This window comes from Schistocerca gregaria, chromosome 2 (assembly GCF_023897955.1).
Source record: "Schistocerca gregaria isolate iqSchGreg1 chromosome 2, iqSchGreg1.2, whole genome shotgun sequence".
Lineage (NCBI taxonomy): Eukaryota > Metazoa > Arthropoda > Insecta > Orthoptera > Acrididae > Schistocerca > Schistocerca gregaria.
This window is the reverse complement of record NC_064921.1, coordinates 152,458,553-152,602,731: the sequence shown is the minus strand read 5'-3', so window position 1 is coordinate 152,602,731 and position 144,179 is coordinate 152,458,553.

Below are 144,179 nucleotides of genomic sequence, written 5' to 3'. Positions count from 1 at the left end.
GTGTGAGGTCCTAAGGGACCAAACTGCTGAGGTCATCGGTCCCTAGACTTATACACTACTTAAACTAACTCAAACTAACTTATGCCAAGAACAAAACACACACACACACACACACACACACACGAGGGGGGACTCGAACCCCCGGCGGGAGGGGCACGCTTATAGATTTCTTTGCTCGATCGTAGCCTTTTGTATTTTTTGCATTTAACTTTTTACACCATTCTATAAATTCGTCATTTAATACCGATGTTAAAAACATCGATGTATTCGAGTCTATTACTGACGTTAATCGATGTTTAGACGTAGATAATGAAATCTGAATCAGTGCCGATGATTTATCAACATCGCACATCCCTAGCTGGTTCAAATAGCTCTGAGCACTATGGGACTTACCATCCGAGGTCATCAGTCCCTTAGAACTTAGAACTACTAATACCTAACGACATCACACACATCAATGCCCGAGGCAGGATTCCAACCTGCGACCATAGCAGTAACACAGTTCCGAACTGAAGCGCCTAGAACCGCTCGGCCACACTGGTCGGCTCCCTAGCTGGACTTACTATACGCATCATACATACACCATAGATGTTTTATAAACATCATACATACACAATAGTTGTTTATCGTTTTCTTTTTCACGAAATGAGATACGGTGCACGAATACTCTTTGAGTCCCCCTCGGTAGTTGCGTGGGAATCGTGGCGAATTTTCTAACTGTAAGGGCCGGGTTCGATTCCCGGCTGGATCGGCGATTTTCTCCGCTCGGGGACTGGGTGTTGTGTTGTCCTTACGATCACATCGTCATAATTGACATTCCACTGCTGTATGGGCGTGTTTCGAAAGCCTATGAGTTAAAAAAAGGAAAGAAAAAGAAAACAACTAAGGATGTTCTGGAACGAAATCTTAGATTTAGCATCCGATGACCAAATGTTTGTCTCTGCCAGCGATTCGGTGAAGCAGCAGCCCAGAGTCATATTGAAACAAATTTGTTGGGTGACTGCGTAACACGAGGCCGCGGAATTTGCGTGCTGAAATGAATGGAACATTACTTTCCTCGTTTCGCAGATGCGGAGCCGGAGAGAGTGGTGGAAGGAGGTAGTGTTGACGGGTACCCCTGCTCACATCAGCGCTAACGTACTCCCTGGCCAGCGCGCTCGTTGTGCAGATAAAGTTGTCCGCGAGCCGCTGAGTCATCGCTGGTGTCCACGATTTATCGCCCGGCCAGACCTCTTATATCCTCCGCCGCTGACTCAACCGCCAGTCTCCGTTTCGCACGGCCTTTCGTCACGGCTCCGCCAATTTTTATTCTCGCCCCGATATTGTTTTTATTGTTCGCGATTATATCAGGGCGGTACTCATTTTCTCCACCTGTTGCGTTTAGGCTGTCGGCAACAGGTGTGTTTTATTATTCTGGCAGTCCGCCGCAGAACAATGAGACGATTGGGCCGTGCCGGCACAGAATGGCTGGCGCGTGGCAGTTTTCTATTCAGCTGTTATTACGGGTGAATGGCGGCCATGGTTCCTCCCGACTGCAGCCAGGCACATTGCTGCTTCGCGGCTGTTGGCACTTGCAGTGATACGAATATTTTGCTTTGTCACCATAAAACTGTACATGAGAAATGGAGGCACTGTTGGCTATCTATAGACCGTTAAGGGGACCACACCCTGCCTATCTAACCCATGTTAATTTACGCAAGTATTTGACCCATTTCTGAAAAAAACTTTTTGATGCAGGACCTTAATATTTTTACTATATATTACATGATGCTAATAGGCAACTGTACTAAAATTTACATTATCCATTTTATAGTTTTTAAGAAATACTTTTAAAATTTATTAACAAAAAATATTAAGTTTTTTCTGCAGAAAATATTTTTTGTTAACTTCCTAATGGAGGAATATTAATGACTGTAGTACCAGAGGTGGCTTTTCATGTTATGCAGAGTCTCTGAAAATTTCATTCATTTATCTATGATAGTTTCTGATATAATGGGGCATATGCACTGAAAATTTTAGTCTGCGGGAAATTGACTTTAAAGTAAAAAACTTTTGAAATTTGTTACTTACAGTTAATTAAAACTGACCTGCTTTATATGATTGCTCTTCTTTGGCCTCTGGCAGGTCTTTCAGCTTCTTTTTCACCTTCCTGGATGTTTGTCTTGCTTTCTGGGCCATATTAGTTGCAGATCAGTCTGCATCGGCTATCCTCATTTTATCGCACTGTTGCAGCCCAGTGATCATATTTTCACCAGGATTAATTCCCAGCTTTTTCACTTTCCAATTTTACCACAATTGAATGTAGTAACAGCGTCACGAACTCCTAGTTTCACTGCAAACGTAAGTATAACAACTACTCGCAAACAAACTTGAACAAAACTAACCGCATGTTTGAAAGCGTGTTGTTTGCAAACAGCAGAAACAAAAGAATACCGACCGTTGCTTTCCAAGAATAGCCAACACACTCGGGAGTTAAAAAAAAAAATTACCTAACGTGCAATGTAGGGTATATAAAGATCTAAAATATATGCAGAAAAGTGGGCGTGGCACATAAACACGCGTGGTAGGTAAATGCTCTTTAAATGCTCGAAAAAAAAAAAATTCAGCAAAATCTGTGTCAGGGTACTTAAATAAAACCTTAATCTATCGAAATATGATGAAAACCGAAAATCGCTATTTTTCGACCTGAACCACTGTGTGATCCCCTGAACCAAAACTCCCCCCCCCCCCCCCCCTCCCCGTCTCCCCGCACACCTGATCCCGTAAAGAATGAGCTCCCACGTATAAAACAGCACTGTGTTGGAACAGTTTATCTTGACATATGAGCGGAGTGAAACTTTGCTCAAATTTATGCACTGGATCCAGGTGAAGCATTGTATCGAAGCATACATTTGTCGGAAACTCGTTTTGATTGAGTCGGCCAGAGGGTGATGAACCAACCAAGACTTCAGCCAAATTTATCGTTAGATATTGTATTTGTCATTAGATTTCGGTAAACTTTTCCTTTCCTGGTAGATAATTGTAGTGATATAATGCGTCAGCTGGTTGCGCTGCTTTTTAATCAAACGATTTCGATTCTTTAAAGAATAGAGAATGGGGGTTACTGGTAAATTAAAATTTCATGCCTGATCCAGAAGTTTTACTGCATGAGCAACGAACATGTAGTAAAGGACACATTTTTTCTTTCGTTAGTCTGTGGAGGATGTCAGCACGAAAAAATTTCGAGAAAGTTTCACATCATGTATAAAACTGGAAGTCGCTAAGTGCCCTCGTTCTCAAACACAGAAAGAATATGGTCTGAGTAATTTGCACACCGTGATTTGGTTGGTTGGTTGGTTGGTTGGTTGGTTGATTTGGGGCAGGGGACCAAACAGCGAGGTCATCGGTCCCATCGGATTAGGGAAGGATGGGAACGGAAGTCGGCCGTGCCCTTTCAAAGGAACCATCCCGGCATTTGCCTGAAGGGGTTTAGGGAAATTACGGAAAACCTACCCAAATCAGAATGTCCGGACGCGGGTTTGAACCGTCGTCTTTCCGAATGCTAGTCAAGTATGGTAACCACTACGCCACCTCGCTCGGTGCGCGATGATTTTCGTAGCCTCAAGTCTGGGAGGGTTCTCAGAAACAGTGTGAATAGCTTGTAAGCGTGCTGCAGGATAGGTTGTGAGGTTAGTTCAAATGGTTCAAATGGTTCTGAGCACTATGGGACTTAACTTCTGAGGTCATCAGTCACCTAGAACTTAGAACTACTTAAACCTAATTAACCTAAGGACATCATATACATCCATGCCCGAGGCAGGATTCGAACCTGCGACCGTATCGTACGCACGGTTCCAGACTGTAGCCCCTAGAATCGCTCGGCCTCTCCGGTCGGCTTGTTGCGCTGAGAAATAGTTTTTAAGAAAAAAAAATATACGTTGCGCCGTTTCCGAGTTAGCATCGAAGTTAGGCAACCAGGCACTTGCGCGCAGATTCAGACGGCCCGCCAAAGGCAGTCGCCAAACATGTGCTTTGTTTGGTTTCCTAAAACCTGAGAAGAGGGTGATACAAGTATTGGACATGGAATCGTGGTAAAAGGGGATCCGAGGCAAAGGCTGAGTAGTCTCGAGCGCCATCATCTACCGACCTTTCGTCGACCATTATCCCTGATGAGACATTAGCTAGTATCCCCAGCCTACCCCCTGCGACCTGTTTCCCCCGCTCCCTCGCCCACATAATCATCAACTTAAGCGCCTAACTAAACTGCACAATGAAATACTTTTCTTGGATTTTTAATATGATGAAATATGAATGATATTTAGTGTGTGTGTGGGCTTGTGGGTGTGGTAGATTGAATGAAGAAGGCACTCGCGGTGCATCGCAAGTGCTACGCAAACTCCTTCTCAGAAAAGAAAGCTAACTATCCACCGTAAGGGTAGACACTTGTTACAAAAATTTCTCTCCCTCCGTTACTCCCTTCAATTGCGACACTTGCTTGACCGGCTGTAACCCCTTTTAAAATAAAGTAAGTGCAGATGTGTGCACTATGCTTACTGTTCATAAATCATTTCACTTCTGCACTTCATACTTCTGAACTGGAGAAATGGGACGACTTCAGACTGTTAATGCTTTTTGTCTAACCACTCTACCTATAGGGTGTGCCAAAAAGAATGACCCGATTTTAACTTGTAATAATATTGAGACAAATGTCACTAGGTAACTGAAACAGCGCTAGATGTAATCGGCATGGTTTAGAGTTTCAGAAAAAAAAAATCCTCTAGATGTCGCTACGAGCGCTGACCTGGAACGTGCATCCAGTCTCGCGCAATATGGCGCCCTACAGAAGGCGTATGTGTTATTGAATTTAGTCGTACTCAATCAGTGATCGCAGTTCAGCGGGCGTTTCGTATTCGACTTCGTGCTAAACCACCATCACCAAAGAACATTCGATAGTGGTATAAACAGTTTGAAGAAACAGGGTGCCTCTGTAGCTTCAGTGATAGAAGACACCTTACATTCAGTTTGGGATGTATTTGGCTGTCGGCTAGATGTCGCCCGTGCAGCCAAAAGACGACATATTGGACATTTATGATGGATTTTTGTAAACTTCTGTCTTTTCAGAATAATTTAGTATGCAATTTGTTGGTGTTAATCCCTTATTCCTAATAAATAATTCTATTTAAAATCAGGTCATTCTTTTTGGCTGGCTCTGCCTCTGAGCACTATAGGACTTAACATCTGAGGTCTCCTAGAACTTAGAACTACTTAAACCTAACTAACCTAAGGACATCACACACATCCATGCCCGAGGCAGGATTCGAACCTGCGACCGTAGCAGTCGCGCGGTGCCGAACTGAAGCGCCTAGAACCGCTCGGCCACAGCGGCCGGCCACATGTAAAGCAATTTGGTGTGGAGCGCCATACTGAAGCAGGTGTTTATCAGCCAAGCTGTGAAAGATGCGATTGTGTAACATAAGGGCATACCTCGCAGGCGTCAAGCTGACAGTTTGAACAGCAACTCCCCGCATTTCCTAGATGGAAAAGGGTCGGATCACGACTGATGTAAATACACACCACACCGTGACTTTCGCGTCGTGCAACGGGGATTTCACAAGAGTCATGGTCATGACACTGACGATGTACCATGTTGTCTGATATTTTAGTTATTCTTTAGCTGTCAGGTACAACCAACCAGTTTCCGTTCGCGAAATATTTTAGTTATTCTTTAGCTTGGACACACTATTGGCTGTCAGGGACAAGCAACCTGTTTCCGTTCGTGAAGTACTTCGGCTTAAAATTCTGTTAACCAGTCATCATCTGTAGATATCATTCGTGAAAGAAACTAAGTGAAATTGTATGTAAACTACGTAACAGCATTGAAGGCATGATGTTCGTACAGATTTACTTTTAAACATACGTTAAGCTATGTTTCACAATTTATTGTACATGTTGTTTCGTAGCTAATTGTTCCATTTCTTTTTTCAGGTAAGTTCCCGCTTTCTTTACTCCACCGTTCACGTTTGGCGAGGTAAGACTATATTTTACTGCATTATTAGGCCAACTAGAGACTATTGTGTATATTAATTGATATACACAAATAACTGCAATCAATCGCTTTCGTTCATTGTTCCACTACACGTATCGGAGAGTTAGGCCTTTTATCTTCCGATGCATTTATTTGCATTAATTAAACATTGACTATTTGTACATACGATTTCTAGGGCAAACTGTACCGCTGTCTGGCAAACGAAACTGTTTTAATACATGGTTCCAAAACTTTATAGTTTCGCGATTAACGTTGCCACATAAAAATATAGTACGCCTGTTAAATGCAACCCATGTGGCATAGAGAAGTGTGGAATTGTGCTGGCGGGGCTGCGTTGTGTGTTATACAGGTGGTCAAACTAAAACTAACGTGGAAAATTTTTTATCCACCTTAAGATAGGCAGCAGAATTTACATCATCTGCTCTATGTAAGTAAGACTTAAGCTGTGTTGCCTGTATTATGGTGCGTGAAATACGAGATGATCCAAAAGTCCGTTAACATTTGAAAATTGAAGTACTTCACGGAATAATGTAGGAAGAACGGTAGAAATTTACACACTTTCTTCAAATGTCGTGGCGTTTTATTGGAACCAAAAATAGGTGCATAAAATCATCAGGAGATGTCGGTTCATATGATACAAAACAATAATTAGAGTAACAATGGATTTTTAGCGAAGGCGATGTTCTTTAACAAATGGTCAACATGTCGCCCCTCATCCAGCAACAACAGCTGTAATCGAGCGACAATGTTGTGAACAACATTGTACAACATATCAGCGCAGATATGGTGAAAAACTGCTGTTGGATATTGTCTTCCAGCGTCCCTAATGAGGTAGAACGATCGCGGTAGATTTGCGACTTCAGATAACCCTAAAACCGATAATCACGGGGAGTCAGATCTGGGGAACTGGGCAGCCAAGCATGATGGACGTGGCGATTCAGCGCGCGATCCTCACCAAACGATGCGCGCAATAGGTCTTCCACACGTGAAGCTCAAATGGTTCAAATGGCTCTGAGCACTATGCGACTCAAAATCTGATGTCATCAGTCCCATAGAACTTAGAACTACTTAGACCTAACCAACCTAAGGTCATCACACACATCCATGCTCGAGGCAGGATTCGAACCTGCGACCGAAGGGGTCGCGCAGTTCCAGACTGAAGCGCCTAGAACCTCTCGGCCACACCAGCCGGTATTCTTTTCGGGACACCCGGTATTATAATAATAATAATAATAATAAAACTGTGTACAGCACTGTAGTAGCCCTTATGTAGTTACTGCTGTGCCTTACTGTCAGTTCATTTATCTGTTTCGAAACGAGTAATGAAGCAAATTCTGGACTACTGAAGGTACTATCTGTAACATTTTTCCTTATCTTTATCATATGTTACGCGTAAGTCTCACTTTTATCATCAGCAGTGTACGGGATAAAACACAACGTATGTGTTTAGTGGGTGAACGACGTGAGGAACTTGTAAATTGCCTCTTACGTGAGAAATACATTTTTACCAGTTTTAATAAATTATTGTCTCTCATTGATGTATTCACGATAGTTGGGGAGTGCTGTCGTCCGTAGCCAGACATGAATCGGAGAGCATTTCCCACGCTGGCTGGCTAGGTGACAAAGCGACCATATAGTGGGGTGGGGCTCGGCGCTGGACCGTAGCAACAAGCGTCAGCCTGGGAAATATACATGACGGGAAGTACCACCATCTTGGCGCCAAAGTCACCGATTTTGTTTATTTAATAATTAAAGTCATTTATGACAACATGAATACTAGGAGCCGCCTTCGGATGTTTAAAACGATTTATCATAATTTTGCCTCGTTAAAATTCACACCCGTTCATTAACAAATGCACATCTTAGTAAGTACGAACTTGATCGGAAATCTACTAACTGTGACGAAACTAGTAAGAGATACGGACTGCGCGCCATAGTCGGCAGTCGGCGTTGAGAGCTCTTCCTGTCTTGTTCGATGGTAGCCATGCTCTCGGTTACGAGTAGTTTGTGACATGAGTGTTTCATTATTGATCTAATAGGAATAAAAGTAATATTACGGCATTCTGAATGTCAATTTCGAGTAAATAGATACCCCAAAGTTGATCGACAGCAATTTCAGATAATTATCTTCCACCGACAGAGACATCCAATGCGCCAATGGAGAATCTGCATGGGACGAGAGCTGCACCGCGCACAGGTAGGAGGAAATCCGACGACACGACCCACCAAGGCGGATCAAGGAAGGTTAGACTTACACTCGCAAATTCCGGGTGGAAATGCTGACCAGTCATACTGTACGTCACATATACCACCCTCTACGGACTCGCGGCTAAGCTGAGTAATAACAGTATCAGTTAAGAAGCGAGGGGATCTTGCACACTCCACCATATTAATGCTACTTCTTTTCCTTCAGCGTTTGTCCCGCGTGCCGATGACTACATTTCGCTCTATCACAGGCTGCATCTGGGTGGGTGTTCACGCATTTAATGTCTTTATGAACTGTATCAGCCCAACGTTGCTTAGGTCGTCCTTTGGGTCTACTGCCGACGACTTCAAGTGTGTAACCCGCCTTTGCAATAGAGTCATCACCGGCCCGTAAAACATGCCCAAACCATTGAAGACGACTCTCACACATCTTGTCTTGGATCTGCGCAACACCAAACTGCTTCCTACGGTCATTAGAAACGAGATCTAACTTAGTGAGGCCCTTTGTTGACCATACCATCTTCGTTTCCATTACATTTAGGCGGCGTTCTGTCTCAGCTGTAGTCGGCCAGCACTCGCAACCAGACAAGGCGACTGTTCGGTTGACAGCGCGATAGATTTTTGATATGTAATTATCTTTCATCTTGCGATCGCAAGTGATTCCGGTTGTTGTTCGCTCCTTCATCCAGGCTGCCTGAGTTCTGGCGTTGACCTCTTCGGTGAGTCGCCTGTCAACGGTGATCGTGGAAACAAGGTACTTAAACTTACACGAATCAGATCTCCACCATTAATCACAATGGTTCCCATTTCATGTTTGTCTGATGTCATGTACTCGAGGAAAAGTAATTGTTGGTAACTTATATAATCAATATTAGCATCTTACAGAACTGTGATAATATTAGGTCTGTAACTTAGCATGCGCCGTTTTTCAATAGACGGCAGTAGCGGCAAGTGAGGTGCAGGTGGTTGGGCATGGGTGTAATACAATAAGATTAGGCATCTGTAAACATAATGCCATAAAATACACTCCTGGAAATTGAAATAAGAACACAGTGAATTCATTGTCCCAGGAAGGGGAAACTTTATTGACACATTCCTGGGGTCAGATACATCACATGATCACACTGACAGAACCACAGGCACATAGACACAGGCAACAGAGCATGCACAATGTCGGCACTAGTACAGTGTATATCCACCTTTCGCAGCAATGCAGGCTGCTATTCTCCCATGGAGACGATCATAGAGATGCTGGATGTAGTCCTGTGGAACGGCTTGCCATGCCATTTCCACCTGGCGCCTCAGTTGGACCAGCGTCCGTGCTGGACGTGCAGACACCGTGAGACGACGCTTCATCCAGTCCCAAACATGCTTAATGGGGGACAGATCCGGAGATCTTGCTGGCCAGGGTAGTTGACTTACACCTTCTAGAGCACGTTGGGTGGCACGGGATACATGCGGACGTGCATTGTCCTGTTGGAACAGCAAGTTCCCTTCCCGGTCTAGGAATGGTAGAACGATGGGTTCGATGACGGTTTGGATGTACCGTGCACTATTCAGTGTCCCCTCGACGATCACCAGAGGTGTACCGCCAGTGTAGGAGATCGCTCCCCACACCATGAAGCCGGGTGTTGGCCCTGTGTGCCTCGGTCGTATGCAGTCCTGATTGTGGCGCTCACCTTCACGGCGCCAAACACGCATACGACCATCATTGGCACCAAGGCAGAAGCGACTCTCATCGCTGAAGACGACACGTCTCCATCGTCCCTCCATTCACGCCTGTCGCGACACCACTGGAGGCGGGCTGCACGATGTTGGGGCGTAAGCGGAAGACGGCCTAACGGTGTGCGGGACCGTAGCCCAGCTTCATGGAGACGGTTGCGAATGGTCCTCGCCGATACCCCAGGAGCAACAATGTCCCTAATTTGCTGGGAAGTGGCGGTGCGGTCCCCTACGGCACTGCGTAGGATCCTACGGTCTTGGCGTGCATCCGTGCGTCGCTGCGGTCCGGTCCCAGGTCGACGGGCACGTGCACCTTCCGCCGACCACTGGCGACAACATCGATTTACTGTGGAGACCTCACGCCCCACGTGTTGAGCAATTCGGCGGTACGTCCACCCGGCCTCCCGCATGCCCACTATACGCCCTCGTTCAAAGTCCGTCAACTGCACATACGGTTCACGTCCACGCTGTCGCGGCATGCTACCAGTGTTAAAGACTGCGATGGAGCTCCGTATGCCACGGCAAACTGGCTGACACTGACGGCGGCGGTGCACAAATGCTGCGCAGCTAGCGCCATTCGACGGCCAACACCGCGGTTCCTGGTGTGTCCGCTGTGCCGTGCGTGTGATCATTGCTTGTACAGCCCTCTCGCAGTGTCAGGAGCAAGTATGGTGGGTCTGACACACCGGTGTCAATGTGTTCTTTTTTCCATTTCCAGGAGTGTATTAGTCGATTTGTGATTGCATCATAAGGTTATTCTCGATTAAGTTCGTTCACTTACGTACCCACTTCTCGCCATTTGCGGGAAGCTCTAATTTTCTGCTTTAACATAAAGGAATCGGCGGCTGCGGCTCTTAGAATGCCGGGTAACACCAATGATGAGGGAAATATTAGCGGAAGAACGTGCAGAGAATGTTTTCAACGCCTTAAGATTAGTGATTTTGATGTCGAAGACCGGCATGGCGGTGGAAGACAGAACGTTTTCCCAGCTACTGAAACAGTCGAGGATAGTCACAGGACATGATTATCGAAAGCAATTGATGCGTTCGAGTCCAGCACTGAAACACAAACGGCCACAATAGAGCGATAGACACGTAAAGGTAATTTTGCAGCAGGTCAGCGCTCGACCCCATGTCGCAAAACCCGTCAAAATATACACGGGAACGTCGAAATGAGAAGTCCTATCCCTCCCGCCGTATTCTCCATACGTTTCTCTCTCTGACTACCACATTTTCCTATCAGTGGCATACATTCGGCTGACCAGCACTTTCGATCGTATAAACAAGTGCAAAATTGAATCGATTCATGGATCCCCACAAAAGACGCCCAGTTCTTCCGCCTCGGGATTCGTATGCTATCCGAAAGATTGGAGAATGTAGTGGCCAGCGATGGGCAGTACTATGAATCATAACTTTACTGTAAGTTTTTCCCAATAAAGCCCTGAACTTCGAGAAAAAACGGTGGAAGCAAAGTTGTAGACCTAGTAGTAATGACCTTTTGAAAATAATTTAGTTTCGTGACTGAAACAGAATCGAAACGTTTATTTTTTAGGCCTCTGAAAATTTTATTTTTGCCGGCCGGTGTGGCCGAGCGGTTCTAGGCGATTCAGTCTGGAACCGCGCGAACGCTACGGTCGCAGGTTCGAATTCTGCCTCGGGCATGGATGTGTGTTATGTCTTTAGGTTAGTTAGGTTTAAGTAGTTCTATGTCTAGGGGACTGATGACCTCAGATGTCAAGTCCCATAGTGCTCAGAGCCATTTGAACCATTTGAAAATTTCATGTTACCCTTGTGGGGGTAATTACCCTCAGGGTGGGAGCCACTGCTCTACACTATGAGAAAAACTGACAAAAATGGTTCAAATGGCTCTGAGCACTATGGGACTCAACTGCTGTGGTCATTAGTCCCCTAGAACTTAGAACTACTTAAACCTAACTAACCTAAGGACATCACACACATCCACGCCCGAGGCAGGATTCGAACCTGCGACCGTAGCAGTCGCACGGTTCCGGACTGCGCGCCTAGAACCGCGAGACCACCGCGAGAAGAACTGACACCAACTGTATCTGGCTTATAGCTTGAATTTGCGCCCGCAACGGCCTAATTGGCTAAATTCTAATTGACAATTATTCCTTGGCGCAGCCTACCCTGCAACACTCTTACAAGCTTTTCAGACTGTTGCTGACCACCTTGTATACGTAGTTTGTTCATCTTCTTTCTCTTGTGCGTTTGTCGCGCTTATGTGGAGGGTCGGCACGGCTATCACCGGATGCAGCATGGTTAATCTAAGGGACACCGTTCATGTCGATGGGACGGAATATGTGTACACCAACTCCCAACTATCTGTGTATATTGTTTTTATGTGAAAGTGAGCGGACTTCCTAAATGTTTAGGAATCGCATAACTGAGGCGGAACTTTTGATATCAGACCGGGATGCAGGAAGCCGCCTAGAAAGAACATCCAATCTGGCCGGGTACACCGACACTCGTCCGCCGGGCGGATTATATCCAGGGCCGTCCAATTCCCCATCCCGGAAGCAGGGCTATAATACACACGGTTAGCCGGGCGGATACAATACGTAGTATCTAACTTAAATAATTACGAATTGTGTTAAACCTTTGACGGAACGCAATGCATGTAAATGATTAAATTACGACAGCATTTTAAATTTTATTTCCCACATGTCTGTGACATCCTTTGTTTAGAGTGTTGACAGACTCGTTACAGTTCTGTGATGGTGTGTTTCAGTTCCTAAATCTCTCACTGTCAGCGCCACTATCGATCAAAGCATAAAATGGCGACATCAGTGCAGTAGAAGGCACAGTGTGTTGTGTGGCTGTCTGAAGCGAAGCAGTGCGAAGAAGGTGCAGAACAGATTATGGGGACCGTCGCCAGACGTCCAGCTGACTATACGGCATGGATACTATATTTTATTCTTGATACTGGTACCGTTGAAAAGAGTAAAGGCATCGGGCGACCTTCAACGTGTGTATACTGTCTGAAACATTCGGCCAGTGTTTGCACTAACACCAATCAAATCAGTACGACATGCATCAAATAAGCTCGAGGTATCGAAGACAACGCAACTGTTTCGTGTCCTCTATCCGCTATCTTGTATACTTTATGTATTTTTCATGAGTTACGTGAGCGATGGAGTGGTGTGAAGAGAATATAATGTTGCTAATTGAAGAATAGGTGCTTCTGGGATCTAAGAGTCTACAGCGCAAATTAAAAAAAAAAAAAGAAAGACAACTGCTAGAAAATTACCGAAGAAATGAATGGTCTTACTTAAGACGTGAGAAAGACAATAAATTTATTAGATACAGCGGAGAACGAAGTGATTAAGCAAAAACGTTGTAATTCCTTTTGCTGAAAACGAAAAGCACAGTATGTTTCCCTGAAAGAAAACGCTCAAACTTTGTTGCATCCCAATTCTAGAATACGGAGACTTGTACAAATAATGCTATTTGCAGCAGCAGAACGTAATACGGAAACTCTGCAGGGCGAAAAGTATTGCATTTTTTTAGTGGCAGCACGTATGACGATGTACTCATTGGAAAATTGTGCAAAAGCTACAATACGAAATCATAATGGCGACTGCTGGCCACAGTAGTCCAAAATTTCAGTATACAATGAAAATGTTGTTGTGGTCTTCAGTTCTGAGACTGGTTTGATTGCAGCACACCATGCTACTCTTTTCGGTGCAATCTTCTTCATCTCCCAGTACCTACTGCAACCTACATCCTTCTGAATCTGCTTAGAGTATTCATCTCTTGGTCTCCCTTTACAACTTTTACTTTCCACGCTGCCCTCCAGTACTAAATTGCGGATCCCTTGATGCCTCGGAACATGTCCTACCAACCGGTCTCTTCTTCTAGTCAAGTTGTGCCATAAATTTCTCTTCTCCACAATTCTGTTCAATACCTCCTCATTAGTTATGTGATCTACCCATATAATCTTCAGCATTCTTCTGTAGTACCAAATGTCGAAAGTTTCTGTTCTTTTTTTTGTTATTTTCAAACCCGTATAAACAGGCAGGCTGTCAGGAGCATGTTACGCCGCTCTTCAGCCATAGAGTCGATAAATAAACAACAGAAAGAATACACAGAAGTGACATAACGGTGGGTAATACAACAGTAGACACATCAAGACAAACACGGAGCAGTTCACACTCGACGATAATCCACATTACAAACTGTTGACACGACGCACTAACACTGAAGATGGCGATGGCACAGGTGAACGATGGAGTGCGACAGTGAACACTGAACACTAAACACGACGGCACACACGTGATACTGATGGCGATGATCTGCGGCGCGCGAATGTCCACGTAGCTTGTGCGAGTCCAGGGTGGAGAGGGGAGGAAGGGGGGGAGAGGTGAGAACATAGATGCCAATGGCTGAGGATATGGGGGGAGGAGGAGAGGGACAGGGGAGGGGAAGCCAGGGGGAGGAGTGGGGAGAAATGGAGGAGCGAGGGAAGAGGGAGAGAAGGAAGGGAGGGTGCCCAAAGGAGCAAACACAGGAAGAGGGAGGGAGGATCAAAGTTGGTAGGAAGGGTAGATGGGGGAGGGTATCATCAGGGAGAGGGAGCTGGCAGAAGCCACCATGGGAGAAGGTAAGGAGAGTGGAGAGATGGAGACTGGGTGGGACGTGGGAATACAGGCACAGCAGCGGGCGGGGGTGGGAGAGGATGGGGGAGACAAGTGGGTGAGGAGGATCGAGTTTTCAGGAGGTGTACAGGATCCGGGTGCCCAAAGGAGCAAACACAGGAAGAGGGAGGGAGGATCAAAGTTGGTAGGAAGGGTAGTGGGGGGAGGGTATCATCAGGGAGAGGGAGCTGGCGGAAGCCACCTTGGGAGAGGGTAAGGAGAGTGGAGAGATGGAGACTGGGTGGGACGTGGGAATACAGGCACGGCAGCGGGCGGGGGTGGGAGAGGATGGGGGAGACAAGTGGGTGAGGAGGATCGAGTTTTCAGGAGGTGTACAGGATCCGTATCCATTCAAGGAAAAGGAGGAGGTGGGGGAACGGAATGAGGTCATACAGGATCCGTGTGGGGGAGGGTAGACAGATGCAATAGGGGAGGCAGAGAGCATGGCGTTCAAGGATCTGAAGGGATTTGTAAAAGGTAGGGGGGGGGGGGGTGCGGGGATCCAGGCAGGATGGGCGAAGCAGAGGATAGGGCGGATGAGGGATTTATAGGTATGGAGTTGGACGGGTCCAGGCCCCACGTACAGCCGGAAGGGAGCTTGAGGAGACGGAGTCGGGAGCGTGCCTTGACTTGGTTTGTCCGGAGATGGGGGTCCAAGAGAGGCTACGGTCGAGGGTGACGCCAAGTTACTTAAGGGTGGGGGTGAGGCCGATTGGACGGCCATAGATGGTGAGATAGAAACCAAGGAGGCGGAAGGAAGGGGTGGTTTTGCCTACAATGATCACCTGGGTTTTGGAGGGATTGACCTTGAGTTACCGCTGATTGCACCAAGATGTGAACCAGTCAAGATGGGATTGGAGAAGGTGTTGGGAACGCTGCAGGGTGGGGGCGAGGCAAGGAAAGCGGTGTCATCGACAAAATGGAGAAGGTGGACGGGGGGTGACGGTGGCGGCGTCCGCCGTATACTAAAGGTACAGAAGGGGGGGAGGACGGAGCCTTGGGGCACACTGGCAGAGGGAGAATGGTGTAGGAATCCTTGTTATGGATGGTGATATAGGAAGGACGGTGGGAGAGAAAGGAGCCGATCCGACGGACGTAGTTAATGGGAATGGCGAAGGTTTGGAGCTTGAAGAGGAGACCGGAATGCCATACACGGTCATAGGCACGTTCGAGGCCAGGGAGAGGAAGATTGCGGAGTGACGGGAATTTAGCTGTTCGGAAAGGAGATGAGTGAGGCGGAGGAGAAGGTCATCGGAAGAGCAGGACGGTCGAAAGCCACACTGGGTAACGGGAAGGAGGCGGTGCTGGCAGAGATGCTGGTGGATGTGTCAGGTGAGGATGGATTCCAGGACCTTGCTGAAGACCGAGGTAAGGCTGATGGGACGGTAGGAGGAGACGGTGGACGGCGGTTTACCAGGTTTAAGGAACATCAGGATACGGGAGGTTTTCCACAGGTCGGGGTAGTAGCTGGTGGCCAGGACTACATTGTAGAGCCTGGCCAGGGTGTGTAGAGGAAAGGGACAGGAGCTTCACGAAGGTGGCGGTAGGTGACACGATCGTGACCAGGAGCGGTGTTGCGTTTTGTGCGGAGTGTAGCAATGAGATCCTGTGTAGTGATGGGGGCACTGAGTTCCGTGTGTGCAATGTTGTCCAAGTACTGGAAACGAGGTGCGAGGGGAGGAACAGAGGTGTCAGTTCGATCGCGGACATCCGGGAAGAGGGACTAATCGAACTGGTGATCGGCGGTGATGGAAAAGACATCAGAAGGGTAGGAGGCAAAGTGACTGGCCTTACTAAGGGTGTCAGGGAAGGGGTGATCATCATGGAGAAGAGGATAGTAGGGGGATGCTTTAGTTCCGGTAAGGCGACGGAAGGCTGACCAGAACTTGGACGAGTTGATAGGTAGGGTAGCATTGAAACGGGTGCATGTCTGTCGCCAGTCCCGGCGTTTCTTAGCCGCGAGCAAATTACGAATGTGTCGCTGGAGTTGCCGGTGGCGTCTGAGTGTGTTCGGGTCACGCGTGTGGAGGAAGGCACGGTAGAGACGGCGGCATTCACGGAGGAGGAGGACGGCCTGTGGGGGTGAGGTAGGACGGTGGGGGTGGGTGGCGACAGTAGGGAAGTAGGGACGTGGGCCTCCACGGCCTCAGACAAGGTCTGCTGGAGAAAGGAGGCGGCATGGGTAACATCGTCAGGGTGGTGGTAGGTGAAGGGGTGGCCTTCGACCCGGGCGGAGAGGGTATCCCGGTAGGCATTCCAGTCGGCAAGGGAATAATCATGGACGTAGTTCGGGGGAGGGTCATTACGAAGGTCGGGGAGGGGGCGACGACCATCTGAAACGGTGAGGAGGACAGGGAGATGGTCGCTACCAATGGGGTCCAGGACATCCACCGTTATGCGGCCAAGGAGGTTGGGGGAGGAAAGGATGACATCGGGAGTGGAGTTGGATTCGGGGCGGGTGTGCTGGGGAATGTGGACGAGGTCGACTCGGAGGGTGGCGAGGAACCGATGCCACCGCCGTAACTGAGTGGCGGAACGACTATGGATGTCGAGGTCGGCGGCGATCACGTAGGAGGAGAAGGTACGATCAGTGTGGGAGAGGAAATCGAAAGGAATAGGGGCGTTAGGGCGGACATAGATGGTGGCGCAGGGGTGGTGGTAAGGCCAGGGAAGAAGAGACTAAGGATCAGGTGTTTGGTGGGGTCGGGAAGGAGAGGTTGCAGCCGAACCGGGATCTGGCGGTGGTGACCAGTGGCAACTCCGCCACGCGCAATCGGGAGGGGATTATCGGAGCGGTGGAGAAGGTAGGACGAAGTGTGGACGGTGTGGTGGGGTTGGAGGAAGGTTTCATTGAGGAGGAAGGCATCCACGCGGTAGGTTGCAAGGGTGTGCATGAAGATGTTCTTGTTGGTGGGAAGGGAACGGATGGTGCTGTCGCGCCATGACAGGGATTTAGACGAGAGTGTCGAGACGGGAGAAGGTGAAATGGGCCTGGTTGTGGGAGTAGGTGGAATACATTATTAGGTGGAAGACGGAACGGGCGGCGAGGGAGACCTGTTGGGGGGTGTGAGGGCGCTGGAAAGGGTGGACGTTTTGCAGGACAATGGTGGGGAGTCTGTTATCTTCTTGTCCAAACTATTTATCGTCCACGTTTCACTTTCATACATGGCTACACTCCATAGAAATACTTTCAGAAATGTCTTCCCGACACTTAATCTATACTCGATGTTAACAAATTTCTCTTCTTCAGAAACGCTTTCCTTGCCATTGCCAGTCTACAATGAAAATAACAAGTAAAAACACTCTGAGTAAACCCTTTTGCTGCGTTTGTGCACGTTACTGCCCTCTAGTGCGCATGCGCTTTTCCACGGGAGGTCAACCCGTTTGACCGCCAGATGGCAGCCGCGCGATACATGTTCCTTTTGTGGCGGATCCTCCTGTAATTTCCCGTAATTTGTCACAAAGTTCTAAATAAAGGATTAATTACACATCTTTATTTTTTCGATGCGGTAATTGAAACCTGTGGACTGTTCCCCATAATAAGCTGAAACTGTTCAGGGAGTGTTGAACGGACAGAGATTTTGTGTTTCGTTTACGGTTGCCGCCCGTTTAACGCTCGGTGGTGCAACTTCGTGACGTACCATATTTGGCAGAAGAAGTACGTGTTTTCAGTGCGGTAAGGTCTGACCTATAACGAACTCTGTGTGTGAGATGCCGGTGTCAGTTTCACTCGCGGATATTTATCGCCTGTACGTGGCGCAGCCTGGAAACATGACGTGTAAACGGCACTGCGGATTAATGTTCGGGCGGTAGGTCGTGTCACCGCGCTCTTCCAGCGGGTCCGGCCGGCTGACATCTTTATTGCCGCTGATTACACCCGAATTAGGGCAGGACGCAGAAACGCCTCTTTGCGGCGTGTAGCGCGCTGCTTTGGGTAAAAAGTGGTAACCAGGTCGGTTGGCCAGCGCCGCAAGGACGGCGCAGCAGTGCACCGCGGGTGATTGCGAGACTGACAACCGAATTGTCACCTGTCGCCCGTCGTGTAATAGCGCAAGCGCCGCTTTCTCTTGCTGCAGGGCTTGCGGTCACCTGGGGTAGGGGGTCCGCTTTGCTCCATCACACTCCTGTCGAAAGGGGTACCCTGTGGCGGGCTACGGCAGGGCCCGCAGGCTATGGAACAGCAGGTGGTGGAGGGGGGGGGGGGGTCAGGGAAGCGCACTCGCCCTCAGAAAAAGTTGTCGCAAACCGAACTCGCATCCTGACCCGCCACACATACACACACACACACACACACACACACACACCAACGTCCAGAAAGTCACCAATTGGGCTTTTTGATATACCAGGTGTACCGGTATGAAATGAGCGTTTTTTTGTGGAAATGAAACACTAATTTTGAATTGAAAAGTAAAAACATTCAAAGTACTGGGCATTGCATTCTACACATTTTCACCACCTTTCTGGCAACGTGGACACCACGCCAATAGAAATGTTCGTCTTATGAAGTAAACCAATCAGACCCCCAAATTTCGTCTTCTTCGTAGGAATCTAAGTGTTCCTCAGCCAATGCATGTCCCATTGATGAAAACAAATGGTAGTCGGAACGGGCCAAGCCTGGTGAATACGGCGGGTGGGGTAGCAGCTCCCGGCCGAATGTTTTGATTGTATCCTGAACCAGTTTTACTTTGTGTGCAGATGCACTGTCGTGTAAAAAAATTACTTTGCCATGTCTTTTGGCCCATTCTGGTCCTTTTTCGATCAGTGCATAGTTCAAATTGATAATTTTTTGTCTGTAGCGATTGATATTCACAGTTTCACGGGGTTATAGATGCTCATGATGCACCACACCTTTCTGATGCCATCAAACACAGAGCATTGTCTTCTTGCCGAACCGATCTGGTTTTGCAGTCGATGTTGATGGTTGTCCCGCATTGACCCATGATTTTTCCCGTTTGGAATTCTTAAAATAAATCCAGTTTTTATCGCCAGTAACAATTCGATGCAAAATTGATTTTCTTTCATGTCTTTGAGGCAAAATTTCACAAATGGTTTTTTGGTTTTCCATCTGTCTTTCATTCAGTTCGTGTGGCACCCATTTTCCATGCTTTTGGATCTTTCCCATAGCTTTCAAACGGTCAGAAATTGTTTGTTGTGCAACATTTACCGTTGCTGCCATTTGCTTCTGACTCAAAGTATTATCTTCTTCCAATATTGTTTGCAATTCGGCGTCTTCGAACTTTTTTGGTGGTCTTCCACGTTCTTCATTTCTTACATCAAAATCATTATTTCTGAACCAATGGAACCATCTTTTGCATGTTGCTTCTGATAGAGCATGTTCACCATATGCCTCGACAAGCATTCGATGTGACTCTACAGCACTTTTTCCAAATGAAAAGAAAAAAATAATGTTTTCCGCAAATCATTACTTTCTGGTACAAAATTCGACATTGTTAACACGATGAAAACATATGATATTGTATGTTCCATGACTTGCTGTATACTAAATATCTTTTACAGATGTCATACCAACCAAACAAAAAAAAATTAAGGCTCGTTCACACAAATGTTGCCTATCGACACATTTGTATCTTAACGCTCATTTCATACCGGCACACCTGGCACGAAGTGTGTTCAAAGATTTCCGGAACTTGGGCCACAAAAATTTTCTGCGCTTAACTTTTACTTATTGTGTATGGCCTCTTTCGAAATACTCTACTTTTTCTGTTCTTGCTGGGTTTGTCATACTTTATTTTGCTTCCAAGGTAGCAGAATTCCTTACATTCATCTACTTGTTGGCCACCAATTTTGTTGTTAATATTATCGTTTATATCATTTTGCCTACTCCTCGTTACTTTGGCCGGCCGCGGTGGCCGAGCGGTTCTAGGCGCTTCAGTCCGGAACCGCGCGACTGTGTGTCCTTACGTTAGTCAGGTTTAAGTAGTTCTAAGTTCTAGGGGACTGATGGCCCCAGATGTTAAGTACCATAGTGCTCAGAGCCATTTGAACCATTTTGAACCTTGTTACTTTCGACTTATTTTCGGTCTACTTTCAATCGTTATTCTGTAATCATTAGAACTGTCATTCCATTAAACACATCCCATAATTATTCTTCAGTCTCACTGAGCGTAGCAATGTCATCAGTGGGTTATATCACTAATGTCCTCTTGGCCTGAATTTTGATCCAACCCATGAACCTGTCTTTCATTTCCGTCCTTCAATTTTCGACGTACAGATTGTGCAGTAGTGGCCAGAGACAGCGACTCCGAGCGTTTCGTTGTTTTTGCTTCCATCATCAAGCGCAACGTCAGAACTGCCTTTGTGGTGACTTTTGTTTGCATAAAGCCAAACTGATCGTCACGTGAGACTTTGCCGATTTGTAATTATGTTTTATCGTAAAGACAAAACTTCCGTATTTTGCAACTGAAATTTATTTTTGAGTACCAGACATGTTTCGTCCACTCATGTTAGGCATCTTCAGTGGTCTGTAAAACTTATAAGATTACTTTATTGTACTTATTTTGATGTGAGATTTGCAGTGATTCTGTGTCAGTTCTGTTTAGATCTAGCTATTTCTATTTACAATTATATGTTTGTGTTTTTTTTACTGCCAGTGTAAGTAAACATATAGTTGAAATAGCAATAGCTACGTCTAAACAAAATTGCACAGAATCACTACATACCCCACATCAAAATATGTACTTTTAAGTAATTTTATATGCATTATATACTACTGAAGATGCCTAGCATGAGTAGACGAAATATGTCTGGTACTCAAGAATAAATTTCAGTAGCAAAAGACGGAAGTTTACTGATCTTTTTGACAAAACATAATTGAAGTTATTATTAGCAACTGAAGAAGATGTCTGCAAATATTAACAATATTCTCATTACTGAGTAACGAGTGTTCCACGAGACTCGAAGTACCGTTTCGTTACTACCTGAAATGTTTCCGTACTCGCATGCTTCCTTCACGCACGTACGTGGAGCCCTACTCACAAGGGGGCCACACGGCAAAAGGGGTTTTCTAATTTTTTGTATTTATGGTATATGAAATTCAGAACTCAGGCGTACCTCTCCCAGAACAGCTCGATGCAACTCTGAAAAACTAGCGAGAATATCGACTTTGAAGTTTTGCAACCACATCTAACTTGCTAAAATACGGTAGATATTTTTCGACAAGCAGTGTGGGTCTTTGGTAGTGTTCGCCCTCTGCGTGAGAGTCTGGGTTCAAGTTCAGGTGGCATGAAATTTTTAAACAAAGGTACATGTTCTACGAGCATTTCCGTGAAGTGCAGAGTAAATGAGGAGCACGAAACTGGTAATCGCTAGATCTAGCCTCATTTCGGTCATTATTTTTTTCACTTTTAAGGTGCGTTTACACCTGTGCAACTTTCCGACACAGTAGGTACATGCGGCCTTTGCGAGAAGAGGCAGAAAGATGTTCCCACTTCTTCAAAGTCACTTATGCTTGTTAATTGTGCACACAAGTATCCTTGCTTAGACGCTAGAGTCTCCCCATTTCAGACGGGGAGACACGTGCAACAGTCGCTCGCCTGTCCGCGGTTCTCTCTGTTTGATGCTTTGTTTTGCTACATCTGCTGCGTACCGGTACACGCTTACTGAGTTTGTGCGAGGAATGACTGGGCTAGTAGGGACTGAACATCAATCGTTACAAGAGTAGTACTAAATACCATTTATTTTAAATTACAGATTAACTGAAAACAAAAACATGTAAGACTGAAGATGATAATTTCCTTTCTGACTAAAGAGAACAGCAACTACATTGATTAAAACACAGTAAGATTATAGGAGCAGCAAGTTAAGTTTAAACGCAACAGTAAATCACACAGAGCAGCAAAGACTGAATAGTAAATTAATCAGTCTAGGGAAGACGCACAACAGATCAATCAGGAAGTAATAATGAATACATTGAATCAGGCATCAAGTTCCGAGAACAGCAAATTTCGTAAAATCGACATTAAATTCTCAGAGCAACTCCGGAAGTGGACGTTTCTAAACAGCGTAGATTTGACGTCACTGCTGAGTGGGACGCCACCCAATACCCCTTCCGAGCAAGACAGATTAGCTGCCTGTAAAACATATACAGGGTGTTACAAAAAGGTACGGCCAAACTTTCAGGAAACATTCCTCACACACAAAGAAAGAAAATATGTTATGTGGACATGTGTCCGGAAACTCTTACTTTCCATGTTAGATCTCATTTTATTACTTCTCTTCAAATCACATTAATCATGGAATGGAAACACACGGCACCCTCCGCTAAGCAGTGCACACTGGATTACCGAGTATATAATACGTTGATGTAGTGTTATGTGTTTGGTATTACTGTGGCGGATTGGATGGAGCGACAACTTCGTAGTTAGGTATAACTGGGTCTTTTTCAATTTCTATAAGTCGCGGCACATCTGTCACATAAAAAAGTGATTAATTTTTCATAAAATATCAACCGTCATAGTACTTTCAAAAACTATAGGGTCGTTTAATTAAGGAATGTAATGGAATATTATTTCCGCTGTGCACTGGATCCGAGACTTCCTGTCAGAGGATCACAGTTTGTAGTAACCGACAGAAAGGTATCGAGTAAAACAGAAGTGATATCCAGCGTTCCCCAAGGATGTGTTCTAGGCTCTCTGCTGTTCCTAGTCTAAATAAAAGATTCAGCAGATAATTTGAGCAGTCCTCTTAGATGGTTTGGAGATGATATTGCGTTTTACCGCCTAGCAAAGTCATCAAACGATAAAAACCAATTGCAAAATGACAGACAAGATATCTGAAAGGAGCGCAAAGTGGTAATTGTCTCTCAGTGAGGTAAAGTGTATAATCATCCACATGAGTACAAAAAGAAATTCGTTAAATTTCGATTATTCGACAAATCGCACAAATTTAGAGGTTGTCAAATCGCCGAAATACCTAGGAATTACAATTACGAACGTACCAGCGTGACTTGAAACACTTTGTTACAGGAAATGTTCAAAATGTCCTCCGTTAGCGAGTAAACATGGATCCACCCTCAGTCGCATGGAATCCCTGATGCGCTGATGCAGCCCTGGAGAATGGCGTATTGTATCACAGCCGTCCACAATACGAGCACGAAGAGTCTCTACATTTGGTACCGGGGTTGTGTAGACAAGAGCTTTCAAATGCCCCCATAAATGAAAGTCAAGAGGGTTGAGGTCAGGAGAACATGGAGGCCATGGAATTGGTCCGCCTCTACCAATCCATCGGTCACCGAATCTGTTGTTGAGAAGTGTACGAACACTTCGACTGAAATGTGCAGGAGCTCCAGCGTTAATGAACCACATGTTGTGTCGTACTTGTAAAGGCACATGTTCTAGCAGCACAGGTAGAGTATCCCGTATGAAATCATGATAACGTGCTCCATTGAGCGTAGGTGGAAGAACATGGGGCCCATTCAAGACATCACCAACAATGCCTGCCCAAACGTTCACAGAAAATCTGTGTTGATGACGTGATTGCACAATTGCGTGCGGATTCTCGTCAGCCCACACATGTTGATTGTGAAAATTTACAATTTGGTCACGTTGGAATGAAGCCTCATCCGTAAAGAGAACATTTGCACTGTAATGAGGACTGACACATTGTTGGATGAACCATTCGCAGAAGTGTACCCGTGGAAGCAAATCAGCTGCTGATAGTGCCTGCACACGCTGTACATGGTACGGAAACAACTGGTTCTCCCGTAGCACTCTCCATACAGTGACGTGGTCAACATTACCTTGTACAGCAGCAACTTCTCTGTCGCTGACATTAGGGTTATCGTCAACTGCACGAAGAATTGCCCCGTCCATTGCAGGTGCCCTCGTCGTTCTAGGTCTTCCCCAGACGCGAGTCATAGGCTGGAATGTTCCGTGCTCCCTAAGACGCCGATCAATTGCTTCGTTCTGGAAATCTGTCTCGATACAAACGTACCGCGCCACAGCTATTGCCCCGTGCTAAAATCCAAACATCAAATGGGCATCTGCCAACTCCGCATTTGTAAACATTGCACTGACTGCAAAACCACGTTCGTGATGAATACTAACTTGTTGATCCTACGTACTGATGTGTTTGATGCTAGTACTGTAGAGCAATGAGTCACATGTCAACACAAGCACCGAAGTCAACATTACCTTCCTTCAATTGGGCCAACTGGCGGTGAATCGAGGAAAGTACAGCACATACTGACGAAACTAAAATGAGCTCTAACATGGAAATTAAGTATTTCCGGACACATGTCCACATAACATCTTTTCTTTATTTGTGTGTGAGGAATGTCTCCTGAAAGTTTGGTCGTACCTTTTTGTAACACCCTTTATAACATACAAATGTAAAAGTAAGAGATGAGGCACACATAATCACGCAACAGCCGTATGTCAATCCAGTTGTTTCCAAGTTAATTTGAAAGATGCCAAGTTCTCGTGGCCTAGTCTCTTCAATTTTTTTCCGCCTTGATTCAGCTTTTTCTTGTTAAGCTCCCGAATGGTAACGGCCAATTAAGGTCATTGGAGTTATGAAATCTAGAATGAGAACTTTATTTTCTTTATGCAGAAACTGGCTGAGGTGGCAGGGCCCTTTTATTAGGCCTGGGACGATGTGTTGTGGTTGCCGGCTACCTGCGCGACAAGAGGTAGCACGTCGCACCACCGGGGTTGCCTGGTGTTTTCGCCTTTTGCAGGGAGGCCAGCAGAGTGTCTGGGATATGGGCAACGCCAGAGCTGCAGCCTCGCAAATCGTTTTAGTGTACTGGGGCCCTCCGCCCGCCTACCAGATGACGCCCGTCAGCTGCATTGTCTGCACGGGTTCGTAGAATTTTAATATCTGCGTCAACGGTGTTCGACAGTACGGCGCCCACGGAGACCACTGACACACAAAGGCCAGAGGCAGTGTCAGGCCTATGATGTCTCGCGCTTAGACCAGGCACCTCCACCTGGTTGGTGGACCAGTATGATGTTTGCTGACGTAAAAGAGCGCATACCAGGCTAGGAGGAAAATTTGTTGTAATTGTTTGAAGGGGAGTATGATTGGCTCCAGTTTCTGTGTCGTCCCACGATTGTAGATTTTCCTGCGTGGTGAGGACAAGGCGCTAATCTTTCGGTATGAAGGCGAAGTGAGCAGCTCAGTGGATTCGCTTCTGGATGGCAGGAGAGATAGGCTGAGTTTTGCTTCTGGACTACCAGAACGAACGTTAGAGTTCTTCATTTTTTGCGGAAAACTAGAGCATCGTACATATTCATGGGTCCTTGCAGAATGTCTACGGGGACTCGGCAGTGAACTAAAGCAGTTCTTGGGTGAAGCGTCTGTCATTATGGTAACAACGTCGCGTAATTGTGTCCGATTCCCCGTGTGCTGGCCTGCCCCACATAGTTGTGAGTGCTGCAGTGTTGGAACGTGTGGACACTCTCATTCGATTTGACCGACAGATCACAAGCAAACATCTTGGTGCCCTATTGGACGTGTCTGTTGAGACTGCCGACACTCATCCACCAGTTTAGGGTACTCAGAGGTGCCACCGGGTTCCTCACAGCCTAACAGAAGACCATAAAGAGCAACAAAAATTTTTGTCGAACATCATCACAGGCGATGAAACAGAACGGCAATCCATGAGGTGGCGCCACACCACCTCTACTGCATAGAAAAAGTTCTAAGCCGCACCCTCAGACAGTAAAGATAATGTGGGGCGCTGAACGGCTTGGTTATCAGCGACCGCACAAATTCCAAATATTTGCACTATCCAGTGTCGCAATTCCCTGAGTGATAATGAAATATGAGGACAATGCAAACACCCAGTCCCCGACAGAGAAAATTGCCGACCTGGCTGGGAATCGAACCGGGAATCCCGTGATCCAGAGGCAGCAACGCTAACGACTTTTTTTATCTCATTTTGTTCTATGTTGTTCGGGCGGACGTCTGATTACACTCGTTCTGGTTGTTTGTTCACTTTTTTTTTTTTTTTTCACACAGAGGGTAGCTAAGCCCTCTGACCAAACACACTGAGCGACCGTGCCGGCGTGACTAGACTTCGGGCTGCGGATTCAGACAGTACAGCCATGGCGACGATCGTTTGGGACTCTGAAGGGGCTACTATGTCTCATGGTAGTTTTATGGTGCCACTACTAGAAAATTGAAGAAGCTACTTGAGCCTGTTCGTCGTCACAAAAATGTAAACGAACTTCTCCTTCTCCATGACAACGCATGGCTTCACCAATGTCTGAGCAGGCGAGTGAGTTCACCTAACTTCATTGGACTGTCCTTTCCCATGCACGCTACAGCCGGACCTCACACCTCCCGACTTCCATGTCTTCGGCACAATGAAGGATGCATTCCGCGGGAAGCAGTACGCAGATATACATTTACTTCTACGTCTATACTGCGCAAACCACCGTGAGGTGTATGGCAGTTATTAAGGTTTCTCCCTGTTCCATTTAGGTATGGAGCGTGAGGAGAACTGCTGTTTGAATGCCTGTGTGCGTACAGTAATTATTCTAATCTTATCCTCACAATCCCGTTGTGAGCGGTTCGTAGAGGTTTGTAGTTTATTCATCGAGTCATCACGTAAAGCTGGTTCTTGAAACTTTGTAGCAGACGTTCTCGGGATAGTTAACGTCGGTCTTCAGCTGTCTTCCGGTTCAGTTCCTTCACTATCTCTGCGACTCTCTCTCACGGATTAAACAAACCTGTAACAATTCGTGTTGCTCTTCTCTGTGTGCATTCAAAATCCCCTGTTAGTCCTATGTGGCACGGTTCTACATCTACATGTACATTTATACTCCGCAAGCCACCCAACGGTGTGTGGCGGAGGGCACTTTACTTGCCACTGTCATTACCTCCTTTTCCTGTTCCAGTCGCGTATGGTTCGCGGGAAGAACGACTGCCGGAAAGCCTCCGTGCGCGCACGAATCTCTCTAATTTTACATTCGTGATGTCCTCGGGAGGTATAAGTAGGAGGAAGCAATATATTCGACACCTCATCCAGAAACGCACCCTCTCGAAACCTGGACAGCATGCTACACCGCGATGCAGAGTGCCTCTCTTGCAGAGTCTGCCACTTGAGTTTGCTAAACGTCTCCGTAACGCTATCACGCTTACCAAATAACCCTGTGACGAAATGCGCCATTCTTCTTTGGATCTTCTCTATCTCCGCCGTCAACCCGATCTGGTACGGATCCCACACTGATGAGCAATACTCAAGTATAGGTCGAACGAGCGTTTTGCAAGCCACCTCGTTTTTTGATGGACTACATTTTCTAAAGACTCTCCCAATGAATCTCAACCTGGCAACCGCCTTACCAACAATTAATTTTATATGATAATTCCACTTCAAATCGTTCCGTACGCATACTCACAGATATTTTAAAGAAGTAACTGCTAGCAGTGTTTGTTCCGCTGTCATGTAATCATACAATAAAGTATCCTTCTTTCTATGTATTCGCAATACATTGCCTTTGTCTATGTTAAGGGTCAGTCGCCACTCCATGCATCAAGTGCCTAGCCGCTGCAGATCATCCTGCATTTCGCTGCAATTTTCTAATGCTGCAACTTCTCTGTACACTACAGCACCATCCGCGACAAGCCGCATGGATCTTCCCACACAGTAGAGTAATATTCTAGAATCGGTCGCACGAGTGAATTGCAAGCCATCTGCTTTGTAGGCTGATTACACTTCCCCAGTATTCTACCAATAAACCGAAGTCTACCACCTGCTTTTCCCACGACTGAACCTATGTGATCATTCCATATCATATCCCTATTTAGTAGGTTCCGCCGGCGACCAATAGAGTGATGATGGCGTACAGGTAGTCCCTCTGAGGTGGTGTAAGCCCGTCGCATTGTACGGAGATTATGCTGAAGAATAGGGTTTTGTTGCCAAAAGAGTGTATTGGAAAGCTGAATAAAATCGACCCGGTTTCAGAAAAAAAGATATTGCGTTACTTATGGAACGCCCCTCGTAAATTCGGCATATCAAGAAAACAACGGATTCAGTACAAGGCGATAAATGCTACGACAGAGAGAGTGTATTAGTTAGTTTGGTGGCGCCAGCGCGACTTACGGAACACGTATGCAAATCCGGCGCCCGGCAGCCTTGGTGCGGCGGGTGGTGAGTAACGCTTCTGCGACTGCGGGGATCGTTCGTTGGCTGTCAGAGGCCGGTGGCTCCCTTCAGGCGCGGCTGGCGGAAAAACAAGCAGGCGCAGCCATAAATCCGCGACGCAGCTGGCGCCGCCTGCCACGGCGTGCCCTGCGCTGCGCTGACCGCGCGCGCACAAATCACGCCGCCCCGCCGAAACCTTCATCATTCTTACTTGTTTTTCCCGCGAATCAAAATGTTGACTGCCAGCTATCTTTCGTCGAGACAGCTAACGACCATCTTAACGTCATCGCCCGCTTCCTGTAATCCGCTCGTGCCTCTAAAAAAAAAAACAGCTAAGTGTCAAACTGTGCGATCAGACACAGGGGGACGGCAGGTTGTTCTCACTGTCGGACTCCCGGCACGCTGCCTTTCCGAGCGGCGTTCTCGTAAGCCGTCGGCAGACGGACCGTGCTGTCGAACGTTAACGTTGAGCGTGCCAAGTTCAACGTGCTGCTGAACGCTCAGGAACGATTCAACTTGTGCACACGGTACATGGGCCCCAACGTGGTATAGGCGATCGCAACGCACTCCAGCGGCAGTTGAGGTATGTTTCTAGTTCGTAAATCACTCTGTTTACTCAACGGGCGCCCGTAAAATTCCCACGTTAGCTCTATTAAAACGCACGTTTCCTCCATCGTCCACGAAGAGGAAAGTACCATGTGCAATAAGAAAGGACACAGGCTTATAAAAGTTCCATTACAAACAGAGCGGTACAAATTTGGAATACTTATCTGCATAAGATAAATATTATTTTATCATTCCCACATTTTAGTTAAACCCCAAAGTCAGTCTTACTTGATCACTGTTCCTACCCACTAGCAGAATCTTTGCAACATGTGAATTACGAAGCGTGAAAGAAAAAGGAGCAAAATATCTTTATACAAGTAGCGCAAGCTGTCGTGTAGATTAAGCCAATCGAACCTGTAACTCCTAAAAAAAAGGTGAACTTACCTTATATTTACATAACATAATATATTATAGCATATATTAAACTAATAATAAAGTATCAGAACCTAATAAAAACGCGAATGTTAGGAAAAAGAATTTGGAAGTGTTAAGACGCTACTCATTACGCTAAACCAACGACTCGCGGGGTGTACTTGACCATATTGCGTTACCCTAAAAAACGTTAATCGTAGATAATTATGTTACTAATTGAAATTTAATTATGTAAATTGTACCAAGAACAATGCGTTTTTGTAGAATCTTCAGTGTGTCGCTGCCTTCAAATAGCCTACTCTCATAATACGCAAGTTACAATAATTCTTTTGCCACCAATGTGTTTCTCATTATTTTATTGGAACGAATCACACAACTAACAATGGGTTTTACAGTGATTCTCAATTTGCTGGTGCTCAGAAACGGCATATATATACATATAGGCTTGCAATGAACGCCAATATGGCGCCTCACATCTCTGTACTGAATGGAGACGGCGTGCTTGTGACGTAGGTGGCGTTGTGCCATCTCATTGGTCAACGCTCAGAAGCACGCTCAGAATATCTGACATGCCAGATACTGCTCTGCACGTTCGGAAAGACTCCCGAACGTGCTATTCCACGCTACTACGTGAGAAACTCGGCACGTTCAACGCTCAACGTTCGGATGCACGGTCCATGTGCCGACGGCTTTAACGCGGCGACTGCAGCGCGATACGCAAAGGGGCGAACCGCAATACGTACAACAGACAGCAGACGAAGGTGACATTTTCCCCCTTTATTGTTTACTAGCTTCTTATCTGCGGCTTCAGCCGATTACATACTCTGATTGACTGAAACATTAAGGCCACTGCCCACCGCGACTTTAGATGCTGCCTGGTGATGTTGCAGGCACGTGACGAGCTTACAAAATTGTGTAAGCGAAGCAATCACTGACGGGGGATCATTCTATGGGCTGCAAATGGGGAAATCCATTGAGACAACCGACTTTGACAAATGCCAGATTATTACACTACTGGCCATTAAAATTGCTACACCATGAAGAAATGCAGATGATAAACGGGTATTCATTGGACAAATATTTTATACTAGAACTGACATGTGATTACAGTTGCACGCAATTTGGGTGCATAGATCGTGAGAAATCAGCACCCAGAACAACCACCTCTGGCCGTAATAACGGCCTTGATACGCCTGGGCATTGAGTCAAACAGACCTTGGATTGCGTGTATAGGTACAGCTGCCAATGCAGCTTCAACACGATACCACAGTTCATCAAGAGAAGTGACTGGCGTATTGTGACGAGCCAGTTGCTCGCCCAACATTGACCTCACATTTAAGTTGGTGAGAGGTCTGGAGAATGTGCTGGCCAGCGCAGCAGTCGAACATTTTCCGTATCCAGAAAGGCCCGCAGAGAACCTGCAACATGCGGTCGTGCATTATCCTGCTGAAATGTGGGGTTTCGCAGGGATCAAATGAAGGGTAGAGCCATGGGTCGATACATATCTGAAATGTAACGTCCACTACTCAAAGTGCCGTCAGTGCGAACAAGAGGTGACCGAAACGTGTAACCAGTGGCATCCCAAACCATCACGAGGGGTGATACGCATATATGACGATGACTACACGCTTCCAATGTGCGTTCACCGCGATGCCACTCGTGCACCCAGATTCGTCGTTGAGTACACCATCGCAGGCGCTGCTATCTGTGATGCAGCGCCAAGGGTAAGCGCAGCCATGGTCTCCGAGCTGATACCCATGCTGCTGCAAACGTCGTCGAACTGTTAGTGCAGATGGTCGTTGTCTTGCAAACGACCCCATCTTGACTCAGGGATCGAGACGTGGCTGCACGATCCGTTACAGCCATGCGGATAAGATGCCCCTCATCTCAACTGCTAGCGATTACGAGGCCGTTGGGATCCAGCACTGCATTCCGTATTACCCTCCTGAACACACCGATTCCATATTCTACTAACAGTCATTGGATCTCGACCAACGCGAGCAGCAATGTCGCGATACGATAAACTGCAATCGCGATGGGCTACAATCCGACTGTTATCAAAGTCGTAAACGTGATGGTACGCACTTCTCCTCCTTACACGAGGCATCACAACAACGTTTCACCAGGCAACGCCGATCAACTGCTGTTTGTGTATGAGAAATTGGATGGAAACTTTCCTTATGTCAGCACGTAGTAGGTGTCGTCACCGGCGCCAACCTTATGTGAATGCTCTGAAAAGCTAATCATTTGCATATCACAGCTTCTTCTTCCTGTCGGTTAAATTTCACGTATGTTGCACGTCACCTTTGTGGTGTAGCAATTTTAATGGCCAGTAGTGTATTATGTACAGGCTGTGAATGAGTACCTTGAAAACGGCGAAGCTGGTCGAATGTTCACGTGCTACTGCCGTGAGCATCTGCTGAAGTAGGTAGAATGATAGTGAAACTACCACTTGGGTAAATGATTGGACGTCCACGACTCTTCACAAATACCTGGGGTTGGGGGACTTGTCTGGTTTGTAAAGTAGGATAGATGAAGATTTGTGGCATATCTGCCGAAACAGCATAATTCCGGTGCACATACAAGTTTTTCGGAGCGTTGTTGAACATGGAGCTACGCAGCAGACCACCCCCACGTCTTCACATGTTGACCCAACAACATCGTTAGTTACGACTGTAGTGGACACGGGAGCATCGGGATTCGACCGTCGTTCAATGGAAACGTGTCAGCTTTTAGTGCGGTCCACATTTTTGCTACACTAGGTCGATGGCCCTCTCCACAAACGCCGTCATCGAGGGAACGGCGGCTCCAAACGTGCAGCGCGGCGCTGACGCTGGCTGTTTGGAGCAGCGTTAAACTTTGGAAGACATTCTCCTGTACTTGCATGGAACCTGTGGTAGTAACGGAAGATACTGTGACAGCTTTGAACCACCTGCATCCGTTCATGCTTGACGTCTTCCCTGACGACGATGTCATCTTTGAGCAGCAAAATAGTCGGTGTCTCGGAGCAGGACCTTGCTATAGACGTTCGAGGAGCATTATAGTGAACTCATACTGATGTCTCGGTGACGAAATTCGCCAGATGTAAATCCTACGGAATGCATCTGTGTTGGCATCGGGCGCCATTACGGCATACACAAATCAGCGGTTCGTTATTTATGCGAAATACATGACCTGTGCGTAGACGTCTACTGCCACATACCTCCACAAACTTACCAACAAACTGTCGGACCTCTGGTCCGCAGAATGAGTGATTCATTTTGTTCCTAAAACGGACAAATAAGCTATTAAGTAGGTGGTCGTAATATTTTTGCTTATATATGTTACACATGCTGCACAAATACGTATACATCTGATTTTTTTGTTGAATTATACTTTACAACTCCCGAAAGGAAGTTAAATTTTCTGTGCTGTTCAGCCGTGTGTCATGATGTTTGCTCCATAAACACGTTGACAAAAGTATTAACTCTTTCTCCCGACTTAGTTTAACACAATGAGCTGCACAGATAATAGAAATATAGCCCTTTGTGCTTAAGATGTATTTCCGGTCAGCTACATACAGCAAAGAAATACCAATAAATCCTTTCATATCATTTTTACATGTCATCCTCACATCTCCGTCGCTGGGGCAACAACCACAGTACTTCCCTTTGCCTCCGCACACTCTCAGCATTTTCCACCTATCCACTACCCATCTCCATCTTTCACCTGCCATCTGTATACCTTGCCCTCCTCTCCTCCTCTCGTCCCATCTCCTCTTCCTCTCTTTGCCCTCTTCCTCTCTGCCTAACTCCTCCTTCCTCCCCCCTCTGTCAAACTCTTTTCCTCACTCTTTGTCTCCTTCCACCACCTAAGTCATCTCATGTTCACCTCTATCCTGACCCCAATAGGAGGTAGTCCGTTCTTGCACCATAATGCTTCTTTCCAGACAATAAGTGGTGTGTGTACCAAGTCTGCGCGCGTCTTCTACAGGCTGAACCAGAACCCCACCGAGAAACTTTTCAGCAGTCTTAGAATGGACCAAAACAAGAAGAAAAGTCCAGTAAACATGAGCTCAAAAATGCACGCCTTAAGAGCTATGTGAAGTTGTTTAATAGAAGAGATGTCTCACTATTGTGAAAAACAGCTCATCTGCTGAACACGTGCTTAAATTTCTTAAGATATGCATTTTAGAGCCCATGTCTACTGGACATTTTTCCTTGCTTCGGTTCATGCTACGATCTCTGAGAGTTTGTCGCTAGGCTCTGGCTCATCCTGTAGAAGAAACGCGATGAAAAACTGTGCACAGTTTGTCACCTAATACACTATGTTATCAAAAGTATCCGGACACCGCCAAAAACATACGTTTTTCATATAAGGTGCGTTGTGGTGCCACCAACTGCCAGGTACTCCATATCAGCGACCTCAGTAATCGTTAGACATCGTGAGAGAGCAGAATAGGGCGCTCCGCGGAACTCACGGACTTTGAACGTGGTCAGTTGTTGGGTGTCACTCATGTCATAAGTCTGTAAGCAAGATTTCCACACTCCTAAACATCCCTAGGTCCAATAGTTCCGATGTAATAGTGAAGCGGAAACGTGAGGGCCACGTACAGCACAAAAGCTGTTGACTGCCAGAGACCGCCGACCGTTGAAGAGGGACGTAATGTGTAACAGGCAGACATCTATCCAGACCATCATTCAGGAATTCCAAACTGCATCAGGATCTACTACTAGTACTATGAAACCTAGGGGGAGGTGAGAAAACTTGGATCTCATGCTCGAGCGGCTGCTCATAAGCCACACATCACGCAGGTAAATGCCTCGCTTGGTGTAAGGAGTGTAAACACTGGACGACTCAACAGTGGAAAAACGTTGTGTGGAGTGAGGAATCACAGTACACAATGTGGCGATCCGATGGCAGGGTGTGGGTATAGCGAAATCCCGTGAACGACATCTACCAGCGTGTGTAGTGCCAATAGGCGATGGTGTTATGGCGTGGTCGTGTTTTTCATGGAGGGGCTTGGACCCCCTTGTTTTGCGTGGCACTATCACAGCACAAGCCTACATTGACGTTTTCCCGTGAACGACATCTACCAGCGTGTGTAGTGCCAATAGGCGATGGTGTTATGGCGTGGTCGTGTTTTTCATGGAGGGGCTTGCACCCCCTTGTTTTGCGTGGCACTATCACAGCAGAAGCCTACATTGACGTTTTAAGCACCTTCTTGCTTCCCACTGTTGAAGAGCAATTCGAGGATGACGATTGCACCTTTCAACACAATCGAGCATCTGTTCATAATGCACAGCCTGTGGCGGAGTGTTTACTCGCCAATAACACCCCTTTAATGGACTGGCCAGCGCAGAGCCCTGACCTGAATCGTATAGAAAACCTTTGGAATGTTTTCGAACGCCGACTCCGTGCCAGGCCTCACCGAACAACATCGATGCCTTTCCTGAGTGCAGCACTGAGTGTGAAGAATGGGCAGCCATTCCCAAAGAAACCTTTCAGCACCTGATTGAACGTATGCCTGCGAGAGTGGAAGCTGTCACCAACGCTAAGGGTGGATCAACACCATATTGAATTCAAGCATTACTGATGGAGGGCGCCATGATCTTGTAAGTTATTTCCAGTCAGGTGTTCGGATACTTTTGATCACATAATGTGCGTGCATAATCCTGGCCTTTTAGTTAATATGACAACGCAGCTTATGCGCCGCATGCTGCTTCATGTGTTTGAGCCATATTTTATTTTAAAGTACGCTTTCTCAAATAGGGTAATATGATTTTTCAATATTCCGTGTCTATAATTTCGTTTTCATGTTTTCCAGGGTAGTTACTATACTTCACGTAATAAGTAACATATCTGTGACTGCGTTTGACAGAAAATAAAATAATTTGTGATCTTTTGGACTGTAAAAACTTTGGCTGTAGAGATCTTGTTTGAACATCTCGAGATCTCTTCTTCAGTACACCCCGAAAGAGCTGTTGGCTCTTCTACCTGCGGAGAAAGTCGCGGAGTGCGAACACGGAGATTAGTGGACGTTTCATAGGCGCAAAGTTCAATGGACGCAGTACAGGACACGTGTTGGGGGTGTAAGTTGATAGATGGTGGCGCCGAGTGTTGAGGTTACCAAAGATGATTTTACTGTAGAAGTTGAGTTCAGTGGATGGGCTGTGCAGCGCTGTACAAGGTTCATTGAATGTGGTCCTATATAGTGTTGTCCATGAGTGATAATAGGAAATGGGAGTCATTTTGTGAGTATGTCGCAGTGGCATTTAAGTGGATTATAGAACGAGCATCTAGAGTTATTTTCTGAACGATATGGAATCCTTCAAAAGGACGAATGTTCGGAAAGACGGTAGTAACGAAAAGCATAATCTCATCTGTTATAGGAGTGGGATGCAGAGAGCTGTAAGTGTGTAGTATGGTATGAAATGGGAGAGTGGAGACAGTAAATGTCAATTTTGTTGTAGGAGGCTTCGCCTTACGTTAAAAGGAGTAGGTGGGATGGGACGGATTACAGGTGTTACATGCAGGTGGTGATTCCAAGTTGGGATTTGCAATGGGAACAGGTGAGAGGTTATTTACACTGTTGAGCACAACAGTCTGTGTGAGCGGGCAACGAGGAGGGTGAGATAATCTGGGGCATGTGCGACTAAAAGTGGTTGCAGTATACATATTGTGATGGTGCAGCTAAAATACCTAAATTTTTGTAGAGGTACCCACATGACGGCCGCGGGTGAAAACCACCTATTATTCTTACTGCTCGCTTTTGTGCAATCAGTACTTTTTTTCTAAGTGATTAATTACCACGGCAAATTATTCCGCAAGACATTGAGTGGAATTATGCATAATAGCTCTGGAAGTTAATTCGTTTGTTTCCAAGACTAGCAATTATATAAGGATCAGATTTATCTTATATTAAAAGTCTGAGTAGTTCAGGAATATGCTTTACAATACTGACAACTCACGGGTGCACAACTCGTACGGATTAGCCGCCATGGTATAAATTTTAACACAGAACCAATATTGATCAGTGAACGGGCATTATAAAGACGGTCATCTTCAAGTGCTGTAGACGTTTGTAACAAGGACCGAAATTAAATATAGACTGTTGTAATACAATGCAATGAGTAGAAGAAAAATGACATTCAAAACATTTAGTAAACATACGTTATAATGTCTCATATTGCATAATGCATTTAAAAATAAGTACAGTTACTGCTATTAATCAATTAATCATCCACTGACACAGACAACACAACAACACATCGTCAGGCAGTTGCGGTGTCACAGCTTTGGGGTCGCTGAAGATGGAAGCAAATTGAAACAGACAACAGCCGACAAAAAGTACCCCAAATGGTGCCAAGTTTTAACGATCAATACTTGCGGACAAGCAGCCAACAGTCCTTACTGTACTGGTCTATCGGGCACTCAAAACATACTAATTTATATAGGTTATCAACTAATAAGATCGGTACGTGTGCGGCCGGTTGTGTCGACCCAGAATGTTAAGGGGGCACGTATTCGAAGTTGCAATATTGGGAAAAAACGTATAAAATCCAGAGTTTAATTAAATTTGGCCCAGTTGTTAAGGAATGTTATATTAATTATAAACGATAGACATTTTTTCAACAAGGTGAGTACGAATGTTCCTTTTTTGAAAAATCTGTCGGAACGAAATTACTGTATTCTTGTGTAAAGTTTAATATTCCATAATTGCAAATATCTGTGGAACAGAATATTTATATCTTGTTTGCTAGACTTTTATTTCTCTACACATTACTGTGAAAAAAAAAAAAACAACTAAATTTTAGGGTCTTCTATTACGTAAATGCCTTACTGTTGTAGTAAACGAAAATTCTTCCCACAGAATGTTTAACTATAGTATTGACTAATTGCATGCCAGATCTAAGCACTGAAATGTCAGTGATTTGTGAGGAAAATGTCTATAAAGTTGCCAAAATGTATGTTACGGGAAACCTGAATCAAAGATTTGACAGTGCTTGTATTAGGCCTTACCTTATCTGGGTGAATTAATGCGAATCACATTCATTCTCCTCTTCATACTTAAGTAGTCTTTTCTTTGCTTGCCCGCATACGCTTACCTGGTTTTCAAAATGAATAAAAATAATGTCAGGTGTATCAATTCTCCTTTTATCGATTTCCTTCAGTATTGACAGTGTGAAAGCTCCTGGATATTTCTAGTCTCTGCAGAGTCCGCGTTCTGCCAAGATTAGCACAGTTAAAAACTAAACAAGTATCATATGCTGTAAGTTCATCAGCATTTGTGGAAATAAATGTTGTGTTGGGGCATGGTTTTCCTGTCACAGAGTTGTAACTTTCATTAGGATTTTGAATTTTTCCATGTACAAACTTTTGTAGAATTTCTGGACCTGTTACATCGAAAGACCACCCAATTGTGACTGCATAAAACAGGAAGAAAACATGACAGGAATAACTTACGAAGAAATACTCAACAACAAAAGGGCGTGGTCCCGTGCAAGCTTTAGTCAATTATTATTTTTATCACACAGGAGTGGAATTCGAACGTAATACTCAGGAATGCAAAATTTCAATACCGTGTAGTAAATGAAGATAGAAAAAAAAATTTCACAATTCGGTCACTTTAAGTACTGGCTCGTGAGTACAAAAGTTTTATGAGCACTGGTGAATAATAGCTCGAAAAAGAAATTACAGTACATCCAGGTGGGAAGTGTGCGCTGTGTTGTGACGTTCCGATGCTGCGAGTTCGCTGCGATAAATTTTCCCTCCTGCTGTGCGGCCGCCTGCGAGCGGTTTCCACTGACACAGCCAAGTGACGTGTTGGTGGCTGGCTGCCCCTGTCGGCGATCACCGTCAGATGCGGCTGCAGGTTCTGGCAGCTGCCTCGCTCCCCACTGCGCCTCTGCTTTGTACCTGTGCTCTTTGTAGTAGCTCTCCGTGACACGACTCGCAGTTGGTCACTATTCTAACGGCGCAGCGCCACTCCATATCTGCGTAGACGATGCTCCTCATTCACTTGCGCGAACTATGGTTTCTTCTTCCCGGAATGAGAGCTGCTGGCGGCGATGTATGTCACGGGGCCTTCACATTCAGTGGTCTACTCGGCACTATAGTGCGCATCATTTACGACGTTGGGCGAGTTTAGGTTCGTTCTGCGCATCTGACGTCACAAAACACAACCAATGAACAGAGAACGACATTGCCAGAGCTCGACTGCAGTGCAGAGCACGGACGAGTGAATTCAGTTTTAGGAACATTCAGTCATAAATAAAGTAATTGAACAAAAGCAATGTCTTGATAGCAGACTTTCTTTTATAGAAGGTTTGAAAAAAGCATTCTTTATACCACTTGCTTCATATTATATTAATTAATTAAAACAAACAAGCAATAAGCCTCCTAATTCAGGCGATAGCAAGAAAAGGTGTTTGTATCATTGTCACGAACAGTTTTTCGCAATAAAGAACAGCGGTAATTGTTTATTTCCTATTGTACTTCGACGAAACGTGAGTAATTCATAGTCCTACCAACAGTGTTTGTCGGTATTTTGCGTGATGTTTTAGAGATCTCCAGGAGTTTAACTGAGCAACGAGCTGCGTTATCGTAATGGTGAAGAGGTTCTGAGTTCAAACGTTGTTCAGTACTTAATATTTTCTTTATTTAAAAACAATATCGAAGTGTCTTACTTCATGAATTTTATTCGTTTGAATGTAATTTTTTGAAATTTCTGCCTTGTCTCCTCATCACAATCGTAATAAGTTTTCGGTTTTTCTAATTTTGTCCTCCAATATTTCTTTTCACAGCAATTAAAAACAGTGAAAAGGCACAGATACAATATTCATCTTATCTGTTTTGTTTGTATATCTTCTCTTCCGCAGTCGCTGTTTTACTATTCATATTGAGATATATTCTTTTGCAACAGTATTAAAAGTATTATTTATAGCAGAATTTCGGCTCGTACGTTGCCGAGCTACTCGATTGTCTGACGCAGTTCTTTGCTTCGGTGCTTTGGCAACATCATCATATTCAATGTTTTTGTTGACTGATGTATGTTTTGGCAAGTATTTGCTGTCCGTTGTGACAAACACGAATTGTTTGCGCACTGCGCCTCACTGACAATGTATTATGTTTCTATGTTGTATTACGTCCACAATTCAGTTTTGTGTACTTCGCCAACTTTGTTTTAATCAGAACTTTTTAGAAAAAAGCGAAATGACTCTGGTATAAATAAAACTTTTATTACAGTCGCGAAAGACGGAATATTTCTCAATATTACATACGACACCTATCTGGTACTTAAATGAGATATTGTTATACAGTAAATTTTATATGAAATTTAGGTATCTTGTCCACATTTCATTCTCAACACTGTGGCAACTAAAATGGACCATACGTAATCTATACGCTATGGACTTTTACCCCTGCAAACTCTTCAAAATTTCGTGTAATGCTTTACTACATTTATGGAGGGAAGGTATCAGTTAAGATGATGTGTAAAATCAGATTTTTGGGCTAAATAGTTTTTGTGAAATCGAATGATAAGTGTGTCAAAGCAATTGGAACACCATGTGTCTGCACAGACGAGCAGTGTTGTGATGATAAAATCGCGCACAGCGCGGAATGCGGGGAGCAAGTCTCTGCAGCAGCGAAAGGGTAAATGCGGCCGTGGTGGCTTTACTTCAAAAACTGCGCGCTCCCCCCTAAACGCAAGTTTGCGGACTATACTATACTATGGCGCTGCTTCTCTTGGCGCGTGCGTCGGTTACAAGTGGCAACTCAGCAATCTCCCGCGTCTGGGAGGGCATGCGCGAGCCGCCAAGATAAAAGAATTGAACTATAATCGAGCCCTTGTACTTTTGATATATTATATTCTCCTTGGCCACCCCATAAATTGCGTCCACTTTGCCAATACGCCTCTCTTATTCAAAAAATGGTTCAAATGGCTCTGAACACTATGGGACTTAACATCTGAGGTCGTCAGTCCCCTAGACATAGAACTAAAACCTAACTAATCTATGGACACCACACACATCCATGCCCGAGGCAGGATTCGAACCTGCGACCGTAGCAGCAGCGCGGTTCCAAACGGAAGCGCCTAGAACCGCTCGGTCGCAACGGCCGGCACCCCTCTTATTCTATGCTTATTTCACTTCTACCTTCTGCCCTGATATCTGAAATGCCTGTCTTAACCACCGCAAATCCCGCGATCTACACTATTGTGAAGCCTATCGCGGTTGCGGTTTATCGTATCGCGACATTTCTGATCGCGTTGGTCGAGATCCAATGACTGTTAGCAGAATATGGATTCGGTGGGTTCAGGAGGGTAATACGGAACGCCGTGCTGGATCCCAACGGCTTCGTATCGCTAGCAGTCGAGATGACAGGCATCTTATCCGCATGGCTGTAACGGATCGTACAGCCACGTCTCGATCCCTGAGTCAACAGATGGGGACGTTTGCAAGACAACAACCATCTGCACGAACAGTTCGACGACGTTTGCAGCAGCATGGACTATCAGCTCGAAGACCATGGCTGCGGTTACCCTTGGCGCTGCATCACAGACAGGAGCGGCTGCGATGGTGTACTCAACGACGAACCTGAGTGCACGCATGGCAAAACGTCAATTTTTTGGATTAATCCAGGTTCTGTTTACAGCATCATGATGGTCGCATCCGCGTTTGGTGACATCGCAGTGAACGCACATTGGAAGCGTGTATTCGTCGTCGCCATACTGGCGTATCACCCGCCGTGATGGTATGAGGTGCCATTGGATACATGTCCCGGCCACCTCTTGTTCGCATTGACGGAACTTTGAACAGTGGACGTTACATTTCAGATCTGTTACGACCCGTGGCTCTACCCTTCATTCGATCCCTGTATGGGCATTTGTGAATACAGAAAATGTTCGAGTGTTGCCCTGGCCAACAACTTTCTCCAGATCTCTCACCAACTGAAAACGTCTGGTCATTTGTGGCCGAGCAACTGCCAGGTCACAATACGCCAGTCACTACTCTTGATGAACTGTGGTATCGTGTTGAAGCTGCCTAGGCAGCTATACCTGTACACGCCATCCAAGCTCTGTTTGACTTAATGCCGAGGCGTATCAAGGCCGTTATTACGGCCAGAGGTGGTTGTTCTGGGTACTGATTTCTCAGGATCTGTACACTCAAATTCCGTGATAATGTAATCACATCTCAGTTCTAGTATAATATATTTGTCCAATGAATACCCGTTTATCATCTGCATTTCGTCTTGGTGTAGCAATTTTAATGGCCAGTAGTGTAATTAATATAGAGTAATGAAGTTTCAGCGATGCATTTGTCTAGATAACATATTTAAGCCATTAATGTTGCTATTTCACAGATTGTTGCAAGTGCGAGGAAAGCCTAGGCAAATATGAAATGCTGGTACTTTTATAACAGATGTAGCCGTCGGAAGCAAACGTGCATCTATTGTGTCGTAAAAGCGCCGGATGTCAGTTTGTGGGATGGAGTTCCATGCCTGTTGCACTAGGTCGTTCAGTACATGGACCGTTAATGCTGGTTGTGGATGATGCTAGAGTTGTCGTTAGATAGTGTCTCTGACATGCGCGATTGTAGACCGGGCTAGTGAACGGACGGGCCAAGAGACATGTCGAAACTATAGAGCATGTTGGATTACAATAGCCTTATGTGGGCGACCGCTATCCAATTGGAAAACATCACCTGAAATGCTGATTGTGAGTGGCAGCACAACAGGTCGAATGATCAGATTGACGTACAACTTAGCAGTCAGGTTGTTGTTGTTGTCTTCAGTCCTGAGACTGGTTTGATGCAGCTCTCCATGCTACTCTATCCTGTGCAAGCTGCTTCATCTCCCAGTACCTACTGCAACCTACATCCTTCTGAATCTGCTTAGTGTACTCATCTCTCGGTCTCCCTCTACGATTTTTACCCTCCACGCTGTCCTCCAATGCTAAATTTGTGATCCCTTGATGCCTCAAAACATGTCCTACCAACCGATCCCTTCTTCTAGTCAAGTTGTGCCACAAACTTCTCTTCTCTCCAATCCTATTCAATACCTCCTCATTAGTTACGTGATCTATCCACCTGATCTTCAGTATTCTTCTGTAGCACCACATTTCGAAAGCTTCTATTCTCTTCTTGTCCAAACTAGTTATCGTCCATGTTTCACTTCCATACATGGCTACACTCCAAACAAATACTTTCAGAAACGACTTCGTGAGTGCAATAGCCGCGATGGTGCCCCTGCTGTCATACGAAATCGCACCATAGACCATAACTCAAAGTGTACGTACATTGTGTCTAGGCCGTAGACAGGTTGGTTGCAGTAACTCATCTGGCGTCCTCGTAACTAAAACACAGCCATAACTGACACCGAGGAAGAGCCTATTTTCATCAGAAAAAAACAACAGAACTCCACCCTCTAGTCACGGGGTTCCGGACTGAAGCGCCTAGAACCGCTCGGTCACTCCGGCCGTCCGCGCTCAGTGGAATACACACTACAGGGCGTCTGGCCCGCAGCTGTCCTTGAAGTAACCGATTTGTAACAGTTGGTTGTGTCACGGCTGTGCCAACTGCTGTTCGAATTGCTGCTGCAGACGCAGTATGATGCGCCACAGTGGAGTGTGGTCTGTACCGTACCTTCCCACGGCCACCACTGCTAGCAGTTATGTATCCATGCCGAGCATCTCTGCAGTATCGCGAAAGGAAGAGCCACCTCGTTCAAAGTCTGTGAGCTGTTGGTAATGGCGTATTCGACGCCTTAAAGGCATTCTTGACTTAACATCAACACACTACGTCCAATCTCAAAATTAACTAACCCTCACGACCGCAGCAGTGCGTATTTAAAGGAAACTTGAATTGCATCCTCAAAGCGGCGCTACTAGAGCTATTGTAATGCTACTGGCTCGAAATTTGGTAGATGTTTTGTTTCAGATGTAGAAAAATGCCTAACAACTTTAACACGAACAATGGCTTCGTAAGGATGGGATTTTTTCCGTCATTATATACATGGTGTCCATTAAGTCTGTTTGCATAGGGAAGTCTAATAATAATAATAATAATAATAATAATAATAATAATAAAGCATATTTTAGTCACTTTAATGTTAATAAGTAATATTTTCTCCGTGCTTTTCAATGCATGGTTTAGTGAGCTTTAATGAGCTCACCTAATAGAATAGGTCTGAAATGCGGTCGATTTTAGTACACTCATTGATAATGTGTTCCGTCGGTTGGTTTAAATTTGTAATCTTCATCGAGTAAACTTTCTCTTTCAGCACACCCCAGAAAAAGAAATCAAGGGCAGAAAGATCTGGGGAACGAGTGGGCTACACCAAAAGTCTTCTTCTCACAATCCAGTGAGGTAAATTGTCATTCAACCAAGGTCTAACAGCTGCAGCAAAATGGACAGGGGCCCCGCACTGTTGAAATCATTCTGGAAGTCCCTCACCCAATCGCTAAATTTGAGACAACAATTTGTGTCTCAGCATGTTCAAATAAGACTCACGTGTTACATGTTCATCAAAGGAGAAAGGTGCAAGCACATGAGTAGAAACCACATCACACCATCACCTTTTGGTAGCCCTGATGTTTCGATGGACTCATCCTATGTGGATTGCCTCGATACCAGTTTCGAAGATTCTGTCTGACTTCACCATGGACACAAAACACAGTTTCATCACCGAACATCACACATTCTTTAGTTTTCATCCAATATATCTACAAGCCGTTCACGCATCTGCATGCGTCTGTCGGGGTCATTTTCTTTTAAGCGATGCAATATCTGTGTAACTTTTACGGAAGAAACACCACATCTGCCAGGATTATGTGGATGGTTGACCTTGGAACACCAAACTCTGTGGAGATGCGACCAAGCGATTTCTTTGGGTTAGCATGAACCTTGGCCAAGAGAGCCTCTCTCGTTTCGCCAGAAGTCTTTGGTCATCCGGAACGGCGTTTTCCAGCACAGTGCCTGTTTCTTCAAACGCCGTGATTAATTTCCCAGCGGCAGTTGAGGCGTGTGCGGCTCGCGTTGATGCCGGAACATACCTTGGCATTTTGTAATGGTGATAGTGCCGTCTCGTTTTCTTAGCGTGTTCACTGGCGCCACTACGTTTGCTCGCCTTGTCTGTCCTTGAGTGGCTGCAGCACCGCTTATCGATAGCGCGTAGGCGTAGTTTGGTACCATCTTTGGAGCGGCCTATAGTATTTTCGGTCCTCGTGTGTTGAGCTAGTTGAGTTGGGACAGAGAAACAGTGAGGTCCGGATGTGGTCACGAGTGTGTGTGTGTGTGTGTGTGTGTGTGTGTGTGTGTGTACACCCGTTTAAGTGACCTCATGGCAATAACTTCTCAGCCCACGATTTATACTGGGTTCTTTCCCGTGCCTGACTTGAGTAGGAACAACTGTTGGTTGGTCGTTCGGTCTGTCGTAGGAGCGGACGACGTGCATTTGGTCTTCCGACCGCTTCTAGCTTTTCTATGATAGTGCCGACTTATAATTCGTCCGTGTTGTTTCACAGTGACTGGTTCAAATGGCTCTCAGCACTATGGGACTTAACATCTGAGGTCATCAGTCCTCTAGAACTTAGAACTACTTAAACCTAACTGACCTAAGGACACCACACACATCCATGCCCGAGGCAGGATTCGAACTTACGACCGTAATGATGGCGCGGTTCCAGACTGAAGGGCCTAGAACCGCTCGGCCACAGCGGCCGGTGACTGGTTTTAGTATTGTGAATTGTTGGTAGAATTGTTTTCCAGGATCCGTGTGTATGTTGTGATTTTGATTGAGCAGTTCATCTACATCTACATTTATAGTCCGCAAGCCACCCAATGGTGTGTGGCGGAGGGCACTTTACGTGCCACTGTCATTACCTCCTTTTTCTGTTCCAGTCGCGTGTGGTTCGCGGGAAGAACGACCGCCTGAAAGCCTCCGTGCGCGCTCGAATCTCTCTAATTATACGGTCGTGATCTCCTCGGGAGGTATAAGTAGGGGGAAGCAATATATTCGATACCTCATCCAGAAACGCACCCTCTCGAAACCTGGCGAGCAAGGTGTCTGCGTACTCGATTTGGTGGAGAGTTGCGAATGGAGATCAGGTCGGTTGGGGAGCAGCACCGATCAGGTCGGTGCAGCACGGGGGCAAGCCGGGACCGCTGGCGGCGTGCTGCCACTGCCGGATCGAGGAGGGTAGCTGCGAGAGTGACGACTTCGTTGCACACCGAACCCTGGACGTTGAAGTTGAGTCAAGAGTTAACTGCTAAGGCAACCTCGACTATTCTGAGATCTCGCCTTTGGTCGGCGGGTTGTGGCTCCCAGGGCTGCTGAGCCTGGCGGCAACGAGTGAAGTGTTCCGAGGCGGTGAAATATTGCGACAGGCTTTCTCTATTTGTTATTCATCATTGAATTTACTATTATTCTTATTGTAAAGTGCAACCAGTGGTATTTTCGGCATTGTGGCCGCTAATGCTCCAGTTACCTGCCCTGGAGTTTAGCGTACTTTTCCGGCAATGTACCTTTCCTCGTCGTGTTGACGCTTTCCGACACGGCGTGTAGTTCGACAGCCTCTTGTATTGTACTGTACATATTTTTTTGGGAGGTCTCCCTTGGTTCTAGTATTTCCTTCTGCTTTGGCTGTCTTCTGAAGACGTAGTTCTGTCTGTCTTCGCCCTTGCCTAAAAATATTCCATCGTTGTACGTGTGATCGGTCGGTCGGCGCTTAAGCTGCCCCTAGTTTGAGTTGCCATCCTGTTACGTGAATACAACACTTCGCTGCCTGTCTCACCTTTCCTTATGTTTGAGTTAATTTTCCAGGCCAACCCTTGGAACACAAGCTGAGAAGCGCTTTTCCTGATTCCTTAGATTGTGATGTTTGTTGACGATGGCGGTTGTTGTTGTTGTGGTCTTCAGTCCTGAGACTGGTTTCATGCAGCTCTCCATGCTACTCTATCCTGTGCAAGCTTCTTCATCTCCAAGTAACTGATGGTGGTGGTTAGTGTTTAACGTCCCGTCGACAACGAGGTCATTAGAGACGGAGCGCAAGCTCGGTTTAGGGAAGGATTGGGAAGGAAATCGGCCGTGCCCTTTCAAAGGAACCATCTCGGCATTTAGGGAAATCACAAAAAATCTAAATCAGGATGGCCGGAGACGGGATTGAACCGTCGTCCTCCCGAATGCAAGTCCAGTGTCCCAGTAAATACTGCAGCCTACGTCCTTCTGAATCTGCTTAGTGTATTCATCGCTTGGTCTCCCTCTACGATTTTTACCCTCCACTCTGCCCTCCAATTGGTGATCCCTTGATGCCTCAGAACATGTCCTACCAACCGATCCCTTCTTCTGGTCGAGTTGTGCCACAAACTGCTCTTGTCCCCAATTCTATTCAATACCTCCTCATTAGTTAATGTGATCTACCCATCTAATCTTCAGCATTCTTTTGTAGCACCACTTTTCAAAAGCTTCTATTCTCTTCTCGTCCAAACTATTTATCGTCCATTTTTCACTTCCATACAGGGCTACACTCCATACAAATACTTTCAGAAAAGATTTCCTGTCACTTAAATCTATACTCGTTGTTAGCAAATTTCTCTTTTTCAGAAACGCTTTCCTTGCCATTGCCAGTCTACATTTTATATCCTTCGACCATCATCAGTTATTTTGCTCCCCAAATAGCAAAACTCCTTTACTACTTTAAGTGTCTCATTTCCTAATCTAATTCTCTCATAATCACCCGACTTAATTCGACTACATTCCATTATCCTCGTTTTGCTTCTGTTGGTGTTCATCTTATACCCTCCTTTCAAAACACTGCCCATTCTGTTCAACTGCTCTTCCAAGTCGTTTGCTGTCTCTGACAGAATTACAATGTCATCGGCGAACCTCAAAGTTTTTATTTCTTCTCCATGGATGTCGAAGGTTAAATTCTTCGTCAATTTTGCGATACGACCATTTATTTACTAATATTTAAAGGATATATAATATTTACTAGAGTTTATTAGAGTTCTCTATGTTCCCAGAATTTGTGGACACCCTGCACATTGTTTACCGCCTCACGCTGTGCAACGCAAGAGGCGTTCGATATGGCGCTCGCCAGTAATCAAAGTGTTTGAGCTCGTCAATATGTATCTCCCGATGAAAGGTTTAGAGCCGCAGCTACTTCTCGTGAAAGTAGCGAATGGAAAAGGATTCGCTTTTACAGCCACCGCTAATGTTTCAGTTTTTTGTGTATCTCCCTTCCTCAACTACCACGCTGTGTTCGTAGGTCACGGACAGAAATTGTCGTGTCGGTGTGAGGTGGAAGGCGGTAGAGGGGGAGGGGTGGAGGGGTGGAGGAAACAGCGGCTGGCACCGTCTGCGAGGGCGGGGAACGGAAGGGTGCTGCTAAGTTGGCCGCCGCCTTTTGAATATGCATATGGGAGATAGCGGCGACTTATTTCGACGCGAGGCGAGCATAAGGAGCTTTGCGGAGCTTACGGCGGCAGCTATCGGGGTCACGCGACACGCCCACGTACGTGCGGAGCGCCACTTACCGGCCACATAACTCCTCTTCCGGCTCTTTATCGGCAAGTCCCGAAACTATGACGCTACGTGTCGCGTCGTTCGATTCAACTGAATCCTCATCCACTTACAGTGTCATGAAGTCCCCATTTTAACCCTTTCAATCAATCTTTACATTTCTGGAAAGAAAATTTTGTAACTTTTTATCTAAGCAGAACTTACGTTTAGAAACTTTTTCATATAGCAGAAACGAAAGTTAGACAGCCCAGATCAAAGTTATGGATTGCGCTCTACAAAGGACAGTGTGACTTAACGGTACAATTTTTCGCAGTATTCAGAATTTTGCACTACTGGCCATCAAAATTGCTACACCACGAAAAGACGTGCTACAGACGCGTAATTTAACCGACAGGAAGAAGGTGCTGTGATGTGCAAATGATTAGCTTTTCAGAGCATTCACACAAAGTTGGCGCCGGTGGCGACACCTACAACGTGCTGACATGAAGAAAGTTTCCAACAGATTTCTCATACACAAACAGCAGTTGGCCGGCGTTGCCTGGTGAAACGTTGTTGTGATGCCTTGTGTAAGGAGGAAAAATGCGTGCCATCACGTTTCCGACTTTGATAAAGGTCGGATTGTAGCCTGTCGCGATTGCGGTTTATCGTATGGCGACATTGCTGCTCGCATCGGTCGAAATACAATGACTGTTAGCAAAATATGGAATCGGTGTGTTCAGGAGGGTAATATGGAATGCAGTGCTGGATCCCAACGGCCTCGTATCACTAGCAGTCGAGATGACAGGCATCTTATCCGCATGGCTATAACGGATCGCGCAGCCACGTCTCGATCCCTGAGTCAACAGATGGGGACGTTTGCAAGACAACGACCATCTGCACTAACAGTTCGACGACGTTTGCAGCAGCATGGATATCAGTTCGGAGACCATGGCTGCGGTTACCCTTGGCGCTGCATCACAGATAGGAGCGCCTGCTATGGTGTACTCAACAACGAACCTGGGTGCACGAGTGGCAAAACGTCATTTTTTTTCGGATGAATCCAGGTTCTGTTTACAGCATCATGATGGTCGCCACCGTGTTTGGCGACATCGCGCTGAACGCACATTGGAAGCGTGTATCCGTCACCGTCATACTGGCGTATCACGCGGCGTGATGGTATTTGGTGCCATTGGTTACACGTCTCGGTCACCTCTTGTTCGCATTGACGGCATTTTGAACAGTGGACGTTACATTTCAGATGATCATTCGATCCCTGCGAAAGCCTACATGTCAGCAGGATAATGCACGACCGCGTGTTGCAGGTCCTGTACGGGCCTTTCTGGATACAACAAATGTTCGACTGCAGCCCTTGCCAGCACCTTCTGCAGATGTCTCACCAAATGAAAACGTCTGGTCAATGGTGGCCGAGCAACTGGCTCGTCACAATACGCCAGTCACTTCTCTTGATGAACTGTGGTATCGTGTTGAAGCTGCATGAGCAGCTGTACCTGTACACGCCATCCAAGCTCTGTTTGACTCAATGCCCAGGCGTATCTTAGGCGTTATTACGGCCAGAGGTGGTTGTTGTGGTACTGATTTCTCAGGATGTATGCACCAAAATTGCGTGAAAATGTAATCACATGTCAGTTCTAGTATAATATATTTGTTCAGTGAATACCCGTTTATCATCTGCATTTCTTCTTGGTGTAGCAATTTCAATGGCCAGTAGCGTAATTGCGCACTCTTAATGTCTAAAATTTTAAGTTTAATTTGTGGGTGGTAGTGCTTGCACTGTTTGGTATACATTGTAATTACTATGAAAAGCTCTTTGGCTAAGTAGTCACACTCAGTCACAATCTTTGCACGAATGACACTTTGTTCATGCCTTGGATCTCCAAACATCAGTCAAAAGATGGAACTGGAATGCAGACTCATGGAAGACAATGTTCGCTATGAAGTACGCTATGCCCAGTGGCTTACAAACTTTTTAACGTGTATATCGACTGAAAATAAAATCGTGCACTACAGTGGACAAATACACCGAAAGGATTCAAGCTTTTACAGAAAACAATGAAAAGAAAATTTTTCTGTTCCAGTTTTTATTGGTTCGGCCTTCTGAATGCCACTTGAAATAAATTATGTATACTTTGTTTTCGTCCGCCTACATAGCCGAGTGGTCAGTGATGTTGCTTGCTATGCAGAGGACCCGGATTCGATTGCTGGTACTGCCAGGAATTTTTCATTCGTGGGATGCCTGGATCTGATCCCACCAAGCCTCGTGAGGAGCTACTTGACCGAGTAGCAGCGGCTCTACGTCTGCTAACTCGATGACAGCCAGGAGAGCCCCCCCACCTCCCGATAATGCATTCATGTGGCGCCATTGGGTGATGGATGACACGGCGGTCGGTTGAGCGCTGGCCAGAACGGCGGTGCTTGATCTCTTTCCAACAGTTTTTTATTTTTTCCCTGATTTTGTTCTCTTCTTTTTCTGTACATATTGCGCTTATCTTTCTGTTTGTTTTCTCCAGGAAGCTCTTAAAAACATTTTACCTTTGCTTTAAACTTTTCTCCTGTTTCTTCTTCCGGTATTTAAATATCCCTCTGGTCTACTTGATCTTCTTTCATCCACGTCATTGATGTTTTTGGTCAAAAAGGTTATAATTTCTTTTTGTTAGTATTTTCTCATCTAGCCCTGTCAGGAGCAGATAGAATGCAACACTTCTTTCCTCATTGTGACTAATATTCTTTCTGTTCTCTCAAAAACGGCTTTACTTCTTTTCAATTTCCGTTTCCCACTATCCTATTTTGTTCCCAAGATTTTACTTCCTATTTTCCTTTCCTTCTTTTCAATTTCACCTAATTGTTTGGTTGCATTTAGAAGAAGGCATTCTGATGCATAAAGGTATTTTGGTTTCATGACAGCGTTGTAGTGCCGGAATTTTGCATTTACATATAAAAATTCCTTATATAAGTTTTTTATTAATTAAAAAGCCGCTACCATTTTCCTTGTCCTTGTTAACCTTTGTGTTCATAGCATTCAATTGTTTATTTCATCTTGGTATCTAAATTTTGTAGTGTTTTTTTTTTTTTAATTTTCCGTAATCAGTTCCCATGTATTTCGATAACTCTTTCGCGTTTGTCATATAAACGGTTTTTTTATTTTTATTTTTTATTTTTCCAAACATTACAAACAGGCCTGAGTGTGAGGCTGTCTCTTGAAGCAGACGTATTTGCTCTGTTTTATCTGTTATAGATTCAGCTAAGATAGCAAGAGCGTCTGCACTAGCGAAACAGTCGGACCTCAAGTTATCCCATTTTCTTTCAGTTGTGTCTTTTTTAAAAATTTTGTTCTTTTCTGTTCTTTCCCTCCATTCCCTTATTACCTTTCAGAACACAACTGAGCAGCAGTGTGTACAATCCGTACAATCCAAATGCGCTTTGGATGTTTCACCTAAAATTTAATTTAGTGTTTTGTATTTGTATTGTGTCTTTATGAGTGCAATTCATTTGTTGCAATTTGTATTATTTTTCTGAAAATAGCTGCATTTAAAATGTATACACTCATGCGTACTTTAGAAATAATTTCGGTAACATTTTTTCCACTGTGATATTGGTACATCAAAAACATGAGGTTCGAAGCGATCACAAGCTTCTTGAGATGATGAAAATCACTGTTTTTCGTTGGTTTAAGGGAACAAAATAGCTTGGTGAACTCTTGTCATTGGTGTTCGCTTGTTTTACGTTGTTATGTTGTGCCTGTCCCCATAATTACCCCTAAGGGGCAGTCAAATTAAAACGAGATAGAATATAGAGGATGGTCAGAAACACTCTGAAAAGCTTGTAAGGGTGTTGCAGGGTCGGTTGTGCTGAGAAATAATTGTTAAGATAAAAATCGATACGTTGTGCCATTTCCGAGTTAATTATAATTGAAATTAGCCAATCACGCTATTCCGCGTGTAAATTAAAGCGGTCCACCAGAGGATGATGATGATGATGATGATGATGATGATGATGATTGGTTTGTTGGGCGGTCAACTGCGCGGTTATCAGCGTCCGTACAAATTCCCAACCTTTGCTCAGTCTAGCCTCGCCACTTTCATGAATGCTGATGATGAAATGATGAGGACAACAGAAACTCACAGCCATCTCGAGGCAGGTGAAAATCCCTGACCCCGCCGGGAATCGAACCCGGGACCCCGTGCTACCAGAGGAGGTGTCACCAAATGTGACTTCCTTTGATTTCCTAAACCGAAAAAGAGAGCCATACAAAAATAGGATAGGGGACGGTAGTAACGATCGAACCCGAGCCAAAGGCTGAGCAGTCCTGTGCGCTATCATCTACGCTATGAGAGCAACTGACACTAATATTGTATATGTCGGGCCGCTAGAATTTGCGAGCCAAAAGGACTGAGTGGCTAACTTAAATGCTCGGGAACGGCGCAACGTATCGAATTTTTTCTTAACAATTTTCTCTCAACAGAATATACCCTGCACCAAACACTTACAAGAACATATTCAGACTGTTTTTGACCACCTTGTAAAACGAACCTGCCCCTTGTAGTTTTTATGTAGATAGGTGTGTGTATAAAAGTACCCTCAATTGGGAATCAGGCAGGAATACCGAGAGCTTTCACGGCTGTGCCATTTGTCTCTTTGACGTGCTCCGAGCCCTACGAGAAAGACAGGCCGCGGCGCTTACGTCACGAAGGTAGTCCTGAACTCGCTCGCTCGCTCAGCTCAGCAGACGCATTTCTAAACCTGTTATCTTACAGCTGGGAGTGTACGTACTAACTAGAGTTGCATCTTCTGCTGGAATCTTCTGTTATGAAGTCTTACTGATTAACAGTACTACAACAAAATTTAGTCTAAGATCAATACTCCATATAAACGGTATAACGACTTATTTACAGCATTTAGTCTCTTCTGCTTAACGGTCCTCATTTCATACAAGAAGTGGTGTCTTAAGCAACTGATAATCATTTTAGCATGGTTTTAATTTTATTGTACCCCAGTGCAGCGGTAACAAATTATAAGTAGGCCTATGGACTTCCGATCATTGTAGAACTAATAACAGTAAGACTCCGTAAGAGCGGATTCCAGTAGAAGATGCAGTGCTCGTTTGTACGTACACACTTAATTAACACGTGTAGAAACGTTGTTTGTCTGTCGAGGCGAGCGAGCTCATGACTTCCTTTGTGATGTACGCCCAGCGGCCTTTTTTTCCCGTACGCCTCAGACGTGCTCGTCGTGAGGTCAGCTAGTCGTGTGTGCGTCCGAGTTCGCTGTGGAGACAGAGAAAGGAGAACAGCGAGGTGTAATGCGCTTTTTGGTTGCGGAAGGACTCTCAGGAAGTGAGATTCGTTCCCGAATGTTTGCGGTGTATGGGGAACACAGTCCGGCACGTACGCATTTATTTGCATCGAATTAACGACTTTGAGAAGGTCGGGCGTCTTTGAAAGACACCAGTCGGCCAGAAAAGGCTCATCGCGCCATTGCTGCAGTGGATGCTGTCGTCAGAAAAAAACCGACAGCGGACTGTGGAAGGCATTCGGCACATATGGCACATATTGGGCATCAGCCACGGTACCACTCACGCCATCAGAGCGTCTGAAGATCCGGAAAATCTGTGCGAGAATGTCGACATCACTGCAGCACATAGAACGACATCACGATGAAGAATATGGATTCCTGATCCGGCCGCGGTGGTCTCGCGGTTCTAGGCGCGCAGTCCGGAACCGTGCGGCTGCTACGGTCGCAGGTTCGAATCCTGCCTCGGGCATCGATGTGTGTGATGTCCTTAGGTTAGTTAGGCTTAAGTAGTTCTAAGTTCTAGGGGACTAATGACCATAGCAGTTGAGTCCCATAGTGCTCAGAGCTATTTGAACCATATGGATTCCTGACCCGTACTGTCGCGGGAGATGAAACGGGGTGTAATCATTTTGAGTCAGAAAGCAAGCGTTAGAGCCAACTGTAGATGCAAATGGTTTCGCAGCCTCCTTCTCCCCCCCCCCTCTTTCCCCTCCACACCCACACACACACACGCGCACACACACACACACACATACACACACACACACACACACACACACAACACAACACAACACAACAAACGCGCGCGCGCGCGGAAAAAATCCGTGCACGCCAGTTCCCGGAAAGTCATGACGACGTTTTCCTTTGACCGCAAGGGCCCGCTGCTCATTGACTTAATAGAGCACGGCGCCACAATTGACGCACAGCGCTACGTTGGCACTAGAGATGGGCAAAGTCGTTCACCCTTGGGAACTAGTTTACTGGTGATCGCTCTTTTTTGGGAACCGTTCATTTTTACTCGTTCACCGTTCATTGTGCTTGGTATATGTTTCGTATGAAAAATTGAAAATTGCTAATAGTAACATAGGTGACTGAAGATGGAAGGCGCCAAGAGGGGCACTTGCCTCCCGCCTGGAGTACAGAGTTTTTATTCATAACAGGATTCTCACACACCTCTAATTTTCGCTTACCCAAGAGTAGCGTTATGTGGCTGATCGCAGTGAAATAATATAAGGTGGGGCACGAAAAACCGGCCCCCGAGAACAGACTGCTCGCCAATTACGCACGGTTGGCTTTCCATAAGAATGAACATGCTCTTTTACCTTGGATTTAAAAAAAGACGGAAAACGGCCAATTGCGTGTGCCGTGCCGACGCCCTTTGCATGTGTAGTAACAAAAAATCGTGCCTTTTTACAAATATTTCTCCTGCTGTTTATCGAAATAGTGAAGTAAACGGATACGCCGTTTTGTTACCTGAAAAGATGTATGTATTACATACCACGCAATTTGTATGTAATTTATGTAATTATAAAATACATTTTAACTACCGGTCGTGGACGCTGAATATAATACGAAATGAACCATAAGTGCAGAGTTTTTTTAAAAAAAGTTTGAAACAAATCTACAATGGCCGCGCGAAGTGAACGAAACGAACAACAAGAACTCGATACTGAACTATAGAGGAGCACTCGGCAGTGGAACTGCGACGAGTGGCCACGCAAAGAAGGACAGGTCCGGCCGAATCAGACCGAGACCGAGACAGACGGGAACGAGACCGGCCGATGTGCCGTTCGGGAACGTGACCGACCGTTGACGTTTCACATGTGGCTGAACACTTCCTGTTTCCTTAAACAACGTAACTATCCGGCGAACCGTCCGGAAACTTGGATGATGTCGTCCAGGTTACCGAGCAGCATACATCGCACACGCTCGTTGGGCATTTTGATCACAATATCCATACATCAACACGATATCGACCTTTTCCGCAATTGGTAAACGGCCCATTTTAACACGGGTAATGTATCACGAAGCAAATACGGTCCGCACTGGCGGAATGTTACGTGATACCACGTTCTTACACGTTTGTGACTATTGCAGCGCCATTATCACAAAGCGAAAAAAGTGGTCCAACTAAACCATTCATAATCCTTTTTGTACTACACGAATGTGTAATAAAAAATAGGGTGTCCTATTTAAAAAACGCAGTTGATATCCGTTTGACCTATGGCAGCACCATCTAGCGTGCCAACCATATCGCCATCTGGTTTCCCCCTTCAAACTAGACGAGTTTCGTTATTTGTAGTTTTTTTCGTTTGATGCTTATTTCGTGAGATATTTGGCCCGGTCACTATCAATGGACCATATATACGCCTTTGCTAAGAACTATACATCCTGAAAGACGAGCTTAGGTATAAAACCCTGTGGTACATGATAGAAACGAAATTAATGTTTGTCCGCAGCTTGTGGTCGTGCTGTAGCGTTCTCGCTTCCCACGCCCGGGTTCCAGGGTTGGATTCCCGAAGGGGTCAGGGATTCTCTCTGTCTCGTGATGACTGGGTGCTGTGTGGTGTCCTTAGGTTAGTTAGGTTTAAGTAGTTCTAAGTTCTAGGGGATTGATGAGCATAGATGTTAAGTCCCATAGTGCTCAGAGCCATTTGAAACATTTTTTTTTTCAGTTAGTGTTTACTATGATAAGCTACTATGATAAGGCTCTGATATCCACCTTACTAGCCAGCTTTCATTGTACAGTCAGAAACTTCTTATCGCCTCACATGTCAAGACATTATCACGAAATTATTACTTTCGAGACGAATTTGCTCCACAGCAAGTGCTACTTGGCTTTACACAGTGAAAAAGGCACAGTTCTCGGCCGTGTGGAAATCTCAAGGCCGGTTTCCTGTCTCATGAACTGGAAACTTTGTGGAGGCGGCCTGCAACACGTGTGAGTCACTTCCTGTTAACCGACAATAAAAACAAGGCGAGCTCCTAAGCGACGAGAGAAGAAAGAATCGTTAGGGTGTCGGCCTTGCGTCGCGTCCCATACGTACTCGTAAAGTCGCGCGGGAAGCGATACGGCGCCCGTGAGTTAGTCCGTTGAGTCAGACGCTAGCTGGCAGCTCGTGGGCGCGCGGACGCAGGTGTGCACCTAACCGGCCTGCCGTGCACAGTGTTGGCCACGGAGAAAAAAACCATTGTATAGAAGAGGCGGTAAATATTCCTCGCGCGTTCTGCGCCGCGCACGTATGGCACGCAAATTATTATTCTCGCCGCATAGCAACAGTCGGAGGAACAGGTAGACGTGGCTTCCTTATAGCGCACATACGGCGCTAGTGTAGCCCTCTTTAACGACATGGGTTTGTTTCTCCCACGGTTGTCGGTGGCATTTTCACAGGTATACTGCTGGACAACTTAAACATAAGTGTTTTGACAGATAAGTAGCAACACGCGACAGTTTGCTGGTGACACTGTAGTTTACGGTTGGTCGGTTGGTTGTTTTTGGGGGGAGGAGACCAGACAGAGAGGTCATCGGTCTCTTCGGATTAGGGAAGGAAGGCGAAGGAAGTCGGCCGTGCCCTTTCAAAGGAACCATCCCGACATTTTCCTGGAGTGATTTAGGGAAATAACGGAAAACCTAAATCGGGATGGCCGGACGCGGGATTGAACCGTCGTCCTCCCGAATGCGAGTCCAGTGTGCTAGCCACTGCGCTACCTCGCTCGATTTTACGGAAAAGTGACTGCTTGAATTGGACAGAATTCGTTTTTGATGTAAAGAATAGCGCCGTGCTCTGAATGTAGGTAAATCGCGAATGAGTAGGGAAGAAAATCCTCTGATGTCTGAATGCAGTATTAGCGGAGAGCTCCTTCACAGAATCACGTCTAGTAAAAATCTAGGCCTAACGTTGCAAAGCGACATGAAATGGAACGAACTGTTAAGGTCTCTTACAATGAAAGTGAATGATCTGTTTCTGGTGGTGGTGGTGGTTAATGTTTAACGTCCCGTCGACAACGAGGTCATTAGAGACGGAGCGCAAGCTCGGGTTAGGGAAGGATTGGGAAGGAAATCGGCCGTGCCCTTTCAAAGGAACCATCCCGGCATTTGCCTGAAACGATTTAGGGAAATCACGGAAAACCTAAATCAAGATGGCCGGAGACGGGATTGAACCGTCGTCCTCCCGAATGCGAGTCCATTGTGCTAACCACTGCGGATCTGTTTCTGTTTAATGTGAGAATTCTAGGGAAGTGTTAGTTCGTCTATAAAGGAGATCGTGTACAGAACACTTGCGCTACTGTTCGAGAACTGAGTAGTGCTCGAGTATTTTGGATCCCCACCAGGCTGGATTGAAAGAAGACATCGAAGCAGTTCAGAGGTGGGCTGCTATACATGTTAAGCGGTAGATTCGACCAACACGCGAGAGTTACGGAAATGCTCGCGAACTCAAATAGGAATACTTGGAGAGAAGAAGTCGACCCTGTCGTGAAATGCAATTGGGACAGATTGCAGAAGTATCCTACTGCCACCAACTTTCATCTCGCGCAAGAGCGGTGAAAATAAGGTAAGAGAAATCTTTAGGGCTCATACGGAAGTATCCTTGGGTACTAATTCGCATAGCCCTATCCCATTTGCCTCTGTTCACAGCCAGAGTACCAAGTGAAAGCACAGTGAGCCCGCCCTTAGATTTTTGTTGTATAAATTACGATGTTGTCAAAATTATTTGAGTCTTCTGCTATCTTGGTTCTTAAACTAATTTCACTTCACATCTACTTATTTAAAATTGGAGGAAGTGCATAAAATATAGTATTTTCCCGAGCTGCAGATTCTTATAAGTTTTGTTAAATCGTGTACTAGGGGCTGTAGTGAACTAAGTATTATTAGAGTAGGACATATGTTGTTATTACTATCAAAATGCTAAGCATCTTTGACACATAGAAAGTGTAGGGTCGAAGTGGGGGGAGTTGAGATTAGTAACAAACTTTGACTGCCCTCACGTCCCTCTCCCTCCCCTAGGTCCGAAGCTTAGGTACAAGTCCGTGTGTAAGAATATTTTCGTCTCATTTCCGCACAGTTATGGTTCTGTGGGAATCCTTGGGAGACATTGACGTGAGAGATTCATGTGGTATCAGAGATAGATGAGACAGGTGAAATACTGTCAGGTATCAAGCAGACTATATTAATTCGAACTGCAAGAGAGGCAGGTGCTGACAGGTGAGAATATTATCGAACTATCAGTTTAATGAATCTTGCTTGCTAAAATCTGACACGAATTATTTACAAAGTAGCGAAAAAACTGGCAGAAGCCGACCTCGGGCAAGATAATTTTGGATTCTGGTAAATTATAGGAAAACGCAAGGCAATCCTGACGCAACGACTAATTTTAGAAAGAAGATAGAAGAAAATCAAACCTACGTTCATAGCATAAAGCTTTTGACAATGTGACTGGAACACACTATTTGAAATTCGGAAAAGTATCATGGCTAAAATACAGGCTAAGTTTATTATGGAAAGGTTATTTACAACTGGAACAGATACCAAGCCGCGATTATATGAGTTGAAAGTTGTAAAAGGGAAGCAGGGAAGAAGGGAGTGAGATGGGGTTAGAAATAAATTATCGATATTTGCCGATGATACTGAAATTCTCTCTCACACGGCAAAGGACTTGCAAGAGCGGTTGAACGGAATGGATAGTGTCTTGAAAAGAGGTTACAAGAAGAATACCAACAAAAGTGCTAGTAAAACAAGGGTGATGGAATGTACTCGAATTAAATCAGGTGATACTGATTGAACAGAAAAGGAGAAACCAGAAGTACAACTTGGGGTTATCTATTTGGGCAACAAATTAATTGACTGTAGCTGAAGAAGGGAGGATATAAAATGCAGACTGCCTGTAGCAAGAAATGCACTTTTGGAGAGGTGGAATTTTTTAACATCTAATACAAATTTATGTGTTAGCTAGTTTTTTCTTAAGGTATTTGTCTGGACTGTATCGAGGTAAGGAAGTGAAACTTGAATGATAGGCTGTTCATAAAAGAAGAGAATAGCAGCTTCTGAAATGTGGTGCTGTAGAAGAATGCTGAAGATTAGAAGTGTAATTCGAATAACTAATGAGGATGTACTGAACCGAATTGGGGAAAAAGAAATTAATGGCACAACTTGATTAAAAAAGGAATCGGTTTATACGACGCATCGTGAGACATCAAGGACTCCCTGATTTGGTAATGGAAGTAAGTGTGGGTAAAAATTGCAGGGGTGAAAACAGTAGAGGGATAACCAAGGCTGCAATACAGTAAGCATGCTCAAATGGATGTATGTTGCAGTAGTTATTTAGATACAAAAATGCTTATTCAGGACAGCCTGTCGTGGAGATATTTTTCAAATAATTCAATAGACCTTGACGATGACTTATCTTAACAAAGTGTAATTATCCCCAACATAGTTGTACTTGATAATGTCTTAAAGTCGAGTTCATGATAATCATTTAAGCCCGCATCTCGTGGTCGTGCTGTAGCGCTCTCGCTTCCCACGCACGGGTTCCCGGGTTCGATTCCCGGCGGGGTCAGGGATTTTCTCTGCCTCGTGATGGCTGGGTGTTGTTTATTGTCCTTAGGTTAGTTAGGTTTAAGTAGTTCTAAGTTCTAGGGGACTGATGCCCACAGATGTTAAGTCCCATAGTGCTCGGAGCCATTTGAACCATTTGAATCATTTAAAATAAACAGGTTGTAAGGTCAAATCGCGGAAATATAATTCAAACATTATTCAAATCAGTCTTCGGACTGAAGGCCTCAACAACCTGCGGCAGTCGGAATAAGTCGTCACCGGTGTCTACAGATTTGGATCAGTTAACTGATTCATATCTGCATTTATTGAGGGTTTCCTGCTTCACATCTGTTGTTGAATTTCGTGTTCCTGCACATCAGTAATATAATTATGCCGAAAGTTATGAGAAACTAGTTAACAAATTCAACAAATTATTTGTAAACTGTGAGAGTTTTTGGTGTCATTAACTAAGAAATTGTATCGAAACAAGAATAATTCAGCTACAACTGTAGACTCCGAAAATTACTTCGCGATCTGAGGTTGGCCGATGCTGATACGTATCATAAGAAGGATTAATAAATATTTACGGTCTATTTTGTGTATAGAAGGCTTTCTCTAGACCCACAAATGCTAGGGAAGTGTCCTGCTTTGTTCCCATGCGGCTTCCATTACCAGCCGCAACGTAAAAAAAAAAAAAAAAAAAAAAAAAAAAATCAAATGGCTCTGAGCACTATGGGACTTACTTCTGAGGTCATCAGTCCCCTAGAACTTAGAACTACTTAAACCTAACTAACCTAAGGACATCACACACATGCATGCCCGAGGCAGGATTCGAACCGGCGACTGTATCGGTCGCGCGGTTCCAGACTGTAGCGCCTAGAACCGACCGGTCACATCGGCCGGCTCGCAACGTCTAAATTGCTTCCCTGTAGGTTACAGCAAATTGAAAAGTGCTCAAAAGCGAACATCTCGACCGCCGTACGTCTTGGGAACCAGATACCTCTGCAGGAACCCTTACGTGAGGCTTCACCTGTGGCGTCAGAAGGTGGTAATCTGCATGGTTTACTACGCCCGATCGTGCTGGGGCAGACCGCTTTTACGGCCTCATTTCCGAACGCGTTACGAGCCGCCGTGGAGCCCGTAACCACCACCTGACGTCGCATACAGCCGAGCAAACTTTCCTGCGCTAATTAAGGGCGCCTAAACTGCTTTAACCCAGTAACGCAACCAGACTTTTTTTAACTGCCATCAAAATCGCTTATGACCACCTGCACCAGTAACATACTGTGCAAATGTCTCTTTTGTCCTTCAATAAACTGCTTCACAAGCGTTTTGATCAACCTGTTAGGTGCTACAACACATGTTTATCTGCGCGCGTTTTTTACCTGGAAAAGCGTGAAGATCTGGCCAGGGTGGCACCACCGTCTTGTTTACGTACGAGAAACACGAAGCGAAGGTCGCAAAAACCTATGTTCCAGCACCCTTACTATTGGAGCACTGTAACACGCTACACAGCTACAGGGTGTTTCAAAAATGACCGGTATATTTGAAACGGCAATAAAAACTAAACGAGCAGCGATAGAAATACACCGTTTGTTGCAATATGCTTGGGACAACAGTACATTTTCAGGCGGACAAACTTTCGAAATTACAGTAGTTACAATTTTCAACAACAGATGCCGCTGCAAGACATGTGAAAGATATAGAAGACAACGCAGTCTGTGGGTGCGCCAATCTGTCCGTCGTCTTTCTGCTGTAAGCGTGTGCTGTTCACAACGTGCAAGTGTGCTGTGGACAACATGGTTTATTCCTTAGAACAGAGGATTTTTCTGGTGTTGGAATTCCACCGCCTAGAACACAGTGCTGTTGCAACAAGACGAAGTTTTCAACGGAGGTTTAATGTAACCAAAGGACCGAAAAGCGATACAATAAAGGATCTGTTTGAAAAATTTCAACGGACTGGGAACGTGACGGATGAACGTGCTGGAAAGGTAGGGCGACCGCGTAAGCAACCACAGAGGGCTACGCGCAGCTAGTGATCCAACAGTGGCCTCGGGTTTCCGTTCGCCGTGTTGCAGCTGCGGTCCAAATGACGCCAACGTCCACGTATCGTCTCATGCGCCAGAGTTTACACCTCTATCCATACAAAATTCAAACGCGGTAACCCCTCAGCGCCGCTACCATTGCTGCACGAGAGACATTCGCTAACGATATAGTGCACAGGATTGATGACGGCGATATGCATGTGGGCAGCATTTGGTTTACTGACGAAGCTTATTTTTACCTGGACGGCTTCGTCAATAAACAGAACTGGCGCATATGGGGAACCGAAAAGCCCCATGTTGCAGTCCCATCGTCCCTGCATCCTCAAAAAGTACTGGTCTGGGCCGCCATTTCTTCCAAAGGAATCATTGGCCCATTTTTCAGATCCGAAACGATTACTGCATCACGCTATCTGGACATTCTTCGTGAATTTGTGGCGGTACAAACTGCCTCAGACGACACTGCGAACACCTCGTGGTTTATGCAAGATGGTGCCCGGCCACATCGCACGGCCGACGTCTTTAATTTCCTGAATGAATATTTCGATGATCGTGTGATTGCTTTGGGCTATCCGAAACATACAGGAGGCGGCGTGGATTGGCCTCCCTATTCGCCAGACATGAACCCCTGTGACTTCTTTCTGTGGGGACACTTGAAAGACCAGGTGTACCGCCAGAATCCAGAAACAATTGAACAGCTGAAGCAGTACATCTCATCTGAATGTGAAGCCATTCCGCCAGACACGTTGTCGAAGGTTTCGGGTAATTTCATTCAGAGACTACGCCATATTATTGCTACACATGGTGGATATGTGGAAAATATCGTACTATAGAGTTTCCCAGACCGCAGCGCCATCTGTTGTTGACAATTGTAACTACTGTAATTTCGAAAGTTTGTCTGCCTGAAAATGTACTGTTGCTTCAAGCATACTGCAACAAACGGTGTATTTCTATCGCTACTTGTTTAGTTTGTATTGCCCTTTCAAATATACCGGTGATTTTTTAAACACCCTGTATATACGGCAATGCTCGACATAGCACAACAATTCAACGTTGACTGGTACCAAAGTACTTTGCTTCTGAACTTCATATTCTTGCGTCTGTACCCAGTAACAGTAGTTAAGTGATATTTAAAAAAATAGTACAAATGAGTTTCCTATCTCAGATTAAATTTCACATTTCATCCGATTTATTTTAGCAACTAATCCAACTTTGAAATTTCGTTATATTAACTGTGCAGTCATGTTGCACCACAAATTCTTGAAAACTTACGTCTGCCCTATTTCCTAAAAGCTACGATACTTATTGATTATGATTAAGTAAAATGGTAGCTCTACTTGAGAGCTATCCATGTCACCAATCACAATATCTTACTTAAAGTAATCTGTTCATAATTAACTAAACTGTAATTTAAATTGTTATAGTATAAAACTTATTGAAATTGTATATGAAATTAAGTAAATTCTTTCAAGTTGTGTATCGGGAAATGTAGGGCAATATGTGGCCCACTTTTTGGTGTAAGTACCGAAAATCATCCAATGAGTTTAATTATTGTTTTGTAAATCTTACATTTAACAATGTATTCAAGTGGCGCATGAATAACGTGGGCAGCGTCAGTAAGGATGTAGTAGTGGAAGTAAGAGAGAGTCAGTCGGTGATTCTGCATTATTACCTTTCGGAAGCTGTGTGAGACACTTTCGGAATCTGTCAGACGATAACATGTATCTACCATCAATTTATACACTATTCAGTTATAATAAAAACAAGGAAAGTTATGTACACGGTGTTCTATTTAAAAATTACTACATCAGCAACGACGGACTCTTGACTTTCTGAAGCAACAACCCCTGAAGATATCAAAATTGAGTATCTCATCATATAAAGCAGATAAGATATTATGTGAACTTTTATTTATTAACTGTGCTTGAAATTTTTTTAGTTTTCAGTCATCTTCGTACTTGTGAATGGTGAAGCCCCAACATATTAAGTTGCTCCGACGGTCTGATTGAGAGTTCACTATTACCACTGTCCAATTATAGACAGAACTAAAAGCTGTAAATTTCATTCGCGAATCAGCTGTTCGTGCGGGTCGCGGTTCTCAGCCGTATTTCATAATAATATGCGTCTAGCAACTAACAACCGAATCCAAAACGTCAGCTAACGTTATGAGATTCTTAATAAGTGTAGTTTTCCTGATCAATAACAAAAACAAATACAGAGACAGTAATGTTTTAAGATGCGCTTAATTTTAATTGCCGTTGGTGAATTCGGCCGTGAGGTTAGTACAGTTGCCCGGTTACCACAGAGGCAGAGGCTAAGAGGCGGGGCCACTGCGATGCTAGAGAATGTGGGAGGAGGAACGTTTTATTGTTTCTCTTCCAGTACTGACATCTCGAGGGAGTGGACTTGTATCGATCAGCTCGTATGGTATAAATTATGGCACGGAAATAACACGGATTCATGAATGCGCATTACAGATATGGTCATCTTCAAATGCTATACTTGTTCGTAGCCGCGCGGGATTAGCCTAGCAGTCCTAGGCGCTGCAGTCATGTACTGTGCGGCTGGTCCCGGCGGAGGTTCGAGTCTTCCCTCGGGCATGGGTGTGTGTGTTTGTCCTTAGGATAATTTAGGTTAAGTAGTGTGTAAGTTTAGGGACTGATGACCTTAGCAGTTAAGTCCCATAACATTTCACACACATTTGAACTTGTTCGTAGCAAAGAACATTAAATTAGTTAAGGATGTTATAATATCGCCCAGTAAGTAGAAGACACACCACGCTCAAAGTGTTTAGTAAGCATTTTTGAATCGTGCCTCATATTGCATGCATTCAAAAAGGATAACATTTTACGTCATGGAATCTTTGCACCGCTAACTACTTTTGCTTCACATCTCTGGTGTTTCACTTCACTTGCATTATTTTGTAGTAAAAGAAACAATTTTATTACCTCTGTGATTTCTAGTTCGTATTTTTATTGTATTTCCACGTTACAAGCACTTACGCTTGTGATTATTCTTTAACTGCGTGGGCTTTGGAAGACATCTTCTAACATCAGTGACTGAAAGTGAACAGCGCCAGGTCGATACAGATATGTCAGTATTTCAAAGTAAACCTTCAACCCTGAATCAACACTTTGTTTTTACTTCTTATTAACGCCTGATTTACTTATGGCAGGTCTAAAATTACTCGGAGCATTAAACATAGGAAAAATACTGTTTATTTTGAGACTGGTCTAGAGTTAACCTGAATGACCATGTAACTCTGTACTAGTGTTAAAACTCAAATATCTCTCTTATAGGGTACGTGCATTGCATTTTCATATTCACAGCGCAAAGATTGTTCCTTAAAATTTCGGGCGTGCGGCCGTATAAATTCGACTTCTTCTTCTAATATTTCTGCTGAACCAGCCACCTTCAGAGTGAGCCTAGGTTACTGACGTTCCAGTACGTGCTCCGTCCTTTTAACCTGCCGACCAGAACACTGCGCATGCGGCCACAGATACACAAGGCCCCAGAGACGTTGATCGGCGACAAAGAGGTATGACATATACATGGAATTAGATCTATGGGTGCGCTGTCGACCCACACGGTGATATCGACGTATCACTGCGAGCTGCACCGTAGCGACGTCTTCGTGAGTTCATTACAGAAATTGCGGGATTCCATGATTTGTCCAAGCTGAAGCCGCCATGTCCATTAGTTAAATTATGTCACCAACTGAATTTCAGTTGCTTCGTTCGCTACTGAATCCCAGAAAGATTAAGTCGAGGCTAAAGTTCGACGTTATCGTACACCATAGAGTGCCAAGTGTCAATACAGTGCTCTGCCACCGCAGATTTATTACACAACTGGACATTAAAATTGCCGCACCAAGAAGAAATGCAGATGATAAACGGGTATTCATTGGAGAAATATATTATACTAGAACTGACATGTGATTACGTTTTCGCCGGCGGGAGTGGTCGAGCAGTTCTAGGCGTTACAGTCCGGAACCGCACGACAGCTACGGTCGCACGTTCGAATCCTGCCTCGGTCATGGATGTGTCTGGATGTCCTTAGGTTAGTTAGGTTTAAGTAGTTCTAAGTTCTAGGCGACTGATGACCTCGACAGTTAAGTCCCATAGCGCCGAGAGCCATTTGATTACATTTTCACGCAATTTGGGTGATAGATCCTGAGAAATCAGTACCCAGAACAACCACCTCTGGCCATAATAGCGGCCTTGATACGCCTGGGCATTGAGTCAAACAGAGCTTGCATGACGTGTACAGGTACAGCTGCCCATGCAGCAGTCGAACATTTGTTGTATCCAGAAAGGCCCGTACAGGATCTGCAACATGTGGTCGTGCATTATCCTGCTGAAATGTAGGGTTTCGCAGGGATCGAGTGAAGGGTAGACCACGGGTCGTGACACATCTTAAATGTAACGTGTACTGTTCAAAGTGCCGTCAATGCTAACAAGAAAGTGATAGAGACGTTTAACCAATGGCGATGACGAATACACGCTTCCAATGTGCGCTCACCGCGATGTGAACCCAGGTTCGTCGTTGAGTACACCATCGCAGGCGCTCCTGTCTGTGATGCAGCGCCAAGGGTAACCGCAGCCATGGTCTCCGAGCTGATAGTCCATGCTGCTGGAAACGTCGTCGAACTGTTCGTGCAGATGGTTGTTGTCTCGGAAACGTCCCCATCTGTTGACTCAGGGATGGAGACGTGGCTGCGCGATCCGTTACAGCCATGCGGATAAGATGCCTGTCATCTCGACTGCTAGCGATACGAGGCCGTTGGGATTCAGCACGGCCTTCCGTATTACCGTCCTTAACCCACCGATACCCTATTCTGCTAACAGTCATTGGATCTCGACCAACGCGAGTAGCAATGTCGCGATGCGATAAACCGCACTCGCGATAGGCAACAATCCGACCTTTATCAAAGTCGGAAACGTGATGGTACGCATTTGTCCTCCTTACACGATGCATCACAACGACGTTTCAGCAGGCAACGCCGGTCAACTGCTGTTTGTGTATGAGAAATCGGTTGGAAACTTTTCTAATGGCAGCACGTTATATGTGTCGCCACCGGCGCCAACCTTGTGTGAATGCTCTGAAAAGCTAATCATTTGCATATCACAGCATAGACAGTAGTGTAGTTCAGACACCACGCAGATTCCGCAGCTGTGATACATTATATGTAAATTGAAGGTGGTGGTGGTGGTGGGGGGAGGGGGGTGTTGGGGGTGTTTAGAACCCGGGATCTTCTCCTGTATGAGGCACTTGCGTTAACCACTGCGCCATCCGGGACACATCGTTATCGCAACTGCGCGGAATGTCCCGGCACGCCTCATGGTCGATTCACGTTCCCATCGAACGCCATTTATCGCCATCCCCTGCCCATATCTCCATGTTCGCTACTCTGTGATTCCCACAAGACGGATTTGTGCATCCGCGCAGAAGAAGGTGGATCCATTGTCCAGCTAGGCGTGGTGTCTGTTCTTTCGGACAGGGCCTGCGTATAGGTGGCGGTCGATGGGAGTTTGAGTCGGTCGTGAGGCGTGATAAGATAGTCCGCGAAGTTGCGATGGCGCAATGGTTAAGGTAGGTGCCTAATAAGCAGGGGATCCTGGGTTCGAATCCCGGTTCTGTACACATTGTCACTTGTCGCCGCTGATTCCCCGTAATGACCCAGTGCAGCTGACAGCAGTGATCCCCTCTCTTTCCTTTCCTTTCTCCCTCCCTCCACCTTGATTTTACATATAATTCACAAATGTGTACCTCAGATTTCCATTGGGAAAAAATATTTCAGTTGCAGCTAAGAAACAGTAAAGGTTGGTGCACACAACTGTAACCAGAGCGTCTGAAGCTGTTAAAATCTACATGTACATGGATACTCTGCAAATCACATTTAAGTGCCAGGCGGAGGGTCATCGAACCACCTTCACAATTCTCTATTATTCCAATCTCGCCTAGCGCGCGGAAAGAATGAACACCTATATCTTTCCGTACGAGCTCTGATTTCCCTTATTTTATCGTGGTGACAGTTCCACCCTATGTAGGTCGGTGTCAACAAAATATTTTCGCATTCGGAGAAGAAAGCTGGTGATTGGAATTTCGTGAAAAGATTCCGTCGCAACGAAATACGCCTTTCTTTTAATGGTTTCCAGCCCAAATCCTGTATTATTTCTGTGACACTCTCTCCCATATTTCGCGATAATACAAAACGCGCTGCCTTTCTTTGAACTTTTTCGATGTACTCCGTCAGTCCTACCTGGTATGCATCCCACATTGCACAGCACTGTTCTAAAAGAGGACGGACAAGCGTAGTGTAGGCAGTCTCCTTAGTAGGTCTGTTACATTTTCTGTGTGTCCTGCCAATAAAACACAGCCTTTGGTTAGCCTTCCCCACAACGTTTTCTGTGTGTTTCTGCCAATTTAAATTGTTCGTAATTGTAATACCTAGGTATTTAGTTCAATTTACGGACTTTAGATTAGACTGATTTATCGTGTAACCGAAGTTTAACGAGTTCCTTTTAGCACTCATGTGGATGACCTCACACTTTTCGTTATTTAAGGTCAACTGCCACTTTTCGCACCATTCCGATATTTCTTCTAAATCGTTTTGCAGTTTGTTTTGATCTTCTGATTACTTTATTATTCGATTAACGACAGCGTCGTCTGCAAACAACCGAAGACGGCTGCTCAGATTGTCTCGCAAATCGTTTATATAGATAAGGAACAGCAAAGGGCCTATAACACTACCTTGGGGAACGCCAGAAATCACTTCTGTTTTACTCGATGACTTTCCGTCAATTACTACGAACTGTGACTTCTCTGACAGGAAATCGCAAAACGAGTCCCATAACTGGGACGATATTTTATAAGCACGCAATTTTACTACGAGCCGCTTGTATGGTAGTGTCGAAAGCCTTCCGGAAATCCAGGAATACGGAATCAATCTGAAATCCCTTGTCAAAAGCACTCAGCACTTCATGTGAATAAAGAGCTAGTTGTGTTTCACAGGAACGATGTTTTCTAAATGTCAATAGATCGTTTTCTTCGAGGTAATCCATAATGTTCGAACACAATATATGTTCTAAAATCGACGTTAACGATATGGGCCTGTATTCAGCGGATCACTCCTACTACCTTTCTTGAATATTGATGTGACCTGTGCAACTTTCCGGTCTTTGGGTATGGATCTTTCGTCGAGCGAAGGGTTGTATATGATTGTTAAGTATGGAGTTAATGTATCAGCACACTCTGAAAGGAACCTGGTTGGTATACAATCTGGACCAGAAGACTTGGTTCTATTAAGTGATTTGAGTTGCTTCACTACTCCGAGGATATTTACTGCTACATTACTCATGTTGGCAGCTGTTCTCGATTCGAATTCTGGAATATTTACTTCGTCTTCTTTTGTGAAGGCATTTCTGAAGGCTGTGTTTAGTAAATGTGCTGTGGCAGCACTGTCTTCGATAGTATCTCCATTGCTATCGCGCAGGCCGGCCGGAGTGACCGTGCGGTTCTAGGCGCTGCAGTCTGGAGCCGAGCGACCGCTACGGTCACAGGTTCGAATCCTGCCTCGGGCATGGATGTGTGTGATGTCCTTAGGTTAGTTAGGTTTAATTAGTTCTAAGTTCTAGGCGACTGATGACCGCAGAAGTTAAGTCGCATAGTGCTCAGAGCCATTTGAGCCATTTTTTGCCATCGCGCAGAGAAGGCATTGATTGTTTCTTGCCGCTAACATATTCTCATATGACCAGAATGGCTTTGGATTTTCTGCCAGGTTTCGAGACAAAGTTTCGTTGTGGAAACTATTATAGGCGTCTCGGATTGAACTGCGCGCTAAGTTTCGGGCTTCTCTAAATGATCGCCAATCTTGCGGATTTTGCATGTGTTTAAATTTGGCATGTTTGTCTCGTTTTTTCTGCAACAGTGTCCTTACCCGTTTTGTGTACCAAGGAGGATCAGCTCCGTCGTTTGTTAGTTTATTTGGTATAAACCTCTCAATTGCTGCCGATACTATTTCTTTGAATTTAAGCCACGTCTGGTCTACACTTATATTATTAATTTGGAAAGAGTGGAGGTTGTCTCTCAGGAAGGCGTCAAGTGAATTTTTATCTGCTGTTTTGTACAGGCATATTTTTCGCTTTGTTCGACTGTAGCGGTTAGAGCTGTGGTGGTTCCCTAGTAAGGAGTGTGGTACAGGCGTTGGTAGGCGTGCTCTCAGCTCCTCTGCATTCCTTCTCTGCCGGGCGCTGCCTGCGCGCCGTCCTCGACTGCTGTTATCGGTGCAGCTAATTGTGAGTGACGTCACGCCGGTGGCGGCAGAGGTGATAGGTCTGTCTCACTGGCGTGCGGGCGTCGGCTGCGCAGCCACTGCCTATGGCCGCTGCGGGGCTGCTGGTTACCTGCAGCTACGGAGAGACGCCATGCTGCCAGATGGCCATCCGCGACTGGTGGTGAGTGCTCACTGCTCGAGGCGTATGATTCCGCGCTCATATCCGCTTATCTCGCCCTCCATATCGTGGGCGGTTGTTCTGGAAGAGGAGTGCTTCTCTGTGGTCTCCACTTGAACTATATAGCTAAAGATCTGTTTACAATAAATAATTGTTGTAGTACGTACTCCTGTGTGTGTGTGTGTGTGTGTGTGTGTGTGTGTGTGTGTGTGTGTGTGTTTGTGTGTGTGTCGCGGAGCCCACTTTTTACGATACTAAACTCGTTTTCTTTGTGACAAATGTACACTCCTGGAAATTGAAATAAGAACACCGTGAATTCATTGTCCCAGGAAGGGGAAACTTTATTGACACATTCCTGGGGTCAGATACATCACATGATCACACTGACAGAACCACAGGCACGTAGACACAGGCAACAGAGCATGCACAATGTCGGCACTAGTACAGTGTATATCCACCTTTCGCAGCAATGCAGGCTGCTATTCTCCCATGGAGACGATCGTAGAGACGCTGGATGTAGTCCTGTGGAACGGCTTGCCATGACATTTCCACCTGGCGCCTCAGTTGGACCAGCGTTCGTGCTGGACGTGCAGACCGCGTGAGACGACGCTTCATCCAGTCCCAAACATGCTCAATGGGGGACAGATCCGGAGATCTTGCTGGCCAGGGTAGTTGACTTACATCTTCTAGAGCACGTTGGGTGGCACGGGATACATGTGGACGTGCATTGTCCTGTTGGAACAGCAAGTTCCCTTGCAGGTCTAGGAATGGTAGAACGATGGGTTCGATGACGGTTTGGATGTACCATGCACTATTCAGCGTCTCCTCGACGATCACCAGAGGTGTACGGCCAGTGTAGGAGATCGCTCCCCACACCATGATGCCGGGTGTTGGCCCTGTGTGCCTCGGTCGTATGCAGTCCTGATTGTGGCGCTCACCTGTACGGCGCCAAACACGCATACGACCATCATTGGCACCAAGGCAGAAGCGACTCTCATCGCTGAAGACGACACGTCTCCATTCGTCCCTCCATTCACGCCTGTCGCGACACCACTGGAGGCGGGCTGCACGATGTTGGGGCGTGAGCGGAAGACGGCCTAACGGTGTGCGGGACCGTAGCCCAGCTTCATGGAGACGGTTGCAAATGGTCCTCGCCGATACCCCAGGAGCAACAGTGTCCCTAATTTGCTGGGAAGTGGCGGTGCGGTCCCCTACGGCACTGCGTAGGATCCTACGGTCTTGTCGTGCATCCGTGCGTCGCTGCGGTCCGGTCCCAGGTCGACGGGCACGTGCACCTTCCGCCGACCACTGGCGACAACATCGATGTGCTGTGGAGACCTCACGCCCCACGTGTTGAGCAATTTGGCGGTACGTCCACCCGGCCTCCCGCATGCTCACTATACGCCCTCGCTCAAAGTCCGTCAACTGCACATACGGTTCACGTCCACGCTGTCGCGGCATGCTACCAGTGTTAAAGACTGCGATGGAGCTCCGTATGCCACGGCAAAATGGCTGACACTGACGGCGGCGGTGCACAAATGCTGCGCAGCTAGCGCCATTCGACGGTCAACACCGCGGTTCCTGGTGTGCCCGCTGTGCCGTGCGTGTGATCATTGCTTGTACAGCCCTCTCGCAGTGTCCGGAGCAAGTATGGTGGGTCTGACACACCGGTGTCAATGTGTTCTTTTTTCCATTTCCAGGAGTGTATATCTTCAAGAGCTGAGCGTAACAATTGCGACTCAAATTATTATTTACATATTATTAAATTCTCGTCATCAAAACTGTCGGCTTTGTTTACGTTTCAAAATATCGTCGATGATTTTAGGTTATAGCGCCATGTTGTTTACATCGCTTGTCGCGTCTCAAAGCCGACTGCATGTGTCACAGTTTTCTCTTTATCCTCGGAAAACTCTAGAGATCCGACCAGCAGACTGGAAAACATACGCCGCTAAAAGTCACCAACTGCATTTGGTTCCTGTAGTCCGTTGGTCCGTACTGCGAAATCACGCGGCACGATTTTTGTTAACATTTCAATGTTGCCACGTCTCTAAAGTCAAATGTCGTTTTCAGCGTGGAGGTATAATAAGGTGAGGAAAGGCTACAGACTTACGCTGTATATTGCTTTGAAGCCGTCGCTGCCATGTTAATAGCCCTAAACATTAGCAGACTGCTGTCTGCAATTACTTTTTGTTCGTAATTTCTGTCGTGTTAAGGAAGCAGTTATTTTAACTAATAAATATTAACTGCTCCCGCGAATATTACAGAGTCAGGAAGGCAGTTTTAGACGTTTTCTGATGCTGAAGGGATATTTTATCCAGTAATACGGACATTTGACTTCGTTAATATACCAATCTTTTTCGAAGAACCAAGAAGTGAAGTAGGAGATGTCAAAAGGCTGCTTTCGTAATCTAGCAGTTTCCTTAATATGGAATAACAAAACTGATGCTCCGTCTATGTCTTCTTCGCGAAAATGCTGGGAACATATTTTGCTATGTCTCGACGGTTCGTAATATTACCATCTCACTGCGTTCTACCAGAACGCTCTTCGAGCTGTATTGATAGGAAATGTAAAGTCAAATCATGGAAATAAGGTAACTAGCGCAACTGAAATTCATGTATATAAAAGAAAACATCACTTGAACGAGTCCATTTACGAATGATATCTCATTCCTTTGCACTTTTAAACTATAATCAGAACGACTTCTATACCTGTAAATGTGGCAAGGTGGCATTTTTTTTTATCAAAACACTTCCACCAGAAGTGGGGCTACTAATATCGCTGAAGTCTGCTTCAGGTTCGTGACGTCATGACAACACCGCTTTTGTACTTCCATTGGTTTTGGTCACGTTACTTCGCTGGCGCCACCAGCCTTTTGTGGTTCACAGTTCACAACCGACGAATAGTGCCGCCAGCTATTAAGGAGCATTCTTTCGCTGTACGAAGTATAACTACTTCTACCGATAACAATCTCCCAAAAAGACAGCGGTGGACAACTATTCAAAGTACTAATCGCACTCTGTAAGTTTGTATTTTGCAGAAGATACTGGTAGCGAACGCTTGCGGTCTGCTCGCAGTCGCAGCACGTTGGCTGCTGGGACAAGCCCCGCCTCCGTCTTTCAGAACTGCCAACGTATAGGTTGTAAAAGAAACGAATATGTAATGGGCTAGCACATCGCAAAACGGAAATGAAAGTTGATGGCGAGTCGCTGGACGGACCAATTCAGAAACTTCGCTGATTTTTCTGAATAATAATAGTAATAACGACAAAATGCAACACTGCAAAAATACCAATGGCTACTTAGTGCTACGGCGCAGAATATTGTTACTCCTCACCCACAATATTATTGCGCTTGCCCGTTATCAGAAACATGCGATGTCGTTAAAGAAGTACAGTGGTAACTAAGCAAAACATATCGCTCAGTCGAAGCTTTCGGGTCAGCTGTGCGTATATTATCAATTTCGATTATGCACTGAATAACGATAAGCCGACCGAAAAGCCCTCTCTCCCAGGTCTACAATATTGTGGAGATAAGGAAAGGACAGAACACACTTTATTGTCTATAACAAATCATACAATCACCGTTGATCTTTATTTTACAATTGCCATTGCCGACTTTCGCCAATATAAACAGGTACTCATCAGCATTTAACTTCTTCTTCCTTCTCGTAGTCAATACAAATGGCATGCTTGGAACAAGAGTACCATACGGCTGCTTAGCCAAAAGTCCTGTAGTCTCAGCAATACTCCATGTCTTCCAAGCCAAAATGTTAGCAGCTGGAAATGCTTCAAGGCCACCATAATCTGCTTGATTGCCCCATACAATAGCAAGTGCGAGCCAGGTACTACCTCCAAACACTGCTGGAACATCACACGTGAAGTTCAGATGGAGTTCACGAAAAACATTTGGACCTCCAATAAATTGCTGCTTATTAAATTGACCAGCCAAGTAAATATCAATCGCCTTCAAACTGCGATACACAGGTACACTGGTACGTAGCTAAGGTTAGAAACATTATGATGTCAGCCGGCTGTTGTCGATCAGAAAAGGACCACGTAATAGTGCCCAAGTAGGAGGTAAAGCTACACACAAAAGCACAAGTTTTCACGGAATGAAATGTAATTTATTGGATAGACCTCGTCAAGACTGACATCTTTTAATAAACACCATCTCCAGATAGCTAATGGCTTCACTTTCAAACATGATGTGTCTACCTAGCGCGCACGTGCATCTATATCACTAAAAAATTATCCTGGAATCCGATATCCGGGGTCAGATGCAGCGTAGCTGCAACAAAAATTCTATTTTCAAAAGTTCTCGTAATTATTGGACGAACTGAAAAATTTAAAATGTTGTCATAATGCTATCATTAACAAGTATAATCCTATGTTAAAAGTTCAACACAATAACACAAGTATTATAGTTGGAAACTGTGTGATTGTCATGAGGCAGCGAAACTAACTGCGGACAATAGTGAGGTAGCAAAAGTCATGGGATACACTCTAATATGGTGTCGGACCTCCTTTTGGCCGGCGTAGTGCAGCAACTCGACATGGCATGGACTCAACATGTCGTTCGAAATCCCCTGTAGAAATACTGAGCCATGCTCTCTCTGTAACCGCCCATAATTGCGGAAGTGATGCCGGTGCATGATTTTGTGCATAAACTGACTTCTCGACTACTACTACTACTACTACTACTACTACTATACGTGATCAGGCCCAGTGGACTGCACGCATCTACAACTTTCCTCCTCTACTGTATTCTGTCCATTGCTGCTATCCGCCATTCGTCCACATCTATCCACATTTGTTTTAAATCTTCATGGAGTCCATCCCTCCAACGCTTCTTGGGTCTCCCTGGCGGTCTCTTTCCTGTAGGTGTGAAATCCAGGAGCTTCCGAGGCCATCTGTGATCCTTCATCCGGGCTACATGGCCGGCCCACTGCATTCGTTTGGCTTTCACAGCTCCTGCTATGTTGGGTTCCTGGTATAGTTCCTCAAGCTCTTGGTTGTATCTGATCCTCTATTCCCCTGTATCTGCATCCACAACCGGACCGAAGATCTTCCGAAGCACTTTTTTCTCAAAGACAAGGAGCTTATGGAAGTCCTGTTTCCGGATACTCCATGTCTCACAGCCATATAGAACAACAGGCTGGATCAGGGTTTTGTACAGTCGAATCTTGAACTGTCTGGAGAGATATTTGGATCGAAGCAGTTGTGCTAGGCTGTGGTTAGATCGGTTTCCTGCTTGTATTCTGGCATTGATCTCTGCTCCACATGACGAGTTCTCAGTGAAAAGTGCCCCTAGGTATTTGAATTCTTGCACTCTCTTGTAGGACTGGTGCCCTACCTGCAGTGATTGTAGATGATCAGCAGTCTGACAATGACCACGCGTCATAACGAGGTACTCTGTCTTGGCTTCGTTTATGTTTAGCCCAAATTTGCTGGCAGCCTCCTTTAGTGCTTTGGTCATTTGCTCCAACTCCTCTTCCGACCTAGAGTGTAAACATATGTCGTCTTCTCGATTACGTTCTATAAATGTTCGATGCGAGTCATGTCGGGCGATCTGGGTGGCTAAATCATTCGCTCTATGGTCCAGAATCTTCTTCAAACCAATCGCGAGCAATCGTCTCCTGGAGAAATGGCACATTGTCATCCATAAAAATACCGTAGTTGTTTGCTGCAAATGGTCTCCAAGTAGGCGGGTATACACATTTCCATGCAATGATCAGTTCAGCTGGACCTGAGGACCCAGTTCATCCCATGCAAAAACAGCCCACACCATTTTGGAACAACCACCAGATTGCAAAATGGTTCAGATGGCGTTGAGCACTATGGGACTTAACTTCTAAGGTCATCAGCCCCTAGAACTTAGAACTACTTAAACCCAACTAACCTAAGGACATCACACAACACCCAGCCATCACGAGGCAGAGAAAATCCCTGACCCCGCCGGGAATCGAACCCGGATACCCGGGCGTGGGAAGCGAGAACGCTACCCCACGACCACGAGATGCGGGCTTAGACGATGGCATGAACAGTTCCGAGAAAGAGGTTGTCTGTGTAAAGGAATTGCAAGAATTTTTAAATCGAAAGCTTACTGAACGATGTATCGGTCGCACAGGACCAAATGTTACAGCCTTACGTTGCTGATCTCCGGGGTCACCGGACCTGACTGTATGTGACTATTTCTTGTCGGTGTTAACAAAAGACTGTTAATGTGCCTCCGTTACCAACAACAGTGAATGAACTGAGACACCGCGTAGCAGCTGTGGAAGCTGTGACTCAAGACATGTTCGCTGCAGTGTAGGAGCAATTTGAAACCCGCATTCACTTATGCCGTGCATCTCATGGCGGGCGTATTGAACACCTATGAAAACGTATGAAAAAAAACTTTTTGAGTTCCCCGTTCATCAAAAAACAAAATTCATTTATATATTTATTAGTTTCAGAACATAGACGTGCGGATGATTCTGATACACATGGTATTCTTTGAGTGCGATACGTCGTTGCCGCCGGTTTTTCTACTAAGGGCGTCGCCACCAGCCGTATCTCGGAGGGCAACAGATGTGGAGGGCGGCGCAAGCGTCATCTTGCGGTACGGAGGCATATAATTGTAGGACGACGATCTGCAGCCTTGGCTTCACTTTTCAGCGGAACTCAGCAGCAACATCGTTCTCCTGAAGACAGCGGACAGATAGATCGCCGAATATCGAATGATGTTGATTTCAGAATCCGACAGCGAACCCGAAGAGAGTATCTAGTACTTTGTAGCAGCTCCTCTACAGAGGAAAGTCCACTGGACCTGACGGGATACCAATTCGATTCTACACAGAGTACGCGAAAGAACTTGCCCTCCTTCTAACAGCCGTGTACCGCAAGTCTCTAGAGGAACGAAAGGTTCCAAATGTTTGGAAAAGAGCACAGGTAGTCCCAGTCTTCAAGAAGGGTCGTCGAGCAGATGCGCAGAACTATAGGCCTATATCTCTGCCATCGATCTGTTGCAGAATTTTGGAAAATGTTTTCTGCTCGCGTATCATGTCATTTCTGGAAACCCAGAATCTACTCTGTAGGAATCAACATGGATTCCAGAAACAGCGATCGTGTGAGACCCAGCTCGCTTTATTTGTTCATGAGATCCCAGAAAATATTAGATACAGGCTCCCAGGTAGATGCAATTTTCCTTGACTTCCGGAAGGCGTTCGATACAGTTCCGCACTGTCGCCTGATAAACAAAGTAAGAGCGGTTCACGTGTGCGTGCAGAGCGCAAGACTGTTGTTTCTGTCGTCTTCTGGTGGCTCAAATGGCTCTGAGCACTATGGGACTTAACATCTGAGGTCATCAGTCCCCTAGAACTTAGAACTACTTAAACCTAACTAACCTAAGGGCATCACACACATCCATGCCCTAGGCAGGATTCGAACCTGCGACCGTAGCGGTCGCGCGGTTCCAACTGTAGCGCCTAGAACCGCTCGGCCACCACGGGCGGCACCAGATTGCAGAATGCCTTGTTGCCAACCTGGATCCAAGGCTTCGTGTGGTGTGCGCCACCTTCGGATACTACCATGAGCTCTTAACAACTAAAATCGGGACTCATCTGACCTAGCCACAGTTTTCCAGTCGTCTAAAGTCCAGCCGATATGGTCACGAGCTCAGGAGAGGCGCTGCAGGCGTTGTCGTGCTGTTGGCAAAGACACTCGCGTCGGTCGTTTGCTGCCGAAGCCTATTAATGCCAAATCTCGCCGCACTGCCCTAACGGATAAGTTCGTCGTACGTCCCTCATTGATTTCTGCTTGTCTGCACCGAGAACACTATGCAAACGCCGCTGCTCTCGGTCATTAACTGAAGGCCATCGGCCATTGCGTTGTCCGTGGGGAGAGGTAATGTCTGAAATTTGGTATTCTTGGCATACTCTTGTCACTGTGGATCTCGGAATATTGAATTCCCTTACGATTTCCGAAATGGAATGTCCCATGCGTCTAGCTACAACTACATTCCCCGTTAATTTCCCGTCGTGCGGCCACAATAATGCCGAACATCTTTTCAAATGAACCACCTGAGTACAAATGACAGTTCCGCCAATGTACCGCCCTTTCATACCTTGTTCAAATGGTTCCAAGCACTATGGATCTTAACATCTGAGGTCATCAGTTCCCTAGAAAGTAGAACTACTTAAACCTAACTAAAGGGCATCACACACACCCATGCCCGAGGCAGGATTCGAACCTGCGACCGTAGCAGTTGCGCAGTTCCGGACTGAAGCGCCTGGAACCGCTCGGCCACCGTAGCCGGCTTTTATACCTTGCGTACGCGATACTGCCGCCATCTGTATATGTGCATATTGTTATCCAATGACATTTGTCACCTTAGTGTTTATTCGTGCAGCATTTGAGAGCGAGAGCAGTTAACGACTTCCAGCAAACTTTACACAGTTTAAAAGTTTGTCAAATTTATTATCGTTGACACCCCCGACAAAAGAAATAAATCACAAAAGCTTGTCGCTTAGTGTATTTTCTCTGTCCATGCAGTAAAACTTCAGCTTCAGGCGTGACGTTTTAATTTATTACTTCTTTACTATTCACGCTAATCACAACACAGTTTGCAGACAGTATCCACTTACACAACAATGTACGTTCAAAATTATATTATTGTACGGCTCAGAAGCCCGCCCGGCTAGCCGCACGGTCCAACGCGCTGTTTCCCGAGCGGGAAGGCGTGCTGGTCCCCGGCACGAATCCGCCCGGCGGATTAGTGTCGAGATCCGGTGTTCCAGCCAGCCTGTGGATGGTTTTTAAGGCGGTTTTCCATCTGACTCGGCGAATGCGGGCTGGTGCCCAAACACTGTCTCCACGTACGCGTACACCATATTCACTCTACCAATCATTTGGGGTTACACTCGTCTGGTATGAGACGTTTCTTGGGGGTCCACTGGGGGCCGACCCTGGGTTCGGTGTGGGGCGGCGGCGAGGTGGGTGAACTGCTGTGGTCTGTTGAGGGGTAGTGAATCACTGAGGGCTACGGCAGGAGGAAGCCTCTCCGTCGATTCTAGGTCTCCGGTTCAATACGCAATACACCTGCGGCACAGAAGTTGACGTCAGAAGCAGTTAGAAACGTGAAAAACTAACTCTTGCTAAATACAAAGCACACATTAGTCAGTTTCGATTCATCCATTGTTTCATACCGAAATCACTTAGTGAATTCCAAAAAACTGTAAGCATAATTTCAAATCTTTCCTAAAAATTTTATTGCCTACATGCTCACAGGGAAAAATTTAATACGTTAACTCATTGGTACAGTAATCAGACATCTGGGATCGTTTCAGTCATGGGCGTCCGCTTCTTTAAGGAATCGGGTAATTACTCGTGCTCACTAAACCGCTAGAGGCGCCTAGAACAGTAGGCAGAATTCTGTGCTTGAGTAAGGGAACACACTTTGAGAATAAACTGTAGGCTTTCTGTAACCGGGGGGGGGGGGGGGGGGGGGATGGGTGTGACTTTGACTCCTGACTTCAGAAATAGCAATAATTACAATTTAGTGTGGCTCAATTTTTGAAGCAGTTGGACGCCACGTTTGCAACTTGCGCGTTCCTAGTGTACCACCGTTATCTAGCTGAGGAAACAGGACGCACAGCGTGACTTGGAATCCAAACCACATGTAGTTTCTGGGGAATCTTCGGATCATTGCACGCGAATGCTATGTTAAAGTCAGACTGAAAAAGTCCAGAGTCCGAGTGGGAGTCAATCAAGCGATCTTTCAATTTCCAAGCACGCATTTCACCAGTAGACCACCATGCCCAACTCAGGAACGACAATTCTCCTCTTGATCTGCCGTCTACATCTAGAAGGGCTGAAAGTTGACCACTCGGTTTTGCAAGCTCTCAAAAATGATCCACGAAATTGTTTCTACATTCACAAGTTTCATCCAGCCAACCTCAGGGCTAGTATACTGCCATTTCCGTGAGATATTTCCTGCCCCCTGCCAATTTCACTCCTTTGCAAAGTGTTGCTTCCTGTAGGGGCTGAAAAACACTGCAACATGACTTGATATTGAACTAATTTTCTAAGCTTACTTGAAGGTACGTAAGAGACTTCTGTACTAAACTATACCACGGAGCGATCCTAATTCCGTCTATCAAAGGTATTATCATTACGTCCAATCAAATCCTTTTGCAGTGTTTGCCTGACGACACAAGTTGCCTTCCCTGGTGATCGACACAGCCACCGAGCGCGTTGGCGCAGTGGTTAGCACACGGCATTCGCATTCGGGAGGACTACGGTTCAAATCCGCGTCCGGTCACAATGATTTAGGTTTTCCGAGTTTCAGGCAAATGCCGGGATGGTTCCTTTGAAACGGCACGGCCGATTTCCTTCCCCATCCTTCCCTAATCCGAGCTTGAGCTCCGTCTGTAATGACCTCGTTGTCGACGGGACGTTAAACACTAATCTCCCCCTCCTCTTCACAGCCTCTACTGTGTCACACGTGCAGAACTGGGTCACTCGTCACCCACAACAGAGCAACACTCATTCACAGCGAGGAGAGGGCCGTGATTATCGCCAGCTAAGAGGGAAGACACGAAGCGCCGACTATACGTGGCGCAAGAGGAACCAGAAAGTCTTCTCGCGTTGGTCCTACGCTTCCAAGGTCGGAGCCGCACAGGCTGACGTTGTCACAACGCATTGACTCACTTTTTATGAACACACAGTCATCAACAATACAAGGATGGTAGTTGATTGCTTTGTGACCCGCACTAAAGTATTAGATAATAAGCTATTACGCCTTATTCCCCAGCGAAATGCTACAATTTGCTTTTCTCTTCGTCTTTCCTTTTTAGCTATAAATAGAAAAAACAAACCTAAGTTCACTGCTTAAAACCATGTAATTGTGCAATTAGACAGTGGTGGTATTTAGTTGCCCTACGATAGATGTTTGGCCATAAGATAACTTCCTCTGGCACGCAACCGTCACACAACGCAAAAAATTCATAAAAAATAGATATTCTAACATGATCTATTTAGCGCAGGATAAAACAAAGATATGACAGAGACGATACATTTTTACATAGGGTACTAAATATCAACACGAGATCCAGCATTGTCAGCATTAGTTTATCAGGTATCTGAGATGGAATGATGAATCCATTTTTTCAGTGTGACTGTAAAAACACTAAAAATATAAGCCTCCTTTTCTCAACTTTGTATTCAGTGTATTATTTGCTGTCTTTTCATGGTTCCAAAAAATCTGTAATTCCTCTTGCAAATACATCATGAAACATTTGTTCGAATGATAGAATCTTGTTTATGTCTTTGAAAAAATGTTCAAATGTATGTGAAATCTTATGGGACTTAATGCTAAAGTCATCAGTCCCTAAGCTTACACACTACTTAACCTATATTATCCTAAGGACACTCGCTTCCCGGGCCCGAGTTCCCGGGTTCGATTCCCGGCGGGTTAGGGATTTTCTCTGTCTCGTGATGACTGGGTGTTGTGTGTTGTCCTTAGGTTAGTTAGGTTTAAGTAGTTCTAAGTTCTAATCCTATTGTGCTCAGAGCCATTTGAACCATTTATCCTAAGGACAAAGACACACACCCATGCCCGAGGGAGGACTCGAACCTCCGCCGGGACCAGCCGCACAGTATGTCTGTGAATGTATGGGTTGTATGGTGTACGTGTGGAGCTATTTAAAGATTCCTTATGTATGCTCTGGATTTGTACAAAGATTCGTTCCGTGTATGTGGTTCGAAAATCTCTGCCGGTTTGTGCGTAGAATGACTGGGGATATATCTTGTGCTGTTTTATATACACTGTCCTGTAAAAAGTATTTGGATATTGCTATGGAATGTGACAAGTGCTAATAGATGTTATGAGAGGTGGACCCGCCAGTATAAAAGAGGGTGGTGAGTATTGTGTTTTGATTAGAGAAGCAGTAACAAAAGGATGGGTTGCTCAGGAGAGCTCTGTGAGTCCCTATGAGAACTCATCACTGGATGTTACTTGACTGACAAATCCATGAGGGTCATTTCAGCCCCTCTAAAGCTGCCCACGTCGACTCTTGGTGATGTGATTGTACGACGGAAATGCCAATGAATAACAAAGAGTAAACCACGGTCAGGTAGACTTCTACATGTACATATACATTTATACTCCGCAAGCCGCCCAGGGGTGTGTGGCAGAGGGCACTTTATGTGCCATTGTCACTACCTCCCTTTCCTGTTCCAGTCGCGTATTGTTCGCGGGATGAACGACTGCCGGAAAGCCTCCGTGCGCGCTCGAATCTTTCTAATTTTACATCCGTGATCTCGGGAGTTACAAGTAGGGGGAAGCAATATATTCGATTCCTCATCCAGAAACGCATCCTCTCGAAATCTGGACAGCAAGCTACACCGCGATGCAGAGCGCCTCTCTTGCAGAGTCTGCCTCTTGTACTAGTGGAGAGGGACCTTCGATCATTGCGAATGGTGGCTGTAAGAAATTGCATGAAATCAGCGAAGGGAATTTCTCTTGAGTTCCACGGTGCTACCAGCAGTGCAGATAGCACAGTGACTGTGTAGGGAGTTAAAAAGTACGGGGTATAATGGTGAGTAGGTCCTCATTAGTCAAACAAATGGTTCAAATTGTTCTGAGCACTATGGCACTTAACTTCTGAGGTAATCAGTCCCCTAGAACTTAGAACTACGTAAACCTAACTAACCTAAAGACATCACACACATACATGCCGGAGGCAGGATTCGAACCTGCGACCGTAGCGGTCGCGCGGTTCCAGACTGTAGCGCCTAGAACCGCTCGGCCACTCTGGCCATAAGTCAAACACATCTGAAGTCAATGCAAAGCGACGCTTGAGTTGGTGTAAAATGTAACGCCACTGGGCGGTACGGAATTGGAAACGAGAGATTTTGAGTGATGAATCAAACTATACCTTGTGGAATCCAATACAAGGTTTTGGTTCTGGCGATTGGCTGGTGAGCGTTACCTGCTATCATGTATAGTGCCAACAGTTAAATGTGGAGGAGGTGGTGCTACAGTATGGTGCTACAGTGTTTTTCCGGTTTGGGTTTGGTTCTCTTACTGCGCTTAAGAAGACGATGAATGCGCAAGGATATGAACCCACCTGAGAGCATTGTGTATAGCATACAGTAAAGAAACTTATCTGAGATGAGGATTGTATCAGCATCCATGAGAAAGTGGTTTGTGGTCAAAAATTACTGAAATGTACTGGCCTTCTTACGGTACCGACCTGAACACAGTGGAAGACTTTTGGTATGAGTTACAACATCACCCTCGCTCCAGACGTCAGTGTACGTCATTCCGTTATCAGGTTTCGGCTCTTGTGGAATAGTGGGCTGCTATTCTTCGGTGTCCCCAGTGGAGTTCATTCCGTCATAAAGGCGAAGTGTGGACACACATCTAATTAATGTCCACTAATAGGTGTCCATATACATTTGATCAGTGCAGCCCTCCATATGGTGGTTGTGCATAGTATGGCTATTTTGCTAACTTATGTTGCAATTTATTGGTAGTTATGAAAGGTAGTCTGACTTTCTGGATTCCTAATTCTTAAAAATATAGGAAAGGTAAAAGTGCAGAAAATACTAATCGCATCTTCAGTTATCGACGTATCAGGTAGACTGTTATAAATTCAGCCCGCTGTGTTAGTGCGGTAGCAAGCTACAGAGTTCAGTCTGAAAATCTTCAGTGCGGAACTTCTACGCACAATGGCAAGAATCTACGATTGCCGCCTCTCTTGCTACCACGCACGACTTCACAGAGAAGCGAGAAGTTTGAACTTTCTCGACGCTAATCAAGTTAGGATTCCACATCGTCAAGGCGTTTCTCGAGATTTGGCTTCATGTGACATCACGTAGTTCCCAGAAATGAAGGATAATACTAAGTGGCATTGGTGTTGAACTGAAACTTGCACCTTAATGGGTGAATTGATGGCGCCAACTCAGGCAAAATTAAAAAACAAACTTTCCGACGAATGAAAATAAGATGCAAACAATAACGATACTTCAGAATTATGTACTTGAGTATTAACTACAATATACGGATTGAAGAAAACATGAAAAGGAAGAAACAATGCGATCAGAAACATTTCAAATGTGTGTGAAATCTTATGGGACTTAACTGCTAAGGTCATCAATCCCTATCAGAAACATTTCCGCCGACGTCATTCCAAACAGGCTTGATAGATTATTTGGGTCTGGAGATTTAGGAAGACATTATACTGACTGACTAGTTTACAGTTGAAGATATTCTTCTAAAAAACGCAACCCATTAATGGAACATAGTCTTTCACAACGGTAGTACCACGTATCGCATCGGCATTAAGCAGTACTTAAATCAGGTGATGCTGAGGAATTAGATTAGAAAATGAAACACTTAATGTAGTAAATGGGTTTTGCTCTTTGGGCACCAAAATAATTGATGATGGTCAAAGTAGGGAGTATATAAAATGTAGACTGACGATGGTAAGGAAAGCGTTTCTGAAGGAGAGGAATTTGTTAGTTTCGAGTACAGAGTTAAGTGTCAGGAAGTCTTCTTCTGAAACTATTTCTATAGATTGTAGCCAGGTATGGAAGTAAAACGTGGACGATGAACAGTTTAGACAAGAAGAAAAAAGAAGCCTTTGAAATGTGGTGATGTAGAAGAATACTGAATATCAGATGGCTGTATCACGTAACTAATGAGGAAGTACTGAATGGAATTGTGAGAAGAGGAATTTGAGGAACGACTGGACTAGAAGAAGGGATCGGTTGGTAGGACATGTTCTGAGGCATCAAGGGATCAACAATTAGTATTGGAGGGTAAAAATCTTAGAGGGAGACCAAGAGATGAAAGCGCTAAACAGATTCAGAAGGATGTAGTTTGCCTTAGTTACTCGGAGGTGAATAGGCTTGCACAGGATAGAGTAGCATGGAGAGCTATATCCAACCAGTCTTTAGACTGAACACAACAACAACAAGGAAAAAACGACGTTTTGTCAATGGAGTGAGTGATTATTTTTTTAAATTTTTTATGTTTATTTACAGACGCAGTCACATTCTTATGACACAGTCATAACCGGTTTCGGCCATACAATGACCATCTCCAGATTCTATAATAATACAAAAGAAAATTTTTATTAAAACCTGAAAATAAGTGCAATATTTAACTAGGCTTATTAATAATCTACTAAATTTATGCGAAATGCGTATAGTTCATACCTAAAAGCGGCATACATTGAACACAGGTCCATGCGTTGTCAGACATGATGCCTCAAACTATTTCTTATCAAACTATTTCTTTTTTAGACGTGACTCCTGAAGTTTGGTAGGGTGATTCGGATAACTAATAAACAGGTACTGAATTCAGGAGAAAAGAGTTTTGTGGTCCAACTAGACTGAAAGAAGGGGTAGGTCGATAAGACACATTATGAGACCCCAAGGAAAAGGTCGTTTACTTATGAAGAGAAGTGTTGGGGGTGAAAATAAAGTGGGAGACCGAGGCTAGACTACAACAAATAAGTTCAGTTGGGTGTAGAGTGCAGTAGCTACACAGAGATGAAGCTTACCAGAAAGAGGCCTATGCTAACGACAGATTTGAACACCATTTGAAAGCCTTATCGTACTATCCTCTTACATATTGTATCCACATACTGTCTTCTCAAAAGTATCCGGACACCTATTAGTGGAAATTAATTGGGGTGTATTCGCCCTTGGCTTTATGACGACTTGTGCTCTGTTGAGGACACTTTCAGTGAGGCGCATTAAAGTTTTTGAAGGAATAGCAGTCCTTTCTTCTTCAAGAGCTGAAACCAGAGAAGAAACTGATAATGGACGATGAAGTCTCAAGGAAAGCCGACATCCTAGCTCGTACCAAAGGTGTTCTGTTGGGTTCAGGTGGGGAGTCTGCGAAAGCCATCTCGTTCCAGGAATGTTCCTGTCGACAGAGCCTGGCCTCACAGACGCTGCTTTATAACAGGATGCATTGTGATGCTGAAATAATCATCTTCTCCGAAATATTCCTTTCTCTACAGAGTACGCAGTGCTGTAAAATGGGTTCATATACTTACGAATTAACGTTTTCTAAAGTGTAATAAGGGGACCATATCCTAATCACCAAAAACATAACAAGACTGTAATAGCGCTTCGTCTGTGCTTCAACGTCATCGTTACATGTGATGGTAGGTAAGTGTTCTCCAGGCTTTCACCAAAATCAAACTCTTCTATTGCAGCAGGGTATAACGTGTTTAATCACTGCTTTACAGCCATCCGCTGTCCAGTGGCGTCCCTCTTTACACCACCTTAACCGTCGCTTAGCATTGACTACATAAATTTGTGGTTTATGAGGAGCTCCTCGACCGTCATGCCCCATTCTTTCCAACTCCCTACGCACAGCCCTCCCTGTTTTTTTTTATTTTATTTTATTTTTTTTTTTACAACCACTCTCCGCAGTGCTCAACATTCTCTGTCTGCCAGCACGTGAGTTCTGCCTCATATTGGCTTAGCTCTGGTTGTTCCTTGGCGTTTCTACCTAACAAACACACCAAGCGTCGATGTGGACAACTTTAGTGGGGTTGGAATGCACCTGATAGATTTATAATTCAGGTGACATCCAATGACTGATCCACGTTCGAAGTCACTGAGCTCTGCTGACACTGCTCCTCCGCTGACAACAGTACTCCCCACCTCCTTATACAGTTCGAGTTCATCTCTCGTGACGTCTAATGGTCAGTTCTGCATCACATAGTGGTTCCCGGATTCCTTTGCCACATAGAGTATTACGCAACCAGTTGTAAGTATTGTGCCTATTGTGCATGTGTACTACTGGCCATTAAAATTGCTGCACCAAGAAGAAATGCAGATGATAAACGAGTATTCATTGGACAAATATATTAGACTAGAACTGTAATTACATTTTCACGCAATTTGGGTACACAGACCCCGAAAAATGAGTACCTAGAACCACCACCTCTGGTCGTAATAACGGCCTTGAACGCCTGGGCATGGAGGCAAACAGAGCTTGGATGGCGTGTCCAGGTACAGCTGCCAATGTAGCTTCAACACGATACCACAGTTCATCAAGAGTAGTGACTGGCGTATTGTGACGAGCCAGTTGCTCGTCCACTACTCACCAGACGTTTTCAATTGGTGAGAGATCTGGAACATGCGGTCGTGCATTATCCGACTGAAATGTAAGGTTTCGCAGGGATCGAATGAAGGGTAGAGCCACGGGTCGTAACACATCTGAAACGTAACGTCCACTGTTCAAAGTGCCGTCAATGCGAACAAGAGGTGACCGAGACGTGTAACCAATGGCACCCCATACCATCACGCCGGGTGATACGCCGGTATGGCGATGACGAATACACGCTTCCAATGTGCGTTCACCGCGATGTAACACGGATGCGACCATCATGATGCTGTAAACAGAACCTGGTTTTGCCATTCTTGTAGCCAGGTTCGTCGTCGAGTACACCATCGCAGGCGCTCCTGTCTGTGGTGCAGCATCAAGGGTAACCGCAGCCATGGTCACTCAGCTAAGAGTGCATGCTGCTGAAAACGTCCTCGAACTGTTCGTGCAGATGGTTGTTGTCTTGCAAACGTCCTCATCTGTTGACTCAGGGATCGAGACGTGGCTGCACGATCCGTTACACCCATGCGGATAAGAGGCCTGTCATCTCGACTGCTAGCGATTACGAGGCCGGTGGGATCCAGCACGGCGTTCCGTATTACCCTCCTGAACCCACCGATTCCATATTCTGCTAACAGTCATTGGATTTCGACCAGTGTGAGCAGCATTGTCGCGATACGATAAACCGCAATCGCGATAGCCTACAATTCGACCTTTACTAGACTCTGAAACGTGACGGTACGCATTTCTCCTCCTTACACGAGTCATCACAACAAAGTTTCACAAGGCAACGCCGGTCAACTGCTGTTTGTGTATGAGAAATCGGTTGGAAACTTTCCTAATAGCAGCGCGTTGTAAGTTTCGCCACCGGCGCCAGCCTTGTGTGAATTATCTGAAAAGCTAATCATTTGCATATCACAGCATGTTCCTCCTGTCGGTTAAATTTCGCGTCTGTAGCACGCCACCTTCACGGTGTAGCAATTTTAATGGCCAGTAGTGTACAATCTTAAATCATTCTTCAACGTTTGTATTGTTCTTTCCCTATGTAAAAGTTCTTTTTTTTTTAACCAAACTGTTGGCAGTATGGTTCTCTAAACCCGAGCCAAATAAAAATAAAGGTACTATCACGAGGCGCAGCATAAAATCAGATGCTATTGTTACTTTTCTCGTGTATACCACAATATTCCATAGGGCACGAGGCACCTTTGAGTACTGTAATGTAAAGATTTCTGAATCAATATTATCTTAAAACAAGAGTTACGTTACTAAGGTACGTTTCCGTTACGTTACAGTGCAGATCACACGGATGTAACCGACACAGAAATTTAATGTATTTATTAACAGTAGCAAATACAATAAGTTGTTGGGTGTGAGGTCCGCCAGTTATGAAAAACACTGTTTTTCTCAGTACCCAAACATATTTCGGCACCACTGTGCCATCAACAGTGGGCTTTCGTTTTTATTTGTTCTGCAATTTGAACATTTTTGTTAAATTATTATAAAATTATATGCATTTTTAGTTCACTCTGAGCACTATGTGAACATTTTTGTTAAATTATTATAAAATTATATGCATTTTTAGTTCAATCTGAGCACTATGGGACTTAACATTTATGGTCATTAGTCCCCTAGAACTTAGAACTACTTAAACCTAACTAACCTAAGGACAAAACACAACACCCAGTCATCACGAACAACAGATTGTTTCTTTTTGTAAATACCTTTACATTTGGTGTGCACTCCGAGCAAGAAACTTTCTCATCAACATAGCTTGGTTGCAGATGACAAGCTACCTGTAGTAATTAACACACAAGTCATCCAGGAAGTTCATGTAAAGGTATTTACAAAAAGAAGCGACCTGTTGTTTGAACTAAAAATGCACATTATTTTATAATCATTTAACAAAAATGTTCACTTTGCAGAATAAATAAAAACGAAAACCCACTGATGATGGCATGGTGGTGCCGAAACATATTTGGGTACTGAGAAAAACAGTATTTTGCATATCTGGCGGACCTCACATCCAACAAGTTTAACTGCAAACACGGCCAATACAAGGAGCTGCAAATCAAAATGATGAATACAATAAGTACTCGTTAGCGCTCTAAATGTGATGGCCGCTCCCCAACCGCTCTTCAACTGTGTTTTGGATAATCTAGTAGGGGAATCCAATCTTAGGCTTCAAGAAAAAGGCACCCACAAAATCAGATTGAGGTCCAAAGACTCTAACGTCAACCTCATATGTGTAGCCTTTGTAGATGATTTAAGGATACAACAGCTGAGAAAATTAACCTATTAAAAGTGACGGCGGAAAAGACTGGATTACAAATTTCTGCGAGATGACAGAAATCATAATGATCATTAAAAACGATCCAAAACTGATAGGCACAAGACACTCTAGAATCAACAGAATGAATAAATTTAAAGTACTTAGGGGAAATAACAGAGCCAAACCGTCGAGATAAAGAAGCTGACAAAACCAGTGCCCAGAAAATGGAAACGTCTTATCACCTGACGAGGTACATTTACAATAAAAACAACTATGTTTGTGACCACAGCTCGTGGTCGTGCGGTAGCGTTCTCGCTTCGCGCGCCCGGGTTTAGGTAGTTCTAAGATCTAGGGGACTGATGACCATAGATATTAAGTCCCATAGTGCTCAGAGCCATTTGAAATATGTGTGTAAAACAAAAATCGAACACTCAATACTGTCATAAAACCGCATTGCCTTTATGCAGCGGAACGTTTAGTTCTCAACGAAAAGGAACAAATTGAAGAGTTGGAGAAAAGGAAAGAAAGGTACCACGGAAAATACTGAGTCCAAGAAAAGATTGGGAATACATGGATGAAAAGAAGTAATGAAGAAATCTGCACCCATACTGAAAGAATGTCATATGCCCTCAAGAGAAGAACGTCGTTTTAAGGTCGCTTGGTTCGAATGAACATAGAAAGACAAAAAAATGAGAATGAAGATAACACAGTGAAAGAATGAAGGAATGCTGGAAAGAAAGACAACCAGGCAAAAAAGGCAAAATTACGTGAAAGTCACTTGACGTGTTCCGTAGAAGGCCGAAATCGAAGAAAGAAGAAGTAGTGTTCGGAGATCCTTGTCCGGGAAAGAGACTTTGAATGCGGCATTCGCAGCTTCCGTTATCCGAATTCTCTTCCAGTGACGAAGTAGCTGGCTGCATTCAGAGGCCATTCCACGATCTTTTATTTTATTTGTTTCGTTGGCCGCCTTAACTGAAGAGTAAGAAAATGAGGAATCCGTGGAGAGCGGCAATCCCGGGCGGCTGTCATTGTATGCGGCAAATTACCCCCGAAATTACGTTTTCAGCGCTGAGGAGGCGGTGGTGGGGTGGAGTTCGGAAGGAGGATGGGGATTTGTGGGGAGGGGGTGGGGGGTGTTTGGCGAGCCGGCCCACGTAACGGCGGGCAGCAGGCATCGATCTGGCCATCGGCTGCCGAAAGCCGCGGAAAGCCGATACTGCCGCGGTTTGACGCTCCTCCCAACATAGCCCGAAGGACTTCCACGCTTCAAAGCCACCGCGGACCTAAGGGAAGCGCTCAAAAAAGGCTTCGCCTATGGTTCGTCAACGTGGGCGCCTAAGGAGCGCGGTATAATCACTCGGTAACAAATGAAAGTGTGTTACGATGAGAGAAGGAAACAAACCAGGTAAAATACACTGCAGCCTGGTACACCCTTTTAGAGGTTTCCAAATCACTCAAGATTTATTGTTGCAACAGTGCATGTGGAGTACATGAAATGGTTCTGAGCACTGTGGGACTTAACATCTGAGGTCATCAGCCCCCTAGAACTTAGAACTACTTAAACCTAACTAACCTAAGGACATCACACACATCTATGCCCGAGGCAGGATTCGAACCTACGACCGTAGCAGCAGCGCGGTTGCAGACTGTAGCGCCTAGAAACGCTCGGCCTCTCCGGCCGGCCCTTCAAAGACAAGGTAACTATGACTGATATACCTGTAATTTTATTGATGTGCTATAAACTTGTGATAATAGCTGAAACCTTAATTTTGTGGTTGCTTCAGGATGAAAAACTGGTACTAACCAAAAGTCACGATTCAGGGTAATCATCAACTTCTGACCCTTCGCTCTCGCCGTCGCTGCTCCGATATCTTTCACTCTGGAAATTTTTGCTAGAGACAGTGAGCCAGACTTGTGCCGCAACCTCAACCCCATCACCGTCTCCTTTACGACATTCCAATATTTGTTTGGAGTCTATGTTTTCGCTGCAACTAATAGCAATATAAGACCTAAAACCGGTTATTTCAGAAACCAGTTCAAAATGGCTCTGAGCACTATGGGACTTAACAGCTATGGTCATCAGTCCCTTAGAATTGAGAACTACTTAAACCTAACCAACCTAAGGACATCACAAACATCCATGCCCGAGGCAGGATTCGAACCTGCGACCGTTGCAGTCGCACGGTTCGGCACTGAAGCGCCTAGAACAGCTTGGCCACCGCGGCCAGCAGCACATGAAATGAATAAATTTACATATCAATACCATAACCAGTTTCACCCATGCTGAAACACATATATTAGTACGTGGTGGAGCCTTCATGGGCGGCAGTGCAGGCGCTGACTCTGGTATTCAGTCGATGGTACAGATGGCGAATACCGTCCTGGGATACGTTTTGGCACGCCTGCTCAACTTGTTCACGTAGTTCTGTTAGAGGTGTTTGTTGTCGAGTCGCAGAGTCACTTCTCGTCCCATCATATCCCACAAATGCTCGACTGGACATAAGTCCGGAGATCCTGCTGGCCAGAGGAGTTTGTAAGGTGCCTCTTACGTGAGGAAACATTTTTACCAGTTTTAATAAATTATTGTCTCTCATTGATGTATTCACGATAGTTGGGGAGTGCTGAGTCCGTAGCCGGCCATGAGTCGGAGAGCATTTCCCACGCTGGCTGGCTAGGTGACGAAGCGACCATATATTGCGCGTAGTGGGGTAGGGCTCGGTGCTGGGCCTTAGGCCGGTATTACACTATCAAATTTCTTTGTCAAAGATTTGATCAAACATGTCATCAAATATTCCGTCAAATATATTACACTGTCATCATATTTTTCGTCAAAGTTCAAGATGGCTGACAACAACAACAACTTGTTATTAACCGCAGCAGTTGCATGTACCACAATTGCACTGTGTGCACATGCGGAAGAGAAGCGGGGGAAAAAAAGGAAACATACCTGGGTGAAGTCGTGGGTTTTACGACGACACGATAAAAGCATTCAACAAAACTTGTTACGTGGGCTTATAGTGGCGGACGTCGAGTCGTACATCAATTACTTAAGAATGGATGAGCATACATTTCTGTATGTGTTCAGTGAAGTGTATCCTCATATCACAAAGAACAAAATGGTTCAAATGGCTCTGAGCACTATGGGACTTAACAGCTATGGTCATCAGTCCCCTAGAACTTAGAACTACTTAAACCTAACTAACCGAAGGACATCACACAACACCCAGTCACCACGAGGCAGAGAAAATCCCTGACCCCGCCGGGAATCGAACCCGGGAACCCGGGCGCGGGAAGCGAGAACGCTACGGCACGACCACGAGCTGCGGACCACAAAGAACAATATTCACTTAAGAACTGCTACATCTGCAGAAGACAGGCTCACTATAACACCCCGGTTCCTTGCTACAGGAGAGGGTTAGGTTAGGTTAGGTCAGGTCAGGTCAGGTCAGGTAAGATCAGGTCTCCAATCTTCGTAATCTATTTTTGTATTTAGCGTGCCTCACGTTGTAAAGCGCCTCATCAGCTTCATACATCTCTATTAATTTTGTAGTTGTCGGCACACACCAATTGTATTTACCGGCAATGTTTGTGAAAACACTACAGACGACAGAATGCAGCGATGCTAGCGCTCCATGTAGTAACATGTCACATTGCAGTGAACAGAAGACAAGCGACTTCTTTGATCAAATCTACAGCGATGCCCTAGATTTGATCAAATATTGGACAACATTTGACAAAGTTCCCTATTACACCATCAAATATCTTTGTCAAAGATATTGGACAAAGATATTTGACAAAGAAATTTGATAGTGTAACACCGGCCTTAGCAACAAGCGTCTGCCTGGGAAATATACATGACGGGAACTACCGCCATCTTGGCGCCAAAGTCACCGATTTTGTTTATTTATATTTAATAATTAAAGTCATTTATGACAACACGAATACTAGGAGGAGCCTCTGGATGTTTAAAACTATTTATCATAATTTTGCCTCGTTAAAATTCACACCCGTTCATTAACAAATGCATATCTTAGTAAGTACGAACTTGATCGGAATTCTAGTAACTGTGACGAAACTAGTAAGAGTTACGGACTGCGCGCAAAAGTCGGTAGTCGGCGTTAAGAGCTCTTCCTGTCTTGTTCGATGGTAGCCATGCTCTCGGTTACGAGTAGTTTGTGACATGAGTGTGCCATTATTGATCTAATAGCCCACGCCCGGGTTCCCGGGTTCGATTCCCGGCGGGGTCAGGGATTTTCTGTGCCTCTTGATGCCTGGGTGTTGTGTGATGTCCTTCGGTTAGTTAGGTTTAAGTAGTTCTAAGTTCTAGATGACTGATGACCATAGATGTTAAGTCCCATAGTGCTCAGAGCCATTTGAGCCTGTATATCATCAGCTGAAGTTCCCCGTCCATGCAGTAAGATGGTCATCTATAAACTGAACAGATACGACAATTTTTAGAGTCGCTTTTATTATATTTGTAACGACGGTTGCCTACCTATCCAAATTCTTAAAAATAGGGTTTTTTAGTCAAAGCGATTGGGAGTAATGTGGTGCCTGGGGATCCTGTGTAAAACGAACTTGCTTTCGGAAAGAAAATGTGTTGCATTACTTATCGAACGCCCCTCGTATGTAGGCATAGATGTGGAGAGTGGGGTGAAGCCTCACGCATATAGGAAAGAAGACATACGAAATACAGTAAGAAATTTCGGAGAAAGAGCGTTCGCTATAGTGCAGCCTTATTGCTCCCGCCGGCCGTCCCGGTGTGCGGTCCCGCCTGCTTGCCGCAGAGGAAGCCCTCGTCGCCGACAATTAAGGCCGTTTGTTTGTCTGTCTATTCAGGCGGCCCCCCGCGGCCTGAAGTGCGCACCCGGGACGAGTCCTCGGCGCCGTCCTTCTCCGTCCCCCGCCTTCTTTCCGGCGGTCCGACTTCATTCTGAGAACTCGTCTGAGGTGTCGAGGGGAGCCTCCCGGGGCTCTTCAATCGGACAAATAATTTCGCAGCGTCTGCGCGATAATTGCCGGAGAGGCGACTGGCCACGAGTCGTAAGCTCCTCCCATTAGGCGGAAACTGACTCTCCGAGAGGCTGTCCCCTCTGAGTGTACCATCCATAAGAGTGGGTCTGTGCGCTCAAGGCTGTCAGTTTTATTGTAATTAGACAATTCATCAGTGGAGCGGATGGCAACTTTCTTCCAGGAATCATTAGTTTGTATAGAAATTATAATTTTTCACATGTTGGCTGTGCTTTTCCTCCCGATAATTGCTTTGATGAACCTCTCGACGCTATTGTATCTTGTTTAAGCCTCTTCGTCTCTGCGTAACAATTGCAACTAACATCCACTCCAATCAAAACGTCAGCCAATCCTTGGAACGAAAACTACACAGGGATTGTAACGAATTTCAGCCATCTACACTGCTCTTTTAAATGATTTTTCTTTTATAAATTATTCACGACGAGCCCATTTCGACATACTGCCATCATTTGGTGCTCTGTAAATACGTAAGTAAGTGATGGTCTTGCCCGCCCGGTTGGCCGTGCGGTATAACGCACGGCTTTCCGGGCGGGAAGTGGAGCCTGGTCCCCGGCACGAATCCGCCCGGCGGATTTGCGTCGAGGTCCGGTGAACCGCGCAGTCTGTGGATGGTTTTTAGGCGGTTTTCCATCTACCTCGCCGAATGCGGGCTGGTTTCCCTTATTCCGCCTCCGTTACACTATGTCGGCGATTGCTGAACAAACAAGTTCTCCACGTACGCGTACACCACCATTACTCTACCACGCAAACATAGGGATTACTCTCGTCTGGTGAGACACGTTCCCTGGGGGGTCCACCCAGGGCCGAATCGCACAATAACCCTGGGTCCCGTGTGGGGTGGCGGATAGATGAAGTTAAGTGGACTGCGGTAGTCGTCGTGGGCTTGTGGACCACTGTGGCTGCGGCGGGGACGGAGCCTCTCCGTCGTTTCTAGCTCCCCAGTTATATCTGATTTTAGTTGGTTTTTATGTATTCTATTTTTCTCTTGACAGCTTGGATGACAGTGGATCAGCGATATTACATGCTTACATAGTTACCTTTATAAATAAGTGATGTGTGGAAATTCTAATGCTTTATATTATTTTTATAGGTTTGGGTCAATTATATTTTTGTGTGGAATTTGTTTCAGTTTATTTTATATTTTTTCGTTTTTCCGTAGTAATCTTATAATTGTTTATGATTTATGTTTGTGTTATGTCTTTGTTTTATACTTTTCATGTTGTTATCGCTGTTACTGTAGATAGCTTTTTTTTTAATCTTATGGGACTTAACTGATAAGGTCATCAGTCCCTAAGCTTACACAGTACATAAACTAAATTATCCTAAGGACGAACACACACACCCGTGACCAAGGGAGGACTCGAACCTCCGCCGGGACCAGCCGCACAGTCCATGACTGCCGCGCCCTAGACTGCTCGGATAATCCCGCGCGGCTAGATAGCGGTCTCTTATTTATTATTTTACCTGTTTTTTATTTATAATGTGAATAAAGTTTTCTATGTACTTTTTGCGCTTTAGGTCGGTTTGTTCTTTCAGTAAATTTGTATGCTAGCTATATGCTTGTGAACATAACATTGTTTCCTCGAGGACGATCGTGAACGCTCCATTCTGAATTATATGGAGCACTTCTAATGATTCGTTTATAGGTCTCACGTCGTGTTTTTCTGGTTGTAGATGTTGAAAAAATGTGGATGGGTTGTTCTCACTCCCTCCGGTGTGCTCTTTGTGTCTAATTTTGAAGTTTCTACCGGTTTGTCCTATGTAGAATTTTGCACTGCGTGCCCCAAAGAACAAGAACTGTACAGAGGCCGGCCGCGGTGGCCGTGCGGTTCTGGCGCTGCAGTCCTGAACCGCGAGACTGCTACGGTCGCAGGTTCGAATCCTGCCTCGGGCATGGGTGTGTGTGATGTCCTTAGGTTAGTTAGGTTTAAGTAGTTCTAAGTTCTAGGGGACTTATGACCTAAGATGTTGAGTCCCATAGTGCTCAGAGCCATTTGAACCATTTGAACTGTACAGAGAGTTTCACAATTTCTATTGCTGGCCTGTACGGGATGCAGAGGGTACTTAGTAAACAAGTTTTTGAGAAAGTCGCTCATGTCAGTGGTTTTCCTCAAATGCAGCCCCCATCGTCGCTAGGATGAGTGACCATTTGTTTCTGCTCCGCTTATGCGAGGTGATTAAAAAAAAAAAAAAGTTGACATGCTGACATGGCACATCGGACATACAGCTATCAGTAATCGCGCATGAACCAGAGGTTGCAAAGGCCACGAGAGGGTGCTACGGTCACGAGAGCGAAGCTTCACGGTGGGTGTCTTCTTTACCGTTGAGGCTTCGCTCTAAATAGAGGGTGCGATGAACGTTCATAACGTGCATACGTGGGCGGATGTGAAGCCACTTCCTACACGTACGCTTGCACGCTTGCCTCACAGCGGAAATTTACCCTTAACGTACGGGCTGGCATTGTTGGAGACTAATTGGGCCGTACATTTTTCCGGTCAGACTCGATGCTTTGCACGTATCTATAATTTCTACGAGAACTGCTGCCGGACATGCTGAAAGATGTTCCCTTGCCTTTTCGTCGCCGTCGCCGCATTCAGACAGGTGAGGGCACATACGCAGGCAACCTTTCTCGGCCGCTGGATTGGTCGCGGTGGGCTAGTCACATGGTCACCACTATCACCCGATCAGTCCCCAATCGCTTTTTTTGCTGTGGGAGTATCTGAAGGGTCCTGTGCATGAAACACCTGTTACATCGCCGGAGGACCTTGTAAGCAGGATTGTTGCGACAGCAGGATGTCTTCGAGACGCACCAGGAATCTTTGAGAGATTGCGCCGATCGATGGAGCACCGATGTCAGGCGTGTCTCAATGTGTCTGGACAAAAGTATGAGTGTATCCTGCAGTTGTTGTCCATTTGCATCATGTGACTAAATAATAAATTACCGTGTAGGAGCCCGGATGGTGTTTGCGACGTCAAAAAATGGTTCAAATGGATCTAAGCACTATAGGACATGACATCTGAGGTCGTCAGTCTCCTAGACTTAGAACTGCTTAAACCTACTAACCTAAAGACATCACACACATCCATGCCCGAGGCAGGATTTGAACCTGCAACCGCAGCAGAAGCGTGGTTCCGGACTGAAGCGCCTAGAACCGCTCGACCACAGCGGCCGGCTTTTGTGACCTCCTCCGGTTCGTATGTGATTACTGATCCTTGTTTTGTGCCTAAGTGCCATGTCGGTTTGTAAACTTCTTTTTTTAATCACCCTGTATACCAGCTGGTTATAATTAAAATGAAAGTGTCAGAGTTCTGTAGGTACGTTCATTAAACGGTGCACTAGCGGAATATTCTGAAAAGAAAAAAAATAGTTCCAATTTCTGTCACCAGGTGAAAACACAGCGCTGTAAACAAAATGTGAACTGTTTCCTGTTTTCACATCAGTATGCTGTTTGTGGCTTGGGGAGGCAATTTTATTTCTTTTGTAAAGTAAGCTGTTGGTATAAAGGGTTAAGAAGGTTGAAGTTTTCGGTACGAAACGCAATCACTATTGAGAAGAACAGCTGCTTGTAAAGTTGTTTTATCAGAATAGCAGCGCTGCGTTGTGGGAATATCGCCGACAGAGAGAGCTGCGAAGAAGACCCATGTCAGTAAATGGGCTAAAGAATATGATCAAGAAATCTGAAGAACCGGGCGAATTAGATGGCGCAGCAGGGAGGGACAGCGGCAGCCATTCCCATGGCAGTTCTTGACGAAATTGATGAAGCTATACTCGACCGTGCGGCACCTGGCACACGTTCTACAGCCGATGCTCGAAATGTATCTTGCGAACTGTCTCTCCCTGGTCAACAGTTCAGAAGATTTTGCGGCGGATTTTACACTAGTATCCAAACAAGATTCAGAATGGAGCTCCAGATGAAGTACCAAGATAGGCTACAAGACGTGACTTTGCTCTTCGTTCTTTCGGCGCGCATGGTAACGTATGATATGTGTCTGGAGAATATTCTTTGGGCAAACAAGGCACATTTTGCTCTGCACGATTCCATGAATGTACAGAACTGGTGCATGTGGGGTTCTGCCCAGCCACACATTGTGAAGGAACATACCCTGCATTCAGCTTATTTAACTGTGTGGTGTGATTGCACAAGCATCTTCATTCTCGGTCCATTTTTCTGCTAGGAGAAGACACCTCGCGGGCCTGTTAGATGTATAGTGACATTTGCACGTTGCAAGGACCACCTCGTGCAACACGTGATTCCAGCATCCAAGAACACAACTGTGTCCGCACCCCTGTTTTCAAGCAAGATCTGGCAACACCATATGTCGCTTGCAAGGTGAAAGACTTGGTTTGAGAAAACTTCGGAAACGAGTGCATCATCTCGAGGCAATTTCAAGATGTGTGGACTTTCAGATCTCTCGACCTAAATCAATGTGACTGCTGGTTGTAGGAGTATCTGCAAAATCATGGCTATCAAGGATGCATCTGGACTCTTCCTCATCTGAAGGACAGCATACGATGACATATCTTTCTGATTACACAGGATATGATGCGAGCAACTGTCGACCATATCGTGTTACGGATGTAGCATACTGAAAACATGTTATAACTTGTGACCATACCCAAACATATGTTTCAGAACCACCTTTATGATGTGTTCGTTCGTTCCTCCCCTTTTCCTGCACCCACACCACATTGACTGCTTACAGCGCCGTATTTTCACCTGATGGCAGAAAGTTGAACTATTATTTATTCAGCATATTCTGCGTGCGCACTGATTATTGAACATGCCTACGATGTTTGAGCGTCCTGTGATGTGTTCAGCCCAGACTGCAGCGTTCCGAACAGTCAGTTTAATTATAACCACCGGGTACTTTATTTGCTGTATCTCGTGCTCGCTTTGCCATCAGGCGGTATTCAGTCTCGTTGTGGGGAATGGTCGTCATGTTTTGTCTCGTCAGCATATTATGTTTCCATCTGCTCCGAATTAACACTTCAATCTGGTTCTGTAACTGAGTGTTATGAATAGTAGAAGAGAATTTGCGCTGAGGCATGTAGACAGTCACCTTCCCCTCGTTTCGTATATGCGAATGGAACAGGAGAGAAAGGCACTAATGTCTGTACGAAATACCCCCTACCAGATACCTTCCAGCGCCCTCCTAAGTATGTGTAACTTGTGAAAGTGCAGGAATGAAGATGTGTGCGGTGTTTTGCATTTATTTGAGGGAATTTTTACCCTCGTCTCTCGAATCCCCGTTTCTACTAGGGGCCATCTCATCATAGGGAAAACCTTCAGTTTTGCTGCTCTCTCTCTCTCTCTCTCTCTCTCTCTCTCTCTCTCTCTCTCTCTCTCTCCGCCGCTGATGCTGTCCACACCTCTGGACGTCACATTTCACGTTCTTTACGGGATTATAAAATGAGGCTCGGATCGTAAACACTTCATGCTGGAGACTTGCCGGTCAAGGCACTGCGCGTTTTAACCGAGCCGGTGCTGAATTTCAACAAGATGCGAGCCTTAGTCCGCATTTGTCTTGACCTGTATTTAGAGAAATGATGGAGCAATGCAGCACGTTCTTTCTGACCTGAATCGCGGTATTACCTCAGCAGCCTGTTGCTACGTGTGCTTCTTTCCTTGACCCATACGACCTCCCTACGTTTCCCTTTCGTGGCATATTAATATTCTTTAGTCTGTAAAATGTTATTTATTTATACGTATGCATGGAAAAAACTGACAGTGCATATGTACGCAGCGAGATTTACTAGCTTTTTAAGTCTAAAACCAGGACCAAAAAAAGCTTAAGAGTTCATTTATCCTCCGTAGCACCTGACTTTACCGAGTGCTCAAAGTATTTCGTCAGATTTCCGGGGAAGCTCTCCACCTAGTCTGTCCTGCACTAGCGTTATCATCTCTGCTTCACTAAGGCACCCCACACCTATTCCCACCTGCTTACTGTAATAAGCCCCGCTCTCCCTCTTCATTTCTCTCCCCTCACACTTGCCTACATAACTAAATTCACCAATCCTGTATGCCTTATTTTCGTCACATTGTGCTATAAAGCTCTATAATCCCCAGTTCGATTCAGTGTTTCTTCCAGAGTTACTCGATCGACCCAACTAATCTTCGGCATTATTCTACAAAACCACATTTCAAAAGTTTCTGTCCGTTTCTTCTCTGTACTGTTTGTGACCCACGTTTCCCACATAAGGCTACATTCGAGACACTTTCAGAAAAGACTTTCAGACACTTATATTTATTTTCGATGTTAAGTTTTTTTTTTCTTCCAGTAATACTTTTCCTCCCATTGCCTGTTTGCATTCAGTGTCCTCTCTGCTTCTGACAACGTTAGTTATCATGCTACCCTAATAGCAAAACTCATCCACTACTTTAAGTGCGTCATTCCCTAACCTAATTTATCGGCATTCCATTGCTCTTTATTTACTTCTATTGATGATCATCTCATAACCTCTTTTCAAGACATTTTATACACGATGAGAGAAAGTGATATTGTCGTCATGACACAGAGATGCTGTTGAAATCAGTTAAATTTTGCGTTTTTCATATAGGCACATGTTGCATAATTAAGTACCGTTAATTGGGGTGAGATTGGTCCCTTTTCAGGATCCATTAATGTTTTATTTCCGTTTTCGTTATTTAAATTTGAGTAAAATTTAGGAACATTCAATTATATGTTTTTAAATATTGTAGGAATGTTCTGATAATTTTTGAAATAATACATCATTCATACATTTAGAGGTACAAAGCACGAACTTTGTTAAGTGTCTTTGGTCCATATTGTGAATAGTGTATTTGTAGATTCACTGCCTTCGCCTGGAATAATTCCGCGCAAGCCCCGTGTTTACCTGTGGATATATTCAAAGAAAGTGTTTGAAAATATCCGAAAAGTTTATTTTACTGAAAAAGCTAAAATTAATAGCAAAGCACTGCAGAACGTAAGGCTAAAAAAAACAGAATTTGTTTAAAAAAAGTAGATTGATAATGGAGATATCCCCGTGAAATCTACCAGTTATTACACAGTCCAAGGTAATTCATTTTAGCCAGCCTTTAACGTCCTACTTAAGGAAAAGAAATTAATTCTTGTACATTGAAGACTACTGTTTCACCCAACAGTGTAGGACTTGTTGACTTTTTGAGCCGCGCGGGATTAGCCGAGCGGTCTATCCGCTGCAGTCATGGACTGTGCGGCTGGTCCCGGCGGAGGTTCGAGTCCTCCCTCGGGCATGAGTGTGTGTGTTTGTCCTTAGGATAATTTAGGCTAAGTAGTGTGTAAGATTAGCGACTGATGACCTTAACAGTTAAGTCCCATTAGATTTCACACACATTTTAACTTTTTTTTCCCTTTTTGAGCAGATCCGCTCATTCACATTCTATAGCTGGCCATTTCTGACTTCTCAGAAACTTATCAATGCAGGAAGCCCTCTCTTGTCATCAGCAGAAAGTTTCCGTACACAACTCCTCCATGAAACAAAGTCAGCTTTTTTCAACTGTTTCTTTTGTTGTAATGTCAACCACAATGATTTATGAGCGACTTCCTCTGTTTCTACGTCTCAGTCAGGTCATCAGGTCCACTCGAATCACCAGTGTCAGCCACGACAGTTGTCCAGGTTGTATGTTTGGCTTCCCCTTCTCAGAGGCTTTCTTCAAATTATTAACAGCAACAGTCTGTTCAGTAGGCACAAGTAGATCTTCCTTATTCTTTTTTAAGCATATCAGGAATATCAAAGTCTTCAGCAAATTAAATTTTCTTATTTAGGTATTGTAGAAATACAATTCAAGTGTCAATTTCATCAGTGGAATAGCTGGATATTCGTCATTCTGAAATAATCGTCCCAGTGTGCTTCATTCAACTGAATCAACTGGAATACCGTGCCGCCCTTCGAGTCCTTATCTTTTTGGACGCTTTATCGCCAACCAAAATTCATCAAAAGACAATTGTAAACTCCATCCCTTTTTTTCCAAATACTACAGTTCATTTAATTTGAAGGCATCGGTTCTTTCGAAGGGAGGCAATTTAAAGATATATCTCGCACAGCAGAGGATGAAACCGTCAGCTCGCTGCGCACGACGTGCCTGTAATTAACTACCACAGAAAATTAACTACTTGCGATGGCAAGGAGCGTCTATCCACTAACTTAATTCATTAACAATACACCACTCCTGTGCACTCCTTATTCACACAGTCACAACTGAAAAATCAAAATTCCAGAGAACATGCAGTTTGGTTATGTTGCTTCTGTGTAAATCTTATTATCCGCATTAACAATTGGATGTTAACACGAATTGCTAAAGTCGGCATCTAGTCCCGTCAATTTTTCCTCTGATTCAAGCGAAAGATCCTCCATTTCATCTCTTTTGGTTGGTTGTTGGTTGTTTGGTTAATTTAGGAGGGGGGGGGGGGGGGGGGGAGGACCAAACCGCGAGGTCAACAGTTTTAGCGGATTAGGGAAGGATGGGGAAGGAAGTCGCCCGTGCGCTTTCGAAGGAACCATCTCGGTATTTGCTGAAGCGATTTAAGAAAATCGCGGAGTACTTAAAGCAGGATGGCCAGACGCGGGTTTGAACCGTCGTCCTGCCGAATGCGAGTCCAGTGTCCACTGCGCCATCTCGCTCGGTATATCTTTTAAGTATCTTTACTATATCCAGCAATATAACAAACGATATAACTGCTTAAAGACGTCTCACATTTACTTTCGCTTGTCCATTTCCTGCGGCTCTATCCCCAGATGTTTACTCGGCCGTTCTCAACATCTAACTCCCCAACGACTGCCGACTCTGATACACTACTACTACTACTACTACTACTACTAATAAAAAAGTCACTTGTTTGCCGGATAAAGATTACGGGTGCCGATATCCATTAAAGCGTCGTTGTTAAGTGTTTATCAACGAAGAAGAATGCCAATTGTAAGAAAGAGAGAGAGTGAATAGTGCAGTCAGCTCAGACAAAGGTATTGTACCATGTACTGTGTGTTAAATTGTGTAAAGTACAGAATGAACAGTTGTACTTTACTCATAGAAGTTAGTCGGGAGGGCCTCAGGCAGTTACTATTGACGAGCTTTAGAACTTTAACTAAGTGCCGTGGTAAGAGGGATGCTGAACACTGAACGCCCTGTTGTCAAAAATGGTTCAAATGGCTCTGAGCACTATGGGACTTAACATCTATGGTCATCAGTCCCTAGAACTTACAACTACTTAAACCTAACTAACCTAAGGACATCACACAATACCCAGCCATCCCGAGGCAGAGAAAATCCCTGACCCCGCCGGGAATCGAACCCGGGAACCCGGGCGTGGGACGCGAGAACGCTACCGCACGACCACGAGATGCGGGCCCTGTTGTCACTTACTAACTTTTAACTGCAAAGCTATTGCGTGGTACAGTCACAGAATGAACTGCAACTGATTAAATAAGAACAGTTAATGAATTTTATACTTTATTAAGATAAATGAATTATTGAATTTTTTTCACTAATTAGACAACTTGCTTTGCTTTCTCACTACAATGTCCTGGTTTCAATCCCAAACCTTTCGGGATTGTCTCATGAAGAGAGGGCTGTGATGTCATAGGACCCATAAATTAGAAAGACGAAAACTAATAATGGCAAATGTTGCGTATTACCAACTGTTTGGCCAACAAAAGAAAATAATCATATTTTTGCTTTGGACACTGATTTTTGAAAGGAAATTTTTGGAGCCACACATTGCTGTCGAAGGCTTAAGTTGGGGGAATATGTTTGGTTGTTCTTGAAATTAAGTGTGTAAATGTAATAGTCACACCAGTCACGATACTGATGCCTTATTCCTTAAGGTTCACACCAGTCACCATTATTTGTAATCCTTATATCATCTGTAAATATCTGTGGCCCGAAATTGCACACATTCTGCTTTGAATAAGTTAGAAATAGGGCCAAATCAATCTAATTCTTTTCCTTATACAAATAATGATCTTTTGTGATTGTAAAAGATAAATTTTCAGATTTCAGCTGCATTCGGGCACTTCATTATATACTACGGCGGCATGTGAAATTTTTTTAAAAGAACGGGGACTCGAAGCCAAATGCTGTGCTTCTCTACAACGCATGCCTTAACCACCTTGGGGGCTGTTGTTGTACGCATTACAAGGTGTTACCTGTTAAATTTCATAAATACGCCATATGCGATCGAGACACATGCGAATGGCAACGTATTTTTAAAATAGATCGCGAGCTCCTGTTTGAAAATGTCAGACTTCATTGCGAAATCGGTTGACGGAAATGGGTGTCGCGGATCTGCCCTGCAAGTTGTCCGCGCAATGAGCGCCTACACGTCACACGTCTATGTTGAGGACTGTGCTGTTCCGGATCTGTGGGGCGGCGGGCCGTAGCGAATCGTTCGTGCCCTTTGGTGGCGACCCACTTGCCTACCACCCGATCGCTCCGTGAATGGAGAGCCGTATTCCGGCTGGGAGACCGCTTTACACCAGTCTCCCGTCCACCATTCGCCAGCCTTTCTATGTCTGTCAAATTACAAGAACAGGGTGTCTCAAAAACATCCATCCAATTCCACAACACCACAACTTCCTAAATGACGTAAGATACAAACCTGGAGTTTTTGTTTGTTTACAACATGCTCCATTACATTACTTGTTATACTCAATGTGTGTCTGGGGGGGGGGGGAGGGGTGTGTGTAATGTGTGTGTTGTATGCTGCTGCTGATGATGATGATGGTGATGGCGAGAGAAGGGAGAGTATGAAACCCAGTGCCGGTACATAGCTTACTCCTCGGGAATAGCACCAAGCGGGCCACCAAGCGTTAAGTCCGCATCCGAAAGACGGGTAACCATCAACAGTGTCACATACCCTCGCTTCATGACACACTCCGGAAAGGTTTGGGATTGAAACCAGGACATTGGTGCAAAGTCTGGTGATCAGGTATTTTACGCCACCACGTCTCCTTCCCTTGCCGGCCAAATACTGGCTGTGAACAAATTTAGGGTGAATCTTAACTTAAGCGAATGACTACAATAATTTTTATTTTCAGCAAAAAATGGTTCAAATGGCTCTGAGCACTATGCGACTTAACGTCTGAGGTCATCAGTCGCCTAGAACTTAGAACTAATTAAACGTAACTAACCTAAGGACATCACACACATCCATGCCCGAGGCAGGATTCGAACCTGCGACCGTAGCGGTCGCTTATTTTCAGCAGAACGAGTCGATTTTAAAAGGGCATATGATCTTGAAGGTACCTTTTACAATTACGTCTACGGCCAAAGTTTCAGTTAACTTTCAGAAATGTTGAATTGCATACCACAGGACGCACGACAAACATCCATACGATGGTCGAACTTGTCGCATTCATTTCACGAGCTATCTGTAGATACTGCATTCGCTCCTGTTGCCCGCAGCTGTTGGAAGAGAAGGTACATGGACAAACTCTTTGACAGAACCACACAAAAAGAATCACATATCGTGATATCTGGCGTTCTTGGAAGCCATTTGTGCAATGCCAGGTCCGTAAGCCCCTTGGAGACGATCCATCATTGAAGCAGCTCATTGTCAAGAAACGCTCTTACATTCAGATGCCAGTACGATTGTGTGCCGTAGCTAGATGACCGACGTATCTAGGTACATGATTCTACTAACTGTCCTCTGTGTAAAAAAAGCAATGAGGCGTAAATCTTTTCTGGGATAACTGTTAAAACGTACGAAGTGTTGTAGAGTCTCTCTCTCTCTCTCTCTCTCTCTCTCTCTCTCTCTCTCTCTCTCTCTCTCGTGCTCGACTGCCATACCTAGGCGTCGGCAGTAAATACATTATGCAGAGTTCTGTTTTGGATTCTGTCATTTCTTGGACAGAATATCATTTTTGTCGCCACGACACCTCAAATGCTGCTGTAGACGAGAGGGTGGAGCGAGTAGGAGACGAGGAACAACACCTCTCTTAATTGCGTAATATCTTCTTCTTCTTTTTATATAACTGGCATTCTTTTCCAGCCTACCATCTGCTTTTCCTGTGACTGTATCGGCTCATTCCATTCCCCCTTCCTATTCACCCACCTCTTTCTGTTATTTTATGTTCCTCCTCCTCCAACACCACTACCATAACTTTTCTTCCTTCTGTCCTGTGCTTCTTGTTAGTAGTACTCTTCCATTTATCATCATTTTATCTTGTTCTTGTTTTCTTGTGCGTCATCCTTTTACGTTTTCCATCTCCTCCTTCCTTACCACCTTCTTATTGCCCCTCCTCCTCTTCCTCTCTCCCTATTTCCTCTGCCTCGTTCCCTTTCTTCTGCCTTCTCCCACTATGTTCTCTTCCATCTTCCTTTCCTCGTTCTTCTTTCCTCTTCTGTTTCCCCTTTCATCTTCCTCTTCACCCTCCTCTTTCCCTTTCCACCTTAGTCTTCCTCTACCTCTACCTGTACCTGTATGTATACCTCTGCCTCATCTTCCTCTTCCCTCCAGTCTTCCTTCTTCCCCTGCCCTCATCCTCTTTCCTCTTAGTCTTCTTTCTTCCTCTTCCCTCTCTTCATCCTACTCTCTTCCCTCTTGCCCTTTCTCTTTTGTCTGTATCTTCTCACTCCATCCCCTTCCCTCTCTGCCCGCATCTCATGGTCGTGCGGTAGCATTCTCGCTTCCCACGCCCGGGTTCCCGGGTTCGATTCCCGGCGGGGTCAAGGATTTTGTCTGCCTCGTGATGGCTGGGTGTTGTGTGATGTCGTTAGGTTACTTAGGTTTAAGTAGTTCTAAGTTCTAGGGGACTGATGACCATAGATGTTAAGTCCCATAGTGCTCAGAGCCATTTGAACCATTTTTCTTCCCCCTCTTCTATTTGCTCCCTTTCTTCTTTTTCCACTACCTCCTCCCTCTTCTTTCCTTCTCCTCTTTCTCCTTCCCTCTCCTCTTTCTCCTTCCTCTCCTCTTTCTCCTTCCTCTCCTCTTTCTCCTTCCTCTCCTCTTTCTCCCTCCCTCTCCTCTTCCTCCTTCCTCTCCTCTTTCTCCCTCCCTCTCCTCTTCCTCCTTCCCTCTCCTCTTCCTCCTTCCCTCTCCTCTTCCTCCCTCCTTCTCCTCTTTCTCCCTCCCTCTCCTCTTTCTCCCTCCCTCTCCTGTTCCTCCCTCCCTCTCCTCTTCCTCCTTCCTTCCTTCCTCTCCTCTTTCTCCTTCCTCTCCTCTTTCTCCTTCCTCTCCTCTTTCTTCTTCCTCTCCTCTTTCTCTTCTCTCTACTTCCCCTATACGTCAAACCAATGCTTCACACTTCATCGGTTGTCTCTCTTGCATATTTTTAGCTTCTTGGATGTGGCATTCGAGTCTCCAAACTGGCAAACCAATCTATCACTTGCATAAACAGATGGCGAAGCAAATCATCTAAAACTCATAACAAGGCCAATCAGTGCGTATGACCCTCACTCCCTATCTCGTAAACTACCCCCCCCCCCCCCCATTTGTTTAGGAAGTTGTGGGTTCATAAACCGCTCAACAAAATTGCTGAAGGTGCAAAAGAGAAGGCGCGTCTCTTGCTTTGTACCTACTGTAATTGCACGACATAGCAGCGCTTGTGTTGTGTGTTATTAAGAAGTAGGATGCAATGCTCCTTCGAACATGCATGCATGCATACCCGAAAGAACATTGCATCCAACATCTTAATAACACAGGCTGTGCCGTTGCATATTTATTCACCAAGCCCAGGATCTCGACTCTCAAAAATATGTCCTTCCGGGACGGGAATATACATAACGTCCGAGTGCAGGTTGTGACACAAGGACGACGATGTATGGAAGTTTGGGTGTGGCCGTGATTCGTGCACGGATAGCCGAAACGTTTAAGGCGGCCGCTCACATAAAGTGGAAAGTCTGGATTCGAGTCCAAGTCCGGCACAAATTTTCACTGACGTCAATCTAATATACAACCGAAGGTGGTTCATATTCGCAACTGCAAATACATTTGCCGTACTGGAATTGTGCCGCACTGTGTTTTGACAGGCAACTGCAGATACTTTTGTGAAGCAGCTGCGGCACGTTTCCACAACAGTCAGTACCTAACGAGCTGCAGCTGATTCCCATACGTCGTAGTTTTTCCGATGACAGTTTTGGTTTATGCTGCTGCCAAGATTTTTGTCGCCGCACACTCGTAGCTGAAATTCGTGGCGACGTGTACGGGTGAGTTGTTGCGGCACCGAAATTAACTTGCATCCTTTTAGGCAGCGAGATAATCATTTCAAATGTCGCTCTTGAAAAATAAAAGAACTCGGTCAGATGCTGGCTCGGTAACTCAACGGAGGTGACAGATCTGCAGCCGAGATCTAGCGGCGCCACCTCATTACGAGGGCTGCTGCGACCCGGCCGGCGGCGAGCCGAAATAGGACCTTACACCGCCGACCGCAAAAAGGAAAAAAAAGGCGAAGTAATGTGATACTGTCGTCACATGTCAAACAAGCCGTTATTCCCGCTTTATTTTGCGTGTCTTCAGTCTCATTCTGTTCTTTCTCATTCGCTAGACTGAAAAGTATGTCCATCTAGTGTTTTCATTCTAGCCAGGCAAATAAGTGTTATCCTGCAATTGATGCTACGAAGTACGAAAAAGAATTTTTGAGTTAGTCTGCGGAAAGAGAGCAAACATTTCAGTGACCGGACTGACAGTTCATAACGTTGTGACAAAAATATAAATGGCACGAATCTGTTTTGAACACGGCTCGCCCGCTTGGCAGGCCAACGCCGTAATCACTTATCCACGACGCCATTTCTATTCTCGGATGCTCTATATTGCAGTTCTTGTTCTTGGATCGTTCACTGTTCCTATTTTGATTTTTTCACAGGTCAGTACAACATCTTCCTTTTTTCAAGCTTGACCTGTGTTCAGTTTTAGACAGGCTATCCACTAGACCCTCTTACGACTAACTAAAAAAATGGTTCAAATGGCTCTGAGCACTATGGGGCTTAACATCTGAGGTCATCAGTCCCCTAGAGTTAGAACTACTTAAACCTAAGGACATCACACACATCCATGCCCAAGGCAGGATTTGAACCTGCGACCGTAGCAGCCGCGTGGTTCCTGACTGATGCACCTAGAACCGCTCGGCCACAGCGGCCGGCGTCATATGATAAGTTATGGGGGAGGGCATTTGTCAGCCACTAAACTCATGGCAATTGTAATCATTTTATTTTTCTGTCATTACCAGTTTCGAACATAGTTCCTTTCACATGACTGCTAAATGATTATTAATGGATGAATGGCTGTCTGGAAAGCGGCTTGGAAACGGAAACTGGGGGGAGTTAGTTAGTGTGGAATTCTGCAGTATACTGCCAAGTTTCGTGTGCCACAAAATGTTTGTGGGTCGCCACTCGATTTTATTAAAATTGGGAAAATTTAATATGAGAACTGAATAAGTCACTGAACTGGTAAGCATAACTAACGTGTTAATAGTAATAAAATCATCTAAGTGAATATATGGAAGGGAACATTTTAAATACACATGTTAAATCGAATAATTTAGAGCAAGGTGGAGCTTAAGCCTCAAAAAAGAGAAGAAAGTAATGATGTAAATCAAATGTCTACAAATATAAGGCCTGCATTTTGCGCTTCAGCAACGCCTGGTTGAGTGTATCAAAATACTCTTACAAAAATGGGAGGACTTTGTCTCAGAAACACTCATAGCAGTTTAACATAGTGTAATAAAATAGAACATCATATTAAAAATTCACAAAGTAATTCTAAACTATGGTATGCCGTTGCCTGTTATTTAGTTGATTAATTCACTTGTATTATCATTATATTGAGTGCTGAGGTACATTGCGGTGATAAATGAAAAGGAAGTCTCATACATACTTACTTGATTCATACACACAAGAATAGAGATAAACAGAATTTTGCCCATTACAGTAAGTCAGAGGCTCAATGGGTCATCCCTATCGCTATGACTGAATTATTGTGAACGAGAATACCATGGAACACTTTCCGCCAACAAAATTTATCTGCATCACCGTGCACATCAGTCTCATGTACGCCGGCGTGGAACACCTGCGAAAGCCGTGAATGTTCATGAACAAAGCAAAATTACGAAGACTCGTGAAAACTTCATGAACACAAATGCGAACCGTATAGGCACAAATAGCAGTCACACGTAATTAAGAATAAAACTTAGTCAAGATGCCACTAAAATTACACATGGTGAAATCACCATCACGTGGTATGAAAAATGCTACACAATCTTAAAATTGAAAGGAAATGAAAAGAAGAAGACGTAAAACACATACACACGAGAAAAGTTCACACATACATTCCAGTTAAAGGAGAGGTCAGACAACTGAAATTTTAACCAGTGCTGGAGTAACGAACTTCTTACACCACGTATTCTGCTTACACGAAGGGGAAAACTTACTTCACACAGAAAAAATATACTCATCACCACACTCTGAAAACTATAAGAATTCGACTATCGAACTTGAAAAGCAGATCGAGCCTGTAAATCAGTTAGAATAGCTACACACCATCACAAACTAACACGCTCACTAGCGTCAAGTCGCTCTTAAGAGTACCGTTTTCACTCACCAAAGGTTCGGTCCAGAGTGACGAAACCACGCTTTCGCTGCCACGAACTTCCATTACGTAACCGGAAGAGACCATAGGGTTCCTTTCTGCCACCAACTTCACTACTGTCCAATGACTACCGTAAGCGTAGAAATCTCTTTGCATTGACCGAAAAAGCTACGTTGGCTACGGTGTTGCTGTCACAGCAGACTGCCAGATGCTGTACTGCTACCTCACTCACTCATTCATACAGAGGAAAAAGACGGAAAGTAATTTTGGAAGCACAAAATGCAGTTAATATACATAGGATGAGGTGTTTACTGGAAAAATTGATACTTTAATGTAATTCTATACCACTGAATGGGGATAAACACAAAGTATGAAACTAAATTACAAATGACAGTGTGGGAACGCGAAATTCAAGTTAAATAATATGAAATGAATCCATCAGAGATGTTTCATTGCATTACTGAGAGGCATAACTGATCGCATCTGGCAGTAATGCCATGGTGCCGTAGAACTAACAGCAACTGTAATTGACATAGATTCGAAAACTTTCATTGCAATTCGCAAAGAAAAAAAAAAAAACATCAGGAGCAAATAATCTTCACAGCTTCCCAGAGCGGATCCTGTTCCGTGCCACCGTCTCCAATTGTCATCGTTTAGTAACTGTGAAACGTCTTTATTTAAATGAGTGTGTCTGTACTTAAATTGCAGAATGACTGATGAAACTTCTACATTATTTGATTCTAAAACAGCTGAGTAAAAATGAACGTACTGAGCCTACTTTCTCTTTACTTTTTCTTATCAACACTGACCCACAATATTCTGGCGCAACGCAATCTGACTGCTCAAAAAAATTACGATCTGACTTCAAATAATTAATTCAAAAGAATTGCCCTGACTAAAAAGAAATCTTAACAATAACCTATACATTTCATTAAGCACTGACCTCACAAAAATCTTCATTACGCGAACTACTGCAATACAGCGAGCGTCAGTACTGCCAGCTAAATAAAACATTCTAACTACTACTAAAGCCACTAAAGACTAATAGGCATGTGGTTAGGGAAGGGAAAATTTTGTTGCGCCAACCAAATAAAACATTTTTTACCTTAATAATGTGACATCCAGTTCAAACACGAATATAAATCGTCACTGACGTCTAGTGCAAAGCTATATAATCGTGAATGATATTCAATCTCCAAGTCGAACATGTACAGATCGTTAGCCTACGCTAACACTTCAGACCTCTACCCTTCATCAGTGCTAACTTCTCACATGTAACATCCGTCACTGCTGGCTGTTCACCTCCAATTGCCCAACAGTACTTCCATCACTGCTGGCGACTAACTTCCAACTGCCCAACAGTGCTATCAATTAACTTTCAACAACGAGTCCGACCAGCCACAGAGTCTCTTACAAACAAAGCGCAGTCAGAGATCCAATGCAAAGCGATACACAGCGCTGCCAACACAGAAGCAACCCACTTACAACTGGTCTGAAGATAATCTCACACAGATCGAAACCAGTAACTTCATTAAAATTAAAATAAATTACGATGTGCGGTTAAAATTGTTTTTTAATCAATTTTTTTTATTAATGCTGATGAAGTGTCTCGCATTGTGAAATGCGTTTCTGCACTACCCCAGATGACCATGCCGCTGAGTACGTTGGCGACTTGCGGAGAGATCCCGTTGTTCCGATGTTTTGGATACGCACAGCAGTGTTGTGCTTGGCGGCATGGTGTAGGATGCAACTGGGTATGACTTGAGGTCACGGCTGGTGGTGTTTGAGGGAAACTCTCAGCACACAGCTGTGCGCCACGGTCGTCGTCGTGTGGTAACCTTTCAGGCGACAGTATCGTAGCGCCATTTTGCAACAAGTGTCCACAGCATAACATGTGTGGGACCAGCCGGGACGTCAATTCCGCCCCAGTGCCAGTATCGGGATATGAAGAACTAGTTACAACAGTTGTGAATGAACTTGTCTCAGGAGAGGATACGACGACTGTATGACACCCTACCCAACCAAATCAGTGCCCGCTTCCAGGCCAGAGGCGCTGTAAAGTCAAACGGATAATTCATAAAATGAATGCGTCGTGTCTGCGCCACGCATTCGTGTAACTGATTCGCCTAGATGGGCAACGGATCCACCTTCTTCAGTGTGGATGCACAAGTACGCCCGACGTCCTGCGGGACACTCTGAGTAGCGAACGTGGAGGAAAAGGACAGCGACTACGGAAATGTGTTGCTCGATGGGAGTGTGGGTCGGCCGTGAGCCGTGCCAAGGCGGTCCGCGCAGTTGCGATGATACTGTGTCCCGGAAGGCGGGTAGTAAGCAGGAGATCCCGGGTTCGAATCCTGGTCCGGTGCACATTTCACTCGACGCCGTTGACTCCGCGTAATGTCCCGGCCGATGCAGCTCACATCATTAATCCCTTTCCTTCGCCCCCCCCCCCCCTTCCTCCACCATCGATCAATTTACATCATACTGATAAGTGGCTGATACTGCGAAGCTCGTTGTGTAGTCCACTTGTACCTAAATCATGCTGCCACAGAGCCATCAGATCACTCGTGATGTTGGAACTTTCAACATAGCGTTGTTTATATAGATGATTCGAGCTGAGACTTGTAGGTCATCATCTCTTTGTTACAGTATAAAGACAAAAATGCAACCCGAAGGTTGGTTTGAATATCACAATGCTTGCGATCTTGGAAATTGGTTTGAATATCACAATGCCTCCAACCTTTGAACTGTCTGTCAACAAGTTATTTTGGTGACCTGTAGCTCAGCAATATGCAGCACGAGTTGGGTAGAAACTCGACATTTTTCGCATCAACAAATAATTGTCAGTGTTGAAAAAACTGTTCTACAGACAGAGAAGTGAACCTCAGATCTTTGGAATAGCAATACGAATTTATGGACTTAAGACACACAACCATCGTCTGCATCAATAAAATAGTTAAATAATGTCTTCTGATATTTTTAAGATTTTGCTTCCAATCTTGGATACAGTCATTAACGTAGATTCGAGTAAAATTGGGTAATACTGGGTACCTGTCTTATTCCTTTACTTATTGCAGTTTCATCGGTCTTTGTTTATCTCCATTTATTATGATCCTTAGTTCTTCGTATAGGTTTTATATGGTGTTTATTGACATGCTGACGTAATTATTTTCCTGTGCTATCCAAAGTTTATTTCTGTTTACATTACCAAGTGCTCTTATAAGATATATAAATATACATGCATTTTAAAGACTATTTGGCGACTTTTTTCTATTACTTCTTGTAGGATAACTGCCATACTCGTTGCTGATCTTCTGATAGCAGTGGACAACCTTTTCTATGCAGAATTGATCAAGTTGTTATACTGTCTAAGTATATAGCTTAAATCCCCCAGTACATTTAGTAATGATGTTTTGATTTCTTTCGTTTCAGGTAAGTCAGCGTCCAGCTTCATGCCCTATTACAGTTTCGACTGCTTGGTGAGTGCAATAAGTAGTAGTTTCCAGTTTGTGTGCAGACGATTGTTATTAATAGAGATACAAGAATATCTCTTACTTACTTCAAGCTGCGCGGTCTATGCAGTCATGAACTGTGCGGCTGGTCCCGGAGGAGGTTCGAGTCCTCTCTCGGGCATGGGTGTGTGTGTTTCTCCTTAGTATAATTTAGGTTAAGTAGTGTGACTGATGACCTTAGCAGTTACGTCGCATAAGATTTCACACACATTTGAACATTTTTGAACTTACTTCAAACGTCGTACGGGATCACACGGATCTACTAAAACGAGAAGTAATGTTATAATATTGCAATATTACGATAGTGTTCTTTTATCTGTAGGCATCAGAGAGCATACATGTTAGAGGTCACTCTAAAATTACAGAAACTGAAAAGTAAGATTGGAAAACTCTTAGGAAAAATAAATGGCCCCACAGAAGAAAATGAGGTTAGGGTGAACAGTGGAACATCTCATCTGTACGAAGTGCGATCAAAAAACACGATGAATAATTTCATTCGAAACAAAGTAATAAGCTTATATGGAATTTTATTTGATCTCCTTTCGAGTACTGTCCTTGGTCAGCAATGTACTTATCCCAACGTTGAATTCATAAGTGGAAATATTTCTGAAAGGCTTCTTGTGGTAGGATGTTCATTTGCTCCGTCGCGACATTCTCAGTGTCAGGAATGTTGTCAAAACGTTTTCCTTCCAGCAAGGTTTTAATCTTTAGAAAGAGCCAGAAGCCTCATGGTGCTAAATTTGGTGAGTAAGGCAGTAGTAGGCAGACAAGAACATTTTTTTTTTTTTGTCGAAAACTCGCGAATAAAAATTGAGGTATGGATTGGCGCGTTGTCGTGCTGAAGAAGGAAGCCATTGTCCCATTTTTCTGGTATCTTTCTTTGTAGATCGTTTTGCAAACTTTGCAGTACGCCCTTGTAGAATTCGGCATTTACAGTTGTTCCCCTTGAAACGAACTCTTATCACAAAAAAGCAAAGACACTGGCTTTGATATTCGATTTTGACTTAACTGCCTTTTTAGGACAAGGAGACCCACTGATTTTCCATTGGTAACTCTGAATTTTCGTCTCAGAGTCATACTCACAGAGACAAGTTTTAACTCCAGTTACAACTTTGAACTTCAAGTCCGGATCTGTACGAAGACGATCCTTCAACTCCCTGCAAATTGATACACGATTTTCCTTCCGTTCATCACCCACTCATCTAGTTTGCAAATTATCAGTTAAAAGGCGGTCTCTGTGGCCGAGGGGTTCTAGGCGCTACAGTCCGGAACCGTGCTGCTGCTGCGGTCGCAGGTTCGAATCCTGCCTCGTTCACGAATGTGTGTGATGTCCTTAGGTTAGTTAGCTTTAAGTAGTTCTAAGTCTAGGGAACTGATGACCTCAGATGTTAAGTCCCATAGTGCTTGGAGCCATTTGAACCATTTTTATCAGTTCTTCGATAAGTTCTCGAATATTTATTCACGTGTTTAAACTAACAATTTTTCCCACGTTTTGTACGTTTTCTTCTGTTTTTGAGGTTAATGATCGACCCGAACGGTGATCGTCTCCTGCAGCCTCATTTCCGCTGTTAAATCGCTCATACCAGATGCAAAGAGTTTTCAGAGTTACACCATTATCGACATGTACCAATTTCAACGCTTCTTGAGTGTCTTTGCCACTTTTTGCAGATTGAAACAGAACTTAACGTTGACGCGTCATTCGAAATCAATGATGCACGACAGGTACGATAGAGACAACCTCGCTCTACCGCCTCTGAACGCTAACTGACAGGTCAGAACGCGTTCCAAATTGACGGTGCCTGTCTCAACGGATCAGACTGTCGGAGAAATTACATCAAATGGTTATAGCGTCAGCAGCTGCCGCTGAAAAAAAATCATTCTCCATATGTTTTGATCACACATCGTACATTCTAATATATAGGGCGATCGGCACCGCGTGCAAGAGACGCTTGAAATTCTATGGAAACATTTGTAACATGGACAATAGTAGACTCTCCAAAAGACTATTGAGCACTATAAATTAAAAGGAGATGAAAATCAGGTGGTTATAAGAAACTGGGGAAGATTTAAGTGCATAAATTTTGCAGAAGCACTCGTAAGAAATCATATAACCTTTTTAACTTTGATGACGAAGCACAGAGTATATTAAAAGGAAAATGATAAAAACAAGAAAAATAAAATAAAGTACTGTTAATTCATGAAGAGAAACTGGTGGGGTAAGACGCCTAATATCATCAGCCATCGAAGTACCAAGCATCTCTCGTTAAATGAGCAAAATAAAAAAAATGAAAAGAAGTGATGTATTACATGATATGGCTTTTTTTTAAAAAAAAAATCATCTTTCCTTTTCTGCCCGAGTGGACAAGATCGACAGTCGCAGGAATCACTGTGTTTTCGTTCTAATCCTCGGCGACGAGGTGAAGCACAAGTTCGGACGAGGAAATAAGTCGGCGGTGCCCTTCAAAAGAACCGCGCCAACATTTGTCCAGAGCGATTAAGGGAAATGACAGAAAACCTGGATAACCGTATGATGTATCTTACTATGACAGTGCAACCACCATTTAACGCTACACGTGTTGAGAAATTTGTTGCTCCGCTTTGTTACGTCACGTTGCACATGAGTAATTTTTTAAATATTTATATTCGTAGAAATAATTAACCCTATTTATGCATTTTTGTATATACGCCACGTCTGTGACGTAGTTGTACTCAGCACGATTTCTGAGCTATCACCGCTGTACCAGAACTAAGATCGTCATGTTTATTGATAGCCTCGCGAAGTTCTTATGTTAAATAGAAAGATTGGAGCTCTGTCACTAAAGCTACAAATATATGAATCGCTAGCGGACATACGATAATGCCGTCCTAATGTGACGGTACGGTGTCAAGTGGATTCCGCATAACTTGCAGAAACTCATTATACCATAATTTTCGCTATAAATCTTTCCTTTCGTATTCGTGAGGAGAATAATTTCATGCCATTTAAATGAGACAGCTGTAATAAATTGCTTCGAGTCATCAGAAATACTGGAAGAAAATATCATGATGTCACAGATATTTGTAATGCTAATTATTCAAATCATATACGACCGACGCTTTCAAGAGGTTTCGTAAGCGGTTAGTGCCAGCCGAATATCGATATATGACTGTGATTTCGGACACCAGATAGCATGAAAAATCTTGGTGTCTATAACGTGGTTAGCGTTCAAACCGTTTTATTTTATGTACCTGTGTCGGATCGCGTGACATCAGGTCGTAAACAGTCTTGTCCTCGGCGGAAAGCGAAGTTGTGCGTCTGAGCTGAGCTGTCGTATGCCAGGTGTTTACCGATGAACAGCTTTCCGTTTGGACAGGTTAAATCAGTTTTCGATACGAGACACATCCATCATGCCAAGACCTCCAAAGCTGATTGTCCCAGAATTCTTATTCCGTTCCCAGCAATGCAATAATTCCGTGCTAAGTATAGATAAAGGTGTTATACCCGATTTGTTTAACATTAGATTGCTAATTTACAGGCTTTATGGCCATTGTCATTGAAGGTAAAATTTTATAGCGTCTTGGGTTGCGTCATGTTGCTAGCAGCAGAAGAATGTTCCTGTTAGAGCAGGAAAACGGCGAATATGTTCCACTTTAAAAGATACTGGCAGAAAAGTGGAGAATCAACTGCCTCGTTCCTTAGTCCACCTTCAGCACCAAAAATTTTGGCATGTGAATATATTCGTTCTCTTTTAACACTGAACGCACTAAATCCTTTACGCTGTCTCTCTCTTTGTTAAGACTTAATACTCAGCAACTCCCTGTCGCCGGCCGGTGTGGCCGTGCGGTTCTAGGCGCGTCAGTCTGGAACCGCGTGACCGCTACGGTCGCAGGTTCGAATCCTGCCTCGGGCATGGATGTGTGTGATATCCTTAGGTTAGTTGGGTTTAAGTAGTTCTAAGTTCTAGGGGACTGATGACCTCAGATGTTAAGTCCCATAGTGCTCAGAGCCATTTGAGCCACCAGAAGACGACAGAAACAACTGTCTTGCGCTCTGCACGCACACGTGAACCGCATAACAGACCACGCCGTACGGCAAGTTATACAGAGCCTATGCAAAGCTGTATCGATTCTGATGTCATATGTTTGTTGTTAGTTACAAACTGTAAATTTTGTTGTAAAAATGAGGCTCATCGCTTTTCCCAGTTTCTATAATAACCCAATACTTCAAACCAATGAAAATTTTACTAGTAAACATTACTCATTAAAAAAAGTTTTATTTAAAAACAAAAACATTTAGTGGTGCTATGGGAGACTGATACCCCGTTTTTTACCCGGTTATTAGTAAAAAAAATAAACTGTTATAACCGAGACAGACAAATACCGAAAAATACCGGTTACTCAGAACTAAAATACCGGTAACGCTTTTAACCGACCGGTCTTTCCCATTCCTGCAACCGCGATGTGATAAGCAATGTATTTCGCACCATAGAAAGAATTCACGTTCCAGAAAAAACTGGGTCATTTTTACTAGCACGATGCTACTGTAAACACTCAGTAACTGATTAACAGTCCGTCATGCGAGGGCAGTGCAGCTATTTGAACTACAAACAATGGTTCAAATCGGTAATGGTAAGAAACAATAAAATGTTTTAGAAATAAATTATTAACGTGATACAAAATTGCTGAGGATGTCCTGGGCAGTCTTGGCGGTTTGCCTATTGGTTTTTATCTCGAGTTCTTAAGCCAGTCAATGATCGGTTTATTACATCTAAACACAGCCCACTCCATTATGGAGACAGTGCCTTGTTGCCCTGCTTTTCAGTCTTGTGTGCGTGAAAAGTCTCAATCGATTTTAAATATTTTGACGAGATTATTTTTTTTATGTACATAGGTATTTGTATTATATATATTATCTTTTTACCCATAACTTCACCCCTTTACGTGTATGTCATATGTATTGCACAGCTCTCGTCCTCCCACTCTCTCTACCCAGGTCCTCTTCCCCTCCTTTCTCTCCTCATCTGTGCCCATCCGCTTACAATCGCCTGGAACACATTGCGATACCACCTGCAAAACACCCCCGTCCTGCGGAGCAGCTGAGATGTAGGGAGTTAACAAAGTTTTTTAAGCCTAGCCCCACCCCTACCAAACAAACCGAGTAGAAACCGTGTTAATATTGGACTGTCATCATGTTCTGAGCCATATCTATATCTCATCAAAGCGTTAGTTTGAAATCGGCTGCAAATTTCGTACCGAACAGACAGACAATCAAGAAACCGATCTAATAAAAGCGTGGAAAAAAGAACAGCAACTGACAGGGGAAGAGCAATTAACTTATTAGCGGCAATAGCTTACTGACAAGAAATTAACACGTCGTTCTAAACGGGTCAAAATCGACAAAGGTAAAGGTAATTCCTAGAGTGCTATAGGGCCTTTATTTTTCACGTTATATACCAGTGTTCTAGTGGAGAATGTGTGAGGCTCTGTGGGCCGATTCAAAGATAATGCTGTTGTCTGTAGGACGTTGTAAGACCTATGGAGTATCTACAATTGTTCCATAGACTGGCAGTTGACCTTGAATGTAAATAAAATTTCATGTAGGCGAAGAGATCTATTGCTGTTCCATTACACAGACTGGCGAAAAAATACTGGAAAGAATAATTACCACGAAATACCAAGGAGTAACCATCCTAAAGTGGAATGACCACATGAAACAAGTACTGGGAACAGCAGATGTTAGGGTGAGATTCATCGGAAGAGTATCTACAATTGTTCCATAGACTGGCAGTTGACCTTGAATGTAAATAAAATTTCATGTAGGCGAAGAGATCTATTGCTGTTCCATTACACAGACTGGCGAAAAAATACTGGAAAGAATAATTACCATGAAATACCAAGGAGTACCATCCTAAAGTGGAATGACCACATGAAACAAGTACTGGGAACAGCAGATGTTAGGGTGAGATTCATCGGAAGAATCTTAAGGAGATGTAATTCATCCATGACAGAAGTGGCTTCCTGAGTAGTGTTCATCAGTCTGTGATGGTCACCAAGTAGCATTATTAGAAGAGACAGGCAAGGTCCAACGAAGAGCTACACGTTTTCTTACGGGGTCGTTTAGTCGACGCAACAGCATGACGGAGATGACCAACAAACTCTGGCCCCATATCCTCTGCAAATGTTTTAACAAACTTTTAAGCAAATTTAAATCAGTTCGACCAAATAGTTAGTCCTAAACTTGTAATGTAGGAGAGATACTGGGACAAGAAATTTTTAACTACTATTTTAAAGCGGTTCTAGGCGCTGCAATCCGGAACCGCGCTGCTGCTACGGTCGCTGGTTCGAATCCTGCCTTGGGCATGGATGTGTGTGATGTCCTTAGGTTCGTTAGGTTTAAGTAGTTCTGAGTTCTCAGGGACTGATGATCTCAGATGTTAAGTCCCATAGTGCTCAGGGCCATTTTTTTTTTACTATTTTAAAAGAACTGATTTATTGTACTAAACACCAAAGACCATGAATTTCAATATTACAACTTCCTGAATCCTCTTGTTAGTTACGCAACGAATTCATGTACTTCTACTACAAAATCATGACATTTTAATTAGTTTTTAAAATTTAATTAAAACCTTTAAATATGACTCAGAACTGGATCGCAGTCCAATATGAAGTCTCTTTCTAGTCTGTTTGCTCGGTAGGGGTGGGGCTGGGACTGGGGGCTGAAACAGTGTGGTAACTCCCGACTTGCAGTGAATCGAAACATCAAAAGCTACTGTAACTTTAAAATTCTGTAAGTAAAACTTTACAATAAATTAAAAAAACACGAAGACGTTTCAGAAATTAAAACGAAACGTAAGCAATGAAATCTCAAGACTAGGCCAACCAGTTTGACAGTAAGTGGAAGTACGGCATATCGTATCCAGAGTGAGCCATTTACATGGCACCTTTAACGCTGGATTGAGACTCCTGCTTACATCTCTTATACGTGCCACCTTTATGGCTGCCAGTTGGGCGTTACATCAATTTAATAATACGGAGTTCAGCACGTAGCAGTAAGGATTTTAAAATTATTGCGTACTTCTAGATTTTCGGAAGGCTTTTGACACCTTACCTCACAAGTCGCTTGTATTGAAATTGCGTGCTTATAGGATATCGTCTTAGTTATGCGACTGGATACGTGATTTACTGTCAGAGGGGTCACAGTTTGTAGTACTTGACGGAAAGTTATCGAGTAAAACGGAATTGATTTCTGGCGTTCCTCAAGATAGTCCTATAGGCCCTCTGCTGTTCCTTATCTACATAAACGATTAGGAGACACTCTGAGCAGCCGTCTCGAGTTGTGTGCGAGATGATGCTGTCCTTTATCGTCTAGTAAAATACCCATAAAATCAAAAGAAACTGCAAAACGATTTAGAAAAGATATATGCTGACCTCTCTCGTCTTCTACGACTTCCGTGAACCATTCGGCACAACACTTCGTCCCACATGAGCAGCAATTTCCCGGATGAAAGCATGACTGTCTCTCACGCCAATAACGAGCCCTCTTTCAAACCCACTGATCTGATATGTTTGCAAGGCATCCTGCACGTCACCTCCGGTTTATAACGACGAGAGACGCAGACACATTTTACCGGTAGGTGGTTTGCGCCGCGATATCGATATCGACCCCGAACTCTCCGGTCGACGAGGTTTAAATGGTAATCACTACTGCAGAACATACTAATGTGCATGTGCTGTGAATATGAACGTCCTGTCTCTAACCGTTCAATGTGTTCTGCTGTTTTTCTGAATATGAGTATATTTTTCCTAGGTCTACCGTGCTCGGCGTTTTAACTATCCGGGCCCGAAGACCTCTAGTTATCAGAGTCCCGAAAGTAGCACGAGATATCGAACAAAAATAACTACAGACACTGAAGCAGTGAACCGCACCATGGATCTAACTCCACTGGCACACGCTACAAGAGATGCATTGTGTATCATGGAGAGGTTGTCTACTGCTCTGCTTACCGGACACGTACAGGCTCGCTCATAAGCAACACTTACCCAGAACACCAGAAAGCTGAGTGCGAACTCTACACATATGTGCATGGTAATACACAAATCTGTTTAATGCAAGAAAAAACTCGGTTGACCATGAAGGATCACCCTCTTCCAATTTCTGAAATACACTACAAACACACCTTCTCCGCCCCAGATGGTGCACGGTATCTACTCCCAACAAGTGATCTCAACCGACCCCACCATATCGCGAGTTCAAAACCGCTCCACAAAATTATTTAATATGTAGGCATTGCAGCCAGTCCGTAGCTCCTGGTCGTGCGGTAGCGTTCTCTCTTCCCGCGCCCGGGTTCCCGGGTTCGATTCCTGGCGGGGTCAGGGATTTTCTCTGCCTCGTGATGACTGGGTGTTGTGTGATGTCCTTAGGTTAGTTAGGTTTAAGCAGTTCTAAGTTCTAGGGGACTGATGACCATAGATGCTAAGTCCCATAGTGCTTAGAGCCATTTGAACCTTGCAGCCAGTTGTTATCAGGAACAGAATGTAGTCTTTTACATTGCTCATTTCCTGCTGCTGCGTGAAGTGCTTCGGTAAGGTGTTGCTTCGTAGTGTGATAGTCAGAAATTTTCTACCACGGGTGATGGGGAACCAATAGTCGTCAAGGAGAAGTAACTTACCGTGTAAATGAGCTCATTCTGGAGGGTTATGGTAAGACTGGCGGAACAAAAACCCACTCCTACCTGCAACTGGTTAAGGCGACAATAGTGAAACGGGCCAGCACAGATTAGAGGCCAGAAAATCATATATATCTCATATATTACTAAGCGACCAACCCCGAGGCACGATAACATAGCCCCTATTGCAGGCTGTGTATCTGGTAACTTCCAGGGGCAACAAATTTTTATTTTCTACATTTCGTATAATTATTGGCTCAATTTAACAATTTAATATTCTGTCATAAGCTAATCATTAAGAGATATAGTCTTACGTTCAAGGTTTGGTTCAAATGGTTTAAATGGCTATGAGCACTATGGGACTTAACTTCTGTGGTCATCAGTCCCCTAGAACTTAGAACTACTTAACCCTAACTAACCTAACGACACCACACACATCCATCCACGATGCAGCATTCGAACATGCGACCGTAGCGGTCACGCAGTTCCAGACTGTAGCCCCTAGAACCGGACGGCCACACCGGCCGGCGTTCAAGGTTTAACATAACAAGACAAGTATTAAAGCTAGAAATTGCTGGCATGAAACTTTCCTGACAGATTAAAACTGTGAGTCGGACCGAGACTCGAACTCGGGACCTTTGCCTTTCGCGGGCAAATACCCTAGCACTTGCCCGCGAAAGGCAAAGGTCCCGAGTTCGAGTCTCGGTCCGGCACACAATTTTAATCTGTCAGGAAAGTTTCACTTTCGGAACCTTTTCTCGTTGACGCCTCCGAGAATACAATGAAAGGAAAGCAGTCAATCGCTTAGTATATTTTCGCTCTTCACGCAGCAAACATTCAGCATCAGATATGATGTTTTAGTTCATTACTTATTTATGGTTCAAGTGGCTCTGACCACTATGGGACTTAACAGCTGAGGTCATCAGTCCCATAGAACCTAGAACTACTTAACCCTAACTAACCTAAGGACATCACACACATCCATGCCCGAGGCAGGATTCGAACCTGCGACCGTAGCGGTCGCGCGGTTCCAGACTGAAACGCCTAGAATCGCTCGGCCACCCTGGCCTGCCAACTCTTTTCACCACAGGTTTTGCAGACAGTACCCATACACACAAGAGAATGCACCTGTGAAATTATATGGTGTGCGACATACAGGGTGTTCCTAAACTATTCGTTCAAACTAACACAGACGTAGGGAACATCAAAATAAATGTATTTATTTGCGGTACGTATGGTCTTTGACGGCAGTTTGTGATGCTAGGAACAATTTGCACAAGAAGTAGTTTAACATGCTAATTATAGCGGAGGGATTCTTAGGAACTGCTCGAATGCGCGATCGTTGGCCTGTATGCCCGCAGTACATCGTCGTGACCGTTCGAAGATTCCTGGCACGTCCGCAGTAGTACCAGCAGTGACGAAAATTTTATCCCTGAGGTCTTCTTTTGTTCCACACAATGTTTTCATACACCAGTTGCTCCATATGCCTTCGGAGGGAGAAATCAAGGCACATGAGGTCAGCTGACCTGGATAGCCGGGTCATAGGGCCACCTCGGCCGATCCATCGATTCCGGAAGGTGGTTCCCAGATGATCCCTGACAGCACTTCTGAAAGGCTGTCGCACCATCGCGCTCGAAGTACACATTCTGTCTAATATTCAGATGTGCACACTCCAGCAGTTATGGCGCAAATTGTTCCAGTAAGATGCGGTGTATGCGCTCGCTGAGGCGTTATGCAAGAATGTACGGTCCAGCCAACCTGTCACCGAGAATACCGGCTCACACATAAACACCGAATCGCTGTTGATAGGCGCAGGGTCGAGTACCCCATGGATTCACGTATGCCTAAACACGTGAATTGTGGATGATGAAATAGCCTTCATATTCCCATCTTACGTCAGCACCACTAACAAAATGCCCCCTGACATTAAAACTTGACCTCAGAGACCATACGTTTCTTATCGAAACACATTTCTTTTGATGTTCTCTACCTGTATTAATTCGAACGAATCGTTTCACATTACGTTGTACAGTTCACCAGAAATGACGTCACAAATATTGAGATGCGTAACAAACTAGCTGTTTTATATGTGGGAGACTGTTTCTTTTAAAAATCGTGGTTGGGAGAAGGGAGGTGATTACTGATAATTTTCTAGTGCAGCCGTACTCTTATGGCACTTCCAGTATCGTGCTGTAACTACTCGCACACTGTTTATAATACGACTGACCTATATGATCATGAAAATTCCCCACTTTACTACGCGATTGCTCTTGCTGACCCAAGGAGTAATCTGACAAACAGTAATACTACAAACTACGAGTACTTGTACAGCATAACGCATCAAGTCATTTGTAATTTTCCTGCATCTATGGTGCTCTGCTAGCTATTACAAGCCTATTACAGATTCCATCGCCATTATCTCCTCGGCAATTGCGTACCTTACGATTCTCTAGTGGAGCACTACGCTTAAAACACGCCGGCGTAGGCCTTTAGCCACTCACACTGCCTGTTTTACGATCGCGAAAACTTCCCATTTTACAGTGTGATTGCTTCGGCTATGGAGCAAACCTGCAACCCATTGCGAGTGGATCTTCGTCGCAACGCAATGAGTCATCTTCAGTTTTCCTGTCTTTATACCCACACTTGCCCTCCGCCAGCCGTTGCCACCATCTTACAGGTTTCACATCATACGCAATATACGTATTATTCGCGCGTGGTTCCACTCACGTATCAAGAGTGGGAAGAAGCTTTTTCATACGTTTGCATATAGGCTTTTATTCGTCGATTTTTATCTTTATTGCATGTCTGCGAAATAACTATACCATTCAATGCAAATTTTTTCCCCGAAATTGCTTTGCACGTAATTGCAATGCCAGCGGCGTCTAACCTAAAAATGCCAGTATTGGTTTCTCAGAAATAATCCAGTTTCAGACGGACTTCACTTGGAGTAACGACACGAATGGCTTAGAAGCAGAACAGTTATTACGTAAACTGCGAAAAACGGGGATAGCTCTCTCCGGTGCACGAGGAGGGTAACTTCGACCGAGAAAATCTCTAGCCAAGCGTTTTCCGAACACTCTGCAATCTTTTGCACAGCACTAATTTCCACCGGTCATGCTTTGTCGTGGCGATCGTACCCCCTCAAAAATGTTGACGAAGCTCACGTCTAGCCGTATAAGGAAAGCATATACTCGAAGAGTCACTGGTTTTGCTCATCTTTCGCACTGTTGTAGGACATGTTTAGACGTAAAGAATGCTGCTCTAGGATGATGCGCTTAGCAAGTGTTTCCGAAAATCGAGATTCAGAATTTTACAAGTCTGTTGAATACCATACGAGAGCGCCATTCATTATGATTCATGTTTCTTTTGAAAAAAGCAACAACAACAATGATGTTGTTCAACATAACCTTACACTAAGTTTTCAGGGAAAGTGAAAACGAACTGACGATAGAGGGACTTAATAGGCTAGGGAGGAAAACGAAAGGATTAGATATCGGCTATGGCATTCGCTGATGTTCTCCCATTGCTAATAGACAACAGAAACTGCAGCAAGCAAATCGAGGTTCTGAAAGAGAAGGCTTGCGAGATCAGATGACAAATCTCCTTCGAGAAAACAGACTACATGTCAAACCAAAAAGATGCACCTAAAAATATTACGACAAAGTATGATGAGATGAAGTGAGTTCACAAATTCTAGTACATTGGGGAGATGATACACGCAAATGAGCTGGAGAAAGAAGCTCACGATCAGAAAAATCAAAAGATAACTAGAGAATTCTACCGGAATGGAAAATCTACCAGCCATGTCTATCATGTAATATGGAAGTGAGATATCGCAACACTTTCATCTAACCAGAAAAGTCATACGCATCAGAAACGTTGGCCATGGGTCGGAAAGGTGCACTCGGAAATATAAAGAAACTAGAGATAAGAATAACATAAAAATCCTAGAGCCCCATAAAATAGTAGAAGGCTACTGATTGCGGAGCAGACAAAGAGTTCGAACAGATATGTAACATAGTACTTGATATGAAGGAACGCCGACTGAAATTTTAAGGACGTAGCAAGAGAATGGAGGACACCTGCAAACAAACAAAGAATTAAAAACATGAACTGGATAACCGAAATCAGAAAACACCTGAAGGATGGTGACATAACAGACTCAGTTTTACAAGACAGACAAACATCCTGTCAAACGGAAAGTGAGCCACGAGGTCAAGAAATTCCAAACCGTTACAGCTTGGTCGGAAGAATGCATAGCGAAAAGCTGAAAAAAGCGTAGCGCCTGAGAAAATTTGGAAATTTGTGGTAAGTTCCTAAGAGACCAAACTGCTGAGGTCATCGGTCCCTAGGCTTACACACTATTTAATCTAATTTAAACTAACTTACGCTAAGGGCAACAAACACACACACACACACACACACACACACACACACACACACACACACACACACACACACACACTCCTGAGGGGAGAGTCGAACCTCCGGCGGAGGGAGTCGCGCGAACCGTGGCAAGGCGCCAAATACCGCCCGGCTACTCCGCGCGGCCTGAGAAAATCTCACAATAAGTAGACGCTTCACGTGGTCTTCTAGCGGCGTATACGTGTGTAACAATAATAATAATACTGATAATAATAATAATGATAATAATAATAACGTAATAACAATAATCATCATCGTCATCACAGTTATATTTGCGCGGCGAAGTATAACATAGGTGTAATAACACAGACAGTATAGAGTAAGTACGGGACTATTAAGAGACTGCATTAGTTTTAGTGTGGGAATACATAACAGCAGCAAAGCTACCACAAATTAGAGGACGCGTTAAAAAAAAAAAACGGTATAGCCCTCCAAGTGCGATGTCTTCATTAGTACACTACTGAACACTAAAATTGCTACACCACGAAGATGACGTGCTACAGACGCGAAATTTAACCGACAGGAAGAAGATGCTGTGATATGCAAATGATTAGCTTTTCAGAGCATTCACACAAGGTTGGCGACGGTGGCGACACCTACAACGTGCTGAAATCAGGAAAGTTTCCAACCGATTTCTCATACACAAACGGCAGTTGACCGGCGTTGCCTGGTGAAACGTTGTTGTGATGCATCGTGTAACGAGGAGAAATGCGTACCATCACGTTTGCAAATTTCATAAAGTTCGGATTGTAGCCTATCGCGATTGCGGTTCATCGTATCGCGACATTGCTGCTCGCGTTGGTCTAGATCCAATGACTGTTACCAGAACATGGAATCGGTGGATTCAGGAGGGTAATACGGAACGCCGTGCTGGATCCCAACGGTCTCGTATCACTAGCAGTCGAGATGACAGGCATGTTATCCGCATGGCTGTAACGGATCGTGCAGCCACGTCTCGATCCCTGAGTCAACAGATGGGGACGTTTGCGAGACAACAACCATCTGCACGAATAGTTCGACGACGTTTGCAGCAACATGGACTATCAGCTCGGAAACCATGGCTGCGCTTACCCTTGACTCTGCATCACAGACAGGAGCGCCTGCGATGGTGTACTCAGCGACGAACCTGGGTGCACGAATGTCAAAACGTCTTTTTTTCGGATGAATCCAGGTTCTGTTTACAGCATCATGATGGTCGCATCCGTGTTTGGTGAGATCGCGGTGAACGCACATTGGAGGTGTGTATTCGTCATCGCCGGCAGGTTCGAATCCTGCCTCAGGCAAGGATGTGTGTGATGTCCTTAGGTTAGTTATGTTTAAGTAGTTCTAGGTTCTAGGGGACTGATGACCTTATAAGATAAGACCCATAGTGCTCAGAGCCATTTGAACCATTTTATTCGTCATCGCCATATTGGCGTATCACCCGGCGTGATGGGATGGGGTGCCATTGGTTACACGTCTCGGTCAGCTCTTGTTCGCATTGACGGTACTTTGAACAGTGGACGTTACATTTCAGATGTGTTACGACCCGTGGCTCCACCCTTCATTCGGTCCCTACGAAACCCTACATTTCAGCAGGATAATGCACGACAGCATTTTGCTTGTCCTGTACGAGCCTTTCTGGATACAGGAACGTTCGACTGCTGCCCTGACCAGCACTTTGTCCAGATCTCTCACCAATTGAAAACGTGTGGTCAATGGTGGCCAAGCAACTGGCTCGTCACAATACGCCTGTCACTACTCTTGATGAACTGTGGTATCGTGTTGAAGCTGCATGGGCAGCTGTACCTGTACACGCCATCCAAGCTCTGTTTGACTCAATGCCCAGGCGTATCAAGGCCGTTATTACGGCCAGAGGTGGTTGTTCTGGGTACTGATTTCTCACGATGTATGCACCCAAATTGTGTGAAAACGTAATCACATGTCAGTGCTAGTATAATATATTTGTTCAGTGAATACCTGTTTATCATCTGCATTTCTTCTTGGTGTAGCAATTATAATGGCCAGTAGCGTATCATCGTCACCTTCTTCTTCTTCTTCTTCTTCTTCTCAGCTCAACAGTTGTCCTGTATTTTGCGTCATTCTCTTCATCTCTTCCTAATTTTGGAACATTGTTAATTCCAATAGATGTACGACTGTTTTCTATCGCTTCCCGTTGGGTTGCTTTCCCAAAATGTTTCCTTCCAATATCTCTGTTAAAAGCTGATAAATGTTCAAAAACTTTTGTTTTCATTTGATAATTGCTGTTAGGGTTCACCTGCGTATTGATATCTTTCGAAACACCTTCCTTCGTTTTACTTTCTGTCCATTTTGTTCTCATTCGCCTTCTGGAGAGCAATCCAACAGTGGTGACATCGCCGTTCGTAAAACAGAAGTAGACCGGATGACAAAAGTAAGTGAAGCACCCTGAGAACATGATCGGATGACACTGTGACTTGATACAAGCGCACGCAACTGGCGGTATGCAAATGATTAGCGTTGCAGCTCTCTGTGACAGGCAGAGCAACCATCAGAGGGCATTAGTTCAAATGGCTCTGAGCGCTATTGGCCTTAACTGCTGAGGTCATCAGTCCCCTAGAACTTAGAATTACTTAAACCTAACTAACCTAAGGACATCACTCACATCCATGCCCGAGGCAGGATTCGAACCTGCGACCGTAGCGGTCACGCTGTTCCAGACTGAAGCGCCTAGAACCGCTCGGCCACTCCGGCCGGCAGAGGGCATTAGTGTTGTTCGTGTACCAGGGTTGGTGAGGTTCATTAGGACCGTTAACAGCGTCTTACACTGAAGAGCCAAAGAAACTGGTTTACCTGTCTAATATCGTCTAGGGCCGCAAGAGCGCAGAAGTGCCGCAACGCGACCTGAAATGGGCTCTACTAATGTGTGCAGTGGTGCTGAAGGGAACTGATACCATAATCCTACGAGGCTGTCCACAAATCCGTAAGAGTATGAGCCGGTGTAGACCCCTTCTGAATAGCACTTTGCAAAGAAATCCCAGATATGCTCAATAATGTTCGTTTCAGGGGAGTTTGGTGGTCAGCGGAAGTGTTTAAAATGAGAACAGTGTTCCGGGAGCCACTCTGTAGCAATTCTGAACATATGGGGCGTCTCATTGTCCTGCTGGAGTTCCCCAAGCCCGTCGGAATGCACAATGGGCATGAATGGATGCAGGTGATCAGACAGGATGGTTACGTACGTGTCACCTGTCAGATTCGTTACTTGATGTATCACTCTAACTGCACACAGCCCACACCATTAGAAAGCCTCCACCAGCTTGAACTGTCCCCAGGTGACAATCAGGGTCCATGGATTCATGAGGTTGTGTCCATAACCGTACACGTCCATCCGCTCGATACAATATGAAATGAGACTCGTCCGACGAGCAACATGTTTCCAGTCATCAACAGCCCAATGTCAGTGTGGACGGGCCCAGGCGAGGCGTAAAGTATCGTGTCGTGCAGTCATCAAAGATACACGAGTGGGCCTTCGGCTTCGAAAGCCCATATGGATGATGTTTCGCTGTATGGTTCGTACGCTGACCCTTGTTGATGGCCTAGCATTGAAATCTGCAGCAGTTTGGGGAAGGGTTGCCCTTCTGTCACGGTGAAAGATTCTCTTCAGACGTCGTTGGTCCCTTTCTTGCAGGATTTTTTCCGGCCGCAGCGATGTCGGAGATTTGATGTTTTACCGGATTCCTGACGTTCACGGTACACCTGTGAAATGGTGGTACGGAAAAATCCTCACTTAATCGCTCGTGTGCCGACTGTAACACCACGTTCAAACTCACTTAAATTTGATGTTTTAATCACTGGAATAACGATTCATACCCACTCAGCCCGTGAAGTTTCATTCCTTTCCTTCTCTCGTTCTGGGTGATTCACTTTTTTTATTTTTCTGACACGCCGCGTGTATGGAGTCCGAAGACAGTGACCACAATGATGGTGGGAACGTGCTGGCAGTTCCGTTAGCTATCAAACTGCACACGCATTTTCAGCCGCCTGCTCCGTGGGATTCCAGTGAAGGGTTCAGCAGGTATTGAGCATTTGACCTTTTGGGACGTGGAGGTGCAGGTGGCGCAAGAGAGCCCCGTGGGAAGAGAGAGAGAGAGAGAGAGAGAGAGAGAGAGATTGTGCTCGGGTCGGCACGGAGTGGCTCCGGCAGCTGATCACAGAGGCCACGGCGGCGCATGCGCAGTAGGGCAGCGTCGCCTTTGTTGACGTCTGTTTGCCTTGGCGACCTCTGCTCATGCTGTACGCTCGCTTCCCACGCCCGGCACTGTTCTTTCAAGTGTGACCAGTTGTCGGCAAAGAGATTGCTCTGGCTGAAGTGTTGCTCAGAGCAGCGGTATACGCCACGCTCCGAAGGCTTCCGCGACAATCTGTCACTGCCTCAGCCTGTTGGCTTCTCTCTGTCACGCATGCGTGTTTGTTTACTTGCGGTATATTAACCTGGCAAAGCGAGCTGGAGACCTGAGCAAGGCGGCGACAGCAGCGTCGTGTTTACGCACGAGAAGCAGGGAAGGCATGGAGTAACGGCGTACAGTCCAGTAGTGGAAGGCCATCTCCAAACGCGACGTAGCAGCTGATGTTCACATGGACGTGGACGAGACATCCGATCTCACGCAAGATGTTCGCTCTCCGGCGGCCGCTATCAGCCTTCTTTGGCTCGCAAACTACACTACTGGCCATTAAAATTGCTACACGACGAAGATGACGTGCTACAGACGTGCAATTTAACCGACAGAAAGAAGATACTCTGATTTGCAAATGATTAGCTTTACAGAGCATTCACACAAGGTTGGTGCCGTTGCCGACACCTACAACGTGTTGACATGAGGAAAGTTTCCAACCGATTTCTCATACACAAACGGCAGTTGACTGGCGTTGCCTGGTGAAACGTTGTTCTGATGCTTCGTGTAAGGAGGAGAAATGCGTACCATCACGTTTCCGACTTTGATAAAGGTCGGATTGTAGCCTATCGCAATTGCGGTTTATCTTATCGCGACATTGCTGCTCACGTTGTTCGAGATCCAAAGACTGTTTGCATAATATGGAATCAATGGATTCAGGAGGGTAATACGGAATGCCGTGCTGGATCCCAACGGCCTCGTATCACTGGCAGTCGGGATAACAGGCATGTTACCCGCATGGCAGTAACGGATCGTGCAGCCACTTCTCGATTCCTGAGTCAACAGATGGGGACGTTTGCAAGACAACAACCATCTGCACGAACAATTCGACGACGTTTGCAGCAGCATGGACTATCAGCTCGGAGACAATGGGTGTGGTTACCCTTGACGCTGTATCACAGACAGGAGGGCCTGGCCTGCGATGGTGTACTCAACGACGAACCTGGGTGCACGAATGGCAAAACGTCATTTTTTTTTTATCAATCCAGGTTCTGTTTACAGCATCATGATGGTCGCATCCGTGCTTGGCGACATCGCGGTGAACGCACATTGGAAGTGTGTATTCGTCACATGCGGCGTGATGGTATGGGGTGCCATTGATTACACGTCTCGGTCACCTCCTCTTCGCTTTGACGGCACTTTGAACAGTGGACGTTACATTTCAGAGGTGTTACGACCCGTAGCTCTACCCTTTATTCGATCCCTGCGAAACCCTACATTTCAGCAAGTTAATGCACGACCGCTTGTTGGAGGTCCTGTACGGACTTTCTGGATACAGAGAATGTTCGTCTGCTACCCTTGCCAGCACATTCTCCAGAACTGTCACCAATTGAAAACGTCTGGTCAAAGGTGGCCGTTCAACTGGCTCGTCACAATACGCCAGTCACTACTCTTGATGAACTGTGGTATCGTGTTGAAGCTGCATGGGCAGCTGTAGCTGTACACGCCATCCAAGCTCTGTTTGACTCAATGCCCAGGCGTATCAGGCCCGTTATTACGGCCGGAGTTGGTTGATCTGGGAACTGATTTCTCAGGATCTATGCACCCAAATTGCGTGAAAATGTAATCACATGACCGTTCTAGTATAATATATTTTTCCAATGAATAGCCGTTTATCATCTGCATTTCTTCTTGATGTAACAGTTTTAATGGCCAGTAGTGTACATAGTTTCTTTACAAGCATGCATGCGCCTAAAATAGTTGCGATAACTCTGTTAGCGATTGTCGAATAAGAGTAGAGGAAATCGCGAAGCAGATTTGGACCCGTCGATGGCTTGGATAGTGAATTATTGGTAGAGTAGCACTACCCAGTACTACACAGCGATGTGAGGTATCCAACTAGTTGATGTTATTCGTTAAATCATTTCAATTTTCATTCCATGTTGGGTTTGAAGTTGGATATAGTAAAGGTATAGAGTTTAACGTTAGTGCATGCATAATATCCACATTCTCGATGTTGCATTGACTACCGACACTTGTACTTAATGTACTTGATCACATAGATTTCAAGATCGAGATTCTTTTCGTAATTTCATTCGAATGGAAGAGACGTGTTTTTCGAAGCAGTTCACCATTATCGAAAGAAATATTTACTGGGAAGAGTAAACATGAGTGAATCCATAAGCCTAGAGATAGATATATATATTTTACAGAAAGTTTGATAACAGCAAAAACTTCCAGTGCGTAACTTGTGTTTACCTTCATAGACTGAGTGTCACGTAAAGACTTATGACCACTAGGGAAACTTTCCAGTCGCTGGCGTTCGCAACAAGAAAGCACCAAATACATTATTTTTAGTAAAGAACATCGACTTTTGAGATAATACATCTATGAAATGAATGAGAAAGAACCATACCTTTAAAAAAAGCTGAGGAAAAAAATATTTGCAGGTACCGTATGTGGGCGCGGAACCATTATGTTTATATTCGTTACACGAAAGCTCCCGACACTACCACTCGCGCTGTCATTCGACGTCCTGTGTAGTCGACCGTATATTGTACAGGGCGTGTAAAGACTGTAACTACATATTTGATATGCAGGTGGTACCAAAAAGAGGCGCTTTTGATAAATCATTGTGCAGTAGCTCTGAAACGGTATACTTTCGTACCATATAAGACACAACAATAAAATCATCAACTACAAGAAGCTCTTCCCTATCGATGTGCAGTTTCCTGTCATTTTATTATAACGAATCGTAACTAAAACGATGAGTTTTCGAGAGTTCTTCAATTTGCTATTGCTTTGAAAGAACTTATATTCGTATCACGTACTCTGTGAGAAAGAAAACTCAGCAAATAGGATGTTTAACGCCATACAATATGACGGCTCCCCTGTTCTGCTTGTGACGTAAAACGATGCCGGATCTCAATGGGAACGTTCCACTCCACGAACGACACTCGTCGTACACTACGATTATGACAAAGTTTATTCACAGCGTAATGTGTCTGAATCCATGTTTCAGGTCATTAAACAAATGGCCGCATGACGAATATTAATGGTGCTTTATAGTTTTGAAAAAAATAACGTTGTATGCCCTTTTTTAAAATTATCTCGTTTACACATGATGATTCGTTTATCTGTCTTTTTTTTCTGAATTTCCTTGCAGTCCGATTACACAACAATAGCCTTAAAATTTTACCGAAGTTGTTATTTATTTGTATTGTTCATAACATCGCACCGGCCGAGGTGGCCGAGCAGTTCTAGGCGCTACAGCCTGGAGCCGCGCGACCGCTATCCTGCCTCGAGCATGGATGTGTGTGATGTCCTTAGGTTAGTTAGGTTTAAGTAGTTCTAAGTTCTAGGGGACTGATGACGTCAGGTGTTAAAACCCATAGTGCTCAGAGCCATTTGAACCATTTGCTTAAATTCCATTCTGCTCGGCATCATGTTCTACCTCATGTAATTTCCGCACCGTCGAGTTACCCTATTTCAACATTTTTGTCGCACGTTCCATCAACTTTTCCTTCAACGCTTGTGTTGAGGCACGATAACCCGTCACACCCTGTATATTGTCGACAACATTCCGGTACCACGGAATATGTCACAGTATATAAGCACTACTCAAATGGTTCAGATGGCTCGGAGCGCTATGGGACTTCACATCTGACGTCATCAGTCCCATAGACTTGGAACTACTTAAACCTGACTAACCTAAGAACATCACACACATCCATGCCCGAGGCAGGATTCGAACCTGCGACCTGAATAGCAGCGCGGTTCCGGACTGAAGCGCCTAGAACCGCTCAGCCACGGCGGCCGACAAGCACTACTCATCCCTATACATATCAGTAAAGGCGGAACCGACTGTTAGATAAAATTCCAGCTGGGCGTCTTTCGAGCGTTGTCACCCTTTCAAGTTCTGACGTTAGACCCCAACAAAACAGCATTTAACGAATCCATCAAGTATAATAGCTCCGGAGCTATCATCTAAAAACATTCATTGCTCCTTATAGGCGGACACCCCAGACGACAAAAGCAGCTGTTTGTGAGCCAGCAAATAAGTTCACTGCAATCTCACTCCATGAGACACGGGGCTTAACTGTGATGCATTCCGCTAGGCACCCCTCTACGCGCGGCGAGAGAGTCATGTTGCTGAGCGCATGCAAAGTGCTAATTAGTTCATAAATGTTAATGGACGCTTGAGAGCGATGTCGGGGGCTCTGACCTTGAAGCAGACAGACACGCCCAACACGGGAAGTATCTGGTCCCGACAGGACGGAGAGAACTCAGTTCTTATTTCCGGCAACTTTCTTACTCTGCTCTCGGCAGCATCTGCGTAACGCGAGTTTGGTTTCGTTTCGTGCCCATTGTCACGCACAGACCTCTGACGGCGTTCAACCAGAAATAAAGTTTAGCGAGAAATTTGCTTGTTTTGCCTTCCATTCTGCGATGACATACTCAGCTCTTGTTTACGTCACATTTCTCATTTTCTCATCCATTGGGGAATTATGTCTCAGGCGTTGCTTCTTGTTGGAATTTTTAATCTCTTCGTATTGTGGGTTCTTAATATTTGAAACATACATTCTACATCTACATCTATACTCCACAAGCCACTTGACGGTGTGTGGCGGAGGGTACCTTGAGTACCTCTATCGGTTCTCCCTTCTATTCCATCCTCGTATTGTTCGTGGAAAGAAAGATTGTCGGTGTGCCTCCTTGTGGCTCTAATCTCTCTGATTTTATTCTCATGGTCTCTTCGCGAGATATACATAGGAGGGAGCAATATCACTGGCAGTCGAGATGACGGGCATCTTATCCGCATGGCTGTAACGGATTGTGCAGCCACGTCTCGATCCCTGAGTCAGCAGATGGGGACGTTTGCAAGACAACAACCATCTGCACGAACAGTTCGAGGACGTTTGCAGCAGCATGGACTATCAGCTCGGAGACAATGGGTGTGGTTACCCTTGACGCTGTATCACAGACAGGAGCGCCTGGCCTGCGATGGTGTACTCAACAGCGAACCTGGGTGCACGAATGTCAAAACGTCATTTTTTTTTATCAATCAAGGTTCTGTTTACAGCATCATGATGGTCGCATCTGTGCTTGGCGACATCGCGGTGAACGCACATTGGAAGTGTGTATTCGTCACATGCGGCGTGATGGTATGGGGTGCCATTGGTTATACGTCTCGGTCACCTCTTGTTCGTATTGACGGCACTTTGAACAGTGGACGTTACATTTCAGATGTGTTACGTCCCTTGGCTCTACCCATCATTCGATCCCTATGAAACCCTACATTTCACCAGGATAATGCGCGACCGCATGTTGCAGGTCCTATACGGGCCTCTCTGGACACAGAAAATGTTCGACTGCTGCCCTGTCCAGCACATTCTCCAGATCTCTCACGAATTGAAAACGTCTGGTCAATGGTGGCCGAGTAACTGGATCGTAACAATACGCCAGTATCGTGTTGAAGCTGCATGGGCAGCTGTACCTGTACACGCCATCCAAGATCTGTTTGACTCAATGCCCAGGCGTATCAAGGCCGTTATTACGGCCAGAGGTGGTTGTTCTGGGTACTGATTTCTCAGGGTCTATGCACCCAGATGGAGTGAAAATGTAATCACATGTCAGTTCTAGTATAATATATTTGTCCAATGAATACCCGTTTAACATCTACATTTCTTATTCGTGTAGCAATTTTAATGGCCAGTAGTGTAACGAGACGGGTGCAAAATTTCGCGAAGTCCAGTTCGAATCGTTCAAATGGCTCTGAGCACTATGGGACTCAAAATCTGAGGTCATCAGTCCCCTAGACTTAGAACTACTTAAACCTAACCAACCTAAGGATATCACATACATCCATGCCCGAGGCAGGATTCGTACTTGCGACCGGAGCAGCAGCGTGGTTCCCGACTGAAGCTTCTAGAACCGCCCGCCCACAGCGCCTGGCCGAAGTCCACTCGCTTGGAGCTTAGTGCTGGGCTAGAGATTAATGATAAATGCAGGTTGGGTTAGGAGCCAATGCCGTAGAGTTCTCTTTGTGACACCGAACTAGGTTTCCATCCGGGCCTGGTAATTTATTTGCTTTCAAATCCTTCAGCTCTATCTCTACGCCAAGTATGCTTAGGGTCTATTACTATGTCGTCCATAAGGGAGTCTGTCAAATGGCCCAATGACGGTATATTTTTACGATTCTGCTGTATGAATGATTTCTGGGACGTGAAATTCAAAAATTTGGCTTTCGTTTTGCTATTCTCAATTGTCACTCCAGGCTGGTCAACTCTTCAGTTACGTCGTCAGCAAAAAATGAATTACGTAAATATCTTTCTGAAAATTCGACACATAACTAACTATACTCTCTAGGCTGCTGTTTTAATTGTATGATACATTTTTAAACAAGAAAATTCTGCTGTTAAAATATTATTCTATTTCAAAGCCGGCCTGAATGGCCGTGCGGTTCTAGGCGCTTCAGTCTGGAACCGCACGGCCGCTACTATTACGGGTTCGAATCCTACCTCGGGCAAGGATGTGTGTGATGTCCTTAGGTTAGTTAGGTTTAAGTAGTTCTAAGTTCTAGGGAACTGATGACCGCAGATGTTAAGTCCCATAGTGCTCAGAGCCATTCTTTCGCGACTGGAACAGCAAAAGACGGAAATTGCAGTGGTACACAAAGTATCCCTAGCCACACACTGCACGTGGGTTTCGGAGTCCAGACGTAGATCTAGATGAAGATCTGGCCGTCGACTGCCGCTTCAGAGTCTGCGAAGGCAGTGTGACGGCCGTCCGTCAAATACTTGCGATCGTCCTGTACGACTTACGCCTAGAAACTGTAGATCTAAGGTACTTCGATATGACGTAATCACTGACGTGCTACGACCATTTTTCTATTACAAGCAGTTTGTATGTATTATCTTCATTGGCAAACATTACAACTCAAAGTGGCAATAAGCACGCATTCATGATAACGAGGAATGTTCGGAGGAGGAGAACAAGGATTAGGAGGAGATCAGTGTTCAACGTCCCGTCGACGACGAGTTCATCAGGGGCGGAGCACAATCTCGGATTAGGAAAAGCTGAGGAAGAAAATCGGCCGTGCCCTTTCAATAGAATCAAGTATGGCAAATGTCTGAACAGTGGTGGTAATTACGTAGAAAGGTAGTTTAAGAAATCCTCCTTTTTGTAAAAATAAATTTTGGTTTGAAAAAAAAAATCTTTATGATTTTTTTCAAAACGGTACTTACTTTCTGGACGTGCCTCTTATCTCACATCTATACTTAGAAGTTTTTGACCTAAATTCTTGTTTAGGATGCATGATATGTACCATTCTGAGCGGTAATGTCTGCCAGATGATGACGCTCTTTAACAGCAGCTTTTTAGCGATGTATGAAAAATGTAGTCTTTTATTCAACGTATCAAAGCTGTGGAGCACAGTTTGCAGAAAGCAGTGATTTCATGTTGCACTAATACGTGTCTGCGCAGCTCTATTTGAAAACAGAAAGTGGCATTCGCGTGCAGATTCATTTGTTCGCCACAGCTGCCGTGCCGTTTTCAAGCGCTCTGCTCACGCAGCGTATGACGTCAGTAGTTCGTTCCAGTTCCTAGCTGCGGCATTGCTGTTTTCATACGCCATTCATCCCTTCATTTATTGTGGCGAGCAGTAATGCAAAACAGGTGCACTGCAACGGACAGAGGTGGGAGCACCGGCTAGGGGGTGGGGGAAGTTTCCCCTATAGCTTGCCACAGTAGCTGCACAGTGGCGGACAGTTCTATCTCCAGCCGTCGTTTGCAGAGCCGCCCACCACCCAGGCATGCCAGCCCATCCAGGTCAGCCTCATTCGCCGGCTTCTCTATTCTGCTGTGAACTGCAAAAGGGAAATATGACTGTTTCTGTTCTGTCAGAACACTTCATTGAGGATATGTTTTACTGCCTCATAAGATGTCGCAAATTCGAGGTAAACATAATAGCGATCACGCATTCATTAGATGAACATATTTATCTCTTTCATTATGAAGGACTAAACAGAAAAAGAAAATTTCTACCAGGTTTGTCAAATATTGAGATTTACCAGATGTTTCACGTTGAATAGTAACTATCGCAGGAGGTTGCAGTAAAGGATGATTCGTATAAAACGTTACGTATAACATGTTACCAGTTATTATTGGCTGCAGGGACACAGCTCTTAGAATGCTGCCCAAACAAATACTTACAGAAGGACAATATTAAGAACAAAGGGATTTCTTTGATAAAGTCCACCTTCGACTACAGTATAATTACGAATTCTCTTGACGACAACACCACGTGTAGCTCTTCTAGTGTCGTCATGGAGTTATTTAATAAGAGGCAGCATTATGCAGAAACCGAACCATCATTTCGTCTCTTGTGCTCACTGTTTACATTACTGGCCATTAACATTGCTACACCAAGAAGAAATGCAGATGATAAACAGGTATTCATTGGACAAATATATTATACTAGAACTGACATGTGATTGAATGAAGGGTAGAGCGACGGAACGTAACACATCTGAAATGTAACGTCCACTCTTCAAAGTGGCGTCAATGCGAACAAGAGGTGACCAAGACGTGTAACCAATGGCACCCCATACCATCACGCCTGGTGATACGCCAATATGGCGATGACGAATACACGCTTCCAATGTGCGTTCATCGCGATGTCGCCAAACACGGATGCGAACATCATGATGCTGTAAACAGAACCTGGATTCATCCGAAAAAATGACGTTTTGCCATTCGTGCACCCAGGTTCGTCGTTGAGTGCACCATCGCAGGCGCTCCTGACTGTGATGCAGCGTCAAGGGTAACCGCAGCCATGCTGCTGCAAACGTCGTCGAACTGTTCGTGCAGATGGTTGTTGTCTTCCATACGTCTCCATCTGTTGACTCAGGGATCGAGACATGGCTGCACGATCCGTTACAGCCATGTGGATAAGATGCCTGTCATCTCGACTGCTAGTGATACGAGGCCGTTGGGATCCAGCACGGCGTTCCGTATTACCCTCCTGAACACACCGATTCCATATTCTGGTAATAGCCATTGGATCTCGACCGACACGAATTGCATTGTCGCGATACGATAAACCGCAATCGCTATAGGCTACAATCCGACCTTTATCAAAGTCGGAAACGTGATGGTACGCATTTCTCGTCCTAACATAAGGCATCACAACAACGTTTCACCAGGCAACGAAGGTCAACTGCTGTTTGTGTATGACAAAAACGGTTGGAAAGTTTCCTCGTGTCGGCACATTGTAGGCGTCGCCACCGGCGCCAACCTTGTGTGAATACTCTGAAAAGCTAATCATTTGCATATCACAGCATCTTCTTACGGTCGGTTAAATTTCGCGTCTGTAGCACGTCATTTTTGTGGTGTAGCAATTTTAATGTCCAATAGTGTAATAAAGGGCAGCGCCATGCATAATCTGAACGATCATTTCATCTCTTGTGTATTTATAGCCTTCGCCTTTCAACCAACTCCATAGGCAAGAATCCCTGAGGTAATATCCGGGGTCTCTGATGGCCAAGAAATGTGATCTTTTCTGCCGATCCATCTTCCGAGGAATGTTAGCTTTAGCTGATGTATCACCTGACGACTAGAACGTGCAGGGGACCCGTCGTGCTAGAAAATGGCCGACACCGGGAATGCTGCTTTCTAGTAAATTGTCTCCCCCATACGAGAGTATACAAAATGGATGTAAGAGTGCGAGTGTAGACACATGGTTGCCCGCATCTCGCGGTAGCGTTATCGCTTCCCACGCCCGGGTTCCCGGGTTCGATTCCTGGCGTGGTCAGGGATTTTCTCTGCCTCGTGATAGCTGAGTGTTGTGTGATGTCCTTAGGTTAGTTAGGTTTAAGTAGTTCTAAGTTCTAGGGGACTGATGACCATAGATGTTAAGTCCCATAGTGCTCAGATCCATTTTTTTGAACACATGGTTGAGGACGAAGTTTGGGTCTTGCCGTGAACCGTGCACGGATACCATAAAGGTAAGGCGGCAGCTCGCGATATACGGGAAATCGCAGCTGAGGTTGTCCATATTCCCTACTGGGCACGCATTTAATGTATTTCATAACGGTTGTAGCCGCCGCAGTGCCTTTCCGCATCTCCAAAGGAACCCTGCATCGTAATTCAGAATAACACAGACACAGTAATATCGTATCTACATCTACGTCCAGATCCCGCAAGACACGTTCCGGTGTGTGGTGGAGGGTACTTTTTGTACCACTGTCAATACACCCTATTCCAGCCACGAATGGTCGCCGGAAACAGCGTGTGAGGTCGAATCTGTCCGATTTTACCTTCATGATATCTTTGTGATATACAGCTAGGAGGAAGCAATGTACTGTTTGGCTCTTCCAGGAACGCGTGCTCTCGGAACAGTAAACCACGCCATGATGCAGAATTCCTGTCTTGCACAGTCTGCTGCTGGAGTTGAGGGAGCACCCCCTTGAAACCTTCGCTCTTGCTGAATCAACCTGTAACGAAACGCGCTGCTCTTCTTTAGAACTTCACCATTTCTTCAGTTAGTCCTTCCTGGTACGTATCATGTATTGGTCAAACGAGTATTTCTTAACCTGCCGGTACTTTCTTTGTTTATGGACTGCATTTCCTGAAAATTCTTCCAGTGAATCGCAGGCTGGCATCTGCCTTATCTGCGATTAGCTTTGTGTGGTCGTTCTACTTGAAATCTCTCATAACTCCTAGATCTTTTATGGATATGACTATTTCCAGTGTTGTTCTACGATCGTGTAATCATACAACAATGGGTCTTTCCGACTATTTGTGAACAGTAAAGTTCATATGTTTGCGTTCAGGGTCAATTGCCACTCTCTATCGTTGCTACAATCCTGTATACAACAGTATCGTCCGCGAAAAGCCCATGGAACTTCGGACGCCATCAACTAGCTCATCTTTACTACTATAAAACGACAAGGCGGTGTTTATCATTGTTACCAAAAATTTGGAAAAGTTCTTGATGAATTTACTTAATATATTTAATTTATTCTTTAATACAAGTGCGAAGGGGCAATGTCACATTGAAATCGTTATTAGCAGAAATCTCGTATATGTCACAGACGTTCGGACATACATATGACACATTTAAAAAAAATTGTGGTATATAAACAAGTAACATTCCCCAGGCTATGGCTAAGCCATTTCTCCACAATATCCTTTTTTTCAGGAGTGCTAGTTCTGCAAGGTTCGCAGAAGAGCTTCTGTGAAGTTTGGAAGGTAGGAAACGAGGTACTGGAGGAATTAAAAGCTGTGAGGACGGGTCGTGAGTCGCGGTTGAGTAGCTCAGATGGTAGCGCACTTGGCCACGAAGGGCAAAGGTCCAGATTTCGAGCCTCGGTCCCTCACACAGTTTTAATCTGCCAGAACTTTCAAATAAATAATATCTATTCTACTATATTAAGACATTTTGTTCTTTAAGTTTCTTACCAAAATTATTTATCTGTTCTTGACGATTTACTTCAGATTTTTACAAAATATTCTAATGAACGTTCGGACAGACTTAGGCTACATATTTTTAATATATCGGTGTATAAATATAGATGTAGTACGTAAGGCAGAAACGTTGTTAGCAAAAATCTCAAAAAATTATTTACTAATTCACTTGAAATTTTTACACGATACTATAATAAACAGCTAGCCGGGCACGTGCCATAACTTTTTAAATATATATGGTATATCAACATATAATATACAGGGTGAGTCAGGAGAAAAGCACATGCTTTGAGAGGTGATAGTATTAGTGATTCTGAACAAAAAACTCCATA